This window comes from Ursus arctos, unplaced genomic scaffold (genome assembly GCF_023065955.2).
Source record: "Ursus arctos isolate Adak ecotype North America unplaced genomic scaffold, UrsArc2.0 scaffold_3, whole genome shotgun sequence".
Lineage (NCBI taxonomy): Eukaryota > Metazoa > Chordata > Mammalia > Carnivora > Ursidae > Ursus > Ursus arctos.
Window position 1 is genome coordinate 42,570,274 of NW_026622985.1, and position 144,179 is coordinate 42,714,452.

General features: G+C 39.0%; 2 protein-coding genes and 1 long non-coding RNA gene across 5 annotated transcripts; 2 read left to right on the forward strand and 1 right to left on the reverse strand.

Moving 5' to 3' along the window:
- The first annotated feature begins 2,452 nt into the window (after positions 1-2,452).
- SCIN (scinderin) lies at positions 2,453-77,790 on the forward strand. The gene is made up of 16 exons (XM_026506654.4): positions 2,453-2,753; positions 9,189-9,343; positions 14,456-14,617; positions 28,214-28,363; positions 47,760-47,852; positions 51,522-51,654; positions 52,083-52,171; positions 52,993-53,208; positions 55,319-55,440; positions 61,077-61,167; positions 63,427-63,597; positions 69,522-69,699; positions 69,978-70,099; positions 73,204-73,281; positions 75,601-75,661; positions 76,943-77,790. The coding sequence occupies exons 1-16, from the start codon at positions 2,555-2,557 to the stop codon at positions 77,068-77,070; spliced, it is 2,148 nt and encodes a 715-aa protein (XP_026362439.1). The 5' UTR covers positions 2,453-2,554; the 3' UTR covers positions 77,071-77,790.
- Positions 46,750-65,655, reverse strand: LOC130542092 (uncharacterized). The gene is made up of 3 exons (XR_008956393.1): positions 65,396-65,655; positions 51,492-51,627; positions 46,750-48,410 (listed from the first exon to the last, which is right to left on the reverse strand). It is a non-coding gene; the product is annotated as an uncharacterized LOC130542092 (long non-coding RNA).
- A 44,045-nt stretch (positions 77,791-121,835) lies between the features above and the next one.
- On the forward strand, positions 121,836-126,043 carry ARL4A (ADP ribosylation factor like GTPase 4A). Of its 3 annotated transcripts, none has more exons than XM_026506662.4 (3): positions 121,836-122,282; positions 122,861-122,988; positions 123,428-126,043. In XM_026506662.4, exon 3 carries the CDS (start codon positions 123,517-123,519, stop codon positions 124,117-124,119), a length of 603 nt encoding a protein of 200 aa, XP_026362447.1. In that variant the 5' UTR covers positions 121,836-122,282; positions 122,861-122,988; positions 123,428-123,516; the 3' UTR covers positions 124,120-126,043. The 3 variants fall into 3 exon arrangements, with proteins under 3 accessions (XP_026362447.1, XP_026362457.1, XP_026362466.1); XM_026506672.4 differs by having other exon boundaries at positions 122,866-122,988; XM_026506681.4 differs by having other exon boundaries at positions 122,866-122,988; positions 123,431-126,043.
- Positions 126,044-144,179: the final 18,136 nt, after the last annotated feature.

A 144,179-nucleotide genomic window follows, 5' to 3' on the forward strand; every position in this document is an offset into this window, starting at 1 on the left:
TGTAAAAACATCAAAATTAATGCAAAAAAAAGGACAACCCAAATATCAACATTTTAAGTAAAGAAAAATCAGTATTTTTCCTTTGTCTTAGTCTCCAATATGGCCTCAGATAGCATTATTAACAATTCTACCTTTATTTGAAAATCTTTGATTTTTATCATGATTTTTGCATCAATTTTGATTTGTTAAAATACTGCCTTAAAAGAGAATTGATCTTGGGGTGCCTGGGTGGCTGTCAGTTAAACATCTGACTGTTGACTTCAGCTTAGGTCATGATTTCAGGGTTGTGATATGCGAGCCCTATGTCAGGCTCCACACTGGGCATGGAGTCTGCTTACGATTCTCTTTCTCCCTCTCCCTCTGCCCTTCCCCCCTTTCTCTTTCTCTCTCTCTCTCAAAAAAAAAAAAAAAAAAAGAGAGAAAATTGATCTTGATTACCAAACTTTTTTGTTGCACCCCTAAATTTTGCATCCCAGGAGGGTGCTTCATTTGTCTTACTCTAGTTTTGGCCTAAGAAAGAGGAAATCCCACTTATCTATACCAAAGTTCTTTTTTATTTCTTCACTAAAAAGAAATTATTTCCTTTTATTTTTTATTTCTTCATTGAAAGGAATTCCTTCACTAACAGGAAGGAAATTATTACTAAAAATGAAACTGATCTTAAGTGATAACTCTGATTTTTAAGTTATCTTGTGTCCAGATCACCAGTTCTCATAATTTTTCACAAGAAGAAGGAAGAGAACAATTTCTCCTTTACAGACAAGGAAACCAAGACATATAACAACTCAGTGACAAAGTTAAAACTAAATTTCTTGGTGTTGCATGGGACATACTAGATCAGAAGCTTCTCTGGGGATAAATAGGAAGAAATAAAAATATGGGGATGCCTGGGTAGCTCAGTCGATTAGGCATCTGCCTTCAGCTAGGGTCAGGATTCCAGGGTCTTGAGATCAAGCCCTGCATCGGGCTCCCTGCTCAGCGGGGATCCTGCTTCTCCCTCTCCCTCTGCCTGCTGCTCTCCCTGCTTGTTCTCTCTCTCTGACAAATAAATAAAATCTTTAAGAAAAGAAATAAAAATATGAAGTATACTTATGTGAGCAAATCTTAGCTACGGAATTGGACTGAAAGAATGAGTTTTGGTAAACAGCGTGTGCTTCTTTTTTTTTTTTTTTAAAGATTTTATTTATTTATTTGACAGAGAGAGAGACAGCCAGCGAGAGAGGGAACACAAGCAGGGGGAGTGGGAAAGGAAGAAGCAGGCTCCCAGTGGAAGAGCCCAACGTGGGGCTCGATCCCAGAACTCCAGGATCACGCCCTGAGCCAAAGGCAGACACTTAACGATTGAGCCACCCAGGCCCCCCACAGAGTGTGCTTCTGAATGAGACAGAGTGGCCTTGAATTCCTCCTCAGCCATTTACAGCTGGGCAACCTTTGACACGTTCCAAAGCCTTACTTAGTTTTCTCTTCTATAAAATTAGCCTCATTATACCTACCTTTTATTGTTTTGGTTAGGAGGGGGGAAAAGAGAATATAGCTAATAATATTTTCCAATCAACATCTCAACCTATAAGCACATGACACAAAATAGGAAAATCCCAGAAATTGTTTTTTTTTAAGGAGGCTATTTTCTAAAAAGAAAATGCACATGCATAAAAATCAGTTTTCTTAATCTTCAGATCCTGAGTGATTTGCTTTTTCAATAACAAAATCCTTTGCCATACTAGCTGTGGTTAAAATAATGCAAAATGAAGAGTAAACTTCCACGTGTATGGTACAGTGCAACAAAAGCAAAAACTGTAGGGTAAACAATAAGAAATCTGTCCCTTGAAGCCAGGTACCAGGCAACTCAGAAGGCAAACTGCGCATAATACCACAGACATAAACAACACAGCCTGAGAACACCCCAGGAGGAGGGCTATTTTTTTCAGTAACTTTCCTGGCCAAAGGAAGCAGGTGGCAAAAACACAGCTCCTGAACCCCAGGGGATAGGACCATCAGCCTTCCAGGTTTTCATCCTTTCCAAGGAACCTGACATTTTCGTTTTTCACAGCATTTTCAAATTGGAAAGATCAAGACAGAAATTTCGGCTATCAGGAATGGAGAGACTGGCCAGTGAAATGAAGGAGTTGGTGATGAAGATGACTGTTACCCGGACAGCCTTTTTTTTTTTTTTTTTTTTTAAAGAAGGATGCGCCCACCAGTTTAAATTGTTCATCTCCTCCACGTGTTACCAGAAAGAAACGTCCTTCCCTCAGACTAGGCGGCATTTTCAGGAATTTCTGTAAATGCCCTCCGGATCTCAGAAACACAAAGAGGGAAAAGGAACACGTCCTGCTAACTCGGCGTAGGGCGTCGGAGTTTGGTACTAGCCGCAGCCGTGAGCGCCTGGGGCTCGGGCACTTAGCCCCTCCCGCTTCCGAGCCCCGCCTCCACGCGGGGCGAGTCCTATAAAGTCCCGGCGAACAGGGTGTCGCTCCTGCCGGTCTCGGCTTAGTTCGACTTCAAGACCGACTTGATCCCGCGCCCCTTTCCCGGAGCAGTGCCCGTCGGAGCCATGTCCCAGGGGCTGTACCACGAGGAGTTCGCCCGAGCGGGCAAGCAGGCGGGGCTGCAGGTCTGGCGGGTCGAGAAGCTCGAGCTCGTGCCGGTGCCCGAGAGCGCCTACGGCGACTTCTACGTCGGGGATGCCTACCTGGTGCTGCACACGACCAAGGCGAGCCGGGGCTTCACCTACCGCCTGCACTTCTGGCTGGGTAAGGGGCTGCCGGCAGCGGGACCCCGACGCACCCAGGTCGGGGAGGGCCGAGGCCGCGGGAGGCTGAGACTTGCAGGGTGGAGATGGGGGTGGGGTGGGGTGGGGGGAGAGGGCAACCGCAAACGGGAAGGGCCTGGAGACCCGTCGCTCCTGTCGCGTCCGCTCCGGGCGGCCCCCTTGGAGCTGGCCTCCTTCTCCACACCAGAGTCCGCTCTTGCGAACGCGGCTGCAAACGCCGGGCACGGAGACGTCGGGAAGCGTCTTAGCGCACCGGTTTGCCCTCTGTCAGGCGGGTCTCCCGGGCTTGGAGGCAGGTTCCTCTAGCTTCTCGCCCTTGCACCTCCCAGTTTGGAAACCCCGCTCCAGCCCAGGGCCGCTGCTTAGCGCACCCTGGCTCTGGCCAAGTCCCGCTCACCTTCCGACAAGTTCAGTCCTGGCTTCCCTGTCAGGGACGAGATGAAGTCAAACAAGTTTGTAGGCATCCGCCGCAGCTGGCGAGAAGTAACGCCCCCACAACCACCTCCGCCGCCCTTTTCTCTAGTTAATTTATTTTTATTTTCTGCCCTTGAGCCCCAGCTTATATTTCTCCACACGTTTCGGTAATGAGTGCTCTGGGTGACTTTAAATCAGAATCCACTTGCTCCGCCCTGCTCGGCTAACAGAAATTCCTGCTGATCAGGATGTGGGCGACCCTGGATGGAAAAGAGAAAAAAGTACAGATATTGTCAATATAAATAAATAGCTTTATATGGCATATGTATTATTTAAATGAGTTGCCTTATTATAATAGGTATTTTTATTATTATTTATCCATTTGAACAAGGACACAGTGTGAAACCAAACAGCTTCTTCAGTAGTAGTAATTATTTTGGGCTGCACTCGCGCCAGGTCGTCAGAATACTGGGCCTTGTGTGTTCTACTTTTTCCACCTTCTACTTTTACTCGTAAACATCCTGAATGTCCAACCTCTCCCTGTAAGATCCTGTGCCAGTGGGCACACCCCGTCTGACAACGTGCCGATTATCTGAGACTTATGGCCTTCTTTTACAACTAGCTTGCTTCCTCTGGACTTCTGTTTCTTTATTTTTAGCTTTATTCCTGAGCCTGTGGGGAGACCACACAAAACCACATACACATATATGCATTTTGAAGCCCTTGAAAAGCCATCGTTTTTATTTCTAACATTTGAAGATTTTAAGAAATAAAATGGCAGAAAACATTAGGAAGTGATGTTCTCAACGTAGTGCACACCTGAAACAGACACTCCAAGTGAGAAATACAAAGAGGGAAAAGGATTGTTTTTATTATAGCATTTGATATTAAAATTTTGTGCTTGCTTGACAAAGCTGAAGCTGAGTTCCAAACACATTTTGATTTCCCAAGATAGTGTCACTATTCCTTGTGATAAATAGACAGTGATCTATTTATATTTTATATGAGAAATCACTGAAACCTTAATATAAAACCATGTTCATGAATGAATGATGCCAGATAGAATAGTAATGTCCTCATCTTGGTCTTTCTATTCAGAACTTGGATCTAGAATGAATAAGTGTCTGAAATGCCACATTTGTAATTTTGGTGAATTAAGATGTGAAGGGCTTTCATATTTTGCTGTAGACAGCAGTTAAGCTTGTCTTTTCAGAAGACGGCAAGAGGCTTTGAGCACAGTTTGTGGGGGTTTTTTTCTTTTTCTTTTTTTGTTTTTGTTTTTTTTGGGGGGAAGGTGGGGGTGGTTATTCTCTGGGTTCTTTCTTATCCAAAGAAGCTTGCTCATTAAACAAATTGTTTTTTAGGTTTACAGATTCACATTAACTCAATTATTCATTTAGTGCTCACCAATTTCGAAAACTGTAATAGAAAACGCTTTGGACAAAAACACTTCATGATTGTAAAGATCTACTAAAACTGAAGTTAATAGTGTGTTAATTAATGAGATAATTCATTCAATAATTATTCAACGTGCCCAGCATTGTGTAAGGCATTTCTGCATGTGAATAATTTATGAAACTTCTCTGAAAGTTTATAATCTCAGATACAATAAGACAAAAAGTGATATAACACAGGTAGAACAGCTAAAAGCTGTGAGAGAGGCAGTGTCTATAGTTATGGGGAAGCAGGGACGGAGAGACACCTTGACAGAAAAAAGGAAAATGAGGGTGATTGGCAGGGGTCTTGTCCTAGAGACAATCATGGGGAACATGGAAAAGTTTAGAGTAAAATGGTCCACTGGGCCTGTAGATGGAATTGTTCAGCCCCTCTTCCTACTTCAGTTCCCTGAAGCAAGCTGGATTTCATCCAAAAACTTCTACCCTAAGACCTAAATTTGGATGAATTCATGAGAATTCATCAGAGAGACAGATTGAGAAAAAGTTCCAAGAGGGAAAGCTGGAAGTTCAGGGGGAAAGGAAGTTTAACTAAAGGAAATCAGTCGGAAGGAAGATGAAGGGGAGTGAAGTTAGACTCAGATTGGGATGGGAAGGTACACATGATGAAAATCAAAGAACAGGCCACGTAAGAGGAAGAAAGGGAAGCAAGAAGCAGCAGGACATAAAATAGAAGATGAGAGGGAGAGTCATCTTTCCTGCTCTCTGAGGCTTTCCATGATACCCTCACATATTTCAGATTATTTCCTTTTATTATTTTTTCTTTTATTTTCCTTACAAAGTAAGAATTTGTTGCAGATAAGTTAAAAGTTGTTCCACGGGTCCTTCCGTAGAAAGTATTTCAGCTTTGTAGCTAGCAGTTTAAATGGATCCACCTTCTGCTTCTCTTTACTTAGAGCGTCATGTCTGTAAGCACAGCTGGATGATAAAGCTAGTCAGTCCCATCCTGGACCTATGTCACAAAATCCCACCCTCCTCGCTTCTCTTTTCCAGTTTCAATGTATTTGAGAGCAGTAAACATTGGTGATATATCTAGTCTGTGCTAGGCTCTATGCAAGGCAATGGGAATCCAAAGAAATGGATTACAATATACAGTGTACAATTCAAGGAACTTATAATATACAAGGGCGGTGAGGACGCTGAGAAACTGGATTTTTATATATTGCTTAAGAGGGGAATATAAAATGGTCCAACCATTATGAAGAAGAGTTTGACAGTTTCTTACGAAACTAAACTTGCAATTACCGTATGACCCAGTAATTGCATTTATGGGTATTTAGTCCAGAGAAATGAAAATTTATAATCACGTAAAAACCTACACATGAATGTCCATAGCAGCTTTATTTGAATAGACAAAAACTTGAATCAGCCCAGATATCCTTCCACCATGACTGATTAATCAAATTTTGGCATATCTATAACAGAGAATATTACTCAGCAATAAAAAAGAACAAACTATTGATACATACAACTCAGACGAATCCCCGGTAAATTATTCTGAGTGGAAAAAAGAATGCCAAAAGGCTCCTTACTGTATGATTCCATTTATAGAAAAGTTGAGATTTGTTGTTATCAGAGGTTAGGGATGGGGTAGGGAGGGGGTAATGCAGGTGGGAGATAGGGTTAGTTATACAAGGGCAACATAAGGGATTTTTTGATGCTGTAACTATACAGTATCTTGACTGGGATGATGAATACATGAATTTACAGGTGATGTAGAGAACTAAACACACATAGATGAGTACAAGTAAAATTGGGGAAATATGAGAAAGATAAGTGGATTGTATCAGTCTCAGTATCCTGGCTTTTGCATTCTGTGCATACTGTGCTTACATGGTTGTGCTTTAGTATACTGTGGCATACCAGACTATACTCTAGTTTGAAAACTGTTACCATTGGGGGAAATTTGGTCCGTTGATCTATGTGTCTCCTCCTCCCAATACCATACTCTCTTAATTACTGTACCTGTATAGTAAACTTTAATATCAGATAGCATTATTCCTCCGATCTTATTTTTCTTCGTCAAGGTGTTTTAACTCTTTCAGGACCTGTGCCTTTTCCTATAAGTTTTACAATAAACTTATGTAGTCCATAATAAACCTTCCTATGATTTTTATAGGAATAACGTTAAGCTTGTAGATCATCTTGGGGAAAATTAACATCTTTATTGTATTGGGTCTTACGGTTCATAAACAGTATATATTTATTAAGGTCTTTGATTTTTTCCATTAACATTGTGTAATTTTTAGCATAGAGATCATGTACCTGTCATCATATCCCCAAAACAATTTTAGGAACTTTGCTGCAAATGGACAAATATAATGTAAGGCCATAAAATATAAAAGGACATAACACAAAAGAACATATCATAACTTGAAAGACTTTGGTAAAAGCATCAGAAAAGGGAAAATGAATGAGGTCATAAGCAAAATTCATGGAGTAAGTTCCTATGTTCCTGAACATTGCTAAAATTGCATCATGATATCACTGAATTGGATTCTAGTTTTCACATTCAAAGGCTGGTATTGGCTTCTTTAGAATCTTTCAACTTCTTTAGAGCAAGGATTCTAGTTTATTCATACTGATACTCCTTGGCCCAGCACAGTACACAAAGATCAACAAATGATAGCATAATTTAATTAACTTACTTCCAGTTCATTCATTAATTGCATGCCTGTCCATTTACATCTTAAGAAATTTGTGTTTCAACTTGTGCTTAAGTAAGGATGTTTATGTCAAACACATTATCTGTAACACTTTTGATATTAACCTTGATTTAAACTTCTCTCTTAAAACATCTCTGTGCAAATCTACATCTGTGTCTTTATTAGTATTCTCGTTTATGGATGGGAAAGTGGGCAGTGTTCTTTCGGACTGCAAAATTGCATATTTTTTTTTCCTTTGACACGACAAATTTACAAAATGGATACCACGTCAATACTCTTACAGCTAGTGGATTTTTTTCCTGAGAAGATAAGTTGCTTTGCAGGTTCCCTTTCAGAGTAAGGGAGGAATGTAAAAAAATACAATTCTTTCATTAATATGACTGTTTCCCTTTCTCCAGCTTTGGTGAATACTCTCAATTGGGGTTTCCTGTGAACTGTAGTATTGTTACGGCTTCTAAATATTCTACATCAGTTACCTGTGGAGGAAAATAACCTAACCCAATCACCACAAAATGTGACTGCTAATGAAAGTCTGAGTATAAAAAACTATCGATTGGTATTGTAGTTTCTCAGAGCCTGTGCTCAGAGCTACAGAAACCTGCCTCTGTGTCGTGTTCTACCAAAGGTCAACTTTATGACCTCAGGGAAGTTACATGGACTCTCGAAGCCTTTACTGCTTCTGTTGTAACTTGGTAGAAAATATTTTTGCTCCATACAGTGTCTTGAAGATTAAATGAGATCGTCCATGTAAAACACTAGCACAGTATCTGGCCCATATCAGGGGTATTATAAATGTATAAATGTTCGCTGTTATTATTTCTAGAATCACTTATGATTTTTACACAGCTCAGATGTAATAAGGGTTTTGAAGTGTGTTTTCTAAAATTTGAGTTTCCCTCAGGACTGGCTCTGATCCTTGTGCACACGGAAGACAATGGTGCTGAAGAATTGGTGTTTTGACCTCAGCGATGTTGCCCAGATGGGATTTATACTAGAATTAGTGAAAAGTAAATGTGTGTTGTGTGTTAAATTCATGGGTTGATAATGCCTACATTCACATTCAATAGATGTTGGCATCTCTTTCTTTTACTCTCCCTTTCCACTTAGAGAATATGATCTTAACACCAGTAAGATAATGAAGTGGGGGCACTAGGACTTAAAAATAGGGATAAGGTCAAGTGATACTCATTTTCCCATTCTAAAAACCACTTTCTTTTCTAAAGCTATTTATCTATGGCCTATGATGTTCATATTCCTTACAAATATTAACATATTGGCATGTTGGAAGCCTTAAGATTGATGCTAATAAAGGCTAAAAACAATTGGAAAATGTTCTCATAGTCTGATCTGATTAGCAAATGAATCTGAATCCTACTAGAATATAGTGCTGTATCTTCTTGAGCATATACAGACAGCAGTATTGTGGGGTTTTTTTAAAGATGTATTTATTTATTTTAGAGAGAGGGGGAGGGAGAGAGAGCATGAACGGGAAGGGCAGAGGCAGAAGGGGAGAGAGGGTCCCAAGCAGACCCTGCACAGTGCATGGACCCCAACATGGGGCTCCATCCCACCACCCCGAGATCAGGACCTGAGCCGAAACCAAGAGTTGGGACACTTAACCGACTGTGCCACCCAGGGGCCCCCAGCAGTGCTTCTTTTAAACAGTTTTTAAAAAGAAGCAAGAACAAAACAATTGTAACTATTAACAAAATAGTATTTTTATATTACACCATTTCTGTCAAAAGATTGTTCTGCTGAAGACTATTTGTTGTATTGATGTATGTATAATTGAAAGAAAATTTCTGAGCTTTTCTTATCAAAAATTCTGCCTTAGTCATTTTCCTGGCTTGATCAATGAAGTGCCGTCCTTCGCTGTTTCAGGAAAGGAGTGTACTCAGGATGAAAGCACGGCAGCTGCCATCTTTACTGTTCAGATGGATGACTATTTGGGTGGCAAGCCAGTGCAGAGTAGAGAGCTTCAAGGCTACGAGTCTACTGATTTTGTTGGCTATTTCAAAGGAGGCCTGAAATACAAGGTAAGCCTCTCTCTGAACTCTTTCCATTGTGACCCCCTTTCTCTTCCTATCCATCCACACATCATCTCTTCAGAGAATGAAAGTTCATCGAGGGCAGTGTTTTTTGTTTTGTTTTTGTTTCAATCTGTCTTGCTTACTGATATATACCAGTACCTGCTGGATACATAGTAGGTGCTCAATAAATGTTTGTGGACCATGGCTGTAATATGTGAAATATTCTGGATTGACTTCATTTAATAGGTTCATTTTTAATAAAGTTAAGAGCTTTTAGTAATGTTGTCACAAGAAAGCTCTTTAAAGTTTTGTGGAGTTACTTCAGTAATTAAAAATTGGCAACTTGGGTATTCGCAGTTTTTGTTTATGCTCTTTTAGAGAGCCTTTGAATTTGCCGCAAATAACCCAAGACTCGGGAATCTCAATTGTTCTGGAATGTCATAATGCAATATTTGTAACAATTATAATTCCAGTTACTAGAAAGAACTATACACACATTTCCCAACTAGTGTGGTTTGATCTTGGAGATGATACAAATGAAACAAACCATTGAGTTGACTGTCTGTGTGGTTCAGCCTCACGCACACATGAATGTATTTATGTGTTTTGGCCTGAAACACTGATCATCAACTGGCTTTTCTTTTGGGGGAAAAAGAAACAAAAACAAGTTAAGTAGTTCTCTTCTTTTAAGGCAACCTTCAGTGAAAGACAGGCTTTTTTTTTTTTTTTTTTTTTTAGAATTCCCTCCATGACCCCTGTGGACTGGGCACCCCTCACAATCTCCCCTGCCCTCAGGAGTGTTCAGTTACAGTGTGACAAATACCTCCCTAGACCCACATATCAGAATCAGACACGCTCCGACGGGGCTTCTGCAGACCCACACTGCACCCTTTGAGCCTGTTAGCTTACTAAAAACGTAAAGCCTCGGCACTAAACTAGAATTCTGAATATATATTAAATTTATCTACAATGCCAGGGTTTATTTCTACTTTTACCTGATCAGAGCCTTAGTGAATATGTTGTGATGCCATTGAGATGAGGGTAAACACTTGCAAATTCTCTTCTTTCTTGAAACCATTTCTTCACTCTAGGTTATGAACAACCCTAAATATGAAACAATGTATGATTTCTCATTTTATTTAATTCACATGAGTTCCTACAGTTTATGTCAAATGATCCTGGAAGTTTCTTTAAGTCAGTGAAACCCACATTTTGAATAAGCTGGGTCTTGTAGTTATTAAAAGCGTGTGATATGACATCATCCTGGTTATGAACCCATTTCTGCTACATATGACTTGTTTACCTCAGGGCAAGTATGTAAGCTTTCTGTGCTCAGTTTCCTCAAACATAGAATGGGTATAACAACAGCTTCCTCATATAGGTGTTGTAAGGATTAAGGATCAAATTAAATAATAAAATATGTATATAGTGCATATACAGTCAGCGGGAACTTGTTATTAATCCTTCTGGCTATTAGCAGGACCTCTGAAATCAAACTTCTGGATATATATTTAAAAGGGGACATGAAAAAGCAATTTTACAGTTTAGAAAGAGGATATTTGCAAATGGAGGTCAAATTTATCAGCAAAAAAATCTGTTCACTGTCGTTCAAGGTCTTATCATTAGTGACATTGAGCAGATGACAATGTGTGCAGTTGCAAGATACTTGATAAGAAATGTGGAAGCAAAGATAATTTGCCACCCAGAATAGCAAAGACTGTTTTTTAAAAAAGATTTTATTTATTTATTTTGAGAGAGAAGGAGAGAGAGAAAGTACACGGCAGGGGGGAGGCAGAGGCACAGGGAGAGAGAATCTCAACCAAACTCCATGCTGAGCTCAGAGCTTAACATGGGGCTCAATCTCACGACCCCATAATCATGACCTCAGCTGAAATCAAGTGTCAGATGCTTAACCAACTAAGCGACCCAGGTGCCCTGGAATAGCAAAGACTATTATGTTGTACTTCATTTCATACTAAGTGCTAAGTACTTCCTGTATATTATCTCATTTCATCCAAATAGCACCCCCATGGTGCAGTTTCTGTCATTGTCACCCTATTAAGTAAACAAAAGCTTTGAGAAACTATGGAACTTAACAAGGTGTAACAGTGGATATGTGACTGGGTGACCATCTGACTTCAGTACCTAAGCTGGTAATCATTATACTATGATGCTCTCAATATAAATAAATGGTCCAAATATCAAGATGAATTTTTTATTTAAGATTACTCTATGAAACAGTGTTTCGTGTCTGTTTGGAATGGACACAGTTTGGCAAAGCCTACCATTACCAAACCAGCAACAGCCATATTTCGTTGCCATGTGTAAGGTAAAGATTCAGCAAGGCAACGTTAAGACCATCTTCTCATGTCATATAGTTGACCTGAGATTTCTTTTTTATGAGCCTTTTTAGGCTGGGGGAGTTCATCCTTTTGTTTTTTTCTTTTTAAAGATCTTATTTATTTACTTGCCAGAGAGAGAGAGCGAGAGAGAGAGTGCGCGCAGGAGCAGGGGGAGCTGCAGGTGGAGGAAGCAGGCTCCTCGCTGTGCAGGGAGCCTGATGCGGTCATGTGGGCGCATGACCCGAGCGGGAGGCAGAGCCGGAGGCAGACGTGTAACTGAGCCGCGCGGGCGTCCCTCACCACTACTTCCTTATATTAAATCTCTTTCCCAAACTCAACAAGACGCGGCTCTGAGCCATGACTGTAAATAGCGGCCGTCAAACATCCATCAGCCAGCAAAACCGTGTTTGTAGTGCCACTGACTTAGAGGGTCGTTCACCTTGCTCTCCTGCTTTGTGAAGGTAGAAAGAGACTGGGAGTTTCTAGGGTTAATTCAAACACTAGTCCAGAAATACTATCAGACACCATCATATATGAAAATGATAGTTTTTCTTTTGTACCTTTTTCACATCAAATATTAAGACAAAATTAGTTTTTAAAATACTATTAAATGTGCACAGACTCTTTATCACTCTGATGGTTCGTTATATGACAGTAGCTTAAATGTTATGTAAATATCCTCGGTCGGTTTTATATTTTATAACTTTCTTTCAGATCACAGCATTCCTACACTGCTTATCAGATCACAGTGTACTTATTTTTTTTAAAAGTGAAATGGCCAAGAACAATAATATATAGATGGAAACTTGTGTTTATTTTTATTGTATAATACTTAGTTTGTTCATTTATGGCAAACTTGATAAAAATTATGGACTGAGAAATTATTATGTATTTCATAAAATTTGTGGTTACAATTGTCCTGAAGTCAACTTTTAGCCTATAGTAATAAAACCTTTGGATTCATGAGGGTCTTTTCCTGGAGAATGGTGGAAATTTAAAGTCAGTGGAAATTTTGGGGCACCTGGGTGGCTCAGTTCATTAAGTTTCTGCCTTCAGCTTGGGTCATGATTCCAGAGTCCTGCGATTGAGTGCCGCATCAGGCTCCTTGACATGGCGGCGGCGGGGGGGGGGGGGGGGGGGGGGGAGGGCAGGGGGGGCGCTTCTCCTTCTGCCTGCTGCTTGCCCTGCCTGCTGCTCCCCCTGCTTGTGTGCTTTCTCTCTCTGACAAATAAATAAATAAAAAAGTTAAAAAAAAAAAATCAGTGGAAATTTCAAGAATGTGCTAATGATTACATAGGCAGCTTAACTTCTTTCTTTGGATTTACTGTACATGTTTATGAATAAACTTTTAAAAATTATTTTATTTATTGAGAGAGAAAGAGAGCATGCACAGGAAAGGAGCAGAGGGAGAGGGAAAAGCAGACCCCGCACTGAGCATGGAGTCCGATGTGAGGCTCGATCTCGTGACCCTGAGACCATGACCTGAGCTGAAATTAAGAGTCAGATGCTTGGGGCGCCTGGGTGGCACAGCGGTTAAGCGTCTGCCTTCGGCTCAGGGCGTGATCCCAGCATTCTGGGATCAAGCCCCACATCAGGCTCTTCCGCTATGAGCCTGCTTCTTCCTCTCCCACTCCCCCTGTTTGTGTTCCCTCTCTCGCTGGCTGTCTCTATCTCTGTCGAATAAATAAATAAAATCTTTAAAAAAAAAAAAGAGTCAGATGCTTAAGCAACTGAGCCACCCAGGTGCCCCTATGAATAAATTTGAAAATTGGATCATTTTATAGGTTTCCTATACTGCTAATTTTCTTACCATATTATTTTAGGAGGCCTTTGAGCAATAAAAGTGATTTGCTTACACTGCATCTTTATTATGCACATTGCCTCATAATTAATTATGGAAATAAATAAAGATGATCATTTCTAGCACTTAATTAAAGGAAAAAGTGAAAAGGTAAAAGCCAATTTCAAAAAAGACAAGAAGATGTACTTGATATGGTTCATTATTTTGCTTAGCATTTTAAAATTGAATATAGTTTTGTTTTGTTTTGGGATGTGCAACCAAATTTAGGATATAAATACTCAGAACTGGCATAGAAAGGAAAAAAAGAGAGAGAGAAAGAGAGAGACAGAAGGAAGGAAAGAAAGAAAGAAAGAAAGAAAGAAAGAAAGGGAAAGAAAGGGAGAGAAAGAAAGAAAAAGAGAAAGGAAAGAAGGAAGGAAGGAAGAAAGAAAAAAAAAATTCTTTATAATGTTAAAACAATCATAAATGGGATCCACCCATACCTGACCAGGACTCAACTCCCCTTCCCTGTCCTAACACTGTGTGGGGCATGGGCATTTTTGGGTGTCTATTTCTCTCCTCACTTGCTCTTGTTACCTCTGACTCTCCTCTATCCTCCTGTCTTCTTCTTCCCTGAAATCTTGTCTGCCTCTCACTTGATGGTTTTAGAATCATTCATTCCCGAAGGACATCAGCTACTGCTTCTTTTCATTTATGTCACAGGTTTTATCCACGGAACGTTCTTAGTAAATACTTGCAATGTTAAATTGAATGATTAAAACAGGATGGGCAAAAGGCCTTAAAAGAAAAAAAAGTGTTGATTTGCCAAGGCATTCTCTTCTGCATACTTAATGTTTCACATGCTCTTAGGTGGCTATTTTGTCTTGGGGTGACAGGCACTTTTGGCACGTACACCTGTGGTTTTATATGTTTTTGTATCTAGTTAGAAGCCTCATCTGGTTTTGTTTTGTTTTCTGTCTTCCTCCCACTGATCAGGCTGGAGGTGTGGCATCTGGACTAAATCATGTTCTCACAAATGACTTGACCGCTAAGAGGCTCCTGCATGTGAAGGGTCGGAGAGTGGTCAGGGCCACGGAAGTTCCCCTTAGCTGGGACAGTTTCAACAAGGGCGACTGCTTCATCATTGACCTGGGCACTGTAAGTGTTACATATACGTGCAGACGTCTAAAGGAAAGTGAATTGTCGTCAGATCAAATCAGATGCACGTGCTGTGGAAGATAATCATGTTTTCTGCACATGGGGAAGAGGTCATGGTTATGTGAGAGGCAATCATATCATATGACGAATTGGCAAGTATTTAAATCGCACAAAGTGAGACTTCAAAGTTTTTATTTTCTTTGATAGGTTTAGAATGGAGTAGTGATTTAGTTCTTCCTACCATAGAACACACATTGAATAATTTTTAATATATTTACCCTTCTGTCTGAACAGAGCTTCCGTTAATTATTTTTGTCCTTAATTGGGTGTGGGAAAACATTATTTGAGGGGCAGATTGATTCCCCCTGAAAGCAAAGTTTCTAGGATTTCAAATGGACATGAGTCTAAACAGCCGGCCCGAAGAGTTTTTTGGGGTTATTTTGGTATGTATATCACACATATACTACACCGTACCATTTCAGACTTTTTAATTATTTTTGGGTATTAAAAGAAAAGGCACAAGTACAGATATCAAGTATCATCTCAATGGGATGGGCAATATCTGACTTATATTTTCTTCCAGGAAAAGAGGCCTCTCTAAGTTCAGGTATACTTAATAATAATTATCTTTTTAAAATTTTTAGTTATTTATTTTGAGAGAGAAAGAGAGCACAGATGAGGGGGAGGGGCAGAGGAAGAGGGAGAAGCAGACTCCCCGTTGAGCAGGGAGCCCGATGTGGGGCTCAATCCCAGGACTCTGCGATCATGACCTGAGCTGAAGGCAGATTCTTAACTGACTGAACCACCCAGATGCCCCTTATCATTATTATCTTGAAAAGAAGAATTATTGCAAGATCTTGTGCTAGACTCTAGATGGTGGGATTTGAGTTAGGTCTTTTAAACTTTGTAAGGTAGAAATAAAATAAAGTTGAGATAAAAGGCATTCTCTACCATTGAAAAGCCATGGGCAAAGCAGAGAAGGCAGGCGAGCAGAGCATTTATGACGCCTTTCTCCTCCTCATGGTCATTCTTCTCGTTGCCCCACGTACATCTGCATCCCACTTCTGGGCGCAAACACTTCTGCGCTCAGCATCATCCGGAGACTTGCTGTGACCTGTGTGGCTTCAGTTAGCCTGAGGCTCGCACCAGCTGTGCAGTTTGCTTCCGGCTGCACAGCCCGTGAATGGGGAAGCCAGGATCCGACCTGGGGATGTCTGATTCCCACCTGAGCATCTTATTTTACTGCCTCTTTATGGGCAGTAGTTTGGGGAAAAGCATCAGACCACAGCCAAAAGAGTTTATTCCACATGCATGGAGAAGGGACCTTAAGGATTTTGAAAATGGAGCCACACAGTCAAGGTTCTGTTAAGGCAATACTCACTTAGCAACAGCACAGAGATGAAGTGTGCTGAGGTTATAAATCACGGGGAAAATGGCCCCAAGCTATAAACTTCGTGGATTTCTCTCGGGTAGGATACACCTATAGTTTTATTACTGCTAATGTCTAATTCGACTATCTTGGATCACACCAGCTTGTGTGCCCAGTTGAGATCATCATATTATAATGCCCAAAGTACAGTTCTCAGTGTCACACTTAGACATCTGCACCCAAAATGGCAGTACCACTGCCATGAACCTATCCTGAATTTCTTGGAAACGCCCCGCCCCCTTTTTAAAAAAGATTTTATTTATGTATTTGACAGAGAGCACAAGTAGGCAGAGTGGCAGGCAAAGGGAGAGGGAGAAGCAGGCTCCCCACAGAGCAGGTAGCCCGATGCAGGGCTTGATCCCAGGACCCTGGGATCATGACCTGAGCCAAAGGCAGCTGCTTAACCGACTGAGCCACCCAGGAGCCCCTGGAAAAGCCTTTTTCAACTTTAAATGCTAACCCATTCTCCTAACCGGCTTCTCCTAACGTTTTTATAGCCCTTTATCCCTTGATAATTTATGAAGGGTTTTAACATATAAGATAGTATTTTTCATAGAAAAAAGAGACCTCAGTTTTCATCCAAGCTGACTTTAATCTTAGATTCTCATCTCTAAAAGTTGGGTGTTTGATTAGAAGATCTCTGGGGCCCCTAAACAGTAGAGACACTTCCCGTTGATAATGTAATTCATCACTGCCATTACTTGGACACACTTCTTTCTTGAAATAACTTTTCATGTGTACTGTAATTGCCCCACGCATGCAGTAATCTCTTTAATTACCACCCGTGGCTTCCAGCTCAGCTTTCCAACTATGAACTCTTTAATCTTGAGCGAGTCATTCACCTCTCCAAAGCCTTAACTTCCTCATTTATTGTTTTCGTCTTGACTTTGCTTTCTGATGGTACTTCTAACCTTCGCTGACTATGATTCAGTCTCCCCTGACATGGAGTCACATCTGGAAATGACCGTTGTCATCGTGGTTTCACAAGAGAAAAAAAGCCAGAGAGGGGAGGAGCGAGTCATTTGCGTTAATACACGTTGACTGGTGACCTGGGGTTTTCTCTTCTTAGTTTACATTCTTTTCACTCCCCTAAGCTAACTAGGTGGGATATAAGATGGTGTGGCTCTATAACAGAGTATCTTGCAACAGTTTCCGAATCTGCTCCATTCAGAATTATGTCTAATCTAGTTTAGAATCTTTTAACAGTAGTATTGTTAATGAAATCATTTATTATTTTGTTGAGCAAGTACTGAGCTTCCGCATGGGTTAGGTAGTTGGGTGCTGTGGTAGGCAGATGGTAGTTCCAGTGACATATTCTGTCTTCTGGTGGGTAATATCTGCCATGGGAGTATGACCCACAAGTACAGGGTCATATAATACACACAGAGCCTCTATTATGAGATTCAAGGACATATATCTGTTTAATAGTAAATTATCTTTATTTTATAGAGTTAATTACCTTTAATGACTTTCAAGTTGTCTCCTGCTCTCATGCCTGGTTAGAGACATTTGGAATGATTTTGTTGTGGAGACAGTCGTTGATCTCTTATGTCGTAGAAGTAGACTGTACCCCAGGGGGATGCCCTGGTAGGAATCAAGCAGTCCTACATACACTCTCGTTTATTCACATGATCTCTTTTTATGTGACTAACCTTTAACCAGTTGGTATGTTGCCAACAATTTCTGAATGGTGATAAGATCTTGAAATTACCTTGGAGACTTTATTTTTGGGGTGTGTCACAGTAAACAAAGAAAGACATGGGACCAAAATTTTCTCTACCATAAAATCTTAATAAGTTCACGATTTCATAATGACTTTCTGCATTAGAGAGTACAAAAAGAAGCCAGTGCAATTTCTTCAAGTTTGTTTTATTATCCAGGTATGAAAAAAGTAGATTGGACCTCTAAAGTTCTCCTCCAGCTAGAGCCAGCTGGCTAAAACTAAGGTTATGGACATAACCTAAATCCTATATTTTGATTTTGTTTGAGGAAGTCAACTTTTTTGATCAACAATTACTATTATTAACATGATATGCCATGTACCTTCGAAACGTGCTCTTATAGGATTTTTGAGACTATAGTAAATATTTCCTAGATAGGGCCATGTAACCACCTCGATCAAAAGCATGAAATTATAAAATTCCCATTTAATCACATTGAATGTTAAGAAATCAACATTTTAGAGGATGATTTGGATAAGCTATCTTATATTTTAGTGTATTCTCAGAAAATAATATGGAACATGGCTAGATCTTAGCAATTTGGAATTTACTGAATCTTTGGAAAAGTGCTTTTGAGCTGTGTATTTTAATGTTGGTGAATTTATCAGTCATCTTTTTCCCACCATTTTTAAAGCTATGAGGTAGCTGAGGTAATTGTAGAAATGACTAATAAAATCACGTCTAAATATATTGCAACAAAGCCATCAGTAACTACAGAAAGTGAATGATAATGGGAAGAGTCCATAATTTCAAAGTTTGGGATCTGGAGCTAACTCTTTCGGAAATACTTGTCAGAGCCAGCCACTAGTGGAGAGTTGGATTTCACAGGAGGAGGAATTTCTGTGGTGAGTTACTAATTGTGCTATTGGGCATGTTCCGTTTCCTTGTTAACTCGTTTGGTCAGTTATGCAGCTTTGCCCCACTCACCTTGCTATTTATAACCTATGGTCCCCTCTCTCATTGTTCCCTCCTGCTGCTTTGAAACAGCAGTCTAGACTTCCTCATTTACCAGTTGGTCTGCAACCCACGTTTCCTGACTTTCCCTCCCACCATTTCTTTGAATCTGTTCATCCTACAGCAGCAATGGCTTCTGCTAAATCCAGTGGACACTTTGTTCATTACCCACTCCATCCCTGAGCTGCAACTGACCCTGTTGATTACTCCCTTTTATTTTAGCCTCACTCCTCCCCTGGCTTCCTGCTTTTCCTCCCTTTGAAACCATTCTTTCTCATTCTTCTTCACATGGTCTGCCCAGCCCCTCAAGTTTGTTTGTTTGTTTGTTTTTTAGGATTCCACTTTTGATCATTGTCTCCTTATACATTCTTCCTGAGCAAACTTGCCCTCACCCAAACTTCAACTACTCACCCACTGGTAAATCTCAGTGTTATAGTCTCACTCAGAACTCTTACCTGAGATCTATGTCAGTATTTCAGACTACCTCCCAGATATTTCTTGTATCACAAGAACCTCAAACTGGACAAGTCTAAAAATGGAACTCATCAACTTCACCCTCTCATTCCAAAATGATTTCTCCTCTTATTTGTCTTATAATGTTGAATGGAGCTACCCATCATTCAGATCTCAAACTCCAAATATAGAAGTCATCCAGATGGCTTCTCCTAGGGGCTTTACATTCAACTGGTCACTGGGCCTACTCTCTTCTACCTCCTGAGTGTCTCCTGAATCCTTCCCGGGCTCTTTATCACCATGGTATTGTGTCAGTGTCCTGTGCATGACACTTCCCCTCAAGTCACCATGCTTTTGCTTTGTACACATTGTTTCCATTGCCTAGAATCCACTCTTGCTCTGCGTCACTTTTCTTTGGTAAGCAATCCAATATCATCTCATCCTTAAATATTCAACTTCGATATTGCTTTCTTTTTTTTTTTTAAGATTTTATTTATTTATTTGACAGAGAGGGAGAGACAGCGAGAGAGGGAACAGAAGCAGGGGGAGTGGGAGAGGGAGAAGCAGGCTTCCCACCGAGCAGGGAGCCCGATGAGGGGCTCAATCCCAGGACCCTGGTATCATGACCTGAGCCAAAGGCAGATGCTTAATGACTGAGCCACCCAGGTGCCCCTTCGATATTGCTTTCTGATACTGCTTTTTTTATGGTGTGTTCCTTGGCCTCTTCCTCTCTCCTTCCCCTGTCCCATGTTGCACCCCTGTAGAATTAGGCAAGCCTTTATCTCATATTTTCTATCACCTTGCAGACTTGCCTTGAGCATTTTCCACATTGCCTGTCCATTCGTTTATTAACCCCACTCACTCACTTTTTCCTTAGTAGAAGGCCCAGAACTTACAGTCACTCAACAAATGTACATGTGTCCAACACAAAGCATACAGTCTCATGCAGTCATGCAGATAGAGATGTAATTTTCTTTTTTCACCTGTAGCTCAACCTGAGTTCATAGTCAAGCTTCTATTTCCACAGAAGGGTTAAAAATAAAATAATCTTGCCCTATTAAGGTGAACCTTGTTTATCATGAAAGCAAATCAAACTTATCTCACCCATCCCCTTCTCCACCCCTCAGGTATAGGGGATTGTATGTGCGATATTATGGCCTGAGGATGGGGGATCAGGTTGAGAATGGAAGCGAGTCTGTTTTATAGTGTTTAGCCCTCACTCCTCTCTAACATTCATTGAGTCTTCGTCATTTCATTCATTCTTGAGCTTTGGACTTTGGACTTTGGCCTCTGTCCCAAGACTTTTACTGGAAAATATTCTTGGTCTTTTGATATGTCCACCCTTTCTGGTTCTGTCAGCCATTATAGTAGCCGCTCTGGGATTCTGCCTTATTTTTCCCATACCACATGCTGCGTGGGGACACTGTACCCACATTGTACCAGTGCCCATTGGTCTAACTGCCTGGATACTTACTGCCCACAGTTGTTTCTACTCTAATGCTCAGGGTCATGACAACTGTGACAACTGTGTTGGAGGGAAATGTACTGAGCTCTTCTCAGAGATTCACTGCATCTGATCAAGTTTCCTAGTTCTCTTGTAATCCCCATAGTTTTCTCGGACCTGACCAACCAGTCTTATACCATTTCAGTGTTGCCTACTGTGTGGTTCCTGCAATACACTTTAGTCCCTAAGGCCAAGACTCTGATGCTTCATATGCAAAACCAATTTTCTGTAAATTGCTGCATCCTCACTCCTTCCCTCAGAAAACTTTACTCTCACAAAATCAAGATTTTTTAAAATTAAACCTATGTTGGCTTTTGGACTTTTGTCTCTACTATGACTTAAAAAGGTTTATTTTAGAACAAAAGAACTGAATAAAGTCTTCTTTGTTCTGGATAAATTTGTCCTTATCTGAAAGTTATCCATTCCACTAGTTTTATAAGGGGAAAGCCTTGAGGCAATAAGAAAAGATAATGGGAAAAATAAACTTAATGTTAAATCTCTAAAATTTACCCTTCAACAGAAGTAGGGATGAATGGTATTTACTGTGCACTTGGTGTGTGCTGGGTGCTGGAGTATAAAGATGGAAACCAGATAGTCTTTGACTCCAAGTGCTGTGAAATGGTGAGAGGCACAGACACATACACAGCTTGGAGTATGACGAGTAGAAGGTGGGAAGGGCTGGAATGGAGACACAGACACATTACAATTAGAGAATAGACGAGGGCACTAGGAAAGACATCTCCTGAGGTATTAGGATTTAGGTTTTCATTCTCACAGTTTCACATTAGAATCATGAGGAAGAAGTTTTTAAGATACTGATGCCTGTGTGATATGACCCCTAAAGAATCTGATTTTAGTTTTGGGATAGGACTCTGGGGTAAGTACTTTTTAGGCCTTATCTCAGGTCATTTTATTGTACAGTTAACGTTGAGGACCATCTCAAAATGGTAAATGTCTAAAGGTGCTGGAAAATTCAGGGTTACATGTCTGAAAAAAGAGTAGATCAGTTAAAAATAGTTAAGTCACCAGTATGTGTGGCTGGCAGCAATTATTTTTGATGAAATGTGGCTATAAAACTTCTTTGATTTGCCAAATACTCTGCAGAGTACAGAGAATGTAATTGCACCAACTCTGCTTATCGCTGTGAAAAGAATGCTCCACAAGCTGTCACCTGGTCCCAGTAAGTGACATCACTACCAGCAGCCAAGCTAGAAGGGTCCAACTCATGTCCCCCTCTCCTTGTCCTCCAGTTTAGATCCCTTGATTCTTCTCTTCTCCATAGCCACTGCTCTGCCCTAGCTCACATGCAATCCCTTCCTTTCGGGTCACCAAGCCCTCAGTGGCCATGCACACCCACTCCATCTCCCATTCTTCAACCAGAGGTGTTTTAAAAATACATATATGTGGGGGCGCCTGGGTGGCACAGCGGTTAAGCGTCTGCCTTCGGCTCAGGGCGTGATCCCGGCATTATGGGATCGAGCCCCACATCAGGCTCTTCCGCTATGAGCCTGCTTCTTCCTCTCCCACTCCCCCTCTTGTGTTCCCTCTCTCGCTGGCTGTCTCTATCTCTATCGAATAAATAAATAAATAAAATCTTTAAAAAAAAAATACATATATGTGTCATTGAATGATATTGAGTTGGCTTGGCTTTGAGCAACAAAAAGATGGGATGTAAATAAACACTTGTTCATCCAAAAACTAAAAAAAAAAAGTCATGGTTTAAAGTTTAAAAATAGAAAAAGTAGATTCCTGGACGTTATCTCACAAGTCATTATGGTGTTTAAGTTATGCTTAGCCTCAGGCAAAGAGGATATCTGAATGCGCTTTTATATTTTGTTAACTGGATCTAAGGGAAAAGTAAGCACAGTAAAAATAAAGCCAGTAGGGGCAAGGGAGAGCAAGAGGTCTGGCCACCCTTCTCCTTTTATAAAATTGTAGATGTATTTAGAATAAATAACTTAGCAAAGGAGGAGAGAGTAACAAGTCTATGCTGAATTCTTCGCACATGTTATGAGTCAACGTCACATGGGCTGTTCTGGGTGCTCCTTTAAACTCTGCTTCTGAAATCTCGCTTCCCTTCAACGGCATCATTGAGTATTGTTATTTCTCCTCTTATTTCCTGCCCCCAAATGAGGTTTGGCTGTACTTTGATGTTTTACTTGTTAACTCTGACCACATAGTTTAAAGGAAATTTTAAACCTCTAGTCTGTCCACAGTATGGTTGTTTCCATAAATATCACTCACTGGCTATTATTTCTTATTATTGGTGCTCCAAACAAATTGCCCAGAACGGATTTGTCTTTACTCCCTTATTTACTTTTCCAGAGATTATTCCAACAGAATAATTTTGTATTCCTTTAAGAGCTTGTATACTAAGAGTTAGTTCTAATTTGGCAAACTTCAACTACAGGGTGTTCATGGGCAATAGTACATCAGCAAATTTTGGCCAAAATTTAAGTGCATTCCATTCCGAATTGAATAGGTACTTCCATATTGACAGGGGGCTTTATGTCCCTTCCCCCAAAGAAGTATAACATTTAGTGTTGGATTGTTAAATTCTTTAGACTCTTAGAGGGTAAATAGTTGCCTCTGAAACTGTGTTTGCTTTATCATTTTCAGTATCTCACCTGCTTAAATCAGATTTACAAAAGAATTATCTAAATCCCATCAAAGTATTATAAATAAAACAATTTAAATTATGAAAACTTTTTGTTGTAATAATACGTATTAACCTGTTACATTAGTTTGGGCATTTTTTAGCTCTGTGTGTAGCATTCTTGGGTTTTTTTTAGCTCACACCCGCCAAAAAACAGGGTAAGTTGAATTATAGGAGCGTTTTTCAACCACAGGGCCAATTGAGTACAGAGTTTCCTTGTGCACAGGGTAGAGAAGTGGTCTTACCCAACTACCTCTGAATAGAGTAAGTGTTGGCACTGCAGCTTATTAATAATGCTATACACATTTATTTAGCACAGTAGAGCTTTGTTAAATGAGAAGTCCTAACCACATCATCCATCCATGATAGAATTTAAATTGCTCAGATTTAATGAATTGCTATAATTCTGTTTAAAATCTAAACAGATTTTCTATTTAAAATCTAAAGCATGTTTTAATGTGTTGCTGCCGTGATTGAATGAAATATATTTGCAGGAAAACTTAAGTAACATTGAAAGAAAAGGGTTTTTTAAATTAATAGACCCCTTTAAACAATTCTGGCTTTTGGCAATTTATAATTAAAGTCCGTATTTTATTGTATTTCTTGTCTGAATTCACCACTGAAAATTGAGTCTAGGAAATAAGAGAGTATGTCACTTTTATAGAAATAGTAGCACAAAATTAAGTGAAAATAATAAAAGAGTAAGGATAACACAAAGCATTCATTTTCCTGCCCAATAAGAAATTTTCTGTAACACTTTTAGTGATTGGGTCATCTTTGAGTTAGAAAGGAAAATTTTACTTTTAACAGTTTTATTATTTTTATGAGCATTTCCTAGATATGTTTTTGCTATTTTAAAATTTTTTTATTGAAGTGTAGTTGACATATAATGTTATATTAGTTTCAGGTGTACAACATAGTGATTTGACAGCTCTATACATTAAACAGTCTTCACCACGATAAGTGCCCTCTGTCATCATACAACGTTATTGAAATATTATTAAGTGTATTTCCTATGCTGTACTTTTCATTCCTGTGATTTATTTATAACTGAAAGTTTGTACCTCTTAATTTCCTTCATCTATTTCACCCACCACTCTCCCCTCTGGCAACCACTAATTAGTTCTCTGTATTTATGATTCTATTTCTGGTTTTTGTGTGTTTTATTTTTTAGAGTCCACATTTAAGTGAAATCATGTGGTATTCGTCTTTTCATTTCGTTGATAATTTCCTTCACTGTTCAGGAGCTACTTAGTTTGATGTTGTCCCGATTGTTCATTTTTGCTTTTTTCCCCTTGCCTGAAGAGACGCATCCAGAAAAATGTTGCTAAGGCTAATGTCCAAGAGATTCCCGCCTGTGATTTCCTTTAGGAATATAATGGTTCCAGGTCTTACATTTAGGTCTTTAATCTATTTCGAGTTCAGTTTTGTGTATGGTGTAAGAAAGTAGTCCAGTTTTACTCTTTTGCATGTAGCTATCCAGTCTTTCCAACACATTGAAGAGACTGTCTTTTCCCCAATGCATCTTCTTGCCTCTTTTGTCATAGATTATTGACTATATAAGCATGGGTTTATTTCTGGGCTCTCTATTCTGTCCTACGTGTCTGTTTTTGCACCTGCACCATGCTATTTTGATTACTGTAGCTTTGTAGTCTATCTTGAAATCACGGATTGTGATATCTCCGGCTTTGCTCTTTTCGCTATTTTAGAAGTAGAAACTGAGGTCTGTCAGTGATGGTGAGGAATATTTTCTACCACTAAATTTATCTGTGAACTGATACTGCACATAAAAACTCCCAACCCAAGCTAATATCATAGAAAATATTTGGGGATCCATGGAATACTGTAAAATCTACATTAAATAATAATTATGTTAGTCAAATTATTATCTACAGTTCCTTCTAAACACACTTTACCAAGCTTTCATAATACTTTACAGAAGCTAATAAAATTTAGTGTGATTTTATATAATCTTTTTGAAGTTGGTGAGAGGTCACTTATATGGAGAACATTAACATCTGTTGGACAGTTACATAAATGTAGAGCAAGTCAGTAGTGAAAGTTGCTAATAAGTGAGAAAGCTAGAGATCTAATCTTCTGATCTATTTCCTGTATTTCGCTGTAATGTAAATATTAGAAGTTTGCTTTCTCAGACCCACTGAGAAAAGAATCATTGGCAAAATCTCACGGGATAAGATAGGACAGATGTCTGAGCCAAGAGCCTAGCTGTACCTAGCAGAGGAGTGTGCTGGGCTGCCCTGGGTAATTAGATGTTGAAGATTCTCTGCGAATGCCTGCCAACTGCGCTGTGCTCAAGGCCGCCATCAGGGGTTCTCATCCTGAGTTGAATGCTAGAATCATCCAGGGAGCATTCAAAAAACAGCGCTGCTCAGAACACACCTGACTGTCCCTAAGGGTAGTGCTCAGCTTTCTGTATTTTTAAAAATCACTTTTCTGTGCCACAACCTGATTTTAATGCACAGTGATCGGCATTGACTAATCGTTGGGGTCCATTTGTTTTCGCTCTTTGTAATTGCTGAACATGGGCATAGTATTCAAATTGACCAAATGTGAGTCTCATAGTCAGATGCCCAGATGTAGAAAAGAAATTAGAGAGGAAACAGCAGCAGTGCTGTTAGCATTCTTCTAAAAATGGAAAAGAAATGCCCCTTGACCACGTAGACTAGTTCAGATTCTAGAGTGAAAGGAGTTGCAAGGCATAGTCCTTTTTATTTTACTTCTTATAAAGACTTGAATTTCTAAAACATATATTTTATTCTCAAAGAGGAATATGGAATAAGTGAATCAGGAACCTGGGGCGGGGGTGAGGGGCCAGAGAGTCTACCCCAGGCCTGTGTGATTCAAAGCTGGGCCTCCAGGGCCTGGAAGAGAGCCCATTTTGGGCCATCAGTAAACTACCTGTGAATGAAGAAATGACTCTGGACTGGAAATGTTTTATCATCAGAGAAAAGAGCCATTCTCTCTATGGATGCTTGGGTGCTCTTTTATTTTGCTGTTGTTAATTGATGTGCTCTTTTAAACATTGCAAACACAAGGTCGTATAGTCATTAAGTTGCAGCCTGGGTCTGTCTCCTTCACATTTAACCACTACGCTAACCACCTCTCCAAGACGGACTGCACGCACTGTGTGTGGAAGCATTTTGAAAGCAAGTGTAGAGCAAATACATTATTATCATTGGATGTCTACATGTCAGTCTCTCCTTGCCAGCTTTCTCTTACTCTTCTCTCTATCCCCACATAGCTCATCACGGGCACTTAATAAATGTGACATTAAAAAAAAAAGAAAAAAAAACTATCAGATAAAAATTGAAGGCTCTCTTTCTGTGTATATATGCCTCTCTCCATCTGTTAAAACTGTGTATCTTTAAAAATCTTTTTTTGCAAATACAGAAATGGAACTTATGTTTCTGTTTCCACTTAAATGGAACTGTATTATTCTGTAGCTTTATTTTATTCTCGATGGTGTACCTTGAATGATTTTCTGTGTCGGTATTTAAACACTTTTCTCAGTTTTCAGGCATTGAAGAATAGTCTGCAATCTCCATATAACAACATTTAAACAGCCATTGACCTACTGATGGACATTTGTGGGGTTTTTGTTTTGTTTCTTTGTTTTTTTAAACCATATTTGACTAGTATGGATTCCTAGAAATAGAATTTCCTGACCTAAAAGCACGTGTAATTTTTTGATACGATCCCAAACTTCCCTCAGAAAAAGACTCAGTTTATACAACCCAAATAGAATGTGATAATGCCTATTCCCACTCCCCCACCAAGCCTAGGCACCATTAAATTTTTCTTTCTTTCATTAAAACCACACTTAATGGAGAAAATGATATTTTATTATTAGTTTACATTTGTATCTATATCTTTTGAACACTGTACCCAAGTCTAAAATATACAATATTTTAATCTAAGTAGCAGCTAATATAATCTGTTGACTTTAGAATACATCAAACTTTCATTCTATATGTATTTTTATAAATTTCTATGTTAAAATATAACTTTGATGTTAAGTATCTGTTTTTTCTCTATATCATAATTATATAAAGCTATTATCCTATTATAGAACATTTAATGTCTTCTCAATGCCTAACTAGTATAATTATATAGCAATAAAAACCCTTGTACATATGGTTTCTTCCTAATCTTTATGAATAATTTATTAGGATGAATTCCAGATAGTGATATTACTGGGTCAAAGGTTTTAATTCTTTTTATGGCTTTTGATAAGATTCATTAAATTGCTTTACAAAAGCATTTGATCAATTTTATAATCATCAAGAGCACATTACTAAACAGATTCTTTATTACCTTTCTGAAATATGATAAAATTATTATTTTATATTTAGGTAATACAAGTTTCATAAATTGTAATTAGTGGATATACACAAAGCATGGTGAGATATATACTTATATTTTCCATGTTTAAAAAATGGCTACTTTATAATGCTAACTGAAAGCAACAGGATACAGAATGAGGTATAAGAATGTAAAATTAGGGGCGCCTGGGTGGCTCAGTTGTCAAGCGTCTGCCTTTGGCCCAGGGCGTGATCCCAGGGTCCTGGAATCGAGCCCTGCATCGGGCTTCCTGTTCTGCTGGGAGCTTGCTTCTTCCTCTCCCACTCCCCCTGCTTGTGTTCCCGCTCTTGCTGGCTGTCTCTCTCTCTGTCAAATAAATAAATAAAATCTTAAAAAAAAAAAAAGTATGTAAAATTATATATACCTCAAGAATATATAACTTCCATTTTATTTTTTATATCTTTTTGTTTTTTCCTAATACTTACAGTAAGTATTACAACAGGGCTAAATGTTCTCCACATATTTCTGGGTCAAAAGATCTGTCTCTTTCTTTTAGGAAATTTACCAATGGTGTGGTTCCTCGTGCAACAAATATGAACGTCTGAAGGCAAACCAGGTTGCCATTGGCATTCGGGACAACGAAAGAAAAGGAAGATCTCAACTAATTGTGGTAGAAGAAGGAAGTGAGCCATCAGAGCTCGGAAAGGTATTGTGATTGTGTTGTTTTTAAAGGTTTACCTACTGTAAGTGGTGTGTGTGTGTGTGTGTGTGTGTGTGTGTATGTGTCTGTTAGTTTTAACAAATTCTCTAATACTGGGCCTAGGCTAAGATTAGGTAAGAGAAAACACCAGGGTTATCTAAGTCATGATACAGAGAAAATGGAGTCATGACTCTTTTCTTTCACCATTGGTATGACTACCAGAGGAAGATCTGATTCCATCTTCTGTTGTATAGGCGGACAGATGGGTAACACTTCGGCATTGACTGTAAGAATGTATTTTGGAAGGAAAATAATAGTTTATTCATGTGGGATTCTGAATATATATATATTAATGCCATGGTAGTCTTCAATTTTAGCATTCATTACTTTATTAAAAGGATGAAATAAAATCTTATTCCAAGAGAAAAAATATACCAATATTTTAAATATTTTAATCATTTTAAACTAAGAATTCTTGGCAAGACCCTTATGATTTTAGTATAGTTGTTGAATTAATTTAAAAATTATCTCCACGGCTCTTTATACCTTTATTATTTACTTAACAATTATAGCAGTCTTGGACATTTAGTTGTGACCAGTTTTTCCCCTTTAAGAAAACTGCAGTGAGTGCCTAAGTATGTATATTTTGTATTTTCCCTTAAGATTATGAGTCAAGGGTATAATCATATTCAGGTGTCTTGATACATGTTGATACATTGATTCCCATAAGTTTGTTCCACAATATTTATTGAACCCCTATGGTATGTCAGGCACTAAATGTTTGTACCAATGTTTGTTCCCTCATGAATTCGCAGAACCCTATCAAGATTTACTGTTGTAATAATACCATTTTGAATCTTCCTGCGTTTAATAGTAGCAGGTGGTATCTCTGTGAGTCTTTATTTCTTGGAATAGTACACATTTTCCTCAATAACGTTAGCTATCTGCACTCAAGTTTTTCTAACAACTGTCTTGTAAACATGTTTTTAATAATTTTGATTTAGAGCAGTTTCATGCATTAGTTACTTGATGTAATAATAGCCTACATAGTCCAGTGATCAAAAATTATATGGAATAATTTTATTGTCATAATGTCTTTAAACTTTATTATTTTAATAACTACCGAACACAGACTTTCATGTTAATGATGTTTTAAAAATGTCTTTTATTCAGTGGGAAAATGTTCATGGTCAAATGCTGAGAGAAAAGGCAGGATATAAAATTTTATATACAATAATATCTTAATGTATAAGTTTATATGTAGGTATATAGCTATATATTTGTATATACATATATATCTGGGAAGAAATATGAAATATTGCCAATATTACCAATATTGTCTTTGACTTTTGGGATATGGCCCTCATTATTTTTTTATTTGTCCTTGCATTTTCAAAATTTATTACAATAGGTGTATATTCCTTTTATTATTATTTTTTATTTTTTCATGTGTTTTCCTTTTATAATTGGGGGGAAAGGCCAACTAAAAAAAAACAAAGTAAAATTAGGGATTAACTGGGTTTTCAGTAGTCATAATGACATTGCTAATAAATTAGACCTCGAAAACTATTCAAAACAATTTCTTGAACTTTTAATATTCTTTCAAGGCCTCTGTTCTAGAAATGTAATCATTTAAGTCTTCCAGATTTCATATTTGGAAGTAAAAATCTATAAATAAGATGTATTTCTAATTGATTGTAATGTCTTGTTTCAATAACTGTGCTTTGCTGTGAGTGGACCCAGGACCAAGATTTGTCCTGGTGGAGTAGTGAAGGGGGTGCTCTGTTAACTATCAGACTAGCTTCTCTTCTGTCATCTTGGGTCCCAAGTAAGTCCCTTAACCTCTGTTGTCTCAGGGTTAGACGAAATGGCTTCTATGGTCCCTTTAGTTTCCGATGGTCTGTGATCCCACCTTGTCTCTTGGGCAGTTTCTGTGTTTCATTACCACATAGTCTGTAGTCTGTACCAGGAAGTGAAGCCACAGGCTGAGGGCCCAAACTGTGCATGTATACATTTGCTTGCTTATTGGATTTCATTTAGAGTTTTGAGGAAAAAAAGGTTAAGCAGTAAATTAATACTTTAATTACTACATTACACTGTTAAAGATAAAAAGAAAATGTAAACCTGAAGAGAAAAATTTTTAAAATATAATTTTAATTTAAAAATATTAGTGATAGAGATAAGGGACATAATCCTTAATGTCAAATGTGATGTTTATGTGTTAGGGGATTATCATTTTTTGGTTTTTAAAATATTCTAGGAAGCACCTACCTTGCTTTTTTTTTTTTTTTTAAAGAATTTATTTACTTATTTGACAGAGATAGAGACAGCCAGCGAGAGAGGGAACACAAGCAGGGGGAGTGGGAGAGGAAGAAGCAGGCTCATAGCAGAGGAGCCTGATGTGGGGCTCGATCGCATAACGCCGGGATCACGCCCTGAGCCGAAGGCAGGCGCTTAACCGCTGTGCCACCCAGGCGCCCCCCTACCTTGCTTTCTTTTCAGAGCATTCAGTGTATAGTGCATTTTATTTGACAGCTCTCATTTACACAATGACTTTTCACTTTTCTTTCTTTTAAAAAGCATTTGTTGGGCTCTTTGTTTTCACAAATGTTTTGTAGCCTGGTTAAATAATTATTTAAATAGTTGTTTGATGAATTAATTATGTACTTATAATAAACTGGTTTGACTTTCTAGGCTTTCTTAGTATTGTACCCAAAATGATAAAATTCAAAGAGGTCATGAACTTGTTTGGAAAAAATTACTTTATTTTCACTAACTTTTAATGAAAATTTTCTCCGGTTGTGAATATAGTTGATAAACCAGTAGCATGAGCAGAATCCGTGACTTTTCAGATCACATTATAGTTATTTATAGATAACTTTAAAAGTTATTTGTCTTCATCACTTCTTGGTAGTTATGGTAGCTATTAGACCTGCTGTTCAATAATATTATATAATGAGTAAATGAAGAAGCTCATATGGTACTTTATCACATTTAGAAAATACATTTTGATAGCTGTATTCCAATATAATTTTATGCATTAGAAAGTATTTATCTTAGAAGGGGCACAAAGACTTTGAAGTTATCCCAAGTCATTTCTATTACACATACACAAAAGATTTCCTTGTTGAAGACAATAGAATGTCATTTCTTTTTCTGAGACTCTAATGCGACAGTTGATATTACTAGAGAAGGACTCCAAAAATCTAAAATTCTCTCAAAATATCTTTTAAAACTGTCATTTTAGGTGATTCATTTTTAATAAGACTCTTTTAAAGTTATTTATCTTCAAAAACTTCCTACACTAGCATTTACAATTATTATAGACTTCATAAGTGTTTTTTTTCCACAGGATGCCAAAGTCGGGATTTATTGTTGTGATTTAGGCTAGCAGATTCTGGGTTTCTGGGGGCACCATTCCGCAGGGCTTGGACCATAGGTCAGGGTGAAAGGCAGCTAGGGGCAGCCCTGACACCAGGCTCCGTGCTGATGCTGCATTCTATACTTCTGGTGAGGCTAGGATTTCCCACGGGCCTCAGGTCTTGGAAGGTAGAGACCGTTTGGGACACTCAGGGCATGGAGAGGCTGAAGGACTGGGGTAGGCAGGTGACCAGAAATCTGGATAGGCGTATTGTAAAGGAGGGACTGGAATCCTCCCCCAACACCACGTCCCTAAGTAGATGGCCTCTACGGCCTGGGTTCTTTCAGGACCCCATCATTTGATTCTGTAGGTGAGGAAGTACCCAGGTCAGTTGATAACACACAGGCTCTGTGCCCTTGCTATCTGCACACGGGCATGGTTTCACATGTACACAGAATGATGTCAGTCCAGGGTCCAATGAGCAATGCAGACGGCCAAGGTTGGGAACGGTCGGCCCTGCACAGAGGAGGTGGGTACAGAGCCAACAGAGGGGCGGGGGGAGAGGAAAGGCATTCCAGGCCCAGAGAATGGCAGCAGCAGAACTTGGAGGAGAGAATTAACCCGCAGAATGAGGAGGAGGGATACAAGTGAGGAAGAGGAGGCAGTTGGACCTGGCTAGTCATGGAAGTTAATAATCCACTGCCCGCAGGGAGATGGCAAAAAAGGGAGTAAAAATATTACAGGGAGTTTGTAAGCAAATGCTATATTGCTGAACTGTTGTTAGCTTTCTCGCTTTTATAAAAACACTAAGGCTGCCTGGAAAGTCATGCACAATCATTGTTTAGGAATCTGGACAAAAAGAAAAAAAAATGGAAGGAAAGTTGGAATATCATGTTACATCTCAGTTAATAAGTGCTTATTGAGCACTGGGTTGGTTCCCAACGAAGCTCAGAAACTGCTTATTTTATCGTCTGATTGAGATAAGCACACACTAGATCCAGACGGAGAAAGTGGGAGCAGATCGTGAGGATCCACAAACACCAGAAAGCTTAGTTGGGATACCACCATTATTGAAAGCCTTCTCACGATGAAATTCGTGTATTTTAGACTGTATGATAATAGCATTTGGCTAGATTAACCCCCAAAGGATCTCCCAACATAGGACTTGTATTCATCTTATTATAAGTCATAATGGACACCTTGAAAATAAAATAATCCTTTTAGTCATTCTCTTGGCAAGTTGATTGGATATGTATGATGTGTCTATCTGGGTATCTTGTAAGTAAAATCTAGAGTTGAATAGCAAAAATATTTTTTAAATTACTCTTTAGAGATGTCTATTTAGGCTAAAAATAAAATTTATGTTTTGGGGCACCTGGGTGGCTCAGTCAGTTAAGCATCTGCCTTCGGCTCAGGTCGTGATCCCAGGGTCCTAGGATTGAGCCCCACATCAGGCTCCCTGCTCATCAGGGAGTTTGGTTCTTCCTCTCCCTCTGTCCCTCCCCTTGCTTGTGCTCTCTCTCTCCCTCAAATAAATAATAAATAAAAATCTTTAATAAAAAAATAAATAAAATAAAATTTATATGTTATCGCTGCCATGCCAAGTTCCTTGAGAGAAGGTACTACACTTCCTTTATATCTGTGTCACCTTTACAGCTCTAACTCATTGCTCATTCATATTTGAATAATTGATACAATTAACTGTGAGCTACATGGTACCAGAAACCCATTACATTTGTTTCTCTGTTTTCTAGAGGATAGTAGGACCTCTTAAAAAACTTTCCTATTTTTTAGATAATAGTGTTGGTGAAGATTAAAAAAAAAAGAGCCATACTATCGATTGCTTTAAAATCAACTGCATTTATATAAGAGCAGTTGGTGTGGAGATAAGGACAATTCATATATTCTGCTAGTCTTCTATCTGCGGGCGGATAGTTACAACTAACCTTTTGGAAAGTCGTAACTGAATCTTGGGCTTATTTATATTTACTGCAATACCTTCCCACAGATTAGGCTGCATGTACTCCAGGTGAAAGCATGTAGCACAGTAAGAAATGGGTAACTGGTGTCGAAAACTTTTCATTCTATGATAAAAATGCGTGCTCGCCAGAGCTGTAGTTGGATACCCGTATCTGTAGAATCGTCCCTCCCAGGTCGGGTCACCGCCCCACTTAGTGTCCAGCGACCACAAAAACCCACTTCTCTCGCTGTCTAGCACACAACAGTGCTGTCCACTGGTCTTGACCATTTTACTTGGCTGACCCACAGTCCCGGTGCTGCCCCTTCTCATCGCTAGATTAAAAGTGAACATGCCCCATGGACTCCAAGGAACTACAAAAGTGTAGAGCTTCATTTTTGAAATCACCTAATATATTTGTCTTATTCTTCCCCCAAACTTAACATCAAAAGGCTGTGCACATTACTAATGCTTCCCAAGTTCTCATATAATTTACATTTACAGAAGAGTCAAACCAGAAGTGATTTTGAACATTTAATAACCTAAGCATTGAAATAGTCATACTTCATCATGTAAAGTAAGATTAAGAAAGAAAGAAATTGGAATTTGAAAATTTAGAAGTCTGTCAACATTCTTTAACGTTTCTTTGTGGAAATGTTTGTTTCACAGCATAATCTTGGGTTCATTGGATTTACATGGGATTGCATTTTAATCTTTTAACTTAAATATTATTGTATGCTAAACCAAGATGATCATTTTGACCATGATGCTATAGCGAGTGGGAGAGACTATTTTCTGGGGATAATCTTTGATTAGATAAATCAATCCCCATTTCTTGTAGAATAATATCAAATGAATCTTAGAAGTTCCAAAAATAGAAATGGAGAGCTGTTTTGAAAATCCCCCTCATGACCATTTTGGAGCAATGAGTATACAGTATTTTTTAACGGGTCTAAAAATTTATAGAAAATAACACAAGAATAAAAATCACATTGCTTTTTAGCATCTGGGAGCAACCATGGGTATTGTGAGACCTGGGGTAAATGTAAGACCTAGGGTTGTTTTGTAGGTTTGTAATAGCCACACACACACGTACAAATCACTCAGTAAACTCTTTTCTGTTGCCTTCTTATTGATTTCATTGTTAGTCACAACTCTGTACTTCGTAAGGGCAGAAATTTGAGTAGCTTGAGATATTAATTCGGTCAATAGACACAGTAAACACTTTGACACTAAGGGACAAAGATTTTGTCAGAGAAAACACTTCTCCTGTGTGCTGTCCGAGTAGCTTTATCTTCCTTGTTTATCCCTCCTTTATTTGCCAGGGTCTTTTTGTAAATTCTTGGGAAATTGAACAATGTCTTAATTTGTAATTTCCCATTCTTGGAGCGTGGTATCTGGGACATAGGTGCTCATCAGTATTCATTGTCTGAAATAACGTTATTATGCCAGCCATAGAGAGAGAAGAGGTCCATTTATGGGCTTACCCATTCAAAGACTTTTAAGTTAAAAGGATTCAAACTATTTGCCACTCTCTCTAGTTTAGTCCTGCCTAGAAAGTATTGGAGGATCAGAAAATAGGAATCTTTCCTTCTCTCTGTTGTATTATAATTAAATCATTTTCTCCATTTTGTTTTACAACCAGGATTCTCAAAATCCAAAGAATTACAGTGACAAGTAGCACATGCCACAGGGTTATAATGCTTTCAAGACCACTGTGGTTGCTATAGCTCTTTTCTTTTTTGTGGTATAGCTAATTTTATCTACCATTTACTGATAGTTCACTACATGCTAGGCACTGTTTGAGGCAGCATTCATCGTTGTCATTTATTTTATTGAATCTTTTATTTGTATTTCTAGTATTTAATTCAGGTACTCATTTTGTTCCTTGCCAGTTCATCGAGTGGGGGAAGTTGAAATATTCTTTTTTTTTTTTTTTAAGATTTATTTATTTGAGAGAGAGAGAGAGAGCCCGCACACACGTGCATGAGTGGGGGGAGGGGCAGAGGGAGAGGATGAATCTCAAGCTGACTCCCCACTGAGCATGGAGCCTGATGTGCGGCTTCATCCCAGGACCCTGAGATTGTGACCCGAGCTGAAACCAGTAATCGGGTGGTCAACTGTCTGAGCCACCCAGGCATCCCAGGAAGTTGAAATATTCTGAGCAAAGATAAGAAATACAGTAGCAGTATAGTTAACCATATGCTGCGATATAGTATTTCAAATAATTTCCCCTTTGTCACACCAAAGTTCAACACGAAGACTTGCGACCTTACTGATCAGGTGTCACTTTTATTTAATGAGCCCAAATTAATACCACTTGGCAGTCATTTCTGAATGCGGTAATTTTTCCTTTAGTTTGTGGCTGAAGTGAGGGAATAGTGTGATAAGACCTGTATATAAGATAGATAGTACAATTCTAGGACAGATGGACTATATAGAAGGATAGATCTTTGTCCCCACAAAGTCCATATTGGAATTGATAAACTAATATAAACATTAAACTAGAATGGCAGGTTTCATTTTCTTTTATTATTCCTCGTGTTTGTTATAATATTAGTGATACTGTATAATAAAAGAACTAACAGTAAAAGTATATTTTCTTTCAGGAATTTTAGGACAATTTCATCTTATCCCGATATATAGATGTGAATATATGTGTGTGAGTATATAAACATATATGTGTAATCTCTATAAATACGCATATACATATTTATTTATAAAAATGATTTTAAGGTGACTTTGTCAGGAAAGCATGGTTCGTTCACGTAAATACAGTATATTTTCAGGGGAAACCAAGAGGCTATCCTCAGTTCTGTGTATAACATTCTACTAAGCAGGAAAAAAGTACTAACATACTGTTAAAAAATATTAAAATATTTAAGTACCCGCACGCAGACAAACAAGAGCCATGCAAATATATGGGGAAATGAAGTCTTATGCCATGCATAGTGGAGAAATTAAGTATCAGTGCTCAATTTCAATGAATGCTGGCAACTAAAAAGCAAACCAAAACTGAGTATAGATTTTAATGAAGTCTGACAGAGTGCATGTGGACAAGACAAATATGTCAACCGAAACCATTTCAAAGCAAGCAGCAGATGCACTACAATTAAATATCAGTTGCTGTGGTATTCACTGTCGTGAAGCTCTATTGCCATGTGGTGACTTAATTTCTCTCATCTTGCTGTCCTGCAGGGGTAAAGGCAAGTGGCTCACTGGCAGGCTGAATTTTCCTTGTGTTCCTTTAATCTTCCTAGTTGCACTTTCTTTATATCATACAAGTACTTATCATTAAACCAGAAATTCCATCACCTAAGAAAAATTTTGTGATAGTTGTTTTTTGTTTGTTTTGTTTTTTGCCGTAGAGGCGGTAACAACAGCCACTGTCATGGCAACCAGCCAGTGCCTACCATGTGACGGGCATTCTTCTCTGGGCTTTACAAGAATGAGCTCATTTAGTTCTTACCCCAGCCCCAGGAAGTGGATACATCTGTTACCCCCTGTCTTGGTTTGTGTTCCTCCAAAAGCCAACAAGGACTTGGGGGGCAGGTGTTTGTTTGGAAGATGATCCTGGAAGCAGCAAATAGGAGTAAAGTGAGGCAACACTTTGTAAATAAGTAGTTTACTGCTATGGGGCACTGGGGATTAGTGCCTATGAGAAACTCTCGAACACCCTTTCAGAATCAGCCCACAGGTGGTTGAGGTTGCTGTAGGATTTAGCCAGTAATTCTCATCCTTCATGGGTTGAGGGTCACTCCTTGGGTGTTAACTCCCCAGATTTCCAGCCTTCCCTGTGTGTGGATACAGTACAGCTCGGTGGCCAGATAAGCCCATCAGACCTTGAAGAAATTATTCCCAGATGACCTCTGAGGTAGACCAAGGTGAGGTGGGCAGAGCATTGATGGGGTCCGTATATCCTCATTTTCCAGATGAAGGAAGTCAGTCATGGAGAAGTTGCCTAGCTTGCTCAAGGGAAAATGGGGATGGGAGAGTGGCGACTCCCCAGGCAGTCTTTATTACAGCGCAACCATCTTAAACATACAGAGAGATGGGAATCCCATCTGCTGTGAAGTTATCTTAGAACTTCAAGAATTATGCCACATGCTTTTGACGATCATACCTATTTTCTGTATGCCATATCATAATACCTTTAGTAATGTTTGTACTCAGCCTGGCTTGTCCCTTTGTTTCATATCTCTCACTGTTGGCATAAAACCTTTCATCCCGACTATAGAGGGTAATACAGGGTAATTGGGGTAGACATTTTCTTGGAAGGAAAATACATTTTTTAATGTGAGTATAGAAAGTATGGAAATATTTTTCAAGCACCTTCCAGTGTATATGAAAGCCATTTTGAGTTTGCGCGGTTAAATTTTCGTGTTGGGAAATTTTCTGAATTATGTAGATGGAGAGCAAGTTTTCATAACTCTCCTGCCATAAAACTTGGCTTAATCCAATTAAAGGGAATTTATAAATCAGGTTTGCTTACCCCTCCCTAAAGCGATAGAAGGAGATAAAATGAAATAAATCTGTGTAAATACGTACATATGTGTATGAAGGTCTGCGTCTTCTTGTCACCTCAAAAGAAGAACCTGGAGAAGAAAGGCAGTTTCTTCTTCTCCATTCCTCCCCTCACCCAACCAATAGTAGTTTTCTTCTGGTAATCTCCAAAGTTGGTGAAAATGAGCAGTAAGTGATGAGGGGAGAGGCCCAGAGGCATTATGTTAGAGAGCCAGTCTTGAGAGAAGGAGGGTGCTCCTCTCTGGACAAGATACACTCTCTACACATCCCTGAATTTGAGAATCCTTAACGCTATTTTCATGTATTTAGGGTTGAAAACAAATGGAATGTGTCCTCCCACTTCCTCTACCTGTCCATGAGTGTAATAACTGGCAGATCATGTTAAACTTCCTCACTGAATTTGGAAGCAACCTCAGAATCTCCCTGCAGACTCCCCCAGCCGCCTCCCATATTTAGCAAGGACGGGCGAAACCTATTTAGCATCTCTGCACTGAAAGTCAGCTAGCTCACTGAGGACAGGGGCCACAGCTTACTTATTAATCATTATAGCCCCAACTCTTTCCTATGGTGCTGATATATCATAGACACTCCATACATCAACCTTACTGATCGATAAACTGTAACTGATGTGTGCTGACTCACCAAGATCAGGTCATGTGTACAGGACTAAATGAGGAGATATGATTGAAACACATGGGTAGACCAGAGAATCCGCTTTATAACCAAGGACTAATGGCATCCTACATACCTCAATTGTGGAGAAACTTCAAAGAAGAGAAGAGATTACTCTGTCTTATTTTCCTTCTCAGCATTAGTAATTATTCCCTTGCTGATTCAAGGAGATTATTCTTCAGGTTTGGCTTGAAGAGGGATATTAGATTTGTCTTCGTCTTGTAGTTTTAAGTCTAAGATATAAGACTTTGACAAGGGTACACTGTCAAGACATAGAGACTACTTAATGACATTACTAGATTGAGACATTAACAAGTAATGAGTGAATAAGTAAATGTAAGTCCACAGGAAGGTGCGTGGCAAGAAGTTCAGTGGTTAAATCATCAAGCAAAGTATCAGAGTAGTGATTGGCAAGGTCATACCAAGGAGAGAGAATGACCCTTTAAACAAGGCAAGTTTCATTCAATGTATATAAGGGTGGAGAAAGGATTAGACCTGACTTTTGTGGAGTTCTCACAACGTGCCAGGTATAGTGACAGTCACTTCACATACATTATTTCACTTAATCATCATGATGTTTGTGAATGGTATTAATTATCAGACCATTTTAAGTGTGGAAACAAGGTCACAGAGTCACCCAGTAGTAGGTCCATCCGGCTCAGAGTGCCAGATCCTACCAAATGAGGATTGTGAAGAAGAAAGGGGTGATGGTCATTGTGAAACATACAGATTAGAAACTCCAGAGGCAAACAATGGGAGTGTCTATTCAAGCACTAATCAGGTAGAAATGTCCAAATGGGTTTGTGGCCTTACAAAAAAAAAAAAAAAAAAATTAATGATTTCCAGAAAAGGCAGGTAAAATCTTTACCTGAGATTTGCTCTGCGGCAGCGTCCTGACTGCCAGGCCATGACAATTTGTTCAGGGAGGGGTTCCCTGAGAAGCTATTTGAACATCAGAAATGCTTGGCAGACCTGTCCTGATGGTTGAAATGGATGAACCAGGTTAATATAGCTGATGCCACCAAAAACTTGAATATATCACAGAACCAGGCCCAGAGGGCTTGAAAATACAAAAGTGCCAGGGCTTCAATCAGAATTTTGGGCTCAGATTCAGACTTTAGTAGTCATTATCATAACTCCCCAGAGGGTTCTAACATGTAGCCAGTTAAGACAACTGCTTTAATTTAATAAGTTGGCATTCTGGCTTATGTATTTTAATAATGTGTGAGTTAGCCTTTTCCATGTTATAGTATCTTGTAAGTTAGCTTTCCATAGTATAATAACTTGTAAATTTATTCTCTATATTATAATAACTTAGGAGTTGACTTTCTTGTGAGTTGGACCCTCTAAATCTAATCTCTAATATGGTGATGTTACTGTCACACTGAGGATCAGACCTGCATCATGGTGAGTTCTCCAAGGCCACAGTGGTCCCTGAGCCCTCTACAGCTACACTGTCAAATACAGCATTGTCAGACACAAATGGCTATTTAAATTCTGATTTAAGTTAGTCAAGATTAATTAAATTAAAAATCTGGTTACCATGTTACACTAGCCACATATCAGGTGCTCAGTAGTTGCAGGTAGCTAATGACTACCATATTGAACAAGACAGAGATGGAATATTTCAGTTACAGAAGATTCTATTGGACAGTCCTGGCCCAGATTATTAAATAACCAAACCTCTCTTGCAGACTCGTATTCACTTTATCCTTTTATCCAAACATGGACTTGACATGTTTTCTCTCAGTCTAAAATAACTTTACCCACTATTTGATATATTAAGTTACCCTTTTTTTTTGATTTATCAGTAATGGGATAGAGGTATTTCAGAGGCAGGGAAGCACACACTGAGGTCAGGAGAGCAAATGTTGGAAGATTAGGTGGAACTAGCTAAACGGGGTCACAGGTTTTCTCAGAATTGTCTGTAATTTTGTATCTCTGTATGTCTTTCCTGATATCAAATATTTGTCTGACCTAGGCCATAAAATTCCTGGAAGCAAGAAAATAAACCAAACAGGGCTATATATCACCTTTATAATTTGTCTCTATTCACCATATGTTAACAAGTGACAGATTTTTTTTTTTCCAGTTAGGGAAAGGAAATAAGACAGAAGAATTTCTAGGTAATTAAAATGTTAGCTCTTAGGACCTGAGAGCTTCCTTTGTTTTTGGTGAGAGTACAAAGAGCCATGCATACTAAAGTGATGCGGGTAAGAAGACTGTGATGTCTTCTTTGCTGTGGGGGCCACTGCGGTGGGAGTTGGGAGGCTTGGGGTTTGCGTCCTTGCTTTATTCTTTATAAGACTTGCACTTCAGGCAAAACTCCTAACTTCTCTCACCCTCATTTTCCTGATCTGTCAAGCTGAAATCACAGTTGAGAACCATATAAGACCCTCTATGTTAAATGCTTTGGGGACTTGACACCAACTTGGAACATTTTCATCCAGAGTGATCTGGAGTCTTGAGTTAGGTATTGTCCTTCGTCCAGAGCACATATTATCCTTTCTTTTCGTACTAGGCATTTTGATCAGAGAACAGAAGGTCTACTTTGGCTTAGAACAAAATTTTATTTCCACAAATTTCCAACCCCTCTAATGTACTTAGAGTAGTGTCTTAAGTTGTTAAACATTTCCATTATGTTATGGACAAACAGAGAGAAGATAAAGATATTCTCATTTTTCTACCCATATCACATCTGTAACAAAATAGCACCTATGACCTTTGGAATCACTTAATTTCTAGCTGAAAAATTAAGGCCCCTTTGTCACTGGTGGCCACTTCTAGGTCTTTACATTAAGAAAAGTTTCTCTGATCAAAATGCCTAGAGCATTTAGGAATCCATCAAGAATAGTTACTATGCTTTGATGAAGTGAATGAGGAAGCCTAAGGGAGAAGCCTAAGGTAGATTTTAAGTTAAAAGGCAGTTGTAATTACTCCATTTGAAGTAATGAAGTGCCAGCTGTTTCCACTGGGGAGAGAAAATAAATAGAAAAACAAGAGGTCAGTATTTTTTATTTAATAAAAGCGTTTACAGTTTTATTTATAAAAAGACATATATCTGTTATTGAAATTTTGCAAAATATACATAGTCACAATAGAGAAAAAATATATCCCCAAGTCCCACCTTTTGAGGAAAAAATAACTAAATCCTTCCTAATCTTTGTTTTCCTGTATGTATCTCTGCTTTCACAAGAAACAGTTCATACTGTAGATAATGCCTTGCAAGCTAAATTTATACTAAATATTATGAACATTTTCCTGACCATCACATAATTTTTATAATATTTTAATGTCCTTCTATCAATACAGCCTAATTTATTTAATGAATCCCTTTCATGTTGGACATTTACGTGGTTTGCATTTTTTAATATTATAAAATGCTGTGATGTATTTATTAGGTTGACTCTTTGCATGTATTTTAATTATTTCCTTGGAATAAACTGCTAGAATAGAATTATTGGGTTTCTGTTACCTACTTCTAGGCACTTTCGAGAATTTGCCTTCTCACCAGAGAGTGCTTGGTAGAAAGCAGAATCTTTCCCAGCATCGGATGTTGTCAGTTGTCTCCTAACTTGTAACAATTTTATGGGTAAAGAAGTATTATTGCTTAATTTTACATTCCTTGGTAGCACTCTCAGGTTGGTTGAACACTGTCATATCTTATTTGAAGAGCTGTTTGCTCTCATGACACCCTGATGTGATGGGAGACCTTCCCTCCAGCAGCCTTTGATGCCCACAGCATGGGCAGAGCCGTTAGGAAGGGGAGTGGAGAGAGGATTTGGGGAGAGTTGAGAACAGCTGTGGAGGGAAGAGGGCGAAACACTATCACCGTATTAACTAGCGTGTGTGCGGTGCAGTAGACATGCTACTATTGCTCTCATCAGAAAGGGAGAACTAAGAGTGTTCCCTGTACAGTCTTTGCTGCGAGACACCTTCTGCTTTATCTCCAGAGACTAGGCCTACACAATTAAGACCTTTTTGAAGTGCCCACAGACGCACACAGCGTGCTAGTTAAGGGCACCCACTCTGGAGCCAGAGTTCAAATCTTGACTTTGTCAGTTGTAAGCTCTGTGACGGTGGGCAAGTTACTTAGTCTGTTTCTTGAGGCATAAAATGGAATAGTAACAGTGCCCAGTTGACGTGACGATGAAATGTCTTAATAAATCTAATGTTCTTAGACTGGTATCTGGTAAGTAGGGATATGTAAGCATATTTTATTTTTTTATTTATTTTAATTTCTATCTTTTGAGAGAGAGAGAGCACGCAAGAGTGGGGGCAGAGGCAGAGGGAGAGAGAGAATCCAAAGCAGACTTCACACCCAGGGTGGAGCCCGACGCAACACTCAGTCTCACGACCCTGAGATCAGGACCTGAGCGGAAAACAAGAGTTAGCTGCTTAACCAACTGAGCCACCCAGGCGCCTCTGAAAGCATCTTTTACACAAAATTTATAAAGTCCCTGGCATGGCACACAGTAGCACTTGAGAAGGGTTAGCGGAACACATGTAATACACAATAAAAGGCAATAAATATATAAACAGAGTTCAATACATGTGGTTTAGACAAGAGGGTACTAGGTGTTAAAAGGTGGTTTCAAACAAATACAATCATGACTCTCATATCAATATAAAATAACCATATCAAAGATTTTATTTAAGTCATTCATTAATAAAAAAAAACTAGTAAAAGGCACCTGGGTGTCTCAGGTCATGATGCCGGGTCCTGGGGTCAAGCTCTATGTCAGGCTCCCTGCTCAGTGGGGAGTCTGCTTCTCCCTCTCTTTCTGCCCCTCTTCCCTGCTCACGCTCTCTTTCTCTCTATCTCTCAAATAAGTAAGTAAAATCTTTTTAAAAAATAAGAGAACTAGTAATATATTATATTAGTTTGAAGAAGAATCCAAAGAACAGACAAGTGAATGGGTGATCAGTGTTGAGATGAATTTGCTGATAAATGCCGAGCTGGCGTCTTCTCCAGGGCAGAAATCAGTTTTATCTCCACCAGACAAAATTCCTGTGCATCTCTGTGGATAAAATCATTTGCTGCTATCAATCTTCTACTGAATTAGAAAACAACTCAAAGAAAGGGAAAGAAAATAACTTAATGGTATCAGATCGCCAGAGGGGCCCCTAGACACTATCCTCAGAAAGAATCTTTTTATCTGTTTCCCAGACTTTCCTAGTTTGCTTTGATTTAGGGACTATTTCAGAATATTTCAGAATAATTATTCTGAAAATAACCGAAGGGCACCTGGGTGGCTCAGTCGGTTAGGCAGCCAACTCTTGATTTCGGCCCACATCATGATCTCAGGGTCATGAGATCGAGTCCTGGGTTGGGCTCTATGCTGGGCTTGGAGTCTGCTGAAGATTTTCTTTCTTTCTCCCTCTAGCCCTCCCTCCGCTCCTCCCACCCCATTCTCCCACTCCCTAAAAAAATAAAAAATAAAAATAAAAAATAGAAAAATTTAAAAAATTATTGAAATTATGGCATTGAAGGGATCTGTGAATTTAAGAATCTAAGAATTTAAGCCTCAACATTTCGCAGTTCTCCTCTTTGAGCATCAGTGAGCTTTTCTGTAAAATGAGGATAACAGTATCTCCCTCATGGGATCTCGTGTAAAGATGAAACAATACGTGTCCAAAGCTCCTGACACAGCATGTGACTCATAGCAGACATTCAATAAGCAACTATTCCTGGGCTAATTATAAATAGCTGAACCAACCAAAGAATCATTGCTCCATTTTCCTTCTACCACAGGCAGTCAACCTAGATAGAAGTTACATACAGCACTCAGGAGAGCTCTGCAGAAGGCAAGGGTGTGGCTCCCACAAGGGACACTGAAAACATCGGCTTGGTGAGAGAAGGGAGGTGGTAGAGAATGCTGAGAAATAGTGCAGGGTCGGTAACATCCAGCCTCTGAAGGGGCTTTGGAATCCAGACAGAAGGTTTGGGTCTGTCAGTAAGCAGCCAGTTCAGCATCATCTGGAATGCAACTTCCTGGGCCTCACCCCAGACCTAATGACATAGTAGCTGGCTGTTGAGATGGTTTATTTTATCGGGTTACCCAGATGTTCCTTGAGCACATTGAACTTGAAGAGTTGCTGGAGCAGATATAGGATATAAGCCTTTCTCTGGAGTCATAGTCTTGAAACTTAGGAGTAAAGTGACATGAGGGGCCTTCCAGCCAGTGTACAGGATAACTTTTCTGGATGAAAAAAATGAAGTGAGCCTGAAGGCAGGAGGGAGCCGACAGGAGTAGGTGTAACCCATCGCTCAGGTGATAAGGGACTTCACTAAGGTGGGAATTAAGGTGACTACGAACATTATTATAAAGAAGTAGAATTTAATGACTAAGTTGGTAGGAAATTCAATATGGAGGATGGGCAGTATTCAGAACTGACCTCCTGATTTTAAGTCCAGGTGAATAGAATAGAAATTCACTGACACAAATGGAAAATTGAGAATGGTCAGGTTTGTGGAAAGCTAGGTACAGTTTGGAGCATGTTAAAGGATGATGATACTGTTAAGTGGAAATTTACAGAAAATAATTGAAGGAAGGGGAGGGGTGGGGAGACTCCAAGCTTGAGTGACAGGTCTTGGCTAGAACAATAGATCAAATTTTTAAGAAACATCCTCAGATAAGCCTTCTCTGTTTCCTTTCCTCTTTAAAGTTTATTTAATTTTTTTAAGATTTTATTTATTTGAGAGAGAGAGAGAGAAAGAGCACAAGTCGGGGAAAGAGCAGAGGCAGAGGTAGAAAAGCAGGTTCCCCGCTGAGCAGGGAGCCTGATGCAGGGCTTGATCCCAAGACCCTGAGATCACGACCTGAGCTGAAGGCAAACACTTAACGAAGTGAGCCACCCAGGTGCCACTCCCTTCCTCTTTAAGTTGTCAAAATATATGTTCTTTCACACACCAAGTATTACATGAGTTAAATGCTAATCACTTGACAAACCTAAAATGAGTGTTTTAAAATTTAGGCATTATCCTACCTGTAAAAGAAAAGAAAAGCTGTATTTATGGTTTATTTCAAAGATCAACAGGGCGCCTGGGTGGCGCAGTCATTAAGCATCTGCCTTTGGCTCAGGGCGTGATCCCAGCGCTCTGGGATCGAGCCCTGCGTCAGGCTCCTCTGCTGGGAGCCTGCTTCTTCCTCTCCCACTCCCCCTGCTTGTGTTCCCTCTCTCCCTGGCTCTCTCTCTCTCTGTCAAATAAATAAATAAAATCTTTAAAAAAAAAAAAATGTATGGCGTAGTTCACAAAGAGAATATGTTTAGTTATTTTCCTTTTTCTAGACAAGATGTAAAGTCCTTAAGGTTTGGGAATATATTTAGAAACTCATTTGCATACCCCAGTGAGGTAGTTGGTAAATGCTTATTTGTTGAACTGAATTTTAAAATGATTCTCAGGAATACCTGACAATATACGGCATCCCCCTACCCCCGCAGTTAAGCCTGTTTCTGGTGAATCCCGTGGGTTCAATTCCCAACTGTGCTACAGTCCTTTGAGAGGCTAATTAAGAGCCTTGGCTCGTATGGGAATTGTCTGAAAATTAAAAGTTAGAGTGTGCCCCAAATCTCAGACTCACTTGGCCCACTGGGAACCTGCCAAGTACTAGATGAACCTCAACCCAAATTGTTGATTCCAAACTACTGTCTTGGTTAGAGTAGAATCACAAAAGGGTATATAAGGCAACTTTTGCTGCCCTTAGAAGATATACATACTTCTAGCACAGTAAAGCTGTTTTAAAAACACACCTTTGATTCCAAGTGTTTTAATTTTTGTCTTGGTCCTACTTTAATAAAAAAGAAAAACCGTATTTTATGATAATTTAGTATGTACAATAATTAAAATGTTTTATTGATCACTGTGTCAACAAAAAAATGAGCGTGTTCCCAGAGAAAATAACTTCTTTAAAGGGTTTTGAAACTCTGGGCGGTACCCATACTTGAGCAAGGATTAGAATTTATATACATTTTTATTGTTGCCTGGTATTTGGCAGTATGTATTTTCACACAATGTATTATAGTGAACATAAAACACGTTATGCAAAGAATTCCATTGTATATGAAATATTTATTGAGTCTAAATTGCATGTTCTAAACTTGAATTTGTGCTTATGTTATTATAAAAGTCATTGTTTAGAGTAAGTTTATATTTTTTTCCTGTCCTTAACGTTCTATATTTGTGTCATTTAATTTGGTCAAGTTGCTATATATACCTCTTTTTTTGTGATTGTAGTGTGTGGAAAATCAAAGCAGATTTAAATGTACTTTCTACTAATGCTTTATGTACTTGAACTTTGGGATTGTATCATATATGCAGAAAATAAATACATTCATTTATTCATCTGATAGTTACTTATGGAGCATCTCTTATGCTCCAGACACTGTTCCTAGTGCCAAATATACAGGAGGAAATATAGCATCGTGTAGTCAAGAATTTGCCCTTTATCTAATGTTAATGGTACTCTACCCTCAAATAGAAATTTGATCCAAGATTTTTGTAATTAAGCCTATAGATTGCTTCTAGAAGCAGAGGTCACAAGAAGAAATCTGTTATGGAAGTGAATTTAGAACTCATATTTTATAATTTAATTGATTCCTTCTAGTCTTCAATAATATGAACATCTATGCTTTCAAGTGTAGGATTTTACTTTCTTGGAAGTTCACATCATGAGCAGACTCAGTGTTAATGCAATTGATTCATTTGATCCATGCAGTATGATTGGTGAGAAATGTTTGAGCCTGGTCATTTTAATTGCAAATATTTTATAATCTATGTCTTTAGAAATATAAGAGTTTACTTTTTTTTTAAAAACTCTGCATCCTTTAAACTCTGCATCCTTTAATGAGAGGTCCGTATCTTTTATCTGTTCACTTTTTTCCAGGTTTTAGGGACAAAGCCGGAGCTTAGGGATGGAGACGATGATGACGACACTGTAGCAGACATAACCAACAGGAAAATGGCTAAACTCTACATGGTGAGTTCACTGTTAGTGAGTTCTCTTGGTTTTATTAGACTAGATACAGCCAGGAGACCTGATCTGGAAGGGACTCTGCTACCGTTGATAATTCTCGTTGCTCTCAAAGAGCACTGTGTAGGTGGAATCCATTCTTTGCTCTAGTCTGTTTGTTGAAATTCCTCTTTGTATTACTTTTTGTTATTTTTATTAAAAATGTCAAATAATCAGTGAAATTATTGCTACAACTTAAATATAATTATATAATGTTGCTGTGCTAGTTTGCAATAATATGTTTTGATATATGACATTCAAGAAAATGTTTCCCTCATGGAATAAAAATACTCAGTAAGTTTTTTCTTATAAAATTTTGATAATTTGAAATATCCTGTTTAGCCATGATAAAGGCTTTCTTTGTTACAGGAGGGCAAAGCTATCAAACCAAACAGCTGGGAAGAAACAGGGCAAAAACAACCCTGTTCTGGGCATTGGACACCTAGTTCCATGTCACCTCTGTGGTGATGACCCACTGGATGACCTGGGGCAAGATATGACCATGCTGGGTCTCAGTTTCCTTATCTGAAAAAAAAAAGAGAGAGAGAGAGAGAGAGACAGATGCCATTAGAAGATTATTCAGGCTCAACTCCAGAATTTTAAGATTTTATTTCTGGTGAAGGTAACAGAAGTCACAGATATTCCCGTGGAGGAGACCGCTCAAATGGGATCCTTCAAGAGTTCCCTCCCCCTTGTAGCTTTCCAAGCGCGTGATTTGGAGCAGACCATTAATCTCCCTGCAGAACTAACTAGTCATCAGTCATCACAGGAAGGAGTTACATTTGCTGTTCTTTAAGGGAACTTCTAGTTCAGAAACTGATTGTGAATGAAAATCAGGTTACTAATTTGTGTCTAATAACTCGTGTTTTGTAAAGGGGAAGTGGATTATTTTCTTCCTAGACGGCAAAGGAAAATATGGTTATGACTTCTGCTAAATACTGATGATTTTAATATAAGCTGCACAGAAATTGTTATTCTAAAGACCTCGAGGGGGCGCCTCGGTGACACAGTTAGTGGAGCGTGGGATTCTTGGTTTCAGCTCAGGTGGTGATCTCGGTGTCGAGGGATCTGCATCTCCCCAGGCTGCGAGCTCAGTGTGGAGTCTGATTGGAATTCTCTCTTACCTTTCCCTCTGCCCCTCCCCCTGCATATGTGCTCGCTCTCTCTCTCTCTCTCTCTGAAATAATAAATAAATAAATAAATAAATAAATAAATAAATAAATAAATAAAAATTAAAAGATAAAGACTTCATGGCACCCTTGTTTTCCATTACTGTTTCTAAAACCCATTTTCAACAGCGTAGCAAGTATCTTTTATGCCACATCATCAAATAAAACCATTCTCCCTCTTGGACAGCATTAACAACTAAAGAAATGTTTTAAAATGTGAAGATGTTAACCCTGCATCATTGCTCCCTCTGGTGGATATATGATGTATTGCATATATGTAAAATACAAAATCTGAAAATACTTTAATTTGGGATTGCAGAACAAAGCTGGGAAGCAGAGTCACCTAGGCAATTTCTAAAAAAAAAAAAAACAAAAACCCGAATTCAAGCTCCACCACAATGCTGCAAAACTCCAGCACTGATCTAGGGAGAGTCCTGGAATCTTCATATTTATCAGGTGCCCAGGTACCTTGCAGCTACAAGCTGGCCTTTGAAAAACAGGGAATTCTAACCCGGGCATTAATATCACTTTCAGTTTTGCAATACCACCTCCAGCTTCAAAAAATTGTTCTTTTTAAAAAATATTTTTATTTTTAGATTTTATTTATTTGAGACAGAGAGAGAGAGAGAGAGAGAGAGTGCACACAAGCAGGGGGAGGGGCAGAGGGAGCAGGAGAAGCAGACTCCCTGCTGAGCGGGGAGCCCCCTGCGGGGCTTGATCCCAGGACCCTGATATCATGACCTGAACCGAAGGTGGACACTTAACTGACTGAGCCACCCAGGTGCCCCTAAAAAAAAAAATGTTCTGTGGTTATTTCCAAACTTCAAGAGTCTAAATAAATAACTATTTGTGACAGAGGAAATTTACTTTGACAGTTTACACAAAGTATACTTAAATTACAGGACCTAATTTGAAAATAGTCTATAAACATAGACTGTAATGTGCCAGTACCTTCTTAGCATAGTGCTGGGTATATGGTAGGCACTCAGTAAATGTTCAATAAATAAATGTTTAAGCTTTAGCTTTTGTGTGTGTGCAATGAGTGTAAGATTATTACCTAGTTGAAAAGATTGGTATAAAAACTAGTAAATAATTATGTAAAGTTCATCGCTTGGTGCCTATTATATAGATATCTCAACAAACCTTTGCCGTTACTATTATCATTATTATTTTCTGATGCTTTAGGTCCAGTGTTGAAACTTAACTTTTTATTAATGGTTATTTTACCCCAAAAGACTTTTTTAAAATTCCATATATTTAACATATAGTGTTATCTTAGTTTCAGTTGTATAATATAGTGATTCAACAATTCTATACATTACTCAGCGCTCATCATGATAAGTGTGCTCTTAAACCCCTTCACGTGTTTCCCCCATCCCCCCCACCTCCCCTCTGGTAACCATCAGTGTGTTCTCTATAGTTAAGAGTCTGTTTCTTGGTTTCTTTCTCTCTCTCTTTTTCCTTTGTTCATTTGTTTTGTTTCTTAAATTCCACATATGAGTGAAATCATATGGTACCTGTCTTTCTCTGACTTATTTCACTTAGCATTATACTTTCTATATCTATCCATGTTGCTGCAAATGGCAAAACTTCATTCTTTTTTATGGCTGAGTAATACTCCATTGTTTATATACACACAGTATCTTCTTTATCCATTCATCAGTCAATGGACACTTAGGCTATTTCCATAATTTGGTTATTGTAGAGGATGCTGCTATAAACATAGGGTGCATATACATCTTTTTGAATTAGTGTTTTCATATTCTTGGGTAAATATCCAGTAGTGGAATTACTGCATTATATGGTAATTCTATTTTTAATTTTTTGAAGAACTTTCACACTGTTTTCCACAGTGGCTGCCCCAGTTTGCATTGCCACCAACAGTGCATGAAAGTTTCTTTTTCTCCTCATTCTTGCCAACACTTGTTTTTTCTTGTGTTTTGATTTTAGCCAATCTGACAGGTTTAAATGATATCACATTATGGTTTTGATTTTTATTTCCTTGATGATAAGTGACGAAGAGCATCTTTTTGTTTGCCTGTTGTCCATCTGTATGTCCTCTTTGGAGGAATGTCTGTTCATGTCTTTTGCCCATTTTTATTTGGACTATTTGGGTTTTTTTGGTGTTGAGTTATATAAGTTCTTTGTACATTTAGGATACTAACCCTTTATCAGATATGTCATTCAAAAATATCTTCTCCCATTTTATTCCATAGATTGTCTTTTAGTTTTGTTGATTGTCCAAAGGCCTTTTAAAAAGCCTTTTAGGGTATAATTTGGCTCATGGATCTTTGTTGTTGTTGTTGTTTTTTAATAGCTTTGTTGAGATATAATTTACATACCCTACCCATTTAAAGTATACAATTCTATGGTTGTTATTACATTTACAGAGTTACATAGCCATCACCATAATATAATTTTAGAACATTTTTATTACCTGCAAACAAGCTCATGGTTTTTATATTAGGTTTCAGATGCCAGTGGATCTATGAGAGTGACTGTGGTTGCAGAAGAAAACCCCTTCTCCATGGCAATGCTGCTTTCTGAGGAATGCTTTATTTTGGACCACGGTGCTGCAAAACAAATTTTCGTATGGAAAGGTAAAAAATGCCATTGACAGTGTAGCTGTGCTTCAGATTTACAACTATTTCTTTGAAAAGGTAAAGAAAACATCTTTTCTGATTAAAAAAAACAAAGCCTATCATTTTGAGACTTGATCTGTAAATAGCTCATATAAAATGCAGACATCAAAACCATGTTTTATTCCTACTAGTATCATTTGTCAGGAATGATGGGGTTAAAGAAAGCATTAGGGCAATATAAAAAGAATCTTTTGTGTATATATATAGATAGAGATCATTATGATATTATTAAATATATTTAACATACCAGGAAATTTTTGCCATTCTCAGTGTCATATTAAAATTAAATTATAATTATGTTTATTGCTTGGTGTGCAAATGTTTTGTAATCATATAATATATTCCCTCTCTGAGATTCTGTCTTTTTCATTTATCTTCCATTTTAGGTAAAGATGCTAATCCCCAGGAGAGAAAGGCTGCAATGAACACAGCTGAAGAATTCCTAAAGCAAATGAATTATTCCACCAATACCCAAGTAAGTGTGTGTGGAAATGAGCTGGCTAGAAAAAAAATTTTAAATGTGGGAGCTCATTCTATCTCCACAAATTTCATGAGAGAATTTGGTTCAAAGTAACATATGCATGGAAGTCATGCTTCCCTTATGTGTGTGCCACATTGTGTCCCGTGTCCCTAGAACCATAGCTTTGTAGAGGACGGAATTTTGCAGAAACTGGAGATCAGACCTTCCATGGAGCTGCATGATGAAAAAAGACCCCATCTGCTTCCTCCACAGCATTTCAGTTAAGATAATTGACCACAGTTGAATGAACTGAGAGCACTTTCGAGTTAGTCCTTAGAGCAAACTGTGCAGACATGGGCTAATACCCAGATAATATTTGGCTTCATCAACATCAGCTTAGACACCTGACTAGTTACTCTTCCTTTTCTGAGTCTTTCACCCTCATCCTTTCTCTTCAGTTTTGTGTCCTGGCACAAGGAACACAATGAAATCATTTCTTCCAGGTCACAGATCTCTTATAAACTGAATGCAGAAAAAAAGTCATACGTATTTGACTATTATGAGAACATGAAAGAACTTTGTTCTTACTTCAAACATCCAAATTCAGTGGCAATCACTTTAGTTGTGACAAAAAGCAGAGTTGGATTGTTTGACCTTCATATCTGATAATCTTCCATTTTACATTCACTTATGGATCCCAGCTTCTAAGTTTACATCTGTCATCACAGAAACCAAGACAGTCTTTTCATTTCCTTAGCTTTTTCTCCACTCCTGGATGAATGTTTTTCCTCAATCTATTTTCTTTTTATAATAATTTTTGTTGTTTTCAATTTTAGATTCAAGTTCTTCCAGAAGGAGGGGAAACACCAATCTTCAAACAGTTCTTTAAGGACTGGAGAGACAAAGATCAGAGTGATGGCTTTGGGAAAGTCTATGTCACCGAGAAAGTGGCTCGAATAAAACAAATTCCATTTGATGCCTCAAAACTACATACTTCTCCGCAGATGGCCGCCCAGCACAATATGGTGGATGATGGTTCCGGCAAAGTAGAGGTATTTGGCTATTTCTGTTTGTGTTTGTTTTCATCAAGCCCACTTATGCCGGTACACCTGGAAATGTAACTTCAGAAGACTACAAACTTTGTCATTTTACTTGTTAATTTTACTTATTAATAAAGGTGGTCCATGACTGTATGTTAAATCAGGGAATTTAAAGCTGGAAGAGATACTCTTTGACTTTCAATCCTATTTTACAATGTGTGTGTTGAGATTCCAAGAAGTTAGGTGATTTGTGCAAGATCACCTCATCATCATCTTAGAGATGTGACGTGGAACCCAGACATCTTGTTGCCTGGTCCAGAATTGCTCCGGCTCCTGGAACTGGGATTGTCCAGTGAGGGCAAGTTGCTCTGAATGTACCAACGACCATTAGTTATTCACAGAAGCAAACTGGGCATGTGCTAAAAGCACAGATATTTTTAGAGCATTCAAATTATTTGTTGATTATTCCCTTTTTTTGACAAAAATTGCTAACAACCCCCTAATAATTCTCCCTAATTCAACTCTCCTTCACCCTGTACTCTTGAGTCACCTAACTTAATGAGTTAACTGGGTAATGTTACATCTTATTATGAAATATTTTAATGGCTCTCCATAGTCTTCCTGAGACTGTCCATCTTCAGCTGGACCTGCAAGGTCTGCCAGGATTTGATCCTTGCTCTCCTCACTGTCTCAACCTTCCACTGCCTGAGGGCACAAGCTGCACCTCTTTGAGAAGCCTTCCCTCTGCCCTGGAGCAGCCTTTTTCTGTGCTCAAACCACAAGCAATATTTTTCACAGAACTATCATCTAAGGACTGCAAAACTGTTTATTTTTCTTCCTAGCCCTCTCGTTAGTTCCTTGAGGGCAGGAATTGAGTATTTTATCTTGGAACAATGTTTGGAACAAAGTGTATGGGAAAGAGATTTAAAGAAGTAGTTTTGCCTCTTTTCAAAGACGTGAAGTGTGCATCTAAGCCATCCAGGGGTTGTGGGAAGTGCAAAGGGGGAAGTGGCCCTCCTGGCCATTGTCCAAGGAATATCAGCTTCTGGTCTCACATATGCTTTTCTGCAGCTCAGCACAGCAGGACAGCCTCGTGGCAGATTTGCCTCCCCAGCACCATGTCCCAGCTGTAGTCTCCTTTTGTCAGGTCACGTTGTCTCTGAGAAGTCCTGAGTCATCCCAGGACTTCGGAAGCCTGGGGGCTTTCTCTAGGCTTTTGAGTTTAGCCTGGCAGTGCTGTTGGTTCTCCCCTGCTCACCAGGATGTTGTGCTTCTCTCGGAAAGCACTATCGTTCCTTCATCTCCAAATTTCAAAGCAAGGAGTGTATCCTCCCACCCACCCACCCCCCGCCGCCGTCCCAGGAGGGGCAGGCGCACAGTGCTTGGCACGCTCTCCCATGTTACTTTCCTGGTCCATCTATAGCTCTCATCTCTCCAACTTGAAGGGTCTTTAATCTGTGATGAAGATGAGAAACTAAAAAAAAAAAAACTGGTTCTGCCTACTTTTATCTTTTCAGTCTTATGCCTAGGTGGTGCCTCTTGAAAATAGTCAAGCAACTGGCATCTTGATTATTTGGTCCCGATCTGCCACTCTTGCCTGAGGAAATAATAGTTTCATGCCTTACTGTGCAGGGTAAAAAATTGTTTTAATAAACAAGTTATCTCCCATTGGATGAAATATTTTATGCAAGTTAAGAAACATATTTCTGAGCTAAATATTTTAGTTCATTGTTCCACTGGAGTCTTGTGTTATTTTCACTAATCAATCAAAAGGTAGGTATGTATTAATACGCTCAGGACTGAGTTAAGTACTATGGAGGTTACTATATATATATATATGTATATATATAGTATGTATATATATATATGTATATATATAGTATGTATATATATAGTGTATATATATATATAGTGTATATATGTATGCACTTAAAAAATCAGTGAACAAACTGTCAAACTGATAAAATTTCTTCTCATTGCTTAATTTTTAAGCTAGTTAGAAAAGTAATTTAAAAGTTGTTTAACAATAGATGTACACCAAAAAAAAAAAAATTTAACTCCTGAGAAGTACTATTAGATCAAGAAAATTTTAATTTTGGTACACACATTCCGTTCCTTTCAGATTTGGCGTGTAGAAAATAATGGTAGGATCGAAATTGACCAGAACTCATATGGTGAGTTCTATGGTGGTGACTGCTACATTATACTCTACACTTATCCCAGAGGACAGATCATCTACACGTGGTAAGTTTTCCTCTTTCTTAAGATCTCAAGTTCCAAGGAGGACAGATTTTGCTCTGAAGTTACATTTCATTAAATTCTGTGGGATATGGGGTAGAATTATCCGATAGTTACCCCAGTGAGATTTGTATAGCATGCATGTGGTATTTTCTTTCAGTTATGACTTCTGACTATATTTTGTAGCTCTTGTCCACAAGCAGGAAGGGTTAGTTAAAAATCAGCCTTTGTAGGGGCACCTGGGTGACTCAGTTGGTTAAGCCTCCAACTCTTAATTTCAGCTCAGGTCATGATCTCAGGGTCAAGATCTCAGGATGGTGAGATCAAGCCCTGGTTCAGGCCCCCAGCTCAGCGGGGATTCTACTGGAGATTCTCTCTCCCTCTCCTTCTGCCCCTCCCCCCACTCATGTACATTCAGACTGTCTCTCTCATATAAATAAATAAATCATCTTTAAAAAAATCATCTTTTCTAGTCTAGGAAAAAGATTTTGGTATCCAAACATAGTGTTCTTTTAATGAATGTGTAGTTGAATATCTCACTTCCTATGCAAGCTAACTCCAGTTGGCCAGCACTGGCTACCACGTATTCTTATTATTAAAATGCATAGAAGTCCATCCTAATTGGAGCTGCAAAGCTGCAGTGAGGCAAACCCTCTAAGGGATATATGTCATTTATGATTCTGTTTCATACTCTGGAGACCTCAAATTGATGCATTTTTACCCTTGGTCCTCATGAAATTTGTGGCAATAAATGAGAAAAAAATGCCAGTGTATCCACATCTTACATGGTTTTGCATAATGATTTAATTGAAGGTTAAATTTACTTAAGAGTTCAGTGCCAAGACCCTGATCAATGGGGAATGTCCAATCTGGTAAGTCAAGTATACATACCATGCTGGGCTATTCCAAAGGGATGGGGATTTTGCAACAAAGCATATAGTGTGGGTTTCTCAAACTTTTTATTAAGTGAAATCGGGTAAAATAAAATAGTTCTGAGGAGATTGGAAAAAAGAAAAAAATTTTCAGAAAAGATCTTAAAACTGAGAGGTGTGGGTAGAAGGTACAAGGGTGAAGCAGGATCCTACTTTTTCCTACATGGTGATGGCAATCTTCAGTGGGTGTCCTGAGTGTACATGGACACAGGTTTTTGCTGATATGGTGACATTTCTCTATGGTGAACGTCCTACCAGATGACAGAGTCACCTCCATCCTCTTATAAGGATGAAGGTCACACATGTATGTGACCACTTATCACTTACACTGACCAGTGCCTTGAGCCCAACCAAGTTCAGGAGATGGGATGATCGTCTTTATCCTAGAGGGTGTTGGTACCCAGAGGGTGGTCCGGGAACCAGAAACATCACCATCACCTGGGAGCTAGTTAGAAATATAGAATTCCAGTACCCACTTTTGGCCCACTAATGCAGAACACACATTTTAACAAGATCCCCAGATGATTCACACGCACTTTCATGGTTAACAGGCACTGCACTGTCTTAGGCAACGGTTCTCATCATATCCTGTCAAAGATTAATGTATTTAGCCACTTAACTCTGTGTTTATGATGTCATCTTCATAGCAACCATTTTTTTGAGCAGCATGTTTGTGCCAGCAAAATGCTAGATGTTTCCATTTATTATGTGTCTTCCTCACAACCAGGTTATTTTCAAAAGACAAAAAGGGAGGGGAGAATCAGACAGATTAAATAACTTAACCCAAATTCACAGCTGTGGTAACTGGTGAAGTAACATTTCACACCTTGATACACAGCTCTCTTTAAGTCTAAAGCTGAGTGCAGCTATACTGTGATATAAGCTATGTCCTTCTTTTGCAATTTCCTCTTCCAAAATTTTAATTCAGAGAAGTGTTTGTGCAAAGTATGGCAGTCATAGGGATAAATCAGTCATTCTCAGTCAGCTTTTCTTTTACATTCTGTTTCTTGGTCTTCCTCTTAACTCTCTTTTGTATATAAAAAATATCATTGATTGTGGCACTTAGAGCAAACAAGAAAGACTAAACAAGCAATTCAAGAGACTATTTTGAAAAATTAACAGTTTGCAATCTACATAAATAACTATGTGGCTGTAACTAAAACAGACTAAATCAGATGATAAATGTTAAATGCAGTTACTATTTCTCAAATCGTTTGAAAGTATTCATCGAGCACTTTCTATGTGCCAAGATATGTGCTAGATAGATACTAAAGATACAGTGGTGAAAAAAAAATATCCATGTGCCAAGATTTTATACTTTAAAAAGAAGCAGGTGATTAACAGGCATTTCAATGAAGTGTGAAGGATTTTAAGATAAAACCCAGATGATCTTTGGGGAATTCTAGATAAGACACCATGCCCACTTGTAGGGTGCCTAGAAGTGACATCTAAGTGGGAACAGAAGTAGCAGCTAGGCAGGCAAGCGAATTGAGAAATTGTTCTAAAGCAATGCAGGGAAAGTGTGTTCTAACTTACTAGTAGCGACATATGGCTGGAGCCAAGTTAGGGAGCAAAAGATAAAATCAGAGAAATCAGAAGGAGCCAACCTGTGAATTGGTTTGTAACTATCCTGGGGAGGATGAACTTTATTTTCAGGGCATTGGGACCCAGTCAAAGAGTTTGCTCGGGGGAGCGGTATGATTGGCTTTTCCTCTACAGAAATTACTCGGTTGACAAGAATGGGCTGATGGGAGAAGATCGGTGGCCATCGGGAATGTGTTGCTGTAATCCAGCTGAAGGATAATGTGGCCAGAACTCAGTGTTAAAGCAACAGGGAGGGAACGGATAAGATGCGTTTGTAGTATTAAGGCCTTGTCATCTGAAAGACTGGCCGTGGGAAACAGGAAGGTGACCAAATCAAGGGTGACTCCAGATTTCTGGTCCAGGCACACGAGGGTAGTGTTTCATTCACTGAGATAAGAAACTTAGGAGGAGGGCAGATTTGGCCCTCACTGTAAAAAATTCAAAGGGAAAAGGTGAGAATATGCCACACTCTTAATAGTTACTTTCTTTGGAATGGGACTGGGGTGGAGGAAGAAGTCATTTAGTTCTTTCCAATTTTACATGTTCAGGGTTTCTATGATAATTTATCATTTCTTGTGAGATATCAAGAATATAAGTTAGATATTTGAAAGTCTTTTGAGAGTCTTTGACATTTAATATCCTGGATGTTATGTAAGTTTGTCAAAGTATGGTTTGCAGGACTTCAAAAGCTTCTGTAAAGGCAGCAAAGAGACATTTAGAAAATAATCAGATCTCTTGAAGATTAGCTTTCAAATTAAACAACTCCTCAGTTTATGTGATAATTTTGATGCAGGGATGTAAATAGTTAAGTCCAGAGGCACAGTAAAAGATGAAGGACTAGAATTAAATTGACTACTGAATACACATATTTGTTGTGTTGTTTTTTTTTAAATTTCTGAAACCACTTACATTCTAGAATGGTAGGAGAAAAATAATTTCAGCAGTGATCTTTTCTCTGGAATGTCAGGGAGTTGAAATTGAACAAACATTGAACAGTGGCAATGATGAATCTCTTAAAGCAGTATATTCTATTTTCCTGCAGCATTTATTTTTAATGAGTAACAAGTGCCAAAGGTTTATAAAGAAGAAATCATGTCAGAGTAGATTGCCCCCCACCCTAATAACACCCCCCCACCCCTAAGCATAGGTTTTCAAAACTAGAAGCAAAGAGCAACTTTATTATGTCTTAGTTGTAGTGGAGCATTCAACCCCCTGGGTCATAGATCCATAAAGCAAATTAGTCGGAATCTGTGTGGATGGGAGCAAGGGCCACTTTGACATGAAGTGGAAGAGAGGCTGCAAGTAAGTAGTGAAAAATTTATTGAGAGCGTCAGAAGGCAGGAGTTTGGTGAGGCTTTCCAGGTTTGCTGGTTGAAAGACATCAGGGAAAAAAAACGGAAATAGAGACAAAAGTTCGGTGATATTGTCTATAGTCAGTTGAATGTTTTCCTACAGAATGAAAAAAGGAAATAGAGAAATAGGCAGGGAACTGCAGATGTGACCGAGAAGGGACAGGTGGTGACAGACCCATCGGTCATCCTCAGCACTGTGTTACTCCCCACTCTGTGCTCCCAGTGGCTCACAGAAGTGTTTGTTAACATTATAGGCTCCTGAAAAATTTAGGCTATTGGCTTTAAAAGACTATATTTTTATGAGTGTCTTTATTAGGGGAAATATTTTTTATTTTCTTTTAAATGTGTGCCTAACATGAGCGTCTTTTTCTCTTTCTTTCTTTCTTTCTTTCTTTCTTTCTTTCTCTTTCTTTTTTTTCTTTCTTTCTTTCTTTCTTTCTTTCTTTCTTTCTTTCTTTCTTTCTTTCTTTCTTTCTTTCTTTCTTTCTTTCTTTCTTTCTTTCTTTCTTTCTTTCTTTCCCCCCTTTGTAGAACATTTGTATATCATTTGACTCTGTTGGTGCAATGAAATATTCTGAAATAAGCAAAATATGTTTCCTGTACCCAGTGTTTTGGGGTAATGTGTATGTGTTTGTGTATGTATGTATTGCCCAAGATGGGAGGTTATTGCTAATCTATTCTGGGTATTGGACAAGTAGGTCACTCTTAAGGTTTCAGAAGAAAAGATATGGTTAACTTTTTTTTTTTAAGATTTATTATTTTAGAAAGAGAGAGCGAGTGAACCTGTGTGTTCGAGTTGGGGGGAAGGGCAGAGGAAGAGGGAGAGAGAAAAGCTCTAGCAGATTCCCCACTGAGCAGAGAGCCCAACTCAGGGCTCAGTCTCATGACTTCAAGATCATGACCCGAGCCAAAATCGGGAGTCGGGCACCTAACCGACTGAGCCACCCAGATGCCCTGATATGGTTAACTTCTGAAATCCGATTCCAGGATTAGTATTTTTCCTGCTAACCCCTAGTCAGACAGAGATGGGAGAATTGGCTAGAAACAAACCATGCCCAGTGCTTTGGCTTTTCCACCCACAAACTCATCAAACAAGCAGATCTCCCAAAGGTTGCTTTACAGGTTAAGCTAGTGACTAGGGTTATAGCCACAAGCTACCTCAGAAAGAGAAATTGCAAATGAACTGGACAAACTGATTTATTGACCTGTATCTGGGTCTCTGGTAGTTCAGCTACTCCTACGGTTTTATGGATAACTCCTTTAAAGAATTGCTAGAATGACAAAACGGGGCCACTCCATCACCTACTTCTGATGATTCTTTCCTTGATTTTTCTGGGTCCAGACATTTGTTACTATGGTCACCAAACGTTCATGTGAAGATAGGATGCTTCTAATATCCAGCCTAATAGATGAGGCTCATATTCTACTCGAATGGATTAGTTTTACTGTGGAGATGGTTTCCCAAAATAGGCAGCTCCAACTTGAAATGAGACAGACCCGATTACTTCGCTAAGCTATGTAAGGAGCTAAGCCTCAATTTCTTTACCTATAAAACGAGGATAAAAATATAATTATTGTGTGTCATTCTAGGCAATACACAGGGCAATTCATGGCTCAATGTTAGTGCTTTCAAAAAACGATATCTTCTATGGCCGTATCATGTCAAAACAGTTTCATCTTGATCTTTCCTAATGACGTAAGTCTCTGAAATGCCTACACTAGAAAGTCTTAAAACTTAAATACAAGCTAATTTACTTTACTTTGGTTCCTCCAGGCAAGGAGCAAATGCCACAAGAGACGAGCTGACAACATCTGCATTCCTGACCGTTCAGTTGGATAGGTCCCTCGGAGGACAGGCTGTGCAGGTGGGGGTAGTTTCACTCCCAGAACTCACACACATTAAAGTTTTGCTAACCCAATGACTAGTTGGGATGGGAATTTGACATTTTCTAAATATTACATTTTTTTCATTTTGCAACTTAAATGTTCCTACTCTTATGCCATACTAGTTCTCACAGATTCTGGAAAAGAGGGAGCAAACAAAATTGAAAAAGAAAACAACAAAAAACAAAAAACTATTAACAGATCTAAGGAGTCAAAAGAATTGACAGTTATTTGACATAAAACTGTTCTGCCCAAGTTATTATGTCCAGCTGATCACTTTCCAGTTTTCAGATCTTTGTAAGTGTGTAATTACTTCTTAAAAGATAACAATTAAACAGAGAGGTAAGTCAGGTACTTCAGTACATAACATCTAAGATGTGGATGCCAGATCTGGTCTTCCAGCTGGTTTCTTTCCCGTCTTGGTACTTGTTAGTCGATATATAAAGCAAGTTAGATCTAAATTTAAGGGTTCGTATTAACTTTTTTATTTTTTTACCAATTAGCAAGATGACTGAATTCTTTAAATGCACTGAACTCTACTTTCCCATGAACTATTATATTCACTTCTTGAATGAAATATTTCTAGCTATAGAATAGAACTATGAGTGTCATGAGTGTCATTTAATTGATCTGTAAAGTGTTCCTTACCAAATTATGCAAAACCTTTGAGGACATACATTGTGATTTATAAATTCTGTATTTTGTAATAAAATATTTGATATACCCAATGAATGAATTTCCATTGTTGTTAGCCTGTCAAATCCTAAATTCACAATGAAATGGTAATGTTTAGTTTAATCACTAGGTGGCAGTAGTTTACAATAATGTATAAACCGCTCCAGTCCTGTACTGCTCTTCTAAATTCCTTTGTAGAGTATGTTAACAATAGTGAAAATTTTTCAACTTACCCTTTATCTCTTATTTTAATTTAACAGTGGAAAATGGGTCTTAATCATTGTTTTTTGTTTTTTGTTTTATGTTGGCAATTGAGGTTTTCTCACTGTTATGGGAAATGCCAAGCCAGCAACAGTTTTAGGTAATCGTAGCTAACCTCACCTCAAGCTTTGGGGTTCTGACTTAAAAGACATTTCTATAAGTTGCTACTTGCTTATTTGAATGTCTACTAATTGGAAGATATCTGTGGGGGACGCCTGGCAGTTTTGGTCAGTAGAGCATGTGACTCTTGATCTTGAAGTTGTGAGTTCAAGCCTCATGTTGGGCAGAGAACTTACTCAAAAAATTTTTTTAAACAAAATGAAGAAGAAAGATATCTGTGAAGTTAATTATTTTCAGTGCTCCCTAGGCCTCCCTGCTATGGTATGTGCATCAGCAGTCCCATTTACTTGGCTTCTAGAAAAAGACACACCAGGGTGCATAAGACAGTTCAATTTTAGCATAGGGCAAAATAATTGAAAAAAAATAGAGAGCTGACACGAAAGTTGAACTCTTTATGTAAAAAACTGCATCAATAATTTATGTAAGAAATAAGAAACTCGTTTCTAATCCAGTATGTGGTGTTAAACTAATAGGTGAAATTAAATAATTTACCATTTACTTTCTTCAATTTCCTTATCCTGAAAAGTCCTTAAATTACATATTTTTAAAGTGCTTATATTCAGCAAATCTATTACCATTTCTATGAATAAAAAGTAGAAAATACATTCTATTTATTTTTGCAAGATTTTTGATGTTCAGAGGCCAGATTGTCATCATTTTTTCATCTCATAGTTAGAGAGATGTAGAAATAATGAGTATGCTTTGGTGTCATCTTATTTTTGGAAGCGTTTAAATGCACATCTCTTTACCTTCTGAACAAGATCCAAAACATTTCAGAAACAAGTGTGTCACTACACAGCTGTGAAGAGTTGGTGCTCTTGAAAAAAGAGTAATTTTTACCAACAATGGCGTACATCAGCACTTTGGTGTTTTTTCTCTTGGGGAGATGTACATGGACATGCTTACAGCTGTATACATTCTGGAAGCAGGAAGCGCTGCCATACGGTGATGGTTCCCCTAGAAGCGGCTTGGCGAGCTGTGTCTGGAGTCAAAGGCTCTTAGGTCAGCCAGGAAGCTGTGCGTGATGAGCATTAACCTATGTTTTCTGTTAATCATCATGCCTCCTGCTCTTGATTTCTTATTTATTTTTTGTTTTGTTTTCAAAAAGGAAAATAACACATGTGGAAATACAACCCTCCTTCATTGCACCCTTCATTACATTTCTTTTATCCCCTGCCCCCCAGATCCGAGTCTCCCAAGGCAAAGAGCCAGCTCACCTGCTGAGTTTGTTCAAAGACAAACCGCTCATTATTTACAAGAATGGAACATCAAAGAAAGGAGGTCAGGCACCCGCTCCCCCTACACGCCTCTTTCAAGTCCGGAGAAACCTGGCATCTATCACCAGAATCATGGAGGTAATGTCATGCGTTCAATAAAATGTGCCCTGTTTATGGACTTCCCAGTGGACCTGAGCCATCAACAAATATTAGTCTTCAAAAAATTGGCAAGCAAATCCCCTCTATTTCGATAATTAATCCATTGTCCACAAAACAAAAACCAAAACAAAACCAAAAAACAAAAGCAGGAGAACCAAGTAAAAAGTTAACTCCGGATATCACACTTTTCAACTGCATTGTACCAAAAAAAAAAAAAAAAGAAGAAGAAGAAGAAGAAGAAGAAAGAAAGAATTTCAAGAGTCATATAACAAATCAAATGGTCAAAGGCCTGAAGCTTTATCACTGAAAGGCCTGGAGAAAGATGGATGGCAGGTGATGGTCAGGTGGTCACACAGGGGAAACTCTAGAGGGAAATCCCTTGTTTGTACAAGTGTAATAAATGTGGAAAGCAAGCTTCACCGTATCGGGCCAGAACCATAACTCAACCGGCCAAATAAGCTGTCTCTGACAGCAGCTGAGAAAGAAATCAAACCCTATGTCACAGGTCAGAAGACAAGATGACCTCTAGGTACAGACAAGCTAGCAGGCCCAGGTGTTTATATGGCTGAGTGTTTTGACCTTCAGGACCATCCATCACATTTCATAATCCAGACATCGCCGTCGCTATTGAAATCCAAGTCTCCCCAGTCACCCCTAAACTGCCCAACACATTTTGTAATCCCTACACCTGGACCCACTTGCCAACCCTTCCCCTTCACAGAAGCCATTCGGCTGAGCCCTTGAAACCAGCTGGGTCATGGCATACCCTCCACCTGCAATCTCTTCTCTAAACCAGCCTCCCCCTTTACCTTCTTGCTCTGTGGCTATCCTCTGAGGACACAGATTCCCATGCAGCCCTCACGTGCAGATGTTGTTTTTCCTCAATGCCCTCTTACCAGGTAGGGGGGTGGGTGGGGTATCCTCCTTGCTCAGTCTTGCCTCCTTAACTTTTGTCCTTCTTACAGACTCTCCCTCCCTCAGTGTCCTTGTGCCATCACCCATGGAACTGCCAGACCTTCCCCTCTTATTCTTTGGTGGCTTTAGCCATTGTCTCACTAACTCCATCCCTCTGGCCTCTCTCATCCAACAGTTTTGTCCTTGACCCCTTATCTCACACTCACCTGGTCCTGTACTAAACCTTGCTATAATTTTAGCACCTCGGAAAATCTGTTTCCGACATCTAATCTCTGACCACCCTCTCCTGTTGTTTGACCCCTTTGCTCTAGGATGCACATTCCAGCAATTTCCAGTTTCAAACCTGAATCCACGAACCCTCTCCATCTGTCACACTCTTCGTGTCTTCCCTCTCCAAACCTCCAACATGCCTACTGTCCGCTGAGCACTGAGTCAGAGTTCTCAGAGAACATAAATGTAATCACACAGGAGTCACCGTATCTACTCCCCTTTGATGTCACCAATGTGCCCCTGTCTGTACATATATATTCTCCTTCCTGCCTCTTTGGTGAAATAAATGTAATTTATTTATATTTAACAATTTATAAATATTTTATAATACTTACATATAAATACTAAATTATTTTATAAATTAATACCAATATACCCTTATCCATAAATTAATATTACAAAGTAATGTTTGTAAAAAGTAATATATTGGTAAATAAATTAATACATATTTATTACATAAACAAATAAAATGTGACTCCCATCCTGAGGCCAAATTTCTACCACCACCACCACCCCCGACTTCTGTCCAGAACCCCCCGCCCTCTTGACTTCCTACGGACTCTCTGGATTTCCCTCTGTCCCCTGTTCTTACCTCACCTCCAGTTCATTATTATGGCTGGCGGGCAGGAATCTCCCTTCTCTTCCCTGTCTTCAGGGTATTCTTCTCTTCTGGATCATTTACTTCGGAATACAAGCATGCCTTCAAAAGTCTCCCGTTTCCCATTAAAAACTATTTCGTAACCCTATCCTCCCAGCTGCCATACCCTTTCACTGCCATCCTTAAGAGCACAGACCCTCAAAAGCAGTGTCCTCACTGACTCCCTGTCCCTACATGGTTAAGCCTCTTCTTTGTAAAGCCACTCTCCCCGGGTATCGTTCCAGCCACTCCCAGCCTCTTATCTAGTGCCGGCCTTTCACCGAGTCAAAAGTATCTTTTCTAACCCCTTTCTTTAACCTTCCACGGGCCTTTGCCACAGTCACCCTTTCCTAGCTTCTTGAAACGCTATTTTTTTTTCACTAGGGCCTCTGAAGCAACCACACTTACCAAGATTTCTAAGAAGCTTCTGAAGAGTGTTTTCACTCCGCTTCTCACACCAATCCAGTTTCTGCTTCTCTTCCTCTGTGTGTCCTCCAAACCCCCAAGGCTCAGTCTTGGCTCTTTCCATGGCGATCTCATTCAGTCATATCATTTAAAGGCTAGCATATGTATTGACTGACCTCATCTAGAACATTCTATACATGGATTCTCATGTGTTCGATTATGACTAATTTTTTAAAAAAATCCATCAAGTTAACCATTAAGCTCTCCTCCTCAGGCACTCTCAGCTGATTTCAGGTGGAAGAGTCGAGAATCCTTGCATTCCTGGTCTCTTCCCAGCAGGGACATCTTTACGAGACATGTGAGCTGTATGCGCTGTGGTTCCTTTGTTTGCTTGCAGCCTCTTAAACTGGCCTTTTCATTCCCAGCCTGTCTGAAATGCGCTCATCAAAATCATTCTTTGTAAGGCTTTCTGTTTTCATCTCCTGGGAAGCTAAGCTTTATAATGTTCTATTTTGGAACTACTTCCGTGATGCCACACTAGTCTGTGTGTGGGTCTGCTGTCCCCTATCATCCAAGCTCTTCCCTCTCTACCAATAAGGAGATATTTGGATGAGAAATTGGCAGTCCTGGTTCCTATCAGTCTCCATCATCGTATCTGGTAGATTCCTTTGAATCTTGGTCCAAGAGGCATTGTTCCTACTGCAAAAAGACGATACCTACTTTCCTGAATGTTACCAGCCCCTGGGACACATCTTTAACATTTCCAACAGATTGTCGACTGTACTTTAATTTAAAAAATAAAAAATTAAAGTTCCAACAACTACTCCTTCCTCCTCTAGTGCTGTCTCTGGAGACAGGGTCCTGGTGAACCTGGTGAAATTCCGCTCTCCACGTAGTTGATGGCAGCTTGACCCAGTTGGCCAAACACCATCACTGGGCAGCTGAGCACAAACTTCTTGAAATGTCCTCTGCACCTGGCCCTCAGAACACCACACTGGTATTTCCTTCCTCTCTCACAGCTGCTCCATCTCAGACTTGCCCACTGGTTCTTCTTCAGCACATTGAGTCCTACGGTGGTGCCGAAAGTCATACACATCCTGCCATAGTCACGTAGTCATATGGTCAGACAGAGGTTCTCACAGAGTCTGACAAGAGTCACAGAATCACAAGATCATAGGCATGAAGGCACACGCCCATCATTGGACCCTAGGACTCACTCCCAGGCCTGAGACTGCACCTGCTTGTCCTGCCCTGATGTTCCGCCTTCAGCCTCCTCCTCAGGCCAGAGTCCGAGCGCAGGTGGGTCATCCTCATTCCTGGGTGGCCACAGGGAGCACAACTGTGCTCACCTGGCTGATCCCAGACGGTGGCCACAGCTTCTTGGTTGAAAGGAAGGGGCATGTCAGCGCTGTGTTACTAATCCGCAAGAGTCTTACAATTTGAGTTATCATTTATCTGAGCCTGGAGAATGCTTTAGTGAATTTGCATTGTTATCTTTTTGCCAACATTGGACTCCAGTCCCTGTTTTATGATTTTTAGGTGTCCCTTGGTGGGGTTTTTTGTTTTAATTTCAGTATAGTTAATATGCAGTGTTATATTAGTTTCAGGTGTACAATATAGTGATTAAACACTTCCATATAGTACTCAGTGCTCATCAGGATAAGTGCACTCTTAATCCTGGTAACCCTGTTTGTTCTCTATAGTTAAGGGTCTGTTTTTTGGTTTGTCTCTTTTTTTTCTTTTGTTTGTTTTGTTTCTTAAATTCCACATATGAGTGAAATTACATGGTATTTGTCTCTGACTGGCTTGTTTCACTAGTATCACACTCTGTAGATCCATCTATGTTGTTACAAATGGCAAGATCTCATTGCTTTTTATGGCTGAATAATATATATACTGCTTCTTCTTTATCCACTCATCTATCAGTGGACACTTGGCCTGCTTCCATATTTGGCTATTGTAAATAATGCCTCAATAAACATAGGTGTGCATGTCCTTTCGAATTTGTGTTCTTAGATTCTTTAGGTAAATACCCAGTAGTGCCATTACTGGATCAAGAGTAGTTCTGTTTTTAGCTTTTTGAAGAACCTCCGTACTGTCTTCCACAGTGGCTGCACCAGTTTGCAAGCCCACCAACAGTGCATGAGGGTTCCTTTTTCTCCACATCCTCACCAACATTTGTGTTTTTGATTTTAGCCATTCTGGCAGGTGTAAGATGATACTTCGTTGTGGTTTTGATTTGCATTTCCCTGATGCTGAGTGATGTTGAGCATCTTTTCATGTGTCTTTTGGCCATCTGGATGTCTTCTTTGGAGAAATGTCTATTCATGTCTTCTGCCCACTTTTAATTGGATTATTTGTACTTTTGGTGTGGAGTTACTTAAGTTCTTTATATATTTTGGATACTAACCCTTTACTGGATATGTCACTTGCAAATATCTTCTCCCATTCAGTAGGGTGTCTTTTAGTTTTGTTGATTGTTTCCTTTGCTCTGCAGAAGTTTTTTTTTGTTTGTTTGTTTGTTTGTTTTGATGTAGTTCCAATAGTTTAGTTTTGCTTTTGTTTCTCTTGCCTCAGGACACATATCTAGAAAGACATTCTTATTGCCAATGTCAGAGAAATGACTGCCTGTGCTCTTTCCTGGCATTTTTGTAGTTCCTGGTCTCATATTTAGGTCCTTAATCCATTTTGAGTTAATTTTTGTGTATGGTATAAGAAAGTGGTCCAGTTAATTTTTTTAATCTTTTTTTTTTTTTAAGATTTCATTTATTCATGAGAGAGAGAGAGAGAGGCTACCCATGGACCAGGGAGCCCCATGTGGAACTCGATCTCAGGACCCTGGGATCATGACCTGAGCCATCCAGGCACCTGAAAGTAGTCCAGTTTCATTCTTTTGCATGTAGCTGTCAGTTTTCCTGACACCATGTGTTGACGAGACTGTGTTTTTCCCCTTGCATATTCTTGCCTCCTTGGTCAAAGATTAATTGACCATATAAGCATGGCTGTATTACTGGGCTTTCTATTTTGTTCCACTGATCTGTGTCTGTTTTTGTGCCAGTACCATGCTGTTTCGGTCACTACAGCTTTACAATATACCTTGGGAGTCTGGAATTGTGATGCCTCTAGTCTTGTTTTTCTTTTTCAAGATTGCTTTGGCTATTCAGGGTCTTTCGTGGTTCTATACAAATTTTAGAATTGTTTGTTCTAGCTTGGTGGAAAAATGCTGTCAGTGCTTTCACAAGGATTGCATTAGATCTGTGGATTGCTTTGGGTACGTGTCCCTTTGACTACTTGGAAACCTCATTAGTGGGGAGAGAAAAAGAGCGTCTTTGCTTTATGCGTGTTGTTTGTGTCTGTCACACCCGCTTTCCAAACTTCGATTACAGCCCATACTTGTTCTTATGGTTTCTCTGAATATTATCTTTGTTACTGCTCACTTAGGTTTGGCTAATTTTATTCGTAGAGCCCCGTGCTGCTGTCTGTGGGCAGTTGAGCATTCAAGTGATACAGAGCGAAGTGCGACTACTGTTTCTAATGCCAGAGTGTGTCCTAGTGCCACCCTGGGATCAGGACAGAAGGCAACGGATGGTTTGTCCCTGTCACAGCTTCTCAGACGTGTTTATTGAGGGAGTAGCAATGAATTTGAATTACTGTGTTATTTTTCTTTATACTCTAGGTAGATGTTGATGCATATTCTTTGAATTCCAATGATGTTTTTGTCTTGAAACTGCGACAAAACAATGGCTACATCTGGATTGGGAAAGGTGCTAGCCAGGAAGAGGAGAAAGGAGCAGAGTATGTGGCAAGTGTCCTCAAATGCAAAACCACAAGGATTCAGGAGGGCCAGGAACCAGGTGTGTACCGTGGGGTCAGGGACACTAGCCAGGACTTGTATTTGGTATAATTGCTAATCATGTAATTTATTTATTTTTTTCATAAATAGGACCTTCGTAACAGTTAGAGGGCATTACAAATCCTTCCATTAGTTGCAAAAGTAGGTGATGGTACCTGCTATATTTAAGTGATTTCTTAACATTAAAGTCAAGGTGAATTAATATCATTTGTTAATGTAAGGCAAGACCAGCTCTGTGCTCCTGGAAATGCATTGGGTAACTCATTGTGTTTTTCACAGAGGAGTTTTGGAATTCCCTTGGAGGAAAGAAACACTACCAGACCTCCCCACTGCTAGAAACCCAGGCTGAAGACCATCCACCTCGGCTTTACGGCTGCTCTAACAAAACTGGACGATTCATCGTGAGTGTCTTGCAGAACACTGGGGTAGAACGGAACAGCACTGGGAGAGGCATTCTCGTGTGGCTCTAACACTTTGCAGCCTCGTTGGTGCTCTGATTCTCAGTGTTAGCTTGCTTATCTGCAAACAGATGATCCTCTTAACTCTACACAGGCTCCTTTTAAGAGTCGACATAATGGATGTGAAAGCAAAGGAATACCGTAAAGTACTCTATAAATCAAGCCGCTTTTAAAAATATCAACTACTTTGCACCTGTGTCAGCATGAGGTTGTTGCTATATGAATATGCATATGGTTGAATTTACTAATTTAATAATTTGACACTTTCTGTGGGAAACCATGGTGGTTTCTGATCAAACTGTGTCAGTTTCACACTTAAATTTCCCAGGGAATAAAAAGTTTCACCATGTTGACTGACTAGAAATATTATGAAAATATTATGATTACTGGGTAGAATCGTAGAAAGCTACATACGTACCTACAAATGGACTGAAATCAGCAAGAAGCTTTTATTTTATAGTCACTCACAGGCTTTGAGTTCCACACATTTTGAAGTATCTAGTGTACAAGACTGATTTCATATTGGGCTCCAAAATATCTGGGAGTGCCCCTCATCTCAGTTTAAGCATAAAAATTCTGTTTTCTCTGTTTGACATGTAGGTTTTTGAGTAAATTTTTTGTTTAAAGGACAAACTTCTTTCCTATGTAAAATTCGATCTAAAGATTTGGTCACCATGTCCTGGTGAAGACAAGCTTTATTTTACAAACACACACACACACACACACACACACACGAAAATTGTCTAAGTCTTTTCCCAGCTACAGTACTTGGTAGAAAGAAAATGCTTTGAGGAAGAAACTGCTCATGTTCAAACCACACTTGAAGACTTTAAGTGATTTGACCTAAAAATTGAAGGTTCAAAGTAAAGATTTGAATTGTGATAAATATTTGGTTGTTGGGCACCACAACTGCTCACCTACTTTCTAGGAAATCCTTGTATTTTAGAAACTTGTCAGAAAAAATCTGTTATTTTACTCTTTTGCCATAATTTGATATGGCATCCAACCAACTTCTTTTTCAATGAATGCTTCTGTAATGTCTAATTAGTATTAATTGCTAATATTGCTGTAAATGACATGCTTGTCTCCAATGAAGATGTATTTTACAAAAATAATACCTAGGCTTCGTTCTTAGGTTTAAAAAAAATCTGTTAGTCTTGTTTTTGTCATGAACATATTTAAGGGAAATACACTTTTCTCCTACACCTATTCATTTTCTTGTTTGATATTTGGAACTCCAGCTATTCCCTTCACAATTTAAGGAAAAGAAATGTCACTGACAAGTATTTGATCTAGTTATCATAATCAAAAAGCAGACTTTAGACATATAGATTCACACGAGACAGCAGAGACTATGGGTTAAAAGCACAGGTTTTGGAACCAATCTGCCTGTGCAATATCACTCACTTGTGATATTACTTACTAGCTGTGTGACCTTAGGCTCCTTACTTACCCTCTCTGTGCTGCAGCATTCTCACCTGTAAAATGGGGATAATCCTAGTACCCACTTCATAGAATTGTGTGAATATTAAATTAGTTGTTCATACAAAGAATTTAGAACAGTGTCTTGTGACATTGAGTGATATTTAAATTTTTTGCTTTTTAAAATCATTATGTGATTGGTAAATATAATGTAAAAAAAGATAATACAAAGTTTTTGCCTTCTGTAAGTAGTTTTCATCTGTTTTTTGTATAACAGTCTCAGAATTTCATCAGGTTACAATAAATACGTGTTATGCTCAGAAGGCTGCAGATTGCCTGGGACCAAGTTTATCTAGGCCCAGCCCAGTTGGGAGGTTCTCCTTTGGGCTGCAGGTTGGATTCATGCCTGTTTTTCCCACGACTGAGCCCAGGAGTACAGGAGGGCCCCAGGAGGCCAAGGCCACCTCCACTTAATCAACTGTACTACAAGTCACACAGCAGAGGGAAGGAGTGAAGTACTAGGAACTATAGCCCCATCTACCACACCTTCCTAAGGCTCGGGGGATTCGTTATCCAGAATCCTTTAAAAATTTGAAACTTCGGATTAATACCTGCTCACTGGTAATGGGTGCATTAAACTAACCCTCCCTAGTCAACTTCAAAGTTAACTACAGAGGGGCGCCTGGGTGGCTCATTCATTAAGCATCTGCCTTAGGCTCAGGTCACGATCCCAGGGTCATGGGATGGAGACCGCATTGGGCTCCCCGCTCAACGGGAAGCCTGCTTCTCCCTCTCCCTCTCCCCCTGCTTGTGTTCCCCCTCTTCCTGTCTCTCTCTCTGTCAAATAAATAAATAAAATTTAAGAAAAAGAAACATATCTTTTAAAGTTAACTACAGAGAACATGATTTAACACATTTAAAATAATAAAAATAATAATAAAAATAAAACTTTGCATATGGAATATTATATCATCTTGTCAAAAATTGTTGATTTAGAAAATGACCAATGACTATTGATTTTATTAAAATAGTCTTGACCTACAAAATAAAAGACAACTGAATACTTAGACCATACACTCAAATGTCTTTAGGGTTGAGGAAGACAATGGAAATCTATGAAGCAGCTTGTTGCAAGGGACTGGAAGAGGAACTGTGGTCCAACTGCCTGTAGCCTCCCTGAGGCATTCAGGTGTCGTGTTCGTAGTCAGCACCGTGCTTCCCAGAGAAGATTCCATCAGCTTGTGATAGACGATTAAACAAAGAAACAATTATCTAAATCTTTTTTTTTTTTTTGAGACTTTATTTATGAGAGAGAGAGCGAGAGAGAGTGAGAGAGAGGATGAGAGCAGGGTGAGGAGCAGACTCCCCACCAAGCAGGGAGCCGGAAGTGGGGCTCAATACCAGGACCCTGGGATCATGATCTCAGCCAAAGGAAAATGCTTAACTGACTGAGCCACCTGGGTGTCCAACAATTATCTAAATCCTTATTACCCAGAAAGAACAAAAAAATAACTACCAAACTTTACTTTTGTGGTACTCTAAAATAATACAATGCATTGGTATCCTATATTTTAGAAAAACGATTGCTTTACTGTTTGATCTTAAGGCTTTTTCATGCATTTCAGATTGAAGAAGTTCCAGGAGAGTTCACCCAGGATGATTTAGCAGAAGATGATGTCATGTTACTGGATGCTTGGGAACAGGTAAAACTGTATTTGGTGCACTTATACTTGGGAGCTGGCAAAACCTGCTTTGTAAAATGGCAAGTCTAATAATAAATGGACCTATGGATTTAGGCTGTATTTTAAAAAGACTCACAGTTTGGCAAAAAAATAAAACTGGTACGTATAGCAAATTGATTTCTTAATGTGGAAAAAAGTTCCATGCTACCGTCTGTGGCTGTATAGTTTTAGGCGAAAAACTTCTATTTTTCATTTATGTGTAAAATTTATTCACTCCTAATTTCTTCATGCATTCATCCATTCATTTAACTAGTAAATGCATTAGCGGGTACAATGCCGTGGGGGTACAGTGCCATGGGGAAGTCAAAGATTCGGAATTCTTCTTGAAATCTGACAAGAAGGCTCCACAGGGAGCCTTTCCCCTGGGGAAGAAACAGACACAGAATAGTTTTGAATATACACGGAAAGTATGTTGCTGTTATGTATATCTTTATTTGGGAGAAAATGAATGGGGATTTGGAATGCCATATCTGATAGTTGGTTTTATTTTTTATTGTTGTTTTTTAGCCTTTGTGTAAACTGATAAGAGTGGAAGGGAAAATAAATATATTAGGAACTAAAATGTATAGAACAATTATGAAACCTGTATCTGAATTAGGCCTACTCTTAGAGTCAACCCCAGTAATTGTTATTTCTAGGTCTGTTCTTAGTTGCTAAAGTCATTTGGTTATATTACATGTTAGCTTCTTAGTCTAGAATTACCATATTTGAATTTGGAATCTAGTCACAGATTCTCCCCAGGTGAATGGAACAGTTATTTGTAGATGTGAAATTTAAAACGTCATGTCAATAAAACATCTTTGTGTATTAAGAATTATAAAATAAGGGGCGCTGGGTGGCTCAGACGGTTAAATGTCTGCCTTCGGCTCGGGTCGTATTCTCAGCGTTCTGGCATCGAGTTCTGCATTGCGCTCCCTGCTTAGCAAGGAGTCTGCTTCTCTGTCTCCCTCTGCCTCTTCCCCCTCCCCCTGCTCGGTTTCACTCTCTCAAATAAATAAAATCTTAAAAAAAAAAAATTGTAAAATAAGAATGGCATTTCCTTATTCAGAACAATTTAATTATTTCCATTTGTAGTCAATTCTATAGTCATGGATACTTGAGAATATTTCCCTTGCTACATTTTATTTTTCTAAATCATATTTTCCATTTACATGACCAAGCTGTCATGGTTTGTTCTGTGCCCTGCAAGCAAATATTTCAGTACTTTTGGTATGAATTAGAATACAATCGAAACTAATCTGGCCAAAATTTCTCTGCCAACAAGTTATTTTAAAATGATTTGAATGTAAGGTAATTCAAGGGCGCCTGGGTGGCTCAGTTGGTTAAGTAAGCGTCTGCCTTCTGTTCAGGTCATGATTCCAGGGTCCTAGGTTTGAGCCCCAGGGAGCCTGCTTCTCCCTCTCCCAGCTTGTGCGTGCACTCGCACTTGCATGTGCCTGCTCCCTCTCTCTCTCTGTCTCAAATCAATCAATCAATAAAATCTTTAAAATAAATAAATATAAGGTAATTCAAGAGAATGTTTCAGCATTGAAGTTCATAGCCTATACATCTAACAAGAAGGATACATACAGAATATGTAATTATATCAGTTAAACAACTCAATATTGGGGCGCCTGGGTGGCACAGTCATTAAGCATCTGCCTTCGGCTCAGGGCGTGATCCCAGCGTTCTGGGATCAAGCCCCTCATCGGACTCCTCCGCTGGGAGCCTGCTTCTTCCTCTCCCACTCCCCCTGCTTGTGTTCCCTTTCTCACTGACTGTCTCTCTCTCTGTCAAATAAATAAATAAATAATCTTAAAAAAAAAACTCAATATTTAAATACTAAACATTGTAGCACTTTTACCAAAGTGTTAGAAAATACAGTTTTAGGTGTACACTACAGGCTTAAGGCAGAGGCTTTGCAAGGGAGGCTGAGGTCCCCCCAGGATGATAATAATAATATGGGGATAACGACTGCCTTCCGTACCCTAAAGGGGCGGCTGCAGCAAACAGCCAATATGTTGTTTTGAGAAAGTGTATAAACTAGAAAATACTATAAGCCTGAAATCTCAGAATGTGGATTCTGGAATCAAACTGGCTGGATATCAGTTTAGAGTATCTCCTAGTAAGTGCAAACATTGGGAAAGTGATGGAGCTTCTCTGCACCTCCTTCCCCACATCCCTAACTTGGGGACTTGCTGTGAAGATGAAATGAGCAATGTGTGAGAAGCACTTGGCACAGGGCTTGCACTGAGCCAATACTCCCCAAACAGTACATATTGTTATTGTTTCATTTTTCAGATTTTTATTTGGGTCGGCAAAGATGCCAATGAAGTTGAGAGAACAGAATCTCTGAAGTCGGGTAAGCAGGATCCCGTGGACAATGATGGCATTTACCCTGAGTGCTTATTATGAAGTTCCTGACTGCTCTTTTCACCACATTCTTCAAAACCACATATTAAAGCAGAGCAGAATCTAATAAGCTTTCATTTTCAGAACTAAAGTGTAATGGAATTTTTTTTTAACTGAAGAATTTCAGAATAAGAATAAGAAAAATGTTTTGTTACCTAATTTAGAACATAATTACATCAATTTATTCTGAAAACTTTAAATTCACTTAAACAATATTTTAATATAGAAATAGTATAACCTGTATCACTATGATAACCTAGATTTTTTAAAATTCTTTTTGAGTAATGCCGTTCTTTCTGGCACAGTTTTTTTTTTTTTAATTTTTGAAAAATACAAGACTAATTATGCCATAAGGATAATTCTATAAAGTTTGAAATCTTGGGGGGCAATCATTAGACTCTCATGTGCAATCCATGGCAGATGAGAGAAATCAGTAAGGAATTGTTCAGATGGAACAGTATTTGGCTACTTCAGGGGCAATGAAAATTTGATTCATTATTTTTATTGGGAGACTTTTCATTCCATAGTTATTTTAGTTTAATCAAAACTAACTGACCCTATGACCCAGCAATTGCACTACTAGGTATTTGTTCAAAGGATACAAACATAGTGATTTAAAGGGGCACATGCACCCCAATGTTTATAGCAGCAATGTCCACAATAGCCAAATTATGGAAAGAGCCCAGATGTCCATTGACAGATGAATGGATAAAGAAGATGTGGTGTGCGTGCACACACACACACACACACACACACACACACACACACACACTGGAATATTACTCAGCCACCAAAAAGAATGAAATCTTGCCATTTGCAACAATATGGAGGGAGCTAGAGTGTATTCTGCTAAGTGAAATAAGTCAGTCAGAGGAAGACAAATACCATATAATTTAACTCATATGTGGAATTTAAGAAACAAAACAGATGAATACAGGGGAAGGGAAGGAAAAATAAAGTAAGAGGAAAACAGAGAGGGAGGCAAACCATAAGAGAGACTCATAACAAACAAAGTTGCTGGAGGAGGGGTGGGGGGGGATGGGGTAACTGGGTGATAGGCATGAAGGAGGGTACTAGAAGTAATGGCACTGGGTGTTGTATGAAACTGATCAATCACTGAATTCTACTCATGAAACTAATAATACACTATATGTTAATTAAATTGCATTTAAATAACAATTTTTTAAAAAATACAACTAACTGAATGTTTTTGTCTTTCAATTCCGTATAGCCAAAATGTATCTTGAGACAGACCCTTCTGGAAGAGACAAGAGGACACCAATTGTCATCGTAAAGCAGGGCCATGAGCCACCCACATTCACAGGCTGGTTCCTGGGCTGGGATTCCGGAAGGTGGTAAACTGGTTTTTGTAGGAAAAAAACAAACAAATATTTGGAGCCACTGTCCCATTGCTGTTTTGAGGGGAAGAAAGGTTTTCTTCTTTATTTGATTAGAAAATTAACCTCGGCTCTATGACTATTTTTTAACGCCTAGGTTTGGTGTGAAATTCATTTTAAACTAGAATTTTCTTATGTTAGTATTTTTAAATAACCTAAAGTAAATTTCTATTATGGACCAACATTAGTTCTGCTGGACACTGATTTTTATCTTTTCATATGACCTTTTAAAAGTTTGAAAAGCCGCGCGCATAATCTAGGGGAGTTTAGCAGGGAATTTTGTAATTCAGGAATGTTTAGCCAAACTTGTTCTTTAATATGCCAGAGAAGTAAGCCATAATGCCTTTGAGGTTATTCTCCTTTCCATGTGCTGTGTTCAAAAGAATTGTATGTTTGCAGTAACGTTTATGTTAAGATGGTTTAAAACTTCGTTGTTATTTGCCACCTTCAGCCAATGTGACTCTGCTACCATTCACTGCTAAGGATCATTTTCTAAGAGTAACTACCATTTTTGCCTTTTTAAAAGCCTTTGAAATCACAGCTTTTTCATGACAAAATAATTATAGTCTATCCGGTTGGATATATGTATTTGACAGTACAAGTTTAATACCACAAAGGTTATGTACAAAAAAATTCACTAATGCTGTCTTTCATCATTAAAATGCATCTCTTTTGGAAAGGTTTTTTGTTGTGACATTTTATTTAAATATGACATGCGAGTTAATTACACAATTAGTTTTAAGGTTAAATACTTTTATGCATAAATAAATATGAATTTAATATTTCTTAATTCATCCTCATTAAGTAGTCAAACAACTTTTCCAAGGTTACATAATTATGAAAGATTTTAAATATCAGTGCATATGAAATCTGGGCCCTGTTAAAAGATAAACTGAGGCGTATCAAACATTTCAAGAATTTATCTGAACAAAAATCAATTTGGATTGGGCAATGCCAAACTAGAAGTGGTTAGGAGCACTCTACCAGCAGGAGGGCAGGGCAAGACTTTTCTAGAGAAAAAGTAAAGCAAAGTACAGAAATTCTTGATTGGCTAGGCTGAAAGCCCAGTTGACTGTTTGTACTTCATTGTGCTCAGGTTTTGATTTTGTGACCTTGAGGAATTTATAGGCTTATGGTTTGCTTACATAGGTCTCCACAGCATTAGAGCCACATCAGTCTAATGGCCTCCTTGCTTAAACAATTCAGCAGACCCCAGTAAACAGGAGTCAGGGCAGAAGGTGGAGCGCCAGAAAAGCAGAAACCAACTTTGGTGGTAGGCTAGGAGGTGCTGGTGAAGGAGGGGAGCCACATTTCCGTGGAATGGGCAATCAGAGCCAAGGAGTGATCTGAGGAATTCACACACTGTCTCTGGGGGAGATTAATGGTGGATGTGTTTCAGTCTAGGGGCTGGCATGGGTCCTGACGTGGAGAATATGGCATCCATATTCCCAGTACCAATATGGTGGAAAAGTGAGCGGTCTTGTGGGGATCTGCAGCTTGTGTGAGTGGTGAGGAAGCAGCGAGAAGCTGCACTTCCCGAGACTGTTCATTCAGTCAGTAAATATTTTTATTAGGTATCTGCTGGGTGTGGGGCACTATTCTAGGCACTTTGGATCCAACATGAACGAAACAGACAAAATCCAAACTGTCATGCAGTTTATATTCCAGGGAAGAAAATAACAAAAACAAAGCCAGTAAGTAGATACAGTCGTCCCCACTTATGCTCGGCCTTGCTTTCCGTGGTTTCTGTTAACCGTGGTCAGCTCTGTTCTGGAAGCAGATGATCGTCCTTCGGATGTGTATTCAGAAGGCCCATAGTAGCCTAAGGCTGCGACGCAATGGTCTGCCGTTTGCTTCACTTCGTTGCGTCACACGGGCATTTATCATCTCACGTCACCACGGAAGTAGGGTGAGTGCTATGAAATATGAGGTCTTGAGAGAGAGAAAGCCCACATAAACATAGCTTTTATTACAGTATATTATTATTGTTCTATTTTGTTGTTACTGTTGTTAAGCTCTCGTAAGAGCTAATTTATAAATTAAACCTCATTAAGAGCTATGTATGTACAGGAAAAAAATAGCATATATAGGGCTCTCAGTAACCTTAGTTTCAGGCATCCACTGGGGATCCTGGAATGTATCCCCGGCGGATAAGTGGGGACTACCGTGTATTATAAAATATATTAGAATATAAGTTCTATGGAGGAAAGATATGTAGGGAAGGAGGACAGGAAATAGATGAGAGTGGGGCAGAGTACAGTTTTAATAGGGTGGTTACGGAAAGTCTTGTTGGGTAGATTGATAAGGAAACCCGGACTTGAGGGGGAAGGAATCCCAAGTGCACCGGCGCAGGGGTGGGAGCGTGCCTGACAGAATGGCTTCCTTCCGTCATGCCTGAGTTCTGAAGAAGCGGGGAGATCCCTTAAGGTTCTCTCCTATCGCCAGTGGACTAGAACAAATTCATCTTAAGCGGAACTGCTGTTTTAAGCCTGAGCTATGAAAAGACTGCCTTCCTAAACGCGAAACCCAAGTACTGAGGCCGAGATGGTGACACGGAAGCAGCCAGCCGCGTCGTCAGCGCAGGCGCTGTGGGGAGGACCGGTCTCCCGGGCAGCAGTGCCCAGCTCGAACACGGAGGTGGCCGCAGACATTACCGGCAACTACAGCTGCTGTATCAAGAAGACGTATAAGCCCTACCTTTAGTAAGTGGAGGGCAGCTGGTGGAGGGATGGAAAAAATAGGATTTATAAAAATTACCTGGAAAGGGTGAGCTAGGGAGTTGCTGCTTTTGAGTTTCACACCCAAAGCTGCGATGGCTTGAAGAAACACCTGCAAATCACGTAAAATCATTATGAGGAGAGGGGAACCGTCTACTTCTAAAAAGGTGATTGGTAGATTATAGAAGGGTGGTTATTCTATGATATTGTGTAGTCTTAAAATTCAAGTTATATGTAAACCCTCATAGAAATTAGTCTTCTGGATTTAAAATGCAGTTTCATACAGCCTAATTGATAGATATAAAAGTTCCATAACTTTCTATTTTTTCTTGAATGGAGCTAGCTATTGCTTATTAATTTTTTTTAAAGATTTTATTTATTTATTTGACAGAGATAGAGACAGCCAGCGAGAGAGGGAACACAAGCAGGGGGAGTGGGAGAGGAAGAAGCAGGCTCACAGCGGAGGAGCCTGACGTGGGGCTCGATCCCAGAACGCCGGGATCACGCCCTGAGCCGAAGGCAGACGCCCAACCGCTGTGCCACCCAGGCGCCCCTGCTTCTTAATTTTTAATATGAACTTTAGATTTCTTTCTTCTCTTGAATTTTCCTCAAAGATTTTTGGGACGAAAAACCAAAACAAATACAGTTGGTCCTAAGTGACTAGCGCTTTTACAGACTTTTCCTTGCTTCAAATAATATAGCACATCCTTTTTCTGTAAAATGTATGACTAGAAAACAAACAAAATTTAGTGAATCCAGGAAAACCAAGTGCTAACCAGAAATAAGTATTCTAGTCAGAAGTAACACATATCAGGAATTTTATTTTATTTTTTTTAAAGATTTTATTTATTTGAGAGAGAGAGAACACAAGGAGGGGGAAGTAGGGGCACAAAGAAAGAGGGAGCCCCCCCTGACTCGGGGCTCAATCCCAGGACCCTGATATCATGACCTGAGCTGAAGGCAGACGCTTAACCAACTGAGCCACCCAGGCGCCCCAATATCAGAAATTTTAAATAAGAAATCAGATTGTGACATTAACTTTGAGCAAAAGACCAGGAAACAAGGAACCTATGGAGAATGAACTATTGTTTTGTCTTACTGTTTGTTTTATTTTGAAAGACCACTAGAGAATTGGCTTCAAAATAATTTCCACATTGCACAAGTTATTCAGAGGGAAGGAATTCTAGTCAAAATAAAGAAAAGAATAACAATATTCATTTTATATATACAGGATGCATATGTTGTAGTTCAAAAATGTGTTATCGAAACTTTTTTCTTGTTCTTATTTTTTTTTCTGCAATATGATTTCTTCCCTTTTAAAGACTTACATTAGATATTTTTAAAGTATGCTATGTATTTTACAAATTATCTAAAATAATTTTCTCTCAAATACCATCCTTACCATGTTACCTAAAATATTGATGATGAGCTACTTTGGTGCTGGGAGAAGAAAAAGAAAAGGTGGTATCTACATTTTAGTGTATGTGCCTAGATAAAGTTCATATGGTTCAAAAAGATAAACTGAAAAGGAAACTATGAAAAAAACAGAAGAAAACACCGAATTATATTTCAATGGGGAAATCATCTCTCAATAGCTGATAGAGTGAGAAGAAAATCAATAAGGACCTAGAGGTCTCAAACAACATTCTCAACCAGCTTAACCTGACCGATACGTACTGAACACTCCACCAGTAATAACAGCATGCATATTTGCTTTGTAAGGGCATTTAAAATATTCACCAAGAGAGAAAATAATACTCTGGGCCAGAAAACAAATTTCAACAAATTTAAGGTATTGAAAAATCATACAATGGTCTCTAACCACAGTGGAATTAAGCTAGATATGAATGACAGGGAGATATCTGGCTAATCTCCAAATCTTTGGATGAAAGGGAAATGAGAAAATATTTTTATTTCAGTGAAAAATGGAATGCAGCCTATCGAAAGTATGGCTAACTCAGTGTTCAAAAGGAAATTTATAACGTTAAATGTTAACATAAGATAAATGGAAAGACCTTCAGTCAATGATGTAGGCTTCCGCCTTACGAAACTGAAAGAGCAAACTAAACCCAAAGAAAGCAGGGAGACGGGAATGACTAATACAGACTCCTCCAGAAAAGGGGAAGAAATATTAATTACTAATATCGGAAAAAATGAGTCCATAGAAACTATGGACACTAAAAAAATAAGAAACATAATTTTATGCTTATAAATTTGACACCTATTAATAGGCAAATTCCTTGGGAGACAGACTAGTAAGGCTAACTCAAAGGAGCATAGCCACCTTGAATTCATAGTTACACCTCCTAGCAGAGAAAAGCCTAGGCTTAGTTGGACTTCACTGGTAACTTCTATCAAACATTTAAGAAAGTAATAAAACCAGTTCTGTACGAACTCTTCCACATACTAGAAGATGATGATAAGAAGAAAAAGGAGAGAACATTTCCTGATTCATTGATGAGGCCAGTATTACCCTGCTATCAAAAAGAAGCAGATTATAAGAAAGAAAAACTACATGCCAGCATTTCTTAAAATGGATATCAAAACCTTTAAAATACCTCAAATTGAATCCAACAATACATAAAAATTAAAGGAGTTTATCATGGAACCCATCTTAACATTTAAAAATGTGTTAAGAATTCTCTATATTAACAGACTAAAAAGGAAAAACCATATGAACATCTGAATAGATGCAGCAAAGCATTTAATAAAATTCAATAACCATTAGTAATAAAAACTCTCAACAAAGTAGGAATAGAATGGAAGTTCCTCGATTTTAAAAGGCATATCTGCAAAAAATGTACATCCTGAGAGAGGAAAACAAATGTTTCCCACTAAGATCTGGAGCAAAATACAGTTGTTTGCTCTCTTCTTTTCTATTCCATATTTTACTGGAGGTTATAAGCAGTCTGATGAGGCAGGGCTTCTAAACCTTGGCACTGTTGACATTTTGATAATTCTTTGTTTTAAGGGGATTGGCGGGGGGGCTGTGCTGTGCATTCCAGGATGATTAGTAGCATCTCTGGCCTCTGTTTACCCGATACCAGTAGCACTCACCTCTTCCACCGACAGTACCATTTTAATAAGATAAGAGAAAGAACTAAAAGGCTTAAAGATTGAAAAAGAAGTATTCTTGGTGAAGGTGATCTGAGCATTAATAGTCTTTAAATGCTCCCAGGTGATTATAATATGCATCAAGTATAGAGACCTAGTAGAACCTTCTGCAAATCAAACACAGCTCTCTGCAGCTCTAGAGCCCTCCCTCTTCGTTAACCAGGGAGCATACTTTTATTATTTTCGTATGCAGGAACAGCAAAAACAATAATTATTTATCTTTCAAACACAGTATTTGATAACTGCCAAACAGCCCTTTGACTTAAAATTTCTGTGCATGTCCTACTCTAGCCTCGAATCAAATCTGAGGCAGTGAGTACTCCGTAAGAAATCTACACCCCAACAGCGTAAGATTTATTCTCTGTTTACTCTAGAAATAGATTTTTACTTTAAAGCAATAAGAATGTAACTTTCCTCAAATTCGTGAAAACAATGTTCTGCCTGATTAAAACAAAAATTAAGACATTTTTTAAAAAACTTTCAGAATGTGTACATCTAAACAGCACAGTAGAGGGCACTCTTTCTCCATGTTAATAAAGACAGACTTGCCTAGGTGGTCAAAACACTGAGAAATACAGTCATATTTACTTTTGTTTTAGATTGAAAAAGAATAGTGCTTCTAGGCAGGTCAAATGTGGCTGTCTTCTCACTCTAAAAATATGTTATACTATCTTCTAAATTTGAGGATCAACAGAGTGCAATCATATATTGATTTTTAAAGTGTATTTACTACATGCCAAGATAGCCTGGCATGTATATCCTAGCATATCTGTCTATCTATGTATGTATTTATCTATCTGATATATATATATATATATTATACTACATCTATATAGTATAATATGTCTATATAATATAGATATAGATAGATGTCGAGATAGATAGATGTCTAGATAGATAAATCAATCAATCGATCCTGGTATATATTGTTGACCTGGTGATACAGCAGACGGCAGATAGTTAAGGATGCCCTGTCCTCAATGGAGCTCCTGTTGAGTGGATAGAGACGGAAAAGAAGCAAATACTCAAATACATATTCTGCTGTATAGCAGTAAGTGTTATAAAAAAAAAGTCAGGCCAGAGAGGATAGCATTTGTGGAATGAGGGATTCTATTTTAGATGGAATGAATAGGAAAGGCCTCTCTAAGGTGACATTTGATCAGAGAAGTAAAGTGAGGGGAGAGTTTGTGATGGTTAACTTTGTGTCACCTTGACCCGGCCATGAGATGCCTGGATATCTGGTTAAACATTGTTTCTGGGTGTGTCTGTGGAGGTCTTTCTTTCTTTCTTTCTTTCTTTCTTTCTTTCCTTCCTTCTTTCTTTTTTTTTTAAGATTTTATCTATTTGTTTGAGAGAGAGAGAGAGCCCAAGTAAGAGAGCACAATCAGGGCAAACAGCAGGAGAGGGAGAAGCAGATTCCTTGCTGAGCAAGGAGCCCGAGATCGATGCAGGGCTTGATCCCAAGACCCTGAGATCATCACCTGAGCTGAAGGCAGGAGCTTAACTGACTGAGCCACGCAGGCACCCCTGTGGAGGTGTTTCTCAAAGGAATTAGCATTTGAACTGGTAGACTGAGTAAAGCAGATGGCCTTCCCCAGTATGGGTGGGCCTCATCCAATCTGTGGGGGCCTTGATAGAACAAAAATGTGGCAGCAGGTTGAAGTGGCTCTCTCTAACTGCTTGAATTGAAGTACCAGTTTTCTGTCCTAGGACTATGATTTATTTATTTTATTTTTATTTTATTCTATTTTTTTAAAGGTTTTATTTATTTATTTGACACAGAGACACAGCCAGCGAGAGAGGGAACACGAGCAGGGGGAGTGGGAGAGGAAGAAGCAGGCTCCCAGCGGAGGAGCCGGATGTGGGGCTAGATCCCAGAACGCCAGGATCACGCCCTGAGCCGAAGGCAGACACTTAACGACAGCCACCCAGGCGCCCCTGTCCTAGGACTATGATTTATACCATCGGCTCTCTTGGGTCTTGGTACTCAGATGGGAATTTACACCAGCAATTCTCCTGGGTCCCCAGCTCATAGACAGCATCGTGGGACTTCTCGGCCTTCATAATCACGTGAGCAAATTTCTTAAAGATAATTCCCAATTATACACACACACACACACACACACACACACACACACACATCTCCTATTGGATTTGTTTCTCTGGAGAATCATGACTCATGACTAGTGCCATGGATATATCTCTGGGCAGATCCAGCGGAGTCTTTCCAGCAGAGGGAAAAGAAGCTGCTTGGCTTGTTCAAGGCACTGTGAGGAGGCCAGTGTTACTAGAGAGGATTGAGAGGGATGGAGAAGTGTCGGAGATGAGGCAGGAAAGTAGTAGAAGCATATCACATAGAAATTGTGGAGTTTTCATTTCCCTCTGGGTGAGCTGTGGTGGAGTGACATGATTTGTCTCACATTTTAAGAGGATTGCTTTGGCTGCTGAGTCAAGAAGAGACTGAGGATGGCAAGTCTGGAAGGAGAGGCAGGCGAGTAGCTTTGATTATAATCCAGACCAGAGCTGATGGTGGTGGTGAGGAGGATCTGGATTCTGATATGCTTGGAATATGAAGCCAATAAGAGGATAGTGGATTTGATAATGGGTGTGAGAAAATGAGAGAAATTGACTCTCAGAGGAGTTGCCATTTACTGAGCTGGGAAATGCTGTGGGAGGAGAAGTTTGGGAAACAGGAGTTGAGCATGTTCCTTTTTGAGATGCTTATCCTACTGGACTGTCAATGGAAGTTGTCAGGTAGACTATTCAAGTTCAATAGAGAATTCATGGCCAGGGACATACAGTTGCTATGAGTCAGCGCATGGATACATTTAAGGACGTGAGAGCAGACGTGCTGACATGGGGTGTGAGTGTAGATAAAGAAGGCATCTGACAGGATAGCTGAGTCCCAGGATGTTCCATCATGGAGAGGCACGAGAGGTGGGGGGGAGCACAAAGAGGATGAGAAAAAGATCTCAGTGAGGCAAGAAATCCAAGGGTGTCCATGATGGTGAGGATGTCGGCCTCCTTTTATCACACAACAACCCATGCCTTTCTGATAATATTCCCACAATATAATCATATTCTTGTGAATGTTGTAGTGGATGCTTAAGGGGTATTTATCACCAAATTGTGCATTACCTAGAGCAGTGACTTTCAACCAGAGCTAATTTTGCTCCCCAGAGGACACTTGGCAATGTCTGGTGACATTTTTGGTTGTCACAGCTAGGGAACATCAAGTGTTACTGGCATCTAGTGGGTGGGACCCAGGATGGCACCCCACCTCCTACAGCACAGGGGAGCCCCTCGAAACAAAGGATTATTTAGTCCAAGCGTCAACATCACCAAGGCCAAGAATCCCAAACCTAGAGGAACTGTATTTCAAAATGGAAAAAAAGTAGTGAGTTACCACAGAGAAATTTTAAGGAGAAAAGCTAAAATGAGATGTTACCCCATGATAGGACAGCTGCGTTCTTTTTTTAACATATTTCACATAAAGGACAAATAAGATCTTCAAATTAATTAACTAAAATTTGTCATATTCTTATCATCATGAAATGGACACCCTATACCTAAGACTTAGTTATTTAGCAGATACTAAAATACATGGACACAAGCGTGTGTGTAGATACTTTTTTTTTAAACACTACAATTTTGAGATTCTGTGTTTAAAATTGATGTTGAATCATGGTATATTCATTTCCTATTGCTGCTGTGACAAATTATCCCAAATTTAGTGACCTAGAACAACACAAATATATTGTCTTCCAGTTCTAGAGCTCAGAATTATAAAATGGATCATCAGTGTTATGATCCTTCCAGAGGTTCTGAGGGGAGAATCCCTCTCCTTGCCTTTTCCAGCTCCCAGTGGCCTCCTGCATTCCTTGGCCTGTGGCCACTTCTTCCATATTTAAAGCTAGCGGTGTAGCATCTCCAAAAATCTTTCTCTCTCTGCCTAGCTGACCTCTGCTATGTGATTGTAAATAACGTCTCCTTCTCTGACTGACTTTCCTACCTCCCCTCTTCCTTCGGTTGTAAGGACTGTTCTAATTACATTGGGTCCTCCTGAATAATCTCCCCACTTCAAGATCCTTAATATAATCACATCTATACAGTTCCTTTGCCACGTAAGGTAATATATCCACAGATTCTAGGCAAGTTGTGGTCATCTTTGAGGGTTTGGTTATTCCACCTCCCACACTGAGTAGAAAGGTATACAATGAAATCAGTATGCTAGTGGTTGGCATATTGGGGGAAAGCTGAGAAACTGATAGATTTTCTGGCTCTCTTCCATCTATTCCACCTTCAGCCTTAGACCCTCATTTCCAAAATAGAAAATAAATATAATTGTAGCTAGCAGGATATCTAGTCAGTGTTTCATCTCTTTCCTAATTCTTGCCAAGTTGCTCTTCTTGCTCCAATCTGAAAATCTTCTATGGAGGCAGAAAAAATCCCTCACCCTGGGCTTCCATAAGGCAGTCACTGCCTGTACAATTATAGTAATACTACTTGAAAAGACAAGAGTAAATAGGGGACAATTTTGGGGACCAAGGAGTAGATACAATATTTCACTGGGCTTTAGCCAAAAACAAAATATTCTGAACAACTAAGGATCCAATTTAATAAGAGATTTTTGAGCTTTAGTTTTTGAGAGTGGCATATTTCTATTCTCAGGCACAGGCTATCTGCACATTCCCTATATTTGAAGATACAGTAGAGACATTGCTAGAATGATAATAGTCTCAGCAGGTCATCAGTGAGGTCAGCCAACAGGCTTCTAATGGTACCTAATATTCAATCCGGGTTTGAATGAGAAGAATCATTATTTGAAATTTTGACTTTGGAATATAGAAGTACTTCAGAAAAGGTCATCTTTTTATTAGGTCAAGTATTATTTTACATGAACCTTTATGAGGGCCCTACAGATAGCATCTGGTTTTACAATCCTTGAATCAGCTGCTCATTTAAGTCTGTATTTTATACTTGCCTTTGTAATGTTTTAGGCCCCAAGAGGTCATCAGTTCCTCAAAGCGGAAAATTTATATAATGCTTAACTGTCCATACAGAATCCGCACAATCCTCTGCTTTCTGTTCCCATGATGATATTCCTTCAGAATAGAGGCTGCTGCCGAATGCCATATTTTCCTCAAGGAATTTTATAAATGATCCATAGGAGCAAATCATTTCATATTCTAGTACCAAGACTGCCACAAGCTTAGAAGAATGTGTAGGCAAAAATAGCCATAGAAGAATGATTCCACAGCTTTTAATGGAAAAACATTAATAGCAAAGTTATATGTTCTATTTCCTGGTAAGGATTACAGGTACTCTGTAGTTAGTTAAAATATTTCATGCTCCTAAAGTTTCTAGCTCTATGGGTTTTTATTTTTTTAGTGTATTTAGTACTTGTTGACTTTCAGGATGATAGTTACATGAGACTGAAAAGGAAAGGGTGTAATTTCATTCCAGGCATAGTTTTTCCCACAAAAAGAAAACTATTCAGTCTCAGGAGAACCAGTTTCCCTCCTGGGCATCCCTATGATGACACCTAATACAAATATAATGGACGGATTACTGATCTATTGGATTGCCTTTGCTTTATCAGAAAGCAGTGTGGTTGGTTATGAGACCAACACCACACTAAAGAACACTACACAGTGTCTTGATAGGCCCTTTAACTAAAAGAGACCTTAGGAAGAACCCTGGCTCTATCATTACTAGTTGGGACGGGTATATTAGGTAAATTGCTTAATTATTTTTTAACCTCGGGTTCTTTAATAGGTAAGCATGCACTTGCTTGCCTACTCACCTTACAATCCACATATAAGATAGCCTTCACTGTGGAGTGGGGATGTGGGGGAAAAACTCCTGAAAGTCAGAGGTCATTGTGCTGCCGCCCAGGCCAAGCCAAATGACAAAAGAAGGAGACAATGAATGAGAGCGTGGCCAGTCTCCCATGTACAGAATATGGAGAAGACAAGATAAACTGTGTACAAAACCAAAATTAACAGACGTGTCAAAAAGTGTATATGCTGATGAATGGAGTTATAAACATGATTAATTACTCACAACTCACAGAAACCTTGGCAAGAAAATGAGGGGGTGTTGGGAGAAACTCAAGGATTAAGTAGAGTAAATAAAACAATAATGATGGTGAGGGTGGGGCGATGATGAAGAAAACTGAGCGCCCGAAACTCTTACTGACTTGAAGTACTTTGTGCTCAGTGAGATTTTTATATATGCAAAGGTGAGAAGTAAAAAATTAAATAAACAACACCTATGCAGAAGGTAGGGAAAATTCCTTCATTTATGGAAGAAATTTTTTGGGAAAGTATTTTTTGGAAGAAAAATATCCACCTCATATAGAAATGTTATTAACCATTTTATATATCCACTCACTTTTTGCATTTACCAGATACAGTCTTCTACCAACAAGCGCATGAGTAAGACATTGCAATTATATTGAACATTCAGAAAGTAGAAGTTTAGAGAGGTATTCTCTCTAGCTCTGAAAAAACAGAGTGGAACTTAAAGGACAAAGAACAATAAAAAATCAGAATGTATTGCAAATAAATATTTTTATTAATAGTGACTTGATGCTGATAAATAGTCTGAATATTCAAAAGATGAAATCTAGATTGTAAATATGTAATTTTGTATGTAACTTGGGAGCTAAAAATACTGTTTCTAAATATGTGTGCTATTTCCCTCAAAGTGATGTCAAAAACACAAGCAAGGGAGAAACAAAACATATTAATGTGGTATATGTATCCGCTAATCAGTCTGTATTATCCGTTCTCCCCTTTTTCCTTTTAGTAATAGAAACCCACCTACATGCTTTCATAGTCCATACTCTTCTATGGTCATCTGACTAAATTCTGGCCAATGACATAAGAGCAGAAGTTCTTTGAGTTATTAGGGCAAGTTTCTAGTCAATTCCTTAAAAAAGAAGTTCTCTGTCCTCTACTTTTCTATTCCCTTTCCTACTAGCTAGAAAGTGATGAGAGCTTGAATGGCTACCATGGGCCCAGAGACAGAAGCCACGTGTAGTAGATGACAGACTTTCTCCACTATGACTTGGATCTGCTTATTTTAAGATTGAGAGATAAAAAGAAAGAGCATTGTCATATTTGAGCCACTGTATTGTGGAGTCTCTTTAGAGCAGTTCAGCCTGTACCCTCATTACTATAAAAACTGATATCAGAAGTAGAGTTTTTCATAAAAATGTCCTAATATATGGCATCCTGCCTTAATGACACACTCGCGAAGAGTGAGTAAATAGATATTGTAGGCTGAGATGCCCATAATCCTTTATGTGGTAAAACAGTAAATAAAACTGTTACCAGTGGTAACTAAGAAGGCAGATCAGATGCCTGCTAAGGTGGAGAAAATGCAGAGTGTTAATATGTGTGGGCTGTTCCTTGCAGCTTTTAGCGGTGTTCTCTAAGAGAGAGATGAAGTCAGGCAAGAATTAATCAGTTTAGAGCAGAGATGAAAGGGGATCTTAGTCTGCTCTCTTCTCAGCAGGTGGCCTTTAATCTAAATTGACTAAGGGATTAGTAACTTGGAAAAGCCAACTGTTTCTATAAACAAAATAACAGTAGATAAAGTTGTCACTCAGGACCTTATTCAAGAGCCTTCCTTTAAGTGTTCTCAACTAGGAATGTGAGCCAATCCAAAATCAGATTAAGGGTGTTTTTCCACTCAATATAGCTGCTCTTAATTTAAGGGAGAGAGGGATGATTGTTACGGTGATATCCAGATGAAGACTCTGATTGTGGTTTCTTTCATATACAGCTACTTGGAACCAAGTAGACAAGGCGTGAGTTCTGGTTTTGAGCCAATTATACCACTAAAGAACTTAACAAGTCTAGTCTACAAACATTTGTGATTATTTAACCATAAAGCACCTCCTGAGATCCTCTCAGCAGAGAGCTGAGAAACTCGTGCTACATTCTACTCAAAACCTAGAACTCCTTGTCTATCATTGCATCTAGAGTGGAAGAGAAGGTATGCCCTCCAGCATGCATAGTAGCTGTGTCCCAGGGGATTATAGCCAGAGGAGAGTTTGCAAAGAACAAAGTCTGGAGACCAAAAAGACAAGGGATTTTTTCAGAGAGCAGAGCAGGATTTCATTAAGGAACTTTCTCCACCACTATTGAGGGTAGTCTTCACACTTTCTGCCCAGCAAGATCTCAGCACTGCTCTAGACAAGTGATTCTGTATGTTTCCCATTCTTTGCATGTCCAAGTAGGATTTTTTTTTTCTTGCAGTTTTCCTGGTTCTATTTCATCAGTGTATGTGAGGGTATTTGCACTTGCGTGGGGACTTAGGGACTGGGGGAATGGCAGGGAAAGTATCTGCTAGTTTATAGGTCACAGGAATCAGACAAAATCTCATTGGGGTTCACGGAAATAATTTTGCATCACCTAGATAATGGAGGATAGTTGGAAGAAAGGCAGGCAGGGGCAAGGGATCCCGTCCTAAGAAGAAACTACCCTTAAAAGGAAAAAGACCCCATCCTGTTATTCTACTCCACCCTGGAAGGAGCCCTCCATCCTTTCCCATGTGAGCAAATACCTGAGAGATAGATGAGCGTGTGGGCAAAAACCTGACTGGGTGACATGTGCAGGGAGGGTTAATTAGATTAAAACAGCCTGCTAACAATCCCATAAAAACCCCTAGACTTAGAAACTCCAATGGTAATCCTCTCAAGTCCCCTCTGTCTTCGGAAGCTTTGCACTATCACTCAATAAACTTTGCTTTGCTGCCCACAACTCTTCATCTGGTCTACCTCTTCATTCTTCCCAGCAGCATGACGAGGAACCATGGGCACTAAAGGAAAAGAAATCCTGCAATGTAGCCATTCTAGATTTTGAGCTAAACTGGATTGGACTCTACATTGTTCACTCTTGGAAGAGACGTGTGTGGGATGAAAAGGACAGGAGATAACTGGGTTACCATACAAATAGGTCATGGTAGAAGCTACTTAGTGTCCCCTAGTAGTCAGTATTCCTTAATTCCTTCTAATCATAGAACTGACCAAAATTTTAGCAAATACATGGCTGACCAGGTAGAACTGACGTTTCTCAGCTTTACTTGGAGCCCACTGTAGCCACGTTTACCTAATAGACATTTACCTAAGAAGTAATCTTGCTACAGAGGCTTAACCAGTATACTAATGAAGATGGCATTTGAGCATTTGACAAAAATGATACAGGAAGGCATTTAACTATTTCTAAGAATAATAATGGAATGAAAAATAATAAAAATATATTTATAAGTATCAGGCAAGCTTAATGTTATACTTGTTTAGGGCTGGTGAGAAGGAAATAGAGTACTTTTTCACAAAATTAATAAAGAGCAAGATTAGTGACTCAGTGTAAATTCCGTTTGACTATGGTTCTGTAGTTTATCTCATGGCTTTTTCTTATGTCTGATTTCTAGGCATATAGAAGGATCTCAGACAGGATAGGTGGCAAGATGATAAGGTCTCGAAAGCCTAAGATGATTATTCAGTTTTGTTGCAAAGTTGTTACCTGCCCAAAAGAAGAAGAGAAGAAAGCACAGCTATATGATTTCTGAATGCATCACAGCAAACACATGTGTTCTCAGAAAGCATAAAAGAAAAAAATATGATACATTTTCCTACAAGAAAATACAGCCAGTCAGAAGTGCTCTGCCTTGGAGAGCCATTTAGAGATCGTCTGTACTTATTCCAGCATAATTCTTGATATTCCTAGCTCCTGTCTCAGTAGCTTAGTGAATTATTCTTCACACCACCTACTTCTAACAGTCCCGGTAAAGCGAATGGCCTCCATATTGTATTTTTAGCAATGTTTGGCCTCCAGTAGTGGTGAGAAGCCCACTATAGATTCAAACATTAAGCATCTGTCCACCAGGCTCAACGTTCAGGCATGCAGCGCCTCTGCCAGCCATTTCCCAAAGCTCCAAGCTGTGAACGGATACTGTCGTATGGAGCAACCAGCCCTTCGACTAAAAATTAGTAAGTGGAAGCTTACTTTGAATTAGAAGGGAAAAAAAAAAAACTTTAAGACTAATGCATTTGAAGAGGGTTTGAATTCAAAGGCCTGCCTATGCCCAGCCTATGTAGAATGACCATTCATTCCAGTTGGCTGTTGGCCCTGAGAAAGACAAGCAACCTGGGAGTGGGACGAGAGGCCTATAAATGCACGTCACGAAAAACGATAAAGGAAGCCATTACACCTATAAGAAGTGCTTCCACTTCAGTGTTCATTAGGGAATGGCTAAAATCGAGTATTTTACTTGGCAATACCGAGTAAAACTACTAGCAAGGATGTGGTGCATCTGGAACTCTCATCACTGCTGGTTCAAATTTCAACTGATACCTTGGTTTTGAAAAACTTTCGCTTTCGATTAAAATGAACATATCTGTACATACCCCAGGACCCAGAAATTTCACTCCATGGTATATACCCAACAGATATGCATACAAAAGTGCACCAAAAGATATAACTGAATTTTTTTGTGATAAATTTATTTTTTTGCATGGGCAAAGAAACGAAGATACGGATTAGCAATTTCCTTGTATAATGCAATCAGTGGAAGGCAAATCAGAGGTATTATTTGCTTTGTGCTTTGCAACTTGTGTTTTTCTCTTTCATATTGACGTGAACAGCAACTGACTTATTTGACAACACTAGTCCTGTATTAAGATGTCATTTTCAGCACAGAATGGATTACATAATTTGCATGTATTTCATTTGGTCTCCATCTCTTTGGAATGATGATTTCCAGTACATTTTCCTCCTAATGCCAGAATGAGAATTCAGTAGTCATAATGTTTTCTAGAACCTCTGAAAAAACAGGTCTTTTGATGTAGTTACTATGACAAAGTCCATTTGACTTTGATATGATATTATGATAAAAATGACACCTTTATTAAAACTGTGTGATCATAAAATGCATTTCCATACTGATTGCGAACAGTAATGAATTAAAACATTATTCCTGCAAATTTACTATGACACAGTCTAAGATTTTAATAATTCATGAATTAAGATTAATGTTGATGCTATCCAAATTATTCTGGCTAATGACAACTCCTAAGTAAACAAATAAACAAGAATGAGATCATTTCAATTTTCCTAATTATCTGACATTGGCCTTAGCTTGTGCTGGGATATATTTATAAAATCTTTCCTCCCAGGGGACCGATGATCCCTGGCTTCATTGGAGCAAGAACAGCAGGGGATGACCCTCAACTCCTTAGAATGGTCAAAGGAAGAGATGAATAGGGACAAGTTTTCACTGGAGCACTGACCCACCAAAGATGCTATACAGGTAGAAATCCCGCCTGCCTCTTCCTTTTCCAATGAACTGGAAATAGTAACTGAATATGGAGTCTTCAGTAACAAATCTTCTGGAAAACGGTCTTGCTTAACATTTTAGGTGTTTGTTATGCATCGCAGAGCTCTTGTCAGATAGAATTCAGGGAATAAGACGAAAAAAGGCAGGCAGGCACTTGAAGTGAGGCTGACTGTCTCCCTCATTTTAGAAGGATCAGATGCTTGGAAAGGGGGATTGTGATGAAAGCTGATGCCAAGGCTCATTCCTGCGATCTGTCTCTAGCTTGCTGCTTCTCCCTGCCCTTTGCCTATGGGAAGGAGTCCTGGAGGTATTTATATCAATCCTGTCATTTCTTTTAGATACAAATTGCCTCACGGTATCAATGAAGTCAGAGAGTTCATGGAATATGAGAAATAGAAATAGTAGTTGCTAGAGAGCTTAACTCATTCTGAGTGGAGCTGCTGTATTTTTTAATTCAGTACCACTGCATATGCTTTTTGACAGCACGTTTACTGACCCATTTGTCAATGGACTGAACCCACTTCTCTATGGATGGTAAACAGTAGACAGGCAAATATGGACTTGACTGTATCTGAACACCACCTTTAAAAATCAGAAGCCACACGTCGGATAGCTAGACCTGTCCATGGAGTCGGGAGATTAGCTGAACTGGTGATGTCTGGGGTGGAGAGAAGTGTGCTAGAGCCATTTTGGTGTGAATACATAGCACCACCATGATAGCTTTGTATTAGTGAAGGAGAGAAAATCCAGAGTAAGTGTCTCTATGGTCATCCAGGGGAAGAAAATGGTTTAAATAATCCATTTTACTACTACTTGACCTGGAGACAGATATCACGAGTAAACATAATACAAGCCATTGTCCCTATTCTAAACCATGTTTAATACGTTTAATACAGCCGTTGGCTAAAATGGCACTGTGGCAAATCCTGGCCATAGGTCGTCCCATGCAAAGTGTACAGCCCCCCACTTTACACAGGTCACACCACACTTAGCCTTGGAATTTTTGAATATGCAGCCTGCTGTATGTGAGTATTTGGTACACTTGATGGCCTCACTCATTCAGAATCAAATGGGAATTAACAAAAGCAGATTGTTCAGAGCACGGGTATTCTCATGTTTGGGCCTCATCGGTACATTGGCTGCTGGGATTTAAGGGGTTCCATAATATAGCTATTGCTGCTGCTATTGTTGTTTTGGGGAGACATCCTGCCTGTAGATTATGGCCCATTGGCTAATATATGCAGGCTATGGGGCCAAAGAAGGAGTCTGGGGGCTAACTGCAGCTGCACTAGGCTACAACAGATGATAACTGGATTAGTGCTACAGAGCCCAGAAGGCAGATTTGACAGTAATTTCCATTTTTAGATAAGGGAATAATACGTTCGGAGCCAATTTCCCAGGCAAATCATGCAAGGATAGAAGCTCTCAAGACTAGCAGAAAACATCTGTTGTCCAATTGGAGGTATTGATCCTTGTGGTGTCAGTCTGGATGGGTCAGGGTGCCCCTGGTCAGGGCGGAAGTGAAAGAATCTTTTCTTTTCCTGAACATCTGTAGACGTCTCTGAATGCAAGATAGTAAGAGTATCCTGGTGTTCACACACACACACACACACACACACACACACACACCATTTTGTTTTGTCAAGGAGAAATTACCTTTATTTTCTGGTTATAAAAATGTAGCCTAATTGAAGTGCCCCTCACCACCACACTCATCTCAGCTAGTAATGCAACCTAAAGAGACAAAGACCCAGCTCCAGGAAGCCTCTGAAATAGTTCCAGGCTTTGTTGACATTCTCTTGAGAAGGCCACAAAAGAGGGTTTAATATAGTAGAGCGTAGAGCAGGCCATCCCCAAAATCTGCTCTTCACAGAACCTGCTGTATTTCTTACTTACTCTCTTCCCACCCTCCCAGTCCACAGCCTCCAGCCCAATTCCTGCTCTCAATGCCACTCTCCTTTTCACCCTTCAACAGGATCAAGCACAAAACCAACAAAAACAAACAAGCAACAATAGTCAGCTGAGCTGACACCAAGATGCTTGCCTCCTTAGAAGGGAGGGGAATCGGGAGGATTGCAAATCTTATAATTTAATTGTATTTATTTTATTACTCTCACAAATTGTCTCCTAAGGCAACCATCACAAATTACCACAAACTTGGTGGCTTAGAACAACAGAAATCTATTCTCTCACAGTTCTGGAAGCAGAAACTCAAAATCAAGTTGTCCTCTGGGTCATACTCACTATGAAGAATCTAGGGCAGAATCCTTCCTCCTTTTTCAGATTCTGGAAGCTCCAGGTGTTCCTTGGCTCATCACCAGTCTTTCACAAGGCCTCCTTCACTGTGTCTTTTCTTCTTATAAGGACACTTGTCATTAGATTTAGATTAATGCACGATGATCTAATGTCAAGAGCCTTAGTTACATCCACAAGAACCCTTTTCTGAAATGAGGTCACATTCACAGATACAAATGAACACTACGACTCAAATTTCCTTGTATGCACAGAGTAAAAGCCTAGATGGATGTATGTCTTCCCCTGTTATCTTCCCTAAAAATGTCCAGGGTGGAGGCTAGTCAAATTGACTGAGCTGTGATTTGAATGCGGAGCACCTACTTTTGACCTGTGTGCCCCATCATTAGCCAAAACCCGTGACTGTCTAAGTGCTTCTACCTGGTAATTAAAACTCTCCACTACCCAGACCTACACTAGAACTTGGAACACTTTTTCCATAGTTGAAATACAGAATATAGTTCAGAGCAGGAGTTCAAAGATGGGAGTGTCTTCCTATATCAAGATAGTTTCAATCAGCCAGGACTAAGTTGATACCACGGTCCCATCCCTGCCTTTGTCAGGAGAGGAAGGGATTTGCTTCAACAACTTGAGAAATCCTGAGCACATCAACAATGGACCATCTGTATGTTTATCTCTCAGAAGTTAGGAAGACTGTGGCCTTGTAACAGCTCAACATGAAAAATGTCCTTGAAACCTTCTAAGAAAAGAGACTGGACAAGGTGAGGGGTGAGTATGGCTTGGCATCCAGAGTCCATGTGTCCCCAAATACATATTTCAGGGATTCTGAGAGGCCAAGGGTGTTGCTGACCAGTAATCAGCCTGGGCAAAGCAGGGCTACCACATATCACTCTGACTTCTCCAGAGACAAGCCTGAGTGATGTATTTATGACACAAGAGCATCTAAGGGAGGGAAAAGGAAGGCTCTTGCGTGTTATCAGTGGGCAGATTTTTTTTTTTTTGAGGGAGGTTTAGTTATAAGAGAATGAATTTATTTGGACTAGAAGAAGTAAAATATTTTGGATAGTGAGAGGGAGAAACTACCAATAGTTTGGTCTCCTGTTAGCAAATATGGAGCAAGGTTCTGCTAACCTCTGTGCTCTTTTTAAGACACCAGGCAAATAATAGCATAAGGATAGGAAACTGAAGGTGAAGTTCTTCAACCTCTAGTAGAAAACGGGTTGCAGCTGAGAAGCACAGCCTGGCACGGAAGTTGAGTTGAAAGTGTCATAAGCATAATTAGAGGATGAATTAAAATTAAAGCTGTAGAAAACAGTCTAAGAGAATGAGCAGAATCCAAAGCAAAAAGTTGATTAAAGAACAATAAAAGCACAAAAAATAATTCCCCTGGCAGAGTCTGGCAAGTTCTATGGGGAAGCAATGATGTGCACGGAGGTAGACCTTCTAAGGGCCAGTGGAGCTAATAAGGGCTCTGAGCACTTTGGTGGTAGCCCACTGAAATGACTTGAAAATAAAGAAAATTCAGAGGATGTAATATTTAACATGCGGATTATAGCTAATAATACTGTAGTATATACTTGAACTTTGCTAAGAGAGTGGATCTTAAATGTTCTCACCACAAAAAAGGTAGTAATCATTTTGCAACATATAAATGTATCAACTCAACATGTACATCTTAAACTTACACAATGTTAGGTGCCAGTTATACCTCAATAAAGGAGAAAAACAAAATGAGAGAAAAAAATGGGGAAATATTGGTTGTAGGTTTGGGAGCAAACATTTGCCCAGAAAAATCCAGGAGACCCCTCATATTACAGCATGTGAGAAATTTAGATGAAGATATATAAAATGCATAAGTAATGGTTTATTTACGAGTTGACTTTTGACTTCACTTATACCTTCAAGTTATTCTTTATTTAATTGTTTTCATCATGTGTTCCCGACCTTCTGATAGCTCACTGAAAATACAAATGCTTTGCCTCAGATGTCATCACTTAATGCCTTACATTATTCATATTAGTGAAAGTTTAGAGTTAAATTGTTTATTTGATTCGAAGCTAAGGCTCATGTTTCCAAAGCCTAGTCTCTGCTGGCTGTCCCACTTAGAATGACGTGAGCAAATATAAACATGTCCTGAATCTTACTTTTCAGTTTATATTTTAATTTTTCTTTAATTTTCAGAAAGCATTAATTCATAAGTAATTTACTAGATTTTGAGCCCATGTTTAGCGAAAGGGAGGATTTCTGTGTTAAATCATCAGTACAGATCATAAGAGAGTGATTAGCAAAGAAGTACAGAATTCTGCACTGAGAAAAAATTAGGCCTAAAAAGCCTCCTGGAGTCTTAGCCTTCTGCACGATCCAATATGAAAATCCCTAGACAAGAATTTCTAAGCTAAGTTTTATCAAAGCTCCATTATTTTTCTCCTAATATGAGGGAAAGTCCACTTTCCTGGTACCTATTTCATCTAAAAAATACTTATTTAGTATCTGCTAAGATATTGGCAAGTGTGAGAGGATGCATAATAACATTCGAAAGTTGATGTTGATAGTTTCAAACATGAGTACGAATTCATAAAGTGGAAATAAGTCTATTTTCTTCTAGGTAGGAAGCTTTCATTGCCCAAGTGACAGAGAGAAATATTAGAATCCCCCTTTTGATCCATTACCTGATATAGTCTTTAATCCTGATCCTTATATTAGTTGTTCATGTCTTCAAAGTAACTAGCTCTTTTGAATCTCGTTGATCTGTTTTAAATATACTAACACCTGAGTATGATACCTCTGAGAAAAATAAGCAAGCAGCCCAGAGAAGGATAATTCTAGTACCATGATGGAGCAGACGGGTATATTAGTAACTGCAAATAAAATTAACATCTCATATGATTCACCCCATATTTATTTTCAAGTATCTTCTAATTTTTTGGATCTCTTTACACAATGTTGATTATATACAACATATTATAATGTGTATATATATATATATTGATATATACAACATATTATAATGTGTATATATATATATTGATTGAAAAGATGTCATGTTTAGCGAAAGATGTGTATATATATATTGTGTATATATATATATAATGTGTATATATATATATATATATTGATTGATTGAAAAGATGTCATCTTTTCAATCGCTAGCCTATTCATGTTTATTCCCATCTATTCAACATTTTCTATTGAGTACATATACTATGTGCTATGAACATGCAGTGGTGGTCAAAATAGGCACAGTCTAGTGGAAAAGTCAGAGCATTAAAGAGAAAGTCAATCATGCTGAGAGTAGTAGGGAGGCTAGTCTGGGATTTGAGGGAGAGTAGGATAGGAGGGCCTCACAGAAGATGATCCATAGGAAGTGACATTTAAGCTAGACCTGAAGTATAAGTAGATGTTAGCCAGGCAAATAAGTGTCATGAAAAACTGTTCCAGGGGAAAGAGTAACAGGGACAATGACAAAAGAGAGAGAAAAAACAGAGAATGTTCCATATTTCAGGAATTCAGAGAAAGCTCCCAGGGTAAATGCTATTATTTAGTTCATGCGTAATTTTTAAAAAAGATCTTATTTATTTGTCAGAGAGAGGGCACAAGCAGGCGCAGCGGCAAGCAGAGGGAGAAACAGAATCCCTGCTGAGCTGGGAGCCCCATGCAGGGCTTGATCCCAGGACCCTGAGATCATGACCTGAGCAGAAAGCAGATGCTTAACCAACTGAGCCACCCAGGCATCCCCAGTCCATATGTAATTTTTACTTCTTATGAACAGACCTCTGATTTTATTCGAAGGAGAAAAACACCTAGGTTGAAAGATATAAAAACAAACACACAAAAAAAACTCTACATGTTTTTGCTTGACTTACAGTTAAGGGCCATTTGGCAGAGTTCTGGCCAATGAGACAGAAGGAGATGTTTAGGTGATTTATGAGTAAGTTTTGCTCTCCTGATATAGGAGGTCTCTTCTTCCTTGTTCCTCCCTCATCTGTCTGGACTATGGATGTATTTCTAGAGGTGGAGCAGCCATCTTGAAACCATGAAATAACCATAAGGAGAAAAGCCCGAGCTGTGGGTAGTAGTGTCCAAAGATATAATAAGAAGCCAAGGAGGTTGATGATATCGTGGTACCACTGTTCTAGCTCTGAACTGTCTACCCCTAAATTTCTTGATATGGTAAAAAATAATAATAATACACCCCCCTCAATTTTAGTTGTTTGGGTCACTATTTACATATAGCTGGTGTAATCGCATCTAGTGCAGACGGCTGGTGCATTGTGTGTGAAGATTAAGGCTGACAAGCAAGCAGAAACAAGATCAGTGAAAGACCTTAAAACATGTTAAAGAGTTTGGACTTTATCCTTGGAGCCTTCAGGATACCACTAAAAGATTTTAGATAAAGAAGCCAGTAGTCAAATTTGCATAATAGAAAGTTCCCTTGGCTGCAGTGTGGAGAATGTACTGGAAGGGGCAAGAATGGAGGCAGACCACCACTGAAGCTGGCAGCCCTCCAGACATGAGACAGTAATGGTAAAAACTAGAGTAGTCGCTTCAAGGGTGGAGAGAAGTGAATAGTTCTGAGAGATACTGAAGTAGTAAATCAATAGGAAGAACTTTGCATATGGCTGGATGTAAAGGGTGAGACAAATAGATGAGCAGAGGTGATGGCAGTTTTCTGGCTTAGTCAGCTGAGCGAGCGGTGTTGTCATTTCATGAGAGAGAGCGTGTGGAAACAGGCAAGCTTTGAGGGAGGAATATGAGCTTGGTTTTGACATTCTGAGTCTGTGATGCCCGTGAGGCCATGCAAGTGCAAGTGTTGGCAACACAGATCAGGAGCTTAGGCTGTGTCTCCAGGGTATAGACCTGGGACTCATCATCATTTAGATGATATTGGGAACCATGAGAGGAAATGAGGAAGCCCTAAGAGGTATGTGGAGAAAAAAAAGGTGAGGGCGAGGTCAAAGGCTGGGAAAGAGTAACATTTAAAATATACGGTGGGGAAAATAAAGGCTTCCGAGGGCACTCAGAAGAAAAGGCCAAAGAAGGAGAGGCAAAGAAGACTGTGATATCTGAGAAATCTGGGGGAAAGAGGTGTCTTCAGTCTCAAAGCCGCTGAGTGATCAAGGAAGGTAAAATCCAAGCACCGTCTGTCAGATGCTGCTCTAACAGTCTTTGCTGACTTCTGTGAGAGCAGTTACCGTGGGAGCTCGGGGGCCAAGGAGGCAGTGTGACGTGACATCATAGAAAGAGCGAGTACAGGAAATCTTGAAAGAAGTTTGGCAGGGGTTTTGGCTGTGCAGCTCCTAAGCCAGGGACTCTGGCTCTCCCGCAGATTCAAAGAGCTATCTGACATTTTTATATGTTCCCTTTCTGCTTGACTGAGTGGAACTGATTTCATTTGTTGGCAGCTTGGAACCTCAACTGCTGCGTGCAGACCAAAGTGTTGGAACTGAGGGTTTCCTGGGGGGGGGGGGGAATGATTTTCTGATGTAATCACCTGTAATTCTTACCTCAATGATGGCTGTGATTCCAGAATATCGGTGGATACGCAGAAAGTCCCGTCATTTCAGGAGAGTCCCCAAAGTTGCTCTGGCAGATAATTTTGGATATCTTAAAAATCTAAGAAAGAACCAGAGGTTTCTTCCTTCCAGGTGTGAAACGTTTTGTCAGAGCTCCTCACGATGGCAAACGAGAAATCTGGTGTCCTGGTCTTTCAGTCACTTAAAGTTATGTACATAGAAGAGGCACAGGGGAAAACCAAGCAAATTTAATTTTTAGGGTTCTATGTATTTGATTAAATAATTTATAGTGTGTTTAGCACTAACCTCATGGAGGAAGCTAGTATGTGGTGAGATCTATTGTAACAATGGTTAAAGAACATCTTGTATTTTTTACATGTTTTTTTCTAAATAGGTATCAATATGCATCTCATTTCCTCAGAGCCTAGCACAGTGCTGGCAAGAAAAGACTCCATAAATATTGTACATATGTGCAGATATACTCTGCCTTTGTACACATGCATGTTTAATTTCCAAGACATAAATATCAGGCTGCAAAAGGAATTCATATACATAACACTGTCTGTGTTTATGCCAAAGTTTTACCAGTCACATGAGTGTTCAGCTTGGTAAGGAGTCTGAACGTTCAGCCTGGATTAGAATGTATACAAACACAGCTGCCCCAACTGAGATCAGTGTCTCCATCTACCGGCACAGTAGATTGCCAAATACCGTTACTTAATCTTTGTTTAGTCCTCTTCTTTGATGTTGTAGCAGTGCAATTTTTATACTTTATTTGGAGTGACTTATCTGTGAGATGAAAACGCATAGTGGACACAATCCTAAACTGAAACCCCCGAAGGCATTCTGTTGTTTTGGGAAGTCTTGCATATGTAACTGAAACTGGTTCATGCTCGTTATTTCCCTGTCAGCCAATCACTCTTCAGATGACCAGATATTTTGATACCAAAACTCAAGATCTATTAAAGCCTAATAGTATTTGCCTTTTGAAGTAAAAGAACTGTGAAGAATTCAGTCAAATGTCTGTTCTTCTGAACACACCATGAGTGGTAGCATATACATCTATCCCGGAGAGCTGGAGTAGAAGTTTTTGTTTTTGCCACTCTTAACGTACTAGATTTAGATATCCTTTATCTCGGCTAGTGTGCAAGTCTTTTTAAAAGAAATATGATTGGGATGCCTGGGTGGCTCAGTCATTAAGCGTCTGCCTTCGGCTCAGGGCGCGATCCTGGTGTTCTGGGATCGAGCCCCACCTCGGGCTCCTCGGCTGGAGCCTGCTTCTTCCTCTCCCACTCCACCCGCTTGCGTTCCCTCTCTCGCTTTCTGTCTGTCTCTCTCTCTCTGTCAAGTAAATAAATAAAATCTTAAAAAAAATCAATTTTAGAACATTTTTATCACTGTAAAAAGAAACCCCAGACCCATTAGCAGTCACTTACCATGTTTCCCCATCCTCCTCTCTTCCCAGCCCTAGGTAACCACAAATAGACTTTCTGTCTCTATTGATTTGCCCAAACTGGATATTTCATATAAATGGAATCATACAATAGGTGGTCCTTGTGACTCACGTCTCTCACCTGGCATGTTTTCAAGGTTCATCCATGTTGTGGTATGCAACAGTATTTCATTTATTCTTATTGCCAAATAATATTCCTTTGTGTGGATACACCACATTTTGTTTATCTATTCATCCTTTGATGGACATTTGGGTTGTTTCCACTTTTTGGCTATTATGAATAATGCTGCTATGAACATTCATATCCAAATTTTTGCATGAACATGTTTTCATTTCTCTTGAGAATATACCCAGGGCTGGAACTGCTGGCTTCTATGGTAATTCTGTTTAACCTTTTGAGGGACTGCCAGACAGTTTTCCAAAGCAGCTGCACCATTGTGTATTCCCAGCAGCAGTTGCATATGACTTTTTAATATCCAAATATTTACATATTTGGGGAATTCATTAAAACTTTGAATTTCTGTATCTAATAATATCATCTTTTATGTTTGTGTACAATCTAAACAAACAGGATGTTTTAACTGTTTGGAAATTATAGTTTTGAATCCAAAATATTAAATGATAGTTGATTTCTAGAAGCCTGATTTTAATATTCATTTCTTCAAAGAAGGAAACAGGTTTTTTTTTGCTGTATTACATATGATTATTCTTTGTAATTTTACAAGTTGTATATGAACTTCAGAAGATCGAATTATATTCGACTCTTCATTCCTGCATTACAAGCTAATTGAATGCCTTCCACTAACCTCTGACTAAATAAATGGAAACTCCATTTACTGATAAAAAGTAGAAAATATTAACCATGTTCATCATGTATAATTTCATTTTTAAAACAGAATATACAAAATTATTTTCCAAATATATTTCCCATTTATATGTATGAATAAACAGAACTAAAAATAAGTATAATTTTACTTTTAGATACAAAACATTACATTTTAAATTGATCTTCTGATACCAATAGTTTAGCAAATATTGTTAGAATCAAATGTTAACGTATTTTGGTGGATGATTTATACTTTTTCTGTACCTCTGTTTCAGAACGAAATAAAAAAATTTTTCTGGTATGAGAAAAAAGGATAGGATTGGATTTTATTTTGTTCTATATTACAAGCAGGATTTCAAATTGAATACTATTTATCTTTGTAATAATTCATATGCACAGCTTTCTAATATTTCAGATTTTTTGTGAAACACAACATTGCCTTATTAAACTTAGTATGTAGGCATCATGGAGACAAGTTTAATTTCAGCATTATAGAAATGTTTGAGAACCTGGTGTGGTACACTCTTTGTATGTAATGTCTTAAGTTATAACTTATAACAGAAGTGATTTCTCAGTCTATAAGGATGATTTAATTTTAGATTTCTGACGAAGCATATTGACTCTCAGTTTAATAAGCCATCCAGCACACTTTCAATTTATATCACAGAGAGTTATTATTCTAAAGAACATTTGAAGGCCAATTGGTGATCACATGTGGCATCAAGAAAAGCCCCAATTTTCCACTAAAAGGCAGTGCTATCTTTAAATAGAAGATAGCAGGACAGTCCCTCAACACTAGTTGTTTCTCTATGTATTAAGCTTTAAACTTGATTTCATTGCCCTTGATTTCATTGAAACCACATCTGGATATGCCTTAAGACCATACAATCCCTTTGGAGTGAGAACATCATAAATTTGCTACCAACTCTCAATAGATTCCAGACTGATAGTTATTAATCCTCAAGTACTATATCTTCATGATAAATGAAGCATACTAAGAATTAATGCGCTAAAAACAGAAAGTGTACTTTCAAAACAAGGGCATATTGACTTTTCTTATTTTTTTGCTTCCCTAATCTGTTTTCCTGGAAACTTTCTGAAATAACTTCCCTTCCTTGCTCTCCACATCCCAGAATTAAGTCAGCAAGTGGTCACAGACAGAGTTCTTACCTGGAGTTAGCCAAGTTACAATTCCAAAACACTAGTTTTGTGGGACACCTAGGTGGCTCAGTCGGTTAAGTGTCTCTTACCCTTGATTTTGGCTCAGGTCATGATCTCAGGGTCATGGGATCAAGTCCTGTTGGGCTCTGGGCTCAGCAGGGAGTCCACTTTTCTCCCTCTCTCCCTGTCGTTCTGCCCCTTCCCCACCCCCATCCCCATAAGTTCACCCTAAAATAAATACATTTTTAAAAAAAGAGAAAAACACTAGTTTAGTGACCCTTGGCAAATAAATCACTTAACCTCACAGAGCCTCAGTTTCTTCATTTATAAAATTGGGACAAATCACACAGATCTTGGGACAAATCACACAGATCTTGCTTATAAGGCAGTTTGGAGGATAATTGATGAATGGGGAAAAACCCTTTTTAAATAAGTTTGTAGACTGTAACTACTTATCCCATATTTATTTAGCAAATTAATTTTTATAAAATGTTAATGATTTATCAGATATCAAATTTAGGAGTCAGTTTGTTCATTAAATTACTCGCAAATAGCCAACAATTTTATCTTTCTTTTCAATAGGCCAGACATCATGCCGCATCTTTGCTCAGTTTACCTGTTTTATGCCAAAAATTTCAGTAGTTTAGAGTAATTTTTAACCTCTAATTACTTATAAATAAAATGCTTTTAGGTAATAAGTTCTGTGCTCTTCAGGAAGCTAAAAAATGAAAGTAATCATATATAAATAAAATACTGTTTTTATGCTATGAAATCATATAAAATAAAGTACTAGTTCATCTAGCATTGTTGGTGTAATACATAGACTAGCTTCATTCAATGCCCCCAAAACAAGCCAACTGAGGAAGTGAGGCACAACAAAGACCCCGAGGCACACTTAATTTGCTTATGTATTCACTCTCCGAGTATTTTCTAGAATATTTTCTAAAGGCCTCCATCCGTTAGTTGACAGGGGTGGGACTAGTAGAATTTTTAAAAACGGTTGTTTGAGTCTTCCTCAGATCTGGTCCCACCGACAGTGAGGGTGCCCTTTCACTCCTGTCTCCATTCCTCACTGTAGACTGATTCCACTTCCACAGCACAGCCTGGTGGGCGGGGCATGCCCTTCGTTCCCTTCTAATGAAAGGGAGACTAGTGTATCAGTACTTAGCAGTGTTGATTCGTGGAAGCTGACTAGTAGCAACTCCTTCCTGGGCCTCTGCCCACGCCCTCTTTCTGCTCTGCACACAAACATCACAATACTCTTACAGCCTGGCCTGGATCATATGCATCGTGGAGAGGCAGTCTCCCCTGCCAGGGCGAACACACCTCTTCTGACTCCCATCTCTTCTGACCGCTTCCTGACAGTTGAACAATTGTACAAAGTAATGCAACTTTTTGATATTTCTATGAACATGAAAACACAGGCTTTCCTCCAAGTTTCTGTCCTCCCCTTGTCTCTAGTAATTACACCTACCCTGCATCTATGCCAGTGACACGAAATTTATTCTGTACTGACTTCTGTCCTCAACGTCAGTCAGTGGTTTCCAGCTACTTTTCATTCTACAAGTTTTTTAAGACCTTAGCCTTAGATAGTCTGATTTGGTGGATGTGGATGGGAAAACTGTAAAATCTTTTGACCGTACACTAGAGTTGTATTCCTAAGAGACCATGCATTATCACAAAGTATGGTATGAAAGCAGACATTTCAATGAAAAGTTAAACAAGAGAATTAGAATCTAAAAATTTTTAGTCACATAAAAAAAAATTTTCCTGCACCTTTTTAAAAAATGATAATGGGTATGGCTATAAAATAGATACAAAGCCAAGCAAATCCAGATATGATTTTACATAGATAGCTTACTATTGCCCTTCCAGAACTCTTATTAGCACAGGAATCCTTATGTACAACTTACACTTTAAAAAATTATTGACATAGGAGGCACAAAGCCAATGAAGTGGCTGTTGCCCAAGAAAACACCTTTTATTTTAATGCCTGCTGCTGGCTTCCAATCGTTATTTCGCTGGTACTTTCTGCTCATGGTCATATTCTCATCAACGGCATTTTGTTGCAGTGCAAGGAAATCAAAATGAGTTACCTGCTTCATCAATTGTGACATATCTAACTGTAATCTAAAAATTCCAACTGTCGTAGAAATTCCTGCATTAAACAAACCAAGAGCCCTCACCAGGCGATTCTGACGACAGTTTCGAAAACCACGATGCTACACTGCCTTGTGTGTGTGCGCCTGCATCGCCCACACGTCGGGCCTGCGTTCTTACCTCAGTCGGCTCAAATGCTCCCGGGCTGATTTCACTTTTGTGCTTCCTATTTTTTGTTAATGGTTCCAACATTTTTCTGGTTGCTCTGGCTAAATACATAAGCGCCATATGACACCCTTCTCACCTCATGTATCAGTTTCTAGGACGTGTCAATCTTCTCTCCAAATTATTTAACTCGTATTTTCCCGTCAAACCATTTTCCCTGTTACCTTATTTAGGACTTCTGTTACCTCTAGCCAGGAGTCTTACCAAGCTGCCTGACTAGTCCTCCCCACTCTATTCTTAACCAATTTTTTTTTTTTTTTTGCCAGAGTAATCTTTCTTTTTTTTTTTTTTTAAAGATTTTATTTATTTATTCGACAGAGAGAGACAGCCAGCGAGAGAGGGAACACAAGCAGGGGGAGTGGGAGAGGAAGAAGCAGGCTCACAGCGGAAGAGCCCGATGTGGGACTCGATCCCGGAACGCCGGGATCACGCCCTGAGCTGAAGGCAGACGATTAACCGCTGTGCCACCCAGGCGCCCCCAGAGTAATCTTTCTAAAACACAGATCTGAATTGGCCGTCTTCAAGTGAAAAAAGAAAAAAAAACTTTGACTATTCATTCTGAGGTAGGACCCACCTCAGGAGCTAAGGGTACAAGGAAGGTCCCAGATCTTATTTTTCAAAGTAAGACCACCTCAGAATCAAATATTAGGTTAGCAGGAAGACCACTTACTTCCTCCTGGAGCCTCTTCTCTCTCCCTGAATGATCCCATAACCATAGGAACTTAATTTAAAGAGCCAGCCTTTCTTTGAAATACTTTGTGATAATAGAGGCAAGGATAATATGACCAGTCTCCCATTGGCCTGAATTTCAGCCACCTTGTTTTGGTCTGTACTGCAGTGTTGCTGTTCCAAACAAGACCTACTACCCATAATGTGATTATTGGTCGAGATCTCTGCAAAGCCTGCAGTAGTTCTGACATAAAGTAAGAGTGAGCTTACATCCGGAGGAAGTCCACCATGCTGGGAAGGCAGGATGAAGAGGGCCTTTTGCATTCATTCACAGTATGCACCAGAACTGGGCCTTTCTCCCATCTCCGTTCAAACCCTGCTGTTGAGTCCAGGTCCTAGTGCAGACCCTCCCCCCACATCTCAGAAGTTCCCACTTGAAGCCCCTTCCTGCTATAGACCTTGACTGAGACCATGTCGGTCTGAAAAAGAAGATTCAGTAAGATACAAGGTCTTTTATTCCTTTTCCACCCAAGAAGTTCCTTGGCTTCAGACACTGTTTTGTACCTTTCCCTAAGTAACGATTCCATCTGGAGTGGCAATACTGTTTACAAAAAAGGGCCCTATTCTGTCTGGTTCCCTAGGCAATTTTTTCCTAATTGCCTTGCATTTATTTAACTAAAAAGGGCATTTAAACTGCTTCTTTACAACCAAAGATATGCCTCAAGGAGACTTATACTCACTCCCAGTCAGAGAGGCAGCTGGCAACTTTTACATGGCAGATGTGTCTGGATTAAAAAGAAATAATCAGCCTAATAAATCACCTTGCTCTGATAAATTCTGTACCAGCATTGCACAAGGCATTGGAGATCAAAGAGTCTAGCAGGAGAATTAGACATGAAAACAGAATTTCAAAGCGGTGGGTGCTTAAGTGGTGGTAGGTACATGAAACCAACGTGGTACAAAGAAAAGAGTGATTTACTCTGATTAGGAAATCGAGAAAAGCCTCACCAAGATGCAGGCTCTGGAACCTTGCACTGAACAATAAATAGATCTCCAAGGAGACAAGGGTCAGTGGAGGGCTAGAAAGGGGATGGACACGGGACATTGTGGGCATCGTATAAAAAGGATGAAGGCATGAATTAGTGTGGTATGCTAGGAATACCTGGAGAAGTAGTGGTTCCATGTGGATGGAGCACAGGAATGAGGGTGGGCAGGTGGGGATAAGGGAAGGGTGGCAGATGAGGTTAGAAAGCAAGCCAAAAAAATAGTAATCCAAGCTCGGCAAAGTGGAGTATTACAAATTTGGGGATACACGGAGGTTTTTTGGGGAGGTATTCAAATCTGTAGTGTAAACATGGTGCATTTTGCTGAAATATTAATTTTACTTTCTGATGGGAGGAGTAATTTATGGGGATACAATTGTTTTTGTCTTTACACTAAAATTTAATCTGTTTCTTTAGTAATAACTAGAGTTGTTTTATTGACCCTTAATTGAATGATATTGGGTTTTTTTTTCCACCTCTACTGAAACTATTCTCCGGGAGGTCCTCAGTGACCTTTCACATGGTAAGCAATTTTTGGCAAGTGACCATTGCATCCAAAAGTTTATTCAGCACAGTCCAGTATCATTCTGTAATGACAGCTTATGCTTCTTTTTTCTTTTTTATTCTTACTTTTTAAAAAAAGCATAAAATGCCTACAAAAAAGCACAGAAATCGTAAGCGTGCACCTTGGTAACCTCTAAAAAAGTGAACACGTCTTTGTAATGACTATCAAGAAATAGAACAGTATCACTTACTTTTAAGGCATTACTACTCTGGTCAGGCACTCTACTAAGTCCTGGATGCAGGTTTTGGAACTAACTTGGTGTGGGGTGATAATACCAAAAAGTCATCAATGGCGGAAGTCCACCTTCCTTACCAAGATATTCAAAACCCTCCACTATCAGGGTCAATTCTCGTTTCTCCTTTCCGAATCTGGCTTATGTCACAGAGCCCTATATTCTTGTTTGTTGACAAATTACTTGCTATTTCGTTGGAACACATCCTGTTTCTCTCCGGTGCCTTTGCTTATGCTGTTCCTTCTTTCTTCCTGGAATGCAGCTCCTTCTCCTGGCCTGTTCCTTGGTCCTGTCTACCTCCAGCACACGCAGGCTCCAAGCCTTCCTGGGGCACTCAGTGTCAACAGCACCTTTTCAGCGAGCTGTGCCTGCTCTTCCTGATTGAAGGTAAGTCCATGTCTTCAGACATTTTCACAGCATTATGTGGACCCCTGCTACAGCCATTATCTTTTCTGATATTGAATTATTTTTATTTATTTATTTATTGATATCTTTTCTGATATTGAATTATTATTTTATTATTTTATTATTAATTTTATATCAATTTCATATCATTTTATATTCACTTACTGCTAAAATAGCATCTCAAAGGATTAGCCATAGTATTTTGTACATGCCATTTTATCAGAGATCCCTTATATTTTTAACCATAAAAAAGCTCTCTGTGCTCGGCAACATGAACATCAAAGTACAATCACTGATGTCATACATTTGGTAGCACGGAAGCATTCGATATGCAGCTCAGATGCGCGCAAGGATTTCCTCAGTGTAAACTGGAATGTAAAATAAAATGAGTAGAAATTGAAAAAAAAAAGTGTAGAAGCCTCTTTCTATTTTGGGTTAGAGTTTAATTATAACTTTTGCATCACAACAGAAAGCTCATCTAGGTTTTGTAATATTCTCCATAGCAACCAAAATATATTATTTATAGAGTGGAGAGATGTTGATATCCAAATACACATGACATACTTTAATTGTCTTCTTTTTCTCAATTAAATAATCTTTTCTTTTTATCTGTCAAGAACAAAGTTCCCAGCAAAGCATGTTGTTTTTCATTAGTACATGAATGGAAGAGAAGATTCTACCTGACTTATAATTTTAAAATAAATCAAACTTAAAGCTGTCCTTAAATGCTAAGTGTAAGGCAATGAAAAAGTAGTTTATTATATTATTTACCATCATAAATTAGTTATTCCTTCCTCAGGATTAGTAAATTATATTTAATTACTTGGCTTATCCTTTGTCTTCCTTTCAGCTTATAACCTGCCTCTCCTGGTCAACTACTTTAATGCCATTGTACACACTCACACAGAGACACACACTCACACACAGACACACAGACACACAGACACATCACACACACCCTAGGGCAAAGATTAGCTTGTGGTTTTCTAAATATCTGTTCCAGTACTAGGCTACTGCTCTACAAAAACCTTGCGAAATTTGTGTTTGAGCAAATGAATTAACAAACACCTAGAATGGGCTTAAGAGTAGTGTAACAGAACTTTCTCTTTTCATTTTCCCTAGGATATTAGGCCAGAGTTTTTCTAAATTGTCCCAATAAAATTACTTACTAGGTGGTTTTTTGCAAAGAGAACTAATCTACTGCTTATGTATATTCATAAAGCTCATTTAAAGATACCTTAAACTGTTAGGATTTGTTTAATAATGGGGACTTTTTGAGGCAGTGTTTTGACGACATACCATTTTGTTAGATGTTTGAATGTTTTGTCTTAATTAAAGCACCCAAAGTGCTATGATATCAATTCTATTTTGGGTAATATCTAATTTCCCTCACTAGCTATACAAATATTTCGTTTACTTCTTTTTATTTTTTATTTTTAAAGATTTTATTTTTAGGTAATCTCTACACCCAATGTGGGCCTCCGACTGACAACTCTGAGATCAAGCGTCACACGCTCCATGCCTGAGCCGGCCAGGAGCACCTAGATGTTCGGTTTAGATTAGAGAATTTGAAACAAGTTATCTAATCCTTTATTCTGTGTTTGACAAAAGAGGGAGCACTTCAATTATATATAGTTTTTCTAAGCAGTCATTTCAAGAGTGATTGTTACGTATTTTACATGAGGCACATATGAATCCTTGAAATTAAAAGTATAAGGATACATTTTGAGAAATGGAAAAGGGGAATTTCTGCCCATTCTTGACTCAGGGTAGAAAATGTTTTTTACTCCTTATCTAAGAGGAACAGTGTGACAGTGTTAATGAAGTGTACTCTGATAACTAGGCTCCCGCCCCCACCGCACGATAACTACCGCTAACAAAACAAAGAAGCAAATATTCGGTGACAGCAAAGAAATGGAAAAGCTGAAAACAGAAGAGTCCGGCTGAAACTTGAGCTAAAATAGTTGAAACAGGGATGGTTTGAAGGTAGAGGAAATTATTATTCTCAAAATGATAATTAGTTACTGCCTCAAATGTTGTAAAGATCTGAACACTACTTTGGGTCCCCCTGCTCTTGGGAATGAGAAAACCACTTGAAGGGGTCCGTTAGTAATAAAAACAATAAGTACCTGATGACTAGCCTCAGGAGTAGTAAAATAACTGTTAAACTTAATGAAGACATTTTACACAGAGAAGCTAAGCATTCTGTTTTGTCATAATGGTGCATTCAAAGCTGTTTCTATAGGATCTGTTACCTATTTAGTAATAAATAGGTACAAGTTGTTCAGGTTTTTTCTCTGTGTGGCATTATGCCTTTAAAATTATCACTTGTTTCTATGGAGATCAGTTGGTTCCTGTTTGAGCAATTATTGTTAGGGTATGAAACATTCATTCAATATATTCTGACCTCCTACCATGTGCCAGGCACTGCAGTAGACACTGGGGATAGAGAGGCACATGACATTGACATTAGACTTGCTTGCTAGAACTTATAAGGAAAAGAAGACAGATAGTGAGAGCACACAATAAACAAATACAAATTCTAGGAAGAAGAAATCAAGCAGAGTAAGGGATAAAACGTGGTGAGGGGAACAGGAGGTTAGTCAGAGCAGATACTTTATTTTTTTATTTATTTATTTTCTAAGATTTTATTTATTTATTCGACAGAGATAGAGACAGCCAGCGAGAGAGGGAACACAAGCAGGGGGAGTGGGAGAGGAAGAAGCAGGCTCATAGCGGAGGAGCCTGATGTGGGGCTCGATCCCGTAACGCCGGGATCACGCCCTGAGCCGAAGGCAGACGCTTAACCGCTGTGCCACCCAGGCGCCCCTGATACTTTATTTTTTTATTGTTTTTTTAAGTGGGCTCCACAAATTCCCAACCCTGAGTTCAAGACCTGAGCTGAGATCAAGAGACTGAGGCTTTGACTGACTGAGCCACCCAGGTGCCCTAGGGCAGATACTTTAGATGAGATGTTCAGGAAGGCCTCTCTGAGGAGGTGACGTTTGAGCCTGAGGGAAGAGCTTTTCCCCTTCCCCCGAAAAGCAGAGAGACCACACGAGAGGACCAGGGACACACCGGACATGGACTGAAGTGTGGCGTGGTAAGGCAGCAGTAGGGTAATAAGAAGTAATTTGGTTTGGTTGTATGTGTCTGTGGGATGGGTTATCTGTGGAATATGAGGATGACTCCCGGGTTCTTGCTCTGAACGAGTAGATAAATTGGGTGCTAATGTGCAGGATGGGAAATTCTTGAGTCTGAGGACTAAGTTTAGGAATTGTTTGAGATGTTTCTATTCACCTCAGTTGTGGAGTTCAGAGAATAGGTCCAGGTTGGAAACAAATTTGGGAGAGTAAATTATATTTAAAGTCCCGGTGCTAGATGAGATTACCTAAGGAGAAAGTATAAAGATAAAGCCTGAGCTTTGGAGCGTTCCAACAAGAGGACATGAGTGTGATGGGGAGGATTACAATGTTCATGATAGAAGATAGAAATGTAAAAAGGACATGGCTGGACTGGATGGTTGAAACCAAATATAACTCACAGTGCTTGTTTGTTTTTGTTTTTTGGATTTTATTTATTTATTTGAGTGAGAGCACGAGGGGGAGGGTGGAGAAAAGCAGACTCCCCGCTGTGGGGCTCAAGGCCAGGACCTGGGGATCACGACATGAGCTGAAGGCAGACGCATAACCAGCTGAGCCACCTAGGCGTCCCAACACATAGTGCTTGTTAAAATGAGAATCAGGACTATTCTGATGTGATCGTCTTACTGGGGTCCTGTTGGACTGGACATTGTCAATCATGTCCGAAGAGGCAGGTCCAAGGCCAGGAAATAGGGACATAGAAAGTAGATCTTGTTTGGTATGGCATGCGACCTTTCCGCCTGTGTGTCTTTGGCATCTGGGCAGGACTGAGTGTCCAGAGGCCTGTGATGGTCATGTGACTGGAAACTGGGTGAAGGAAGTCCTGGAAACTTCCCATAAAAGATGTTCATGAGGAGGGTCGTGGGCCTGGTGAATTCTTATCTAGGAGTCCTTCTATGTAAATTTGGGATTGTACTTCCCTTCGGACATTTTAAAGTCTTGTCAAATTATACCTTGGCTTTATGCTATGGTGGTTCAAAGTGAGTTAGCCTAAATGTGGACTCCCTAGAGCAGAGTGAAGCAGAAAGCAGAGACCGTGACAGACAGAGGGGACGAATCCCAGTGCCACTGGCTGTTAACTGAGAAATCAGTTAGGAGGTAAATTAACTAGTTTAGGAGAGACATTATGAGAACCAGATGTAAATACTGGAAATGGAATGTAAAGAAAGAAATGGATTAAAGAGACATCGGTGGCTAATTTTAAGTGGGACATGGGAGAATTTTTAAAATGTCTCTGTGATTCTACTTGGGGCTATTAAATGAACTTCCACCAGCCAAAGCAGGGACTAAAAGAGCAGGGCCATGTTTCAGCAAGAGTGACAATGAAGTCATAAGTAAGTTTTGAACATGCTGGGTCTTTGGCAGAGGAGTTCAAGAGACAATTTGAAATGGAATCTAGTTCAAAAAACCTTTCTGACTGTAAGATTATGAAATACCATAATATGAATGATACTGATACACTTTAGAAACATAAAATGCATCCACTTTTATTCTATCATTTGGGGCTTGGGAAAATACCCTTTTGCTGGCACATCATTTTTTTCCTCCAGCTTTATTGAGATGTAACTGACAGGTAATATAGTGTAAGTTTAATGTGTACGATGTGATGGTTTGATATATTGTGAAATGATACTACAATAAGGTTAGTTAATATATCCATCACACTCACACATTCGTGTGCATGTGTGTGTGTGTGGTCATAATATTTCAGATCTACTCTCTTAGCACCTTTTAAGTAACAATACAGTATTGTTAACTACAGTCAACATACTGTACATTAGATCCTCAGAACTTGTAACTGGTACCTTGACCAATATCTCCCTATTTTTCCTTCCTGCCAACTCTTTGCAACTACCATTCTACTCTGTTCCTATGGTTCAACTTTTTAAGATTCACAGAGAAGTGATATCATACAGTATTTTTCTTTCTCTGACTTATACCACTTACCATATTGCCCTTCAAGTTCATTCATGTTGCAAATGGCAGAATTTCCTTCTTTTTTTATGGCTGAATCATATTTGATTGTATACATACAACACATTTTCTTTATCCATTCATCAACCAACAGATACTTAATATTGTAAATAATACTGCAATAAACCTAGGGGCAGATTATTTCTTCAAGATAGTGATTTCAATTTATTGCTGGATCATATAATAGTTCCATTTTTAATCTTTTGAGGCACCTCCATACTGTTTTCCACAGTGGCTGCACCAATTTACATTCCCACCAACAGTGCACAAGGGTTCCCTTTTCTCCACATCCTTGCCAACTGGTTATTTCTTGTCTTCCTGATGATAGCGATTCTAACAGGTGTGAAGTGATATCTCATTGTGGTTTTGATTTGCATTTCCCTGATGATTAGTGACGTTGAACACCTTTTGGTATATCAGCTGGCCATTAATGTGTCTTGGAAGAATGTCCCTTCTGGTCCTTTGCCCATTTTAATCGGATTATGTTTCTGTTGTTTTATTTTTGTTTTTTTTTGGCCATTGAGTTGTATAAATTCCTTATTTATTTTGGGTATTAACCCCATATCTATCTATTATTGTATAGATGGTATATTTGCAAATATTTTCTCTTATTCCATAGGTTTTCTTTTCATCTTGTTGATTGTTTCTTTTGCTGTGCAGAAGCCTTTTATTTTTTATTTATTTTTTAGAGGGGGGAGGGGCAGAGGGGGAGAGAGAGCAAGAGAGAATCCAAAGCCGGCTCCATGCCCAGCATGGAGCTCAATGCAGGGCCCAATCTCGCAACCCCAAGATCATGACATGAGACAAAAATCAAGAGTTGGATGCTTAACCAACTGAGCCACCCAGGTGCCCCTGTGCAGAAGCTTTTTAGTTTGATGTAGTCCCACTCATTTACTTTTGCTTTTATTACTTGTGCTTATGGTGTCATATTCAAAAAATCATTGCCAAAACCAATGTCAAGGACCTTCTTCCCTATATTTTCTTCTAGAATTTTCATGATTTCAGGTCTTACATTTAAGTATTTAAAGATAAGAGCTAATTTCATTCTTAGCCTATGAATATCCAGTTTTCCAATTCCCTTCTGTTGAAGAGACTATCCTTTTCCTAGTGAGTATTCTTGGCTCTTTGTCATAGATCAGTTGACCATATATGCATGGTGATTTCTGGGCTCTCAGTTCTATTCATTATTCTATATATCTGTTTCTATGGCAGTGCCATACTGTTTTTATTGCTATAGTTTTGTAATATACTTTGAAAACAGAAAGTGTGACCCTTAGTTCTTTCTCAAGATTGCTTTGGTAATTTGGGGTCTTTGTGGTTTCATATGGATTTTAGGATTATTGTTATTATTTATGTGAAAAATGCCATTGGAATTTGGAGAGAGATTACATCCAATCTATAGATTGCTTTGGTTAGTATGGACAGTTTAATAATATTAATTCTTCAAATCCATGACACAGAATATCTTCTTGTTATTTGTGTCTTCTTCAACTTCTCTCATCGGTGTTTTATAGTTTTCAATGTTCAGATCTTTTACCTTCTTAGTTGAATTTATTCCTAAATATTCTATTCATTATTGATGTTATTGTAAGTGGGGTTGTTATGTTCATATAGTTTTTTAGTTTGTTAGTGTATAAAAACACAGCTGATTTTTGTGTGTTGATTTTGTATCCTGCAACTTTACTGAATTTGCTTATTAGTTGTTACAGTTTTTTGTGGGGTCTTTAGTGTTTTCTATATATAAGATCATATCCACAGTGATAATTTTACTTCTTCTTTTCTAATTTAGATGCCTTTTATTTTTATTACCTAATTATTATGGCTAGAATTTCCAGTGCTATGTTGAATAGGAATGGTGAGAGTGGGCACCAGGAAAAGCTTTCAACCTTTCACCACTGGGTATGATGTAGCTGTGGGCTATTGCCTTTATTATGCTGAGATACATTTCTTCTAAACCTAATTTATTGAGAGTTTTTATCATAAAAGGATGTTAAATTCTTTCACATGCTTTTTCTGAATCTTTGGAGGTGATCATATGATTTGCATCCTTCATTCTATTATAGTGGTGTATCACATTTATAGATTTGCATATTTTGAAACAGCCTTGAGGTGTTAATGTTGTTTATTTGACATCTTTACTTTTTCTTCATGTAGGTTATTTATAGCTATAAACTTTGCTCTTAAAATTGCTTTTGCTGTATCTGGTAAGTTTTGTTATGTTGTGTTTCCATTTTCATTTGTCTCGCGATATTTTTTTTTTATTTCTCTTTTGTTTTCTTCTTTGATCTGTTGGTTGTTCAAGAATATGTTTTTTAATTTCCATGTATTTGCAAATTTTCCACTTTTCCTCCTGTTATTGACTTCTAGTTTCATGCCATTGTGGTGAGAAAAGATACGTGAGGTATTTTCAATCTTCCTGAATTTACTGAGACTTGTTTTGTGGTCTAACATATGATCTACCTTAGATAATGTTCCATGTGGGTTTGAGAATAATGTATATTCTGCTACTGTTGGATGGAATGTTCTGTATGTGTCTGTTAGGTCCATTTGGTCTATAGTGTTTTTCAAATGTTGTTTCCTCATTGATTTTCTGCCTGGATGATCTATTTGTGTTGAGAGTGGGTATTAAAGTCCCTTTAGGGGCGCCTGGGTGGCTCAGTCGTTGGGCATCTGCCTTCAGCTCAGGGCGTGGTCCTGGAGTTCTGGGATCGAGCCCCACGTCGGGCTTTTCTGCTGGGAGCGTGCTTCTTCCTCTCCCACTCCCCCTGCTTGTGTTCCCTCTCTCTCTCTGTCAAGTGAATAAATAAAATCTTAAAAAATAAATAAATAAATAAAGTCCCTTTAACACATCTTTTTTTTTTTCCTATGGGAAATTATAATCTCCTCTTTTTGGATGTGTTTGAACATATCATAAACTTTATGCCTCCATGCTCTGCATACTGTCGCTTCCACCTGCAATTCTATTCCCTTACATTTTTTCTGGCATTGAGTTCTTTTAATATTCAGCTTTAAAATTACATCTTTTGGGTGCCTGGGTGGCTCAGTTGGCTAAGCATCTGCCTTTGGCTGAGGTCATGATCCCAGGGTCCTGGGATCGAGCCCCACATTGGGTTCCCTGCTGTTGGGGAGCCTAGTTCTCCCTCTCCTCCCCATTCCTGCTCTCTCTTTCTCTCTCTCTCTCAAATAAATAAATAAAAATTAAAAAAAAATGAATAAAATTATATCTTTTTCTGTTAAGCCACCCTGACTGTCAGATAAAGTTTGTACAAGCATAGGACTTGATAATAACTTCTATTTTACCACCCAGAAGTCCTATCGTATTCATAGCAGTTATATCTTGTGTGTCCGTTGCCTCCACTGAACCAATGCCTTCCACTATAGTCCATGCCTTCTGTTGACCCAGACCTTCAAACTTGGTAGATTCCAGTAAATGTCTACTGAAACAAAGTGAATTATCCTAGAAGAGAAAACAGTATATAAAAATAAGGATTGGCAAAGGTCATGAAGGACATTAGCTACAGTGTGTGCCTGTTTAATTTAGGCGTAACATAGAAAATCAGATTATGGACGAGAGGAAAAATGCTACCGGCATCAGATTTGATCTGGGTCCTGGTGTTCAAAAAGGAGAAACAAGGTACATTACTCAGTTGTAGTATTTTAAAGGAGGAAGCTTACCAATTTCTTAAGGTCAGTATTTCTTCAAAATGTCTAATCATTAATTACCTGGGATTCTTGTTGGATACAGATCACTAGCCCCTTCCTAATGATTCCGAGTTGACAGGTCTGTGATAGAGACCAGAAATGCATATTTTTACAAGCACTATCAGATGTTTCTCATTATTAGCGAAGTTTGGAAAACCATAACTAAAGGCCGAGGTTTGCAGAGCCTCTAGTGTCTAAATAATTTTTTCATGGTGCCTCAGGCCAGAAGAAATATGCCAATATTCCATTTAAGTAGGTAGATCCAGACAATAGTTACAGTTGTTAACAGAGTCCAACAGATGGCACTGTGTTTCCCTCAAAAAAGTGAGAACATCTCATAGAATCCCCATGAGTTCCTGAGGTACCCCAAAGCCCCTCAGAGCCTCTGAACTGTACCTTAAAGGGAACATTTTCCTGGAATAGCATCTAAATAAAAAGTTTTGGAACTTGCCTTCTTATAGATAGATTGTGCAAACCAAGTAGACAGTGTATTCCAGGAATTTCATCACTTTTTATATCATTTATTGCAGTTTTTGTATGGCTGTTATTATAGAGCAGGAGTATCATTTTTCTATAAAAAACAGGAGAAGAAATATTTTAGGTTTAGGGGGGCCACAAATGGTGTCTATTGCATATTCTTCCCTTTTCTGTTGCAGCCCTTTAAACATGTAAAAACCATTCTTATCTCCCGGCCATACACACACAGGTTGTAATTTGCCAACCCCTGTTCTAGTTATAAGCCTAGGTTATAGCATCAAGTGCAATTCAGTGAATGGGATTCTGCAAGGGTAGAAGCTCTCGGTATTCTCCTATCTCCTCCTTTTTGCTCTAGGGAAAACTGTACAAATATGCACCCTTGCAACTAGTAAGAGAAAGGTCTACTTGATTGTAAAGCTATTGTAAACAGAAGGTTGTTATACAACCTTCTTAATTAAGAACCTTTGGTTCTTAATTCTTGATTTAATGACAGTTTGCAAGTTTTTTCAGTTTAATAAAGAATACCTGTTAAATTTCTAAGAAAAGGAGACTAGTCATTGCATTAAGCCCCTTATGACTTACTTGCTGATTACTTTAAATGGCTAATGAGGTTCCACAATTAGAACTAATATGGCAAGCGTTAGCTTATACTAGATTCGATAACTTGATAGCATATGCTATTTGAGACTTCTAGCTTTATCTTCAAAATTGGTGCTGCTGTCTTGAAAATATACACTGTACTTAGTCCTAAGGTTTTGTTACTTTAAAAAACCTAATAAAATAAGTACTGTTCCTATGTTAGTATATATCACTAGCAGTAAATATCACTATCAATAATGGTGTTGAGAAAAATAAAAAAATTTGAGACTTCGATCCGCATTTAAAAAGTGCAATGTTTGGGTGCCTGGGTGGCTCAGTCGGTTAAGCATCTGGCTCTTGATTTTGTCTCCTGTGGTGATCTAAGGGCGTGAACTCAGGGGCGTGAGATGGAGGCTCTCCTTTGGCTCCCAGCTCAGCATCTGCTTGAGACTCTTTCTCCCTCTCCCTCTGCCCGTACCCCTGTTCTTTCTAAAATAAATAAATAAAATCTTTTAAAAAAATAAAATAAGGGCAATTTTTTAAAAGTGCATCATGTAAATCTACCAAGTTCCAATCTCTCACAGCCCCCAGTAAAATGATGTTTGTTGATTGACACTTTCCCAGTCCCCCTCCTCCTATGTTGTCTTAAGTACCCTGAAATGATCACTCATCACATTTTTAATTAAATTTATTCATGTGGCAATTTGGTTACTTTTTCTCCCATAAAACCAGTAGTCCACAAGAGCAAAAAAATGTCTGATTTGCTCACCATTCTATCCCCAAGCACATAGAATTGTGCCTGCTTCCTGTCACCTGTTCATTTTAAGTATTTGCAAATTTATGGGTCAAGCACACAACTCACACTTAGGGTCAGGATTATTCAATGGGAAGCATTAAGCATTCAATGACTAGTAGACTTCAAGTTCCAGGGCCACCACTTATTTTCCTCGGGTCAATAGAAACAGCTCTTTAATCTTCCAATTTATTTCCTCATTTGTAGAACCGGGATATTTCTACCTCACGGGGATGTTGCTAGGATCATGTGGGAGAGAGGGAATTTATTTGCTTTGCAAAAGGAAGGTGAGTTTCAAACCCTAGTCTGGCCCAGGCGCTCAGGCAGCTACTTAGGCACGCCCACGTCACCCAGTTATGTAAGGGGCCCGCCCGTCTGGTGTCTTCTGAAATCTCTGACCCTACGTCACCGGCCACCGCCCAGAGGGACACCATTTGGCGCCCTGAGGTAGGCAGGGAGGGTGGGACCCAGCGGGGCCCGCCTGAAGCCAGTTACGGGCTGGAGAAAGCATCCGAAATCGCAACTGCTCCCCAGGCTGAAGCCGGAAGCCCCGCCCGACCTAGCCGGTTGCCGGTCCCCATTAGGCCAGTTCGAACGTGACCTTGTTTTGGCGTTGCTAGGAGACCCGGCTCCCGCACGCCCTCCACTGGCCAGCGCCCCAGCGAGCGCTGGAAGGGGGCGGGGCCGCGGCTGGCGCGGGGAGCGGTTGGCAGAGCACCGTTAGGCTGCTGGCGCGCGGCGCCCACCCGGCGCCCCCAGAAGCGGCGTCTCGTCTCCGGCCACAAACCGGGCCTCACTGGTGCCTTCCGGCGCCGGTACCACCGTGCTCCCGAGCGGCTGTGAGCGACGTTGGGTCCGGACGAGGAAGGACTGTGAGTCAGGTGAGCCGCAGCGGGGCAGGCAGCTGGTGTGGCCACACCCTGCCTGAGGAGCGGAGCCGGCCGGGTGCGGAGGGGCGACGTGAGGGGATCGTGCTGCGGGGACAGTGGGCTGTCTGCGGGTGCCGCACATTGAATCATTCACTCTTGGAGGCCGGCGTGGCCACAGCCAGCACCCTCCGGCCAGCGGACAAAGGGTTAACGCGCCGGCGGTGACCGCGAGCCCCGGATGTGGGAGCTCTGGCGCGGCGTCCCCGGGCCGCGCTGCAGGTGTGCGGGGGCGGTGGAACAAGCAGTCTGGCGGCAACCTGAGCGACCGGCCCAGGCGTCCCCTCACCTGCAGGGGGCTAATGGGCTCCCTCCGCGGGCGCCGTGTTTTCTAACTTAAGGGCAACAGGTGGTGCTTGTGGACCGAGAGAGAACCCAGCCCGGCCGCACTGGGAGCGGCAGTTACTCTCGCCAATTAGGGCGCTGGGGCGGGTGTGAATTGGACGCGCTGACGCGGGTCACCAATGGGATTTGGGCTCATGGGTGGGCCGTGATGAGTGGGCGTGGTCAGAGTCTGACTCTTCGGTTTCTAGTGCAGCAACTGCCAGAGCTGCGTGGAGAGCTAAGCTGAGCGGACGTGGGGTGCTTCTCCCCAAAAACCTCGCGTAAAAAACCGCCTACCAAATGCTTTCTCATTTGGACCCAGACTCCAGTTCCGGAGGTGAGAGCATTGTCCTATTTTGGGGGGTCGGGGGGATAATAGTGACCTTGGGTATGCTCTTAAGCACGTGCAATTAGATCCCCGAGATAGGATTACGTGTTACGAGTTTTCTGCCCAAAGAGGCACTTCTGTGGTTATTGCGAATTGGACCAGATACTAGTGACTAGGTTGTCTTCAGAATGAGGTCTTTGAGATTTGGGAACCCAGGGAAGTAGAGAAGTACGTGTTACTGCAGTTTTCGTGAATGTTGAGGAATTGCAATCACAGGGACGATTCTCTCGGTTGCCTTGGTTTGCGTACGTTTCATATGTCATTTGGTTTGTTTACTGAAGCAAGTTCTATTTTTCAAGTTCCTCGTCTTGCTTATTTAAGCAGAAAGAGAGAAAAACAGTTGTAGTACGTTATTTCACCAGAATAACTTATTCATTTTCCCCCTCAGCAGTCTTGTAGGTGGATCCCCTAGGAAAAGAAGTTCTAAAGCAGTAAGAAGAAAGCATTTCAATTTGGATCGCTTATTTGCACCTGGAAATGGGGAATGGACTGTCAGACCAGACTTCTATCCTGTCCAGCCTGCCTTCGTTTCAGTCCTTTCACATTGTTATTCTGGGTTTGGACTGTGCTGGAAAGACGACTGTATTATATAGGCTGCAGTTCAATGAATTTGTAAATACTGTCCCTACCAAAGGATTTAACACTGAAAAAATTAAGGTTACCTTGGGAAATTCTAAAACAGTCACTTTTCACTTCTGGGATGTGGGTGGCCAGGAGAAATTAAGGCCACTGTGGAAGTCATACACCAGATGCACAGATGGCATTGTGTTTGTTGTGGACTCCGTTGATGTTGAAAGAATGGAAGAAGCCAAAACTGAACTTCATAAAATAACCAGGATATCAGAAAATCAGGGAGTCCCTGTACTTATAGTTGCTAACAAACAAGACCTGAGGAACTCTCTGTCTCTGTCAGAAATTGAGAAATTGTTAGCAATGGGTGAACTGAGCTCTTCGACTCCCTGGCATTTGCAGCCCACCTGTGCGATCATAGGAGATGGACTAAAGGAAGGACTTGAGAAACTACATGATATGATAATTAAAAGAAGAAAAATGTTGCGGCAACAGAAAAAGAAGAGATGAATGGTGATCCTTTTTATATCTGTGTGGAGTAGGTTTTCTCTGGTCTGATGTTGACAAATGGAAGAGTGTCTACAGCCTGGTTTGTCCGCCTGCCCTCCTGGATGCTGATAAAGCTTTGTTTTGTTGAACAATCAGATGCCCAACTCTTTGCCTTGTGGAAGATGAGTAAATGCAGTGCTTCTTAAAATGGTCTCTTCTCCCTACCCCACAAATCTTTTGGTACTACCATTCTGGGAAGCCAAGCATGGATAGTAAATTGACCAGAAAACAGTTGTGGAAATTTGACCTGAAGTTAGTGAAATAAAACTTGGAAGAGTGTCTGCCTAGTGTTTTGTCCTTCCATCTTTCGGGGGGAAGCCTTTACAAGGAAATTGTGTATAAGGCTTTGTATGTTAAGATAAAATGCTAATGAATGGAAATGTTAAGATACATTAATATATGTACGGTTATATTGATCACATTGGTCCAACCAGTAAGGAATAAGGAGGAAGTGTTTGCTTTTCTAAGTTTTGGCCAAATGAGTTTTGACATTTTCTGGAATCAAATGATGTAATGCTATATCTTAATTCTAGACAATGTTTAAGTTGGTCTAACTTGAAATAATAAAAATAAGGTATTGGGGGCATATTCAAGTGCATGGATTAGTTTTCCTGACAATGCATGTTTTGGTGTGTAGTTTTTTACTTTTTAGAGTAGCTATGCATCTTCTCCATGGTCAGGTTTAAAATACCTTTTTGGGGATTTAGGGCTGTTATAGTTTATTATCAGAAGCACTTTCACTTGGAGAACCTAAAATAATTTGCTTAATCTTTTATATAGTAAATTAGGGCATGTAGACTAATAAATGCATATGCTTGGTATATGTATGGATTCATGAAGAAAGCAATTGATGAATTCAGTCAAGAGGATGTAATTACAATACATGGTCTCTAATGTATTCCAGTGTAAAATACTTGTTTTATTAATCCTTGCTGGCTGAACACAGATGTGGTTTCATATATTTTTGTAGTGTTTTGAGAGGAGCAGAAGCTTTATAAACAACACCTGATGCACTGTGGAGTGAGAATGTAAGAGATGTCCTATAAGTGCTCTGAGCTTTAATTTTTTGTTTACAATCTCAGCAGTGTTATGTTGGCGTCCAGTGCTGATTATAAGGTAGGAAGAAACGATACAGTACTGCAGATAAGAATTACGATTCTAGAAAATGAAGGGGAAAGTAGCAAAGCTATGTTTTGTGAAATTTCGCTGGTGCTGTTTACACTGGACTCCAAAAACCCTTTAAATGGAAAGGAAAACCCTTTGCTTAATTTCTTATCTATAAGCAAGGACTTATTTCCAGTGATCCTATATTAGCAACTCAGCATAATTTCTGTGTGTAAAAGCCAACAGCTGTTTGTTCTGAAGATAACCAGAAGAACTGCACTTTGCTAGCAGGGTTTTGTTTTGACTTGGAGTTTTCTGTTTTGGGGGTTCTCTTGATTGTAGTGGTACAGTTAAGTTTTTGGAAACTTGATTCTTGTTACACACAAAATGAATTAGCTTCCTGTGGAGCTTTCATTGTCAAATGTACCTGCACTAGTGACAGTCACTTAGAATGTTTATATTTATAAAAATGTGGATAATAACTACCAATAAACTACTGGAGGCACTAGGAGAACAGTGTTTGACTTTGAGTTTTAATGTATTTCCATTTGCTGAAGCTTTTAATTAGTTGTACAAAAACAACTCTTGACAGCTGGGTTCCGAGTCCCATAGTAGTTTGGTTTTCCTCAAGTGTGACAGGCACCAAAGGCCGTTTTCTGGGAGAACCTTTCCTTTTTTTCTCTTTTTTTTTTTTTTTACCTTTCACTGAATGAAATCATGATATATACTCTCAATATCACTAGATTGTTATGGATTAATAAAGCTTGCTGAAAAAACAAAATCAGTGAATGGATTTAGATGTTTAGCCCACCTGTACTTTTTCTATTACTTGCTGTATGTTTTAACTGCCTCTCAGAAGTTTAATAAGTGTGTTGGCCCTTTATTTGTAGCCTAAGAATTTGATAAACAAATCCATGTTATTTAAGTGTTTTGTATTTAGTGCACAACTACAATGACAAAATGGCATGAACACTATATTAGCTTTGATTTATAAAATATATTTTCAATTCCAAAACTGGTCATGATATTTTCCACTTCGTTAAGGAGTCTCCCCAAAATGCACTCCGAAGAGTTTGACAGTGCTTTCATACCTAGTTTTTTATTGAGGTACGCCTTTGCTAAAGTATATTTCTAAAATATTTTCTTACATTTAAGGTTATTTGGTTTAATACCCAACATTAATCAAGGACCAGACGACTCTAAATTCAAATTATTATCAAAGATAAGTTAAATATAAAGAAGTCTAGGCTTATTCTTAAATAGATTATAAGCATTTAAGAAAAGTCATTTAGTTTATGTAGCCAGCATAGGTTCACTAAGAATCATGGAAAAATGCAAATCCTTGGAAGCAGAAAAGTGGTTACTAGTGAAAATAAATGTATGTAGAGAGAGAATTACTAGCCTGTAGAAACATGATGATTTCTGAACAGAGGGAAAGATGTAGACTTAGAATGTTTTTGTTTGTACAAGGCATTTGACACTTAAACAGTGTTTGATTAATTATTCATGTTGACCTGGAAGGAGGTCTTTGGTAGAGTGTTTCAGGGTTCTACTTAATAAAACAATTTCATCAGTAATACAACAGTTTCTTCAGTGATCGCAAAAGACACAAAAAATGTTTTTTTTAAACTTTGGGTGATAGAACAGTCACCATTTAGCTAATACAACTTGGAACTTTGAATATACCATCATTTGAAGTTGGAAATTTAAGGTTTAAATTTAGAAGATTCCTAAATGGATAGTAGTGATGCTTGTGTGACATTGTGGATATACTTAACGCCACTGAGTTATACATCCAAAAGTAGTTAAAAATAGTAAACTTTATATTTTATCGCACCTAAAATTTTATAATATTAAGTAGTACACTTAGTTTCCAAGAACCAGCCAAAAGTAGAGTGAAAGCATCCTAATTTAGAGATACTTCGTTACAAGTTTTATGGAAGACTGGGGTATTTAAAGCTTAATATGAATGGGGTGCCTGGGTGGCTCAGTAAGTTGGGCATCTCACTTTTGGTTTGGGCTCAGGTCATGATCTCAGGGTTGTGAGATCCCAGTTCCTGGTTTGGCTCTGTGCTCAGCAGGGAGTCTGCTTGAGATTCTCTCCTCCCTCTGCATGCCCCCCACCGCTCAAGTGTGCAGGTGTGTTCTCTCTACGTAAATAAATTTTCTAAAAAATTAATATGAACAAATACAGCATGGTAAACTAATAATTGTAAAGTTAGTATTTAAATATATGATAATCAGAGATAATAGTCTCAACAAACTACAGCTGAAATATGTATTAAATCTGTGTATGCAAGTTAGAAGCCTAGGAATACCTACATGGGAGACCAGTTTAGGAGGATAAGTGTACTAGCTAAAAACAGCAGGAGCTTTGGAGTCAGACTAGGTTCAAATCCTGGATCTCCCGCTATACACTTGTGACTTTTTGGCTTATTTTTTGAAACTTCTCATGATGTGAATGCCTTCCTGGGAAAATGAAGGCTGTCATGGAAAATTTTGAGAAGATTAAGTGAAATAATGTAAACTAGCACCTAACCAACTATTTCATAGGAACTCAATAAATGATAGCTATTATTGTTAACCACTATGGATCAATAGGTGTTGAGAGGCAGTTGATAATGGCTGTAGAAATTCAGATTTGAATCTCAGATCCACCATGTACTACTTTCATTTTGGACAGTTTACTTGCCCTCAGCCTTAGTTTCTTCACTGGTAAACTGAGGCATATGCCTACTCTTTGGGTTTGATTTACTAAAAGGTTTATAAGGTATGATATTTAGGGACTACCTGCCACATAGTAAACTTTTAATGGATATTTGTTATTGATAGCCAGAATATTTTTTGACAAATATATTTAAAGAAAACTTCGGAGGGGAATGTGACACGAAGAGCTCTTACTTTGTTTTTCTTAGCATTCCTGCAGCATGGCACAAAATGGGAGCTTGGTGGAACTTGGGCAAAACTAAACATACTGAATTCTCTTGAAATCTGGGTCATTTCCTTACATTTCTAAAGCACCAATCTATTTTAGCACGATGTAATTTCGCCTTCCCTTGTAAGAAACAAAATTTAAAAACATTATTTTTTGACACAAATCAAAATAGAACACTGCAGATATTAAAATGTGGAACTGTGTACATTGTGGTTCAGAATGTGTCGAGATTATTACCAATTTGCAGATTTTATCTAATGATAAGTTGGGCTCTGTATGCCAACCTTTCTATGGAAACTTGCCAGTATTTGTGGGCGCATCTGGTAGATGATGGTGGTGATTTGTGTTTGCCGGACGGATATGTGTGCTGTGTTATTTTCCAGTTATTTTCAGTTTGGGGTCATGTTTTTATGTGTTCTGCTTATGTTTTGCTGAAGTTGAGATTACCCACATTAGGTGTTGGGTTATAAAGGAGTCGAGTGGAAAATCCTCGGTTATCAGCCAAAATAAACCAAAGCCAAAATACTTTCTTTGGGCCTCTCTTCTCTGAGTCTGTAATAAGGAAGAAATTAAAGCAGTGCCAAACTACAAGTATTATCTGGATCATTGTTCCCACCCCTTCCCTTCCTGTTTGAAGACTAACAGGTAATGCAGCTGTGTGTGAGTCTGTGTGTGTGTGTGTGTGTGTGTGTGTGTGCGCGCGCGCGCGCGCGCGTGTGTGCTCTATTTACCTCCTCTGAGTGATTGAAACTGGTATGGGTTAGCACAATGGTTCTCAAAGTGTGGTCCCTGGACCAGAAGTGTTAGCATTACCAAGAAACTTGCTAGAAAGGCTGATTCTCAGGCTCTATTCTACACCTATGAATATGTAACTTTGGCATTGGGCCTATTTGATTCTGATTTTCATTAAAGGTAACCAGTGAGTTAACAGAAAATCCAGTCACTTATGCTAAAAAAATTGAATTAAGATAAATAATTCCAGGGGCGCCTGGGTGGCACAGCGGTTAAGCGTCTGCCTTCGGCTCAGGGCGTGATCCCAGAGTTCTGGGATCGAGCCCCACATCAGGCTCCTCCGCTATGAGCCTGCTTCTTCCTCTCCCACTCCCCCTGCTTGTGTTCCCTCTCTCACTGGCTGTCTCTATCACTGTCAAATAAATAAATCTTAAAAAAAAAATAATTCCAATACCATAAGAGTAAGGCTTTCTTATTTATTTATTTATTTACTTATTTATTTATTCATTTATTTATTTATTCATTCATTTAAAAGATTTTGTTCATTTATTTGACAGAGAGAGACACAGTGAGAGAGGGAACACAAAACACAAGCAGGGGGATGGGAGAGGGAGAAGCAGGCTTCCCGCCAAGGAGGGATCCTGATGCGGGGCTCGATCCCAGAACCCTGGGATCATGACCTGAGCTGAAGGCAGATGCTTAATGACTGAGCCACCCAGACCCCCCCCCTTTTTTTATGATTTATTTATTTAGATTCAGGCCTTTTTAAAAATGTTTTTTCAAAAGCATGATGTTTGATTTATAGTAGCATCCAGTAAAACCTAGTTGAATGAGCTTTAATCAAGCCAGCAGAAACACTATCTTTTATGTGTCTTATCTTATAAGTTTATTTTATACATCTACATATATACAAGAGAATGGAGCTTTGGTTGTTTACTGTATGCTAAGCCTCCTAAGCCGTGTAGCAGTGTAGTATTCCAAAAATGGGTGGTTGAAGAGAGATGTTGAGGTTGATTCATTTCAGTGTTGCTCTAGTTTTAAATAAACATTTTAACCTTTTATTATGACAAATCTCAAACTTATATAAAAGTAGAATAGCATCATGAACACCCAAGTATCACTCATCTAGTTTCCATAATTATCAACTCCTGGCCAGTCCCGTTTACTCTCTATTTCCTCCTATTGTCTTCTCTCCCACCTTTCTTCTCCCCCCTCCCCTATATTATTTTGAAGCCCTAAAAGTTCCATCTTATTTATAAATATTTTGGTGAGGATGGTGGGGCAGGGTGCAGATGGAGAGGCAGAGAGAGAATCTTAAGCAGACTCCAAGCCCAGCATGGATCCTGACATGGGGCTTGATCTCAATACCCTGAGATCATGACCTGAGCTGAAATCAAGAGTCAGACGCTTAACTCACTAAGCCTCCCAGGTGGCCCAATAAGCACTCTTCTTAAAAATAATCTCAGTATCATCGCATGTAAAAGAAAATACTTCTTTAAAACAATCAAATATCCGTTCAATGTTTAGACTTCCCCAATTAAAGTTTTTAAAAGTTTTTTTTGCATTGGAAGACATCTGCCATAGAGCAGTCTCTGGTTGAAAAAGGACTCTCGCCTTTCTCTTGCCGCTCTGTATAATGCCAACATGAATAAGAACAGTCATTTGTTTCCTTTTTAGTGCAGAAGTGGAATAACCCAACAGCACGTGTTTGGAAACCATCAGTAACTAGTGGGCCAATGAATTTTTTAAAATATTAAAATGAATAGTTTATGTCCCTTAATCCATCATCTATCTGCAGATACCCTGAAATGGGTCAGTAACAAAATGGGAGTTCCCTAGAGCAACATTTTGCCAAACTGGCTATACTTCAGAATGGCTTAAGGAGCTTTTAAAACTCCCTAGACTCTACCTCAGGCATTTGGAATCAAATATCTAGGGGATGGAACCAGTAATTTATTTTCTAACTCTTCCTAACTTTCTAACACTCCTCCATCAGCCGATTTAGAAACGATTGCTTTGTTGGAGATGACAGAGGGATGGTACGTTTAGTGGCAGGAATAAAGAGATCATAAATAGAACTGACTGAGTGAACATTTACCTGGTGGTCTTAGGTCCCCCCCACTTTTTTTTTTCTGTATGGTGGGATTTTCTGTTGGCTTGACATTGATGTCAAAATAACCAAACTGAGAACTTTGTCTGATTTAGAGATGTCTCAGATCTGATAGCTTAAGGGAACTCTGAGAGAGCCCAGGGGAAAGGCAATATGTGGAGTAAACACTTTTCCTTCCATGGACCGTGTATATACTCTATGCTAAGAGGCGTGAGGAATCCTAGAAATTTATGGGTGGTCCTCCTCATCTCCAAAAAGATAGAGACCAGTTAGAGACTTAGAGGTAAAGTACTAACTAGTGCCTACAATGTTACTTTTTTGTAATCCTTGTGGGAACTTTGCATATCACAGGTTTCAGTGGTCATTTCATAGCCAATTATTTTGGGACTAACAGGTATGCTAAGGAAAAACCACAGGTGTATTATAGTAACACCTAAATAAAATGGGTGGTGCCAAATGGCCTAGATCAAACCCCTGGCACATTTGATTAATAAAATAAACACTTTCCGTCTCTTAGTTTACTAGGCAAAGATGGTTTGTTCCCGTTGCTCCATCAGTCTGTCAGCAACTCCCCATGCTGAAAACTGGTGCTTGTTTTAAATTTTACAGAGAGAGTTTTAATCATAATCTTGACATTAGCTATGTGACTGAATGCAAGTTACTTAATTTCCCTGAGTTGATGCCTTCTCACCTTAAAATGGTGATCCTTACCTCTCTTACAGGGTTATATTCTGAAAGGCTTGTAACTCCTCCGGCATATCTGGCACATACATCAGACATTCACTCAAGAAGTATTTGAATGACTACGACCTGCAGCCAGGTGTTTGGAAGACAGCAGTAAGCAAAACTGAGATGGGTACGATTTCTGTCGCCTGCATGGAAAGTAAGTTCCACCAGGATTGGGAATGTATCCATTGTTGTATCTCTAGCTCTTAAAACACTGCACAGCTCCCTGCACAGACTAATCACCCACATATCGACATAACAAGCAAGTGAATGAAGCTGTTAATGAGGGAGTCAGACAAAAGGTACTCAAAAAACAAATACAAAATGTGGAAAGTGCTATGAAGGAAGCAAAGGGTAGAGGAATGGACAACAACAGGAATGACGTTTTTTTTGATACAGTCATTTGAGGTTTTTCTGATCTGTCCAAAGAGCTATGGGAAGACCAGAAGGAAAAGCATTTCAGGCAGAGGGAACATTAGATGCAAAGAGCAATCACTAAATGGAGTTGAGAACTGAGAGAAAGAAACTAGCATGGTCGGAACTAGTGAGAAAAGGAGAGAATGGCAGGACGTGAAGTTGAATGAGCACGGTAAGACATTTTTATCCAGTTTGACAACTGTGTTTTTAGAAAGAGTAGTTTTATTTAGTCTTTATATATTAACTACAAATTACTATTTGTGTTTAAATCTACCATGAAATTTTTTCATTTCTTTGACCATTTCTGTTTCTTTTTAATGTCTTTTTTCTTTCTTTTTGATTTACTGAGTATTTTATTCTTTTTTTTTTTTTGATGCCATAATTACAACATACATCCTTGATTTAGTGAGGTTGAATATAAATTAGCAATTTTGCCACTTCTACTTTTTGGACAATATAAAAACATAAGGCACTTTTAATTGCATTTACTTCCTTGGTGATATAGAGGCTATTACTGTTGTATATTTTATATACACTGAAGTGCTTCTAAGGCACAGCCGTTTATTTATTGCATACTTATTCTTTCTGCTCTCTACTTCTTCTTGAATTTCTTGAGGTATAATCTGGGATCGTTTTCCTTCTGCCTGAAGAACTTCTTCTACTATTTTCTCTAGTGTGATTTGCTAACAACAAATCCTTCCATGTTTGGTTTCTGAAAATACCTATTTTGCTTTTATTTTTAAAGGGTATTTTTACTGTGTATAGAATTTTAAATTGGTTCTTGTTGTTTTTAACACTTTAAAGCACGTCATTCTAGGGGCACCTGGCTGGCTTAGTTGGTGGAGCGTGTGACTCTTGATCTCAGGGTTGTAAGTTCAAGCCAACATTGGGTGCAGAGATTACTTAAAAATAAAAAATCTTTTAAAAATAAAAATTTAAAAAAAGACCATGTCATTCTCTTTTCTTCTTGTTGTTGAGAGGTCAGCTGTTGATATTCTGTTTTTGCTCATATGAGGGTAGTATGTCTTTTATTCTCTGGTCACTTATAAGATTTTTCTTGGTGTTCAAGTTTTGCAATTTGACTCTGTGTCTAGGGGTGGTTTTCTTTGTATCTCTTTTGGATGGGATTTGTAGGGTTTCCTCAATTCATGCCTGTGAGATAACATCTGGCGATCTGGGAGTCTGTCTTCTGTTTTTTAATTAAATTTTGCTCTATTATATTTTTCTCCCGACCAACTACCATACATCATAAATAAAACTTGTGTGATATTTGAGGCCCTGTAGGGTGTCATCCTCCACAAAGAATCTGTCTCTGGCAGCCGGCAAGGGTTCCTCTCTCCGGGTTCCTTTTTCTTTTGGCTCTTTCCCCCAGATCCTTAGTGTCTCTGCAGCCCTCAGATCCCTTTAAGTAGATTTAAAAACACAAATTGTCTAGCTTTTCTAGTTTGTCTTAAGTGTAAGGTTGGTCTGAAAGAAGTAAAAAGAGTAAAATTTACTCTAAAAGCAATAGGAAAGTATTCAAGGATTTGATATCATCTGATTTCTATTTTAGGATGATGTATGAAATTATTTATTTTGTCATCTCTTCCCTTAAAATGTCACTGAAGTTGCCTTTTATCTCCATTTCCATCGTTATCATCCTGATCTGAACTCTAGTTACTAGCTTGGGTCTTGGTTTTATCTCACTCTCTTGGGCCCTGAAGGCCATGCAACATATCAAGGTTAGATTCTTTTTCCTGAGATCCTGTTTCTTTTATGTCTAGATTTGGAACTTAAAAATAGCCATGCAATCCTTTTACCTAAGTAAGTAGTTTTAGTAGTCACATTTTATAGACAAGCAAAGCGGCTCGACGTGGCTAAGGAGCTTGTTCCGTCCAGATGGAGCGACAGGTTGAACATAGGCTTCTTGAATTTCAGAAGGTAGAGACATTATTTGCTGTTACTGAAATGTATTCTACTCAGACTATATTTACTCTAAATGTAGCAGCATTTGTATTCTGTTGCCGCTGCAGACAAAACTTAGTTAAAATTGAAATAATAAGAAAAAGTTAAAACCTTTATTGTTGTTGATGCTCACTGATATCAAAGTTGCTTGGCTGGAGCTTTTTTTCCGAGATGTTCAGAGGTTTTTTGTTCCTGAGCGGTTTAACACTGACCTATATAATTGTTAGTAATATTTTAGAATAGGAATCCTTTCTATTTATACCTAAACAGATTTAAGATTATTTCACATATGCACATAACACACATGTAGATACACACATGCATGAGAGTTTTAAAAAGGATAGAAGACATTAAATTTAGTGCTTTGCAATTTTTGTTAACTAATCGAGATATGTATTTTTTAAAGGATCAGAGAAATTTGTTTCCTGGACTACAGATTCTATCTTTAACTTGCTGTTTCCTAGGTACTGTGATATTCTTACTCTGGGATGTTTTTAGGCACATCAAGTGCTGAAATCACGTACTTCACCACATACTGGGCTTCATGTATGCTTACAAGCCTGGACATAGACGGGGGGTGTGAGGAAGCAGAGCTTTTGTCTTTTTGTCTTCAAATTGCTATCAATGTTCTACTCATTAATTTATGCCTTAATATCTGCCATTTATACTTATTGGATTAAAGTTTCAATTCCATCTCAGATATATCTTAAATTCTTGATATCATTGAAGTCTAGCTTATACATGTTAAACAATAACCGGATTCCCGTATATCCTGGAGTGACTGACTTAATCCCCTGGATTTGAAATACTAGCACTTCAGACCTGATAGAACTAAATGTTAGACTAAGATGGTGGCGGCCATGAGTCTCAAAGCTCTCTAAGAGAAAGGTATGATATTATCGTTAAGAGCTTAGGTCCTGGAACCAAACTGACTCGTCTAAATGTTGGTTTTACCATTTATTAGCTATGTACCTTTGGATAGGTTGCTTAACCTCTCTGGCCACAATATTCTCAATTATAAAATCAGAGAACAATAATATGCCCTTCTGGAGTCATTATAAGTATTAAAAATTATCATGACATGTTGAGTATTTAGAATCTTGTCCTGCCCTTAGTAAGTAATTTATTATTTTTACTCTTATTAGTTTACCAATAAAATTTTCTCTGTAGTGACCCAGTTATAATAGGGTTTGTGTGGAAGATCTTTGCAATCCCTGACATTCTGTCAATTAATGTAGTTTTCAGAGATTCTTTAGCAGTGTGAATAAGCTAGAATGCTCTCCAATCTGATATTGTTTAGATCTGTACCAGTTCTGCATGTGGCAATCCGTGGTCCCTGTACTAATAAGCTAATGTTTATTTAAAACCCAGTGTTGTGAGAGGGATGGGTAGATTCTGACACAAATTAAACGTGAGATAATTAAAGAGATTTTTCAAGAGGCAGCAGTAAAAGTTTACTTCCTGTCTGTAGAGAGGAATGTTTGGGGAGCGTCTGATTCCAGAGGAGGAGCAGCAAGGTTCCTCGAGGTTCTGCCTTTCTTGCGTTTCTCTGACCCTCTTTGTAATTGACAGTCAGGTGGACAGAGGGCTTCTGCTGTATCCTGGAAGTCACTAGTACTTCTAGAAAGTAAGACATGTTACCACTTTAATTACACAGCCTTGCCGAAAGGTTGGTGTCCTCAGGTTTCACAGGTGTAGTGTAATACTAAATTGGCCATGGCCACAAACAGGATGTCATTGTCATTCCTTTCAAACTACACAGCCGTCATCTGGTGATGTGTGAACACCTGGGTTTGCACCTCCTTTAACCTGAAGCAAAAGGGAGAGGACTAGTCTGAGTCTAGTTTTGCCTTTGTGAGAGCTGACCCATGGCTCTGCATCTCCCTATAGACATTGTATTTGGATATGTGTCTATGTGTATGTAAATTTGTATTTTTTAGAACAGCTCTTTGAGGGAACCATTACTTTTGCTATATTATGTAGAGTGGGTGCTAAATGAAGGTTAAGTACTAATAAGAAAAATACCAGTAATTTACAGGTGAGGCATTGGTGACTCATTACTTACAGTGTGTTCAGTATTTAAACTTGGTTATGCAAATATATCAGATATTTCTTATATGAACTTAACTTTTAGAATATTCAATCACTGGAGTCATCGTCAAGGAAGAGCATTTTGAATAATTTCTGTTTTTTGGGTTTTTGTTTTGTTTTTTTTTTTTACTTTTAATTTTGGAACAGTTTTAAATTTGGAGAAAAGCTGCAAGAATTGAACTAAAAAAGAACGGAAAAAAAATTTCTGTGCATCCTTATCCCAGAGACTTCATGTAAGGTTGGCCAGTTGTCTCAATAATGTCCTTTATCATGTGGGATGCAATCCAGGATCCATTGTGGAACCTGGTTGTCTCATTTATTCTGAAACGATTCCTCCTTTCCTTGACTTTCTTGGCCATATCATTTGAAGATTGAAGGCCAGTTTTTGGAGGCTGTCCCCCTGTTTGGGTTTAGCTAATGTTTCCTTATAATTATATCCAGGTCATGCATTCTTTGATCAAAATCTCACAGAAGTGATGCTTTGCTCTTTTTCTTGCATCTAATCATATGGCACATGGTGTCAATTTTTTTCATTCTATTATAAAGGTATGATTTTTTTTATATTTTGGAATTAGTAATTATTTTGTGAGGAGAAATATTGAGACTGTAAAATCCTGTTCCTCTGCTTACTGATTACTGATTAGTTTTGGTATCCTTGCTAAATAATAGCTAATAATAAAAATAATAATAGCTGTTGCTATTTCTTACCTGATTATTTCTGTATTCGTTGAGGAATGTTGATTTTTGGGGCACCTGGGTGGCTCGGTCTGCCTTCCTACTCAGGTCATGATCTCAGGGTCCTGGGATCGAGTCCCATATCAGGCTCCCTGCTCAACGGGGAGTCTGCTTCTCCCTCTCCCTATGCCATTCCCCCTGCTTGTGCTCTACACTTTCTCTATGTCAAATAAATAAATAAATAAAAATCTTAAAAAAAAAATAAGAAAAGAAATGTTGATTTTCGGGGTGCCTGGGTGGCTCAGTCGTTAAGCATCTGCCTTCAGCTCAGGGTGTGATCCCTGTGTTCTGGGATCAAGCCCCACATCAGGCTCCTCCGCTGGGAGCCTGCTTCTTCCTCTCCCACTCCCCCTGCTTGTGTTCCCTCTCTCGCTGGCTGTCTCTTTCTCTGTCAAATAAATAAATAAAATCTTTAAAAAAAAAAAAAGAAATGTTGATTTTCTGGTTTCTTCATTCCTTCTTCATTACTTGGTATTAAACTGTAAGGAAGAGCTTTCTTTTCTCCCCATTTGTTTATTTATCTGTATCATTGAGGAATCATAAATTCTTTTTTTTATTTTTGAGAGAGAGAGAGGGAGGGAGAGAGGTGGGGGAGGGGCAGAGGGAGACGGAAAGAGAGAATCTTAAGCAGGCTGCATGCCCAGCGGGGAGTCTAACTCTGGGCTCAATCTCACAACCCTGAGATCACGACCTGAGCGGAAATCAAGAGTTGGATGCTTAACTGACTGGGCCACCCAGGCACCCCCATAATTCCTTTTTTAGTCCATGAGCTCTAATTAGGTCCTATCATTATTTATTTTAATATTCTAATTATCCCAGATTTGACTAGTAGGAGACTCTTCAGGCTGAATTCTGGGTCCTTTTGAGGTGTAGCCATCATTCTTACTTTCTGGCACGGTCAGATGATTCAAGCTCACCTTGTTCTTATACCAGCCCTGGGATCAATGATCTCACCAGGAAGTCTTGTTTCTTTTAGTAGAGTGGCTCCTAATCTAGATCTAGAAACTAAGATCAAGATGGGTGCAAGGTGTGCCCATTGCTGGGATAGATACTCCGGCTTCTAAGCAAGTTTAGTGGAAAGAGGAAGCTTATACGTATACATACACATACCTCTGTTTCTCATTCCATCTCTCTTTCTCTCTCTCAATAGATAGATAGATAAGTGTGTGTGTCTGTGTATCTGTATGTGTGTATGTATATGTGTATATGTATATACACGTTTATGTGTATATACCATACCTCCAATTCCTATTTCCTATGACTACAGAACTTATTACAGGGTCTTCTGAAGCTTACAATGAGGTTACCTACTGATAAACCCATCCAAAGTTGAAATATCGTCAGTGGAAAATGCATTGATTACACCTAACCTACTGAACATCGTAGCTTAGCCTAGTCTTCCTTAACATGTTCAGAACTCTTCCATTAGGGGCGCCTGGGTGGCTCAGTCCTTCAGCATCTGCCTTCGGCTCAGGGCGTGATCCCGGAGTCCTAGGAACGAGCCCCACATCGGGCTCCTCCACTGGGAGCCTGATTCTTCCTCTCCCACTCTGCCTGTGTTCCCTCTCTCGCTGGCTGCTTCTCTCTGTGTCAAATAAATAAATAAAAGCTTAAAAAAAAAAAAAAAGAACTCTTCCATTAGCCCACAGTTGGGCAAAATCACCTAATACAAAGCGAATTGTATAATATAATGTTGAATATCTCATGTAATTTATTGACTGCTGTACCAAAAGTGACAAACAGAAGAGCTGTCTGGGTACAGAGTGGTTTTTTGTGTTGGTGAGGGAGAGGGAGAGAGAGAATGTCAAGTAGACTCCACACTGAGTGTGCATCCTCACCCTGGGGCTCATCCCACACCCCTGAGATCATGACCTGAGCCAAAATCAAGAGTCAGCTACTTAACCAACTGAGCTACCCTGGCGCCCCAAGAGACCACTAGATTTTGAAAGAAGCAGCTGAATAGTTCTCTTCTCCATTAACAGTAGGAACTGACAAGCTACACGTTTAATTTCTAGTTGGCCTTCTGAATTCTGTCTTTTTCTTAAATCTTTTTTAGAGAATTCTTAATTCTCTAGTCATTCTGTAGCAGGCCAGAGAAGGTTGGGAGGAAGTCTCCCTCCATGGTCAGAACAGTTCCTGAACAATAGCAAATACAACTGCTCTTTAAAGGCCTTAGTGTCCTGTCGTCCAATCCCAATGTTGGAGGCCTTGGGCAGATTTTGAGTGTTACTTTTTACTGCATTGGATCAAAATTTTACTATATTTAATATCATAATTCTTTTAAATACTATATACTTCTCAGTGATTTTAAAGCCACTATTATAAAATGTATAGTATCAAATAATGCCAATATTCTAGAATTTCTGTGCAAATCAATCCTGTCATGTATAGTTAATGGACTTATAGGTAAATAGCTTCAATTTTTATTATTTTAGTTAAAATCTTCTTTATTATGTAAAGTGTCTTTAAAACATGTTTATTAAGGAGCACTGGGTGGCTCCATCGGTTAAGTCTCTGACTCCTAATTTCAGCTTAGATTGTGATCTCAGGGTCGTGGGATCACCCTGACTTGGGCTCCATGCTCAGCAGAGAGTCTGCTTCTCCCTCTGCCCCTACCCGCTCCCACCCACCGCACTCTTTCTCTCTCTAAAATAAATAAATACATCTTTAAAAAATAATAATATTGGGCCACCTGGGTAGCTCAGTTGGTTAAGCGTCTGCCTTCAGCTCAGGTCATGATCCCAGGGTCCTGGAGTGGAGCCCCGCATCAGGCTCCCGGCTCAGCTAGGAGTCTGCTCTCTCTCTGCCCCTCCCCCCACCCATGTGCGCGCTCTATCTTGCTATCTCTCAAATAAATAAAATCCTTAAATAATAATAATAATAATAATAGTAAATATTAATAAAACATGCTTTTTAAGTCTCTTAACAATGTGGAAATGTAGTTTGGCTTTATCACTTTCCAATTAAATGTTATTCTTCCATGGCTTCCAAGGAAGAAAGTTAAGGCACTTAGGGAAATTGGTACAATTTTACACGGTTCAAGGAAAATAAGTAAATCCATATCAATGAATCTTGACTTTTTCTTTTTCTGTCTTAAATCATCTCAGAGGTAAATATTCTCCCTGCTCTAACAACTGAGTCTCGAGTTCTAGCTCAGAAAGCCATTGTCCCTTATCAGCACTGACCTTCAAAACTTGAGGTGGTTCATTTTCAAATAAAATCAATTTACAATGAAAAAACATTCTTTGAGATTACACAAAAGGCAATGGTAATATAACAAAAACCCATTTAAAGCTACCTTTCTCCCTGCATTACAGAAATTGACAACTCTAAATATTATATTACAGTATATTAATGTATTGTATTTGTGTATTATATATGCATATTACACCATTATATATTTAACATTATAAAGATACTCCTTAAACTAAATACTAATATCACAATTGCAATTGTCTGTCTCTATTTGATATGGAGCATGGATACTGGGTCATATTTCAGCAAGGACTCAGGTCTGTTGCAAGCTTCTTGAAACTCAGGGTGAGTCTGCATGACAGGCCCATTATGATTATATCTTGGACACAGCACAGTGACACTTTGCTTATAACTTACAGGTTCACAGAGTTCATAGGTAATTCATATAAACTCAAAATGTCTGAGAAGCCAGGTAAGAGACTATTTGCATCTTGGGGGCAGCTAGGTCTGAGTTTACGACTCATTTCTGTATATCTGGAAACTTTTAACAGTCGTCACCTTGGTGTACGTTTGGTTAACTCTCATCACTTATTTTGGATTTGGATGGTTTTAAAACCAGAAAGTCACTTAAGTACAGCACAATCATCTTGTTTATTTTTTAGAGCTTTCTTTCTGTTCCTTTTGGTTTTATTCATAACTCTGATTTAAAAAAAAAAAAGATAAATGTCATGTGAGTAGATGAGAATTTTTGAAAATCTGTTTTTAAATCTGTCAAAGGAAGATACTCGTCTGAGATTTCCCTTCTGGATTGCTTTAGTCAGAGGAATGCTGTGATAAAACATTTTCACAATTATTTTATCAAGCATAATATTCAGCAAATTATAATACTAACCTTATTATACAGAGTCTCAGGAAATAGGTAATAAGTATTATTATTTTGTGTTTAGTGATAGAAACATTAAGGCTGACACTAGCAGGTGATTTTAAATAATGATTAAATTCCAGCTAAACTAGTCGTTTGACAAGCATTTACTGCAAGTACTTGAGAAAGCAGCCGGAGTGATGGTGATACTAAAACACAGCAGGATAGACTCGCCTCTTTAAAGGCCCATGACTCTTGTGCAACGGGTGTAATTAACAAGCCATTGAAATCACTGGAGGAACATCTCATAACACGATTTAGGGAGTCTTTGTTCTTAGGTTTACTAGCAGATGATATTCTGTAATGATTTGATAAATCATTGCATTCAGTGGATTTTAAAATATTTCGGGACATAAAAATCTAAAGTGTGACAGAGAACTTGAGTTGGTACCTTTTCTTTTAAACTCCTCATAGTAACCTCCTGGCATTCTCTCAACTTCTGGGGAATGCCCAGAATGTCTGTCAGCAGATGAAATCAAGTGCCAACAATAGAAGTTTATTTTGAAATCCAGCAATTTCATAAGCCTATTGAAATTATGTTCATCATTACTAAACTCTACTGGTGTAAATGTTACATAACAAAAATATGACTTATATGGCAAATCAGTGCATTCATTTGAACTTTTGTAACACAAAAATCAAGAGGCACCATGTTCTGCATTTCTTTCTGCCAAGAAGTAGCTGAAGTAAATGTATTTTTAAATTATAATATCTGCAATCATATAAATGTCATAGCTCTTTAAAAATATAAAATTCTGAGGAATAAAAGTTATGTGAGATGTACTAACTCGCAATGAGATGTACCAAATATGACTGCTTAGCAGAAATATGAAAATCCAGCCGATAATTTGTTGAGAATAAGTTTGTAAAATGTTTTCAAGAAAAAAGAAGGTAGAAAGCTAGATTGAAAGTATTTCTTTTTAATATGGTTCCAATTTAATTAAACAGCAACAATGAGCCACTTCTTAGGACCTTCCTCCTGAGATGCTGTACACACCTGGGCCCGTTTAAGGATGTTCTTAGCACAGAAATTCTCAAACCTTCATGGATCATGACACTTTTAGTGTCTCAGTAATTTTTTCATGGTGACTGCAGGGCAAAAGAAATATCTAGCAGTTCTGCTTATTAAGTAGTTGGACCCAAATGTAATAGTATCGTGGTAGTGGCTTGTGTGGTGTTTGACAGATGCTGTCCCTCTGTTTGCTGGGCTTCCCTCAACATTTAAAAATATTCTATAATACTTCTGTATGTTTACAGCAGTCAGCAGGGTTGGGGAACTATGGTCTTAGCAGCCTTAATGGCAAAACACTGGTAATGACTCCAATGCTCATTCACTGGAGGTGGCTGAAAGGATAGTGTATCTATATGATGGAAGACTGTGTAGGACGTGGAGAGACTGAACTAGATCTGTGTATACGGATTTCAAGAGGTCTCCAATCCATGCTATTAAGTAAAACTTGGAAATTTGCAGGGGAATAGCTATGATAGATACCATTTAAAACACATACACATATATACATGTAAACACACACACACACACAAAGTGTATATATCTTTTTTGTGTACACATACATTTTGTGCATTTTGTGCTGGTCCTCGAAGCTCCCTGCCCTGTTCAGGGACTCCCACCCGGTGTTCTTGGCCACTCTGAAGTATGCAGGGGATCGCCCAGGCTTCCCCTTCAATAGTTGTCTTTCCCCTTTTCCCAAAACTGCTACGTCTGGCTCTGTATATTCCATTTTATCCTCTCCCCTGCATGTTTAAAGAATTAAGACAATTTTAAAAAGAAATTATATTGTTAAGGGAATAAACTTAAAGTTGTACCCTGTAGGACTTTCTTGATGGTAGAACGAGATCAGTTAAAATCTTAACACCTTCCCAAGGAACCCTCAGTGGCTGAGCCTCTGTTTCTAAGTCAGTTTTCCCGACCTCAGGTTCACACATTTCTCTCAAGCCGGCACCTCCTCCTTCTACCCTTTCCTGTAAGCATGTCTAATGTATCACACAGGCAACTCCAAATGCTGCCTAGCACACAGTCTAATTTGCTACAGGGGCCAGCTTCCCTCCACAGTCCATCTCCCTGCCTCCCTTAGCACGTTTCCAGTAGACAGTAGCCCGCCCCCCTTATGCACTGGGGATACGTTCCAAGACCCCCAGTGGATGCCTGAAACCCTGTATATACTGTTTCTTCCTATACATACATACATACCTAGGATAAAGTCTAATTTATAAAATAGGCATAGTAAGAGATCGTCAACAGTAACCAATAATAAAATAGAACAATTATAACAACATACTGTAATAAAAATGATGCGAATGTGGTTTCTCTCTTTCTCTAACTATCTTACTGTACTGTAGTCACCCTTCATGTGATGTTGGGAGATGATAAAACGCCTACATGATGAGATGAAGTGAGGTGAAGGCCTGGTGACATAGCATTAGGCTACTATTGACCTTTTGACTGTGTGCTGGAAGGTGAATCACCTGCTTCCAGAGCACTGTTGACCGCAGGTAACTGAAACTGCAGAAAGTAAAACCATGGGCAAGGGGAGGGCTACTGTCCTAGGTCTCTGGTCCATGTGGGGAAGGGTTCTCTTGGTCAGTTCTGACCGTCACAACTGTGATTTGTACACACACTCCAGCTACCAGGCACACACACCTGTTTCGGCTTTAGGGCTGCAGCTGGGAGGCTGTCCAGATCACATTCTCACCAAGGCCTTTCCCAAACTCCTCATTTAAGGAGTATCCTAGGTAGAGTTGTCAGGTAAAATACAGGAGCCCGAGCTCAGTTGGAATCTCAGATAAGCAGTGAGTATTTTTTTTTTTTTTTTTTGGTAAAATATGTTCCAAATAGTGCATGGGGCATATTTATACTAAAATAAGAATAATGAGTCATTTATCTGAAATTCAAACTGAACTTGGTCTCCTGTATTTTTATTTGCTAAGGCTGGCAACCCTACTTCTAGTCATTTTCTAGTATAACACTCTGTTGTGATTTTCTCCTGGCACTGACCGCTGCATGGTATTCTCTTGTTTATGGAGTTATGTTTGTGTGTTTAATGCCTGTCATCCTCCAGAGGAATGTGGGGTCTATGAGGGCGGAAACCCTG

Bases quoted from the DNA above. Each gene is read 5' to 3' on its own strand.
- ARL4A (XM_026506662.4), top strand. From the start codon at position 123,517: ATGGGGAATGGACTGTCAGACCAGACTTCTATCCTGTCCAGCCTGCCT.
- SCIN (XM_026506654.4), top strand. From the start codon at position 2,555: ATGTCCCAGGGGCTGTACCACGAGGAGTTCGCCCGAGCGGGCAAGCAG. The intron at 9,344-14,455 runs GTAAGCCTCTCT...CCCACTGATCAG, and splicing joins AAGGAGGCCTGAAATACAAG to GCTGGAGGTGTGGCATCTGG. The intron at 28,364-47,759 runs GTATTGTGATTG...ACTTTTTTCCAG, and splicing joins AGCCATCAGAGCTCGGAAAG to GTTTTAGGGACAAAGCCGGA.